At 48.4% G+C, this 122,999-nt stretch overlaps 1 protein-coding gene across 1 annotated transcript; it reads right to left on the minus strand.

The window, feature by feature from the left end:
- Nucleotides 1-17,105: 17,105 nt before the first annotated feature.
- PHF2 (PHD finger protein 2) lies at nucleotides 17,106-105,572 on the minus strand. Its single transcript, XM_086619290.1, is given in 35 exon segments — nucleotides 17,106-17,261; nucleotides 17,263-17,296; nucleotides 19,797-19,857; nucleotides 19,860-19,958; nucleotides 19,961-20,053; nucleotides 20,056-20,074; nucleotides 21,269-21,378; nucleotides 22,262-22,357; nucleotides 24,042-24,146; nucleotides 24,149-24,313; nucleotides 31,701-31,753; nucleotides 33,381-33,462; nucleotides 33,465-33,537; nucleotides 36,282-36,355; nucleotides 36,589-36,767; nucleotides 37,424-37,514; nucleotides 37,517-37,541; nucleotides 38,666-38,785; nucleotides 39,710-39,963; nucleotides 39,966-40,080; nucleotides 41,388-41,404; nucleotides 41,407-41,476; nucleotides 42,772-42,815; nucleotides 42,818-42,862; nucleotides 44,199-44,259; nucleotides 44,261-44,306; nucleotides 44,908-44,995; nucleotides 45,997-46,159; nucleotides 47,212-47,292; nucleotides 47,294-47,399; nucleotides 50,112-50,253; nucleotides 52,509-52,669; nucleotides 55,404-55,518; nucleotides 60,643-60,728; nucleotides 105,424-105,572. Coding segments are annotated over 35 exon segments (3,327 nt in total). The 5' UTR covers nucleotides 105,522-105,572.
- Nucleotides 105,573-122,999: the final 17,427 nt, after the last annotated feature.

Here is a 122,999-nt window from a genome sequence, read left to right on the forward strand (position 1 = left end):
CAGATCCATTATTTTGCCTTTCCTCTCTTCCTTCTTTCCTTCTCCCCAGCAGGTCCCCAAGTTGTGGTCTCTGTCTCCAGCTCAGTGTAAGTTACCCACTGTGTGTTTGATTCTCCTTTTTCTAGCCATCGCTAGACTCGCTTTCATTCACTCAATCTAGAGGTGCAACATATAGGAGACATACTGGGATGGGGTTGACAAGCATGACCTCATCCATCCTACCCCAACCTGTTGGCCAACCAGCATTTGAATGCCGAGCGCCTGCTTTTCTTTGAACCTGAGATGAATAGAAACGCGTGTATGTTCAAAAGAGCTGCGCATCTCATAGGGAGAAACATTTCTCTGATTAGTTTCAGGTTTATGACTTTCAAATTCAATCAGAGAAAGCATTTCTGCTTCTTAAACCCAGACTTTTCTGATCATCCTCTTCCTCCAGTCATGGTCATTTCCAAGCTGCCAGGAGCATGTTGGCAAGCGCTCCTGCTGTGAAAGAAGTGACTTTAGAAAGTACTTGGCAGTGTGGTCTCTAGAGGAACCTCATGCCAAAAGCTCCCAATTTAAATCTTTGTTACCCAAAAGGGTCCCTTCCCTGGCAGTCCTTGGAGATACATCAGCTTGCTCAGGGACAGATGCTGCCCCGTGCTGGTGGGGCGGCAGTGGTGGAGGGAGTGGCTGCATGGTGAAAACGCACTAAAAATGGTCTCTCCTCCCCACAGCCCAGCTCAGCTGTGGTCTGGTGTCCAGGTGGTCAGCTGGGGTCCCCTCGGTTTTGGCTCAAGGACCATGCTGGGCACACCCTGGTCACTCCTGCTATACCTCATGGAGACAAGGACTGAAGTGTGGTTTCTTGTACAGTAGACTCAAGGAGTACTCTTTCCTGATGGGGTTTTCATGCTCTGGTTGCCGCTGAGACACTCTTCTCAGACCCTGGATAGCTGCAAAGTGCTCTTCTGAGCAGGCACGAGCTGCTGGGGAGAGACAACAATTCCTCAGGGGTTGGTACTGGGGCTGGCGCTGATTAGCACCTTTGTCGACGACATGGACAGTGGGATTGAGTGCACCCTCCGCAAGTTTGCTGATGACAGCAACTGTGTGGTGTGGTGGACACACTGGAGGGAAGGGATGCCATCCAGAGGGACCTTGACAGGCTGGAGAGGTGGGCCTGTGAGAACGTCATGAAGTTCAACAAGGCCAAGTGCAAGGTCCTGCACGTGGGTCGGGGCAATCCCAAGCACAAGTACAGGCTGGGCAGAGAATGGATTGAGAGCAGCCCTGAGGAGAAGGATTTGGGGATGTTGGTGGATGAGAAGCTCACCATGAGCCGGCACCGTGCACTGGCAGCCCAGAAAGCCAACCGTGTCCTGGGCTGCATCCAAAGCAGCATGGGCAGCAGGTCGAGGGAGCAGATTCTGCCCCTCTGCTCTGCTCTCGTGAGAGTCCCCCTGCAGTGCTGCGTTCAGCTTTGGGAACCCAACACAAGAAGGACATTGACCTGTTGGAGCAGGTCCAGAGGAGGCCACCAAGATGATCCAAGGGCTGGAGCACCTCTGCTATGGAGACGGGCTGAGAGAGTTGGGGCTGTTCAGCCTGGAGAGGAGAAGGCTCCGGGGTGATCTTCTAGTAGCCTTACAATACCTGAAGGGGCTACAGGAAAGCTGGAGAGGGACTTTGGACAAGGGCATGTAGTGACAGGACAAGGGGCAATGGATTTAAACTGAAAGAGGGAGATTTAGATTAGATATACGGAAGAAATTTTTCACTCAGAGGGTGGCGAAGCTCTGGCACAGGTTGCCCAAAGAAGCTGTGGCTGCCCCATCCCTGGAAGTGTCCAAGGCCAGGCTGGATGAGGCTTTGGGCAACCTGGTGTAGTGGAGGGTGTCCCTGCCCATGGCAGGGGGGTTGGAACTGGATGATCTTTGAGGTCCCTTCCAACCCTAACCATTCCATGATTCTGTGAACACTAGTGCTGGGAAATAAGACTGCCCACATCAGCACTTGTAGCCCGTGGCTCTGCCTCACCGATCTGTCTTTCCCAACCTCCAGTCCCCAGAAAAGGCACAGGTGTGATGTGTTCCTATTACATCCTCCCAGCTCTCCAAAACGGCGTGCCACATGCCAGGCTCCAGTTAATACTCTGGTTTTCCACGCTGTTAGAGCTGCAGGAACATCATTGTGACGGTCAAATCAAGCTGCTCAGCCCATGCCATGTTTGTCTGCAAGGAAATGGGATGTTTATGTTTATTCAAATTGATACTGATGGATTACACTTTTGTTCCATTTAGCAGCTGTTTGGACCATTTTGTACCGCAAAAGGAGATTAAGATCCAAAGTGCTGCAGGGTTGTGTTACGAATAACAGCCGTTTAATAGCAATAACAACGAATAACAATTTGAAGTATGGCTTTTAGCTGTTGATTTTCATACATATAAATACATACATACATATATTTTTTTAAAAATATATAAATAAAAGGAATATACCTAAGAGCAAAGCGATGTCTTTCTGGATAAACCCTCCCACTCTTCTAGATTTCTCATCCTGGTCACTCATTATGGTCACTCGTTAAGAAATACTTCTTAAATACTCTGACCTGCCTGTTTCTGCCTTTAGTATGCAGAATTAGGTGCTTCTTGATGGGATGCTGGTGATGACAACGCTCTAGGAAATAGCAAACCTTTAACTAGCAGCCCTGGAACCTCTGTCTCTGCTCGTCTCTTAGGGCTGCACCACGCCAGACGCCCTGCACAGCCTGTGGGAGATGCTGCCTTGGGAAAGGGACCCAGGCCAAGGTTCTTCTCACCCAGCACAACGTGGAAATAGGGAAAGATGCATGGATTTGAAGACTGGAGGCACAGAATGGTCAATTTGTTTATGCCTATGCAGATGTGTACTGACCGACATGACTTCCCAGGACAGATGTGTGCGTATGAAGTGCCTCGCCTGGCCGAGCAGTTACTGACCATTGAGGGCCAGAGTGGGGCCAGTTTTCAGAAAGAAATCTCCCTTGACTTCTGCATAAAAATAAATTGCTGCTGACAAGAAATAACTATAATAGAGTCTGGTTCCTTGTCATTGTTGGCTAGCACAATGAAGAAGATAATAGCTGAAAATACAGCTTTAAATGTGAGGCACTCTTTTATTTTGTACAGATACTCTAAAATTAGGCTATATAGAGAACACTAAAACAGATGACTATGACATTTTAAACGACTGGTTAAATCCAAAGAAAAAAATCCTGGGTTCTTATCCTGTCTGACAGGTGGCTTACTTCTGATCCCACCTCTTAATCTTCGAAGTCATGTTTTCTTTCAAACTCAGTTATTCTGTTTTAAGAGGAGATTGGGTTGTGTAGGACAACATATTATGAAGCATAGAGAGCACTGCTGGCAAATAAAGTATTTTTAAAAAAAGACATTCAGGATCAATTTGTTGACCTGGTGACACTGCAAAACATAGCTGTTTCAGAGGTGTGTGAGGTTGTGGTTGGATGGTTTCTCTGTGTTTGCAGTATTTCCTAGAATGATAGAATGGTTTGGGTTGGAAGGGACTTTAGAGATCATCTAGTTCCAACCTCCCTGCCACAGGCAGGGGCACCTTCCACTAGATCAGGTTGCCACTCGTCACTGGTCTCCACTTGGACATCAAGCTGTTGACCACAACCCTTTCCACTTAACGTGCACGGAATTGTACACAAGTAATGAGTTACAAGAGGAGCTGTTGATAACATCCTGTACGGACCGTCACACATCCCAAATATACCTCTGCCGCTTTCTCTGCCGTGGCGTTCCCAGCAGCGCGTGGCACATTGCGGGGACATCGCACTCCGAGTGGATGTGATTGCACATGCTGCTGGAGTGGGCTGGCCTGGGGCACATTAGTGAATGAAGATGATTGTTGAAGGGGAATTTCCTGGAAAGCATCGTGCCAATGATACGGAGTGAGGTTCTGGGGTTCAGGCTGATGTTCTCTGCTCCTTGCACAGTCCCTTTCCTCCCCATTTGGTATTGTCTTTATGGTGTTCCTCCTTGCACGCACAGGGCAACTCAACCATCTGGAAGGGCTCTAGCCTGAGGTTTAAAGGCCTTTCCCTTGTGCTGGCGAGCGCCCATCACTTCATGGCAAAGTAGGAATATGTGGCCTCCAGTTTACAGGGTTAATTAGCAACCAACAATAAATTATTTCGATGAAATAGCTTCTGTGAGTTTCCTCCTCCTTGATGCACAGTTGTGCTGAGCCCTTCCCAGCCCCTTCTCCCCTCTCTTGCTGGGAAATGCTGCTGCAAAGGAGGACGTGCTATAGAGGTACAACCACCGCATGCACCCTTTTGGGGGAGGCTGACTGTAGGAGAGTGATGGTGGTGGTGGTGGTGGTGTGGCTGGCAGTCCACCTCCAGCAGCAGCTCTGATGGCAGCGATTGCAGTGTCATGTTCTGCCCTTACCAGGACAAAAAGTCCTGCCAAGAACAACTGGAAAAGATGCTCTTAGGCTCACAGTCAGTCCTCCAAAACCCAAGGATATCTGTTCGCAGATGCAGAAAGAGCCATGCTACAGTTCACCAGCCTTTTTGTCTAGTGCAAGGTAAGCATGAATCAAAAAAAACCCCACTTTCTGTACGAGTTTTACAGATTTATTTCTCCCCCTGCTCCTCATTTAGCAAACCAAGACTGTTAAAACTCAGGAAAACATTTCACAAGGCTCTCATTGGGTAATGATTGAGTTAATTGAATAAAACGATTGAGTTGCTCTTGAATAAAAATGATAGACAGGGGAGGTCAGAAATGGCCTAGGAAGGGTGCAGCTGTTTTACCATCTCATTTTGTGAGTTACGGGTTGTCCAGCCTTGCCAAAGCAGAGGGGACAGGAGAGAGTAACCGTGGTCTTTGTCAACAGTTGTCCGGTTATGGATGTTCCTTCACGTATTGCTGAGAGCCTGGTGGAAGGTTTTGCAGCAAGCGCTGTACAGAACTGCAATATCAATAGCACTACGCAAACAGGGAGGTTCTTTTGATGGTAAAAGCAAAAAAAAAGAAGAGTCTGCTCTTATTAACTCGGCACCAAAATAATGAGGACTTTTGGTTTACTTGCGTATTCGCTTTTATTACGGGTGACGTGATATTCTGCATAACAAGGAACGTGCTCAGAGGAACCAGCCATATTTTCAGATATGGAAGAATTATTTGGATAAATGTCATCCTTCTTCCCGTCTCTCCAGTCTCCTCTGGGCTCATAGCTCAATAGCTCTGGCCTGCCAGAAGAACTGACGAAGGTGCCCAGCTCTTTGTCAGACCTTGCGGTGTGCCAACACCCACCATGCCCAGTAATTTCACTGTATGTAACAGGATCATTTCTCTTTGGTGACCTGACAACCTATCTCCTTCCCCACATACCCGGTCTTACCCCATAACCAATACAGCCTCTCACCCTGTGGTCCCATTGACAACTCTGTGAACATCCTTTTGTTTGCTTCTCCCAGACAATCTTTGATTTTTTTTTCTCTTTTTTCTTTTTTTTTTCTTTCTTTCTTACAAGCTCCCTTCTGTACATGGAGTAACGTTCTTGTGACAGTCACAGGGGTGGTTATGTCCCTCTCTCTGAAAGGTCTGTTTTGATGTTCTCAAAATATTGGACTCTTCATAATAGAAAGGGTTGGAAGGACTTTTGAGGACTTTTTGTAAACGATGTATTAAAAAAACAGGCAGCACACCACCTATGACATGTGAGATCTCAAAATGTGAAATTTTTGGGTGCTCACTTTATATCTCTTCCCTCTCCTTATGCATGGTAGAAGGTTAGCCACCTGGGGTGATGGCGCCGGACCCCTACAATGCATGTGGGTGGTCTCCAGAGAGGTCTTGGTGTTGTGGGAAGACCTGTAACTAATAAGAACTTTCTGTCACAAGGATGAATTAGGTCAGTGTGAGCCGCTATAGGTGGCATTAGCAGTGTGGTGCCAGCTGGATACCTCCTGAGATTCTGCCCCTTCTGTGGAGAGATGCACGGTGAACTGAGAGGAGCTCTGGAGAGCAAGAAGCCAATGATCAGCAGCGTCCTTGACACAAAGACCATTGAGGTTGATGGAGATCCTCAGCACTGTGACTCTGGCAATGTGGTGTCAACAGTTCACAACGATGAGAGTTTGGAGAGTACTTTGGGGAGTACCTGCTTGGCTTAAATGGGAAGGGTGACTCGGACAGAGGAGCTCCTCCTCTCATTTCAGTGGATCTAGACAGTTGGTGAGAAGGCAGCCCACACCACCAAGGACATACAAGCAGTCATCAGAAATGTTCACCACAACAGCATCTCCAGGAGACATATTTCATTACTTGTGTTCACATCACGTCCTACAAAAAGTCAGTTTGGGGCTCCGACAACCTGCAGGTACAGTAATTGTACTTCCTCCCCTTTTCATCTAAAGAGAGCTGACAAGGGTCACTTTTGTCAAGAGGAGAGCACTAAATGCAGAGCCAAGACAGCTCTGGAACGTGAAGGTTGCTTGGGCTGCACCAAGAGGACACTTTTATGGCTTTTTCTCTCTGGAAGTACACTTGGAAAGAGCTCGGAAACTGGTCAGAGGGAAAACTCATCACCCTGGGTGCACTACTACTAGGACGAAGGGGAAGTGTCCATCCAGCACGGCACAGTCAGGACATCTGCTCTGGCCAGTAACGACACATGCAGCAGAGGATCCTCCTGCCTGCAGCTCTGTGCTACCCGAACAGCCAAGATCCGTGGGAACCCAGCTAACCACATCGTTACTCCTACCTGAAGAGTACTCAGCAGGGCTCTGGAAGGAATAAAATCAGAGTGATAACTGGGACCTCGATGGAAATACCACTGCAACGGGGGGAGTAAGCCACGGCGTTTTGAGACGCGTTGGACATGAGGGCTGAGTCATTTTCGTGAGATAAACTGCTCTACAAACAGGCTCCATCTCATGTTGTTTCCTCTTTCTATGCTACTGCAGCCGGCTAAAACTCACAGAAAACAAATAGCAGAGTTTCCTAACTGAAGTTAATTGCTTTGCCTGGATGTATTTAATTTCTTGCTCAATTTTAGGCATTGGACAAACAAACTCTAGCGTTAATCTTTTCCTGTTTTTTTTTTATAGCAAATGTTCCTTCCTGGTCCTCAAATCGTATTTGTGACATTGTGCAGAAATGGAGAATCACAACGTTCTTGGTAATTTTCAGTTTGGTTTTTTTTTCCCATTGCACATAGCTCAGAGACTTATAAAAAGGTGTGACTTTGGGCCACACTTTACAAAGCAGAGTTACTTTCTCTTTGGACATCTGTGGCTAGTGCAGGTTTTTGCCAGAGCTGGAAGCTGGTGGCCTAAGCAGCAACCAGAACCTTCCTGAAACAGCCCTGGACCAAGCAGAAGATTGTAGATGGAGATTTAGAAAAGCATTAACGAGCGTCATGGATTAAACCTGCCTGGATGTCAGAGAGGCAAAAAGTCAATTTACAGGGGTTTTCAAGTGGCTCTGTGATGGACACGCTGCGATGAAAGCGTCTGGCAATGAAACAGTGTCTTGGAGAAACTGTGCAGGGAGCGAAAAAGAGAAGTTTCCTTTGTCTGGAGAGCAGAAAAGTCACCTAATGCGATGAAGGTTTAATCCCTGCAGATGGTCTGCAGCCACAGCATCTTCATTCTCTTCTCACCAGCATCTGTCGAGAAGTTGTCATCGCTGCTTATGCCAAACGCCGGCCAGGGAACAATTTGTGTAAAACCTGCTCAAGATAACAAGCTGGTTAATAGCTTATATTCTGGGTAAGCCCGAGGTACACTTAGCTATGACAGTTTTCTTTCAGTGGGTCGGGGAGCTGTTATCAGCTGTGACAGGGCAGAACGGGTGGAATGTGGGGAACAAAAGCCCCACACAAAGGGAGCACTTTAGGGCTGGAGCGCGTCTGGCTTCCTCCGGCTTCCTGGAGGCCACACAGTGACGAGGCACAGGGTGAGATTCTTTGCTCTAATTAATATTTCATTCTCAGAGCGAGTTTCGAGTTATCCCTGGAGAGAAGTTAAAGGTTTGCGTATTTGGAGGCAAAGTAACGAGGCTGGCGAGCTCGAATTAAGAAAGTATGTCGAAAGGAGCTGTTACAGTCTTTGACCTTGGGCAAGGGACATGTAAACCATACGGTATTAGTGCACTTTTTATTGTATAACTTGCTCTATGTCCGATTTTACGGGCTGCTCCAATAAATTTATACATAAATGCTGCTAGGAAACACTCACCCCTTCTTCCCTTTCTACCTCCTCCGGACTGGGGCATCTGATATCCCATATTCTGCCGAGGTGTTTGTTTTCCAAACCAACCCACCAAATATATTTTATGACAGCAATAAAGTAAAGTGGCTATGTGGCTGGAACTGCTGAGTTCAGCGAAGAAAGCGAAGAAAAAAAAATGGCCAGTGGAGGAGAGTTTCTGCTGCCAGCAAGTCCAAGGAGTCTAGATAAAAGCAGGCTGATGGTCAGCCAGCCTTCCTGGCGAAGAGCTGTGCGACACATGGCTGTACAGACGTGGCAACTCGGGCACTGCGATGACAGAGTCACATCAGTCGTTACCAGCAAGGTTATAACCACTTATATAACCAGCTAAAGGATGAAAACCGTGGCACCCATCTGGGACCTCAGATTTAGGGCTCTCTAGCCAAGGGAACGGGAAAAGTTGAGAATTGTAGAACACTGGAGCAGGTTGCCCAGAGAGGTGGTGGATGCTCCATCCCTGGAGACGTTCAAGGCCAGGTTGGACGAGGCCCTGAGCAACCTGATCTAGTTGGAGATATCCCTGTTTGTTGCAGGGGGGTTGGACTAGATGACCTTTGAAGGTCCCTTCCAGCCCTAACCATTCTATGATTCTATGATTCTATGAAAAAGAAAAGCTACTTACTGGCAAAACAGGCAGAAGAGATTCCTCCCACCTTCCACAGCAAGGCACTGGCCAGCCTGGGAATATCATCCAGCTTTCACGAGCCCGCGCTGAGCAGCAGCACCCTGCCACCCTTCGGCTCGCACCCTTCGGAGCCTGCCCGCAGCTGGCCAAGGGGCCGTGCACCGACCGTGCAAGGAAGCGGCTCCGTGGAGCTGAGTAAGGCTGGGTGGCCCTGATGACTGTGTCAAAGCTGAGCTGCTCCATCCAGCGTGTTCTCACTCTCTTCACCACGGGTTGCTGTTAGGCAGCAGGCTCTTAACCCAGCTGGAATTCCTCAGGATACAGCTCGCTCGAGAGAGAAAAGTCCTTACTGAGCTCAGACCTGTAAACTGGAGGTACAGTGAGAAAAATGATGCCACTATGTGTCGAGCGGTTTACCTACGAGCTTATCAGGTGCAATTTGAAGCAAGCCCTCCCTGGCTGTGCACAGAGGGAGAGAGGCACTTAATCCATCTAATGGCTCCCGTGACATTGATATACCACCTCTTTCATTGTTGTCTTAAGGACCTCTCGAGCATTCTGCTCATGCATCCCTGGATGACATTATCCTGGCATGTTGCAGCCACTGGCACACCTAGGTCAAAAAGGATGCTGTGGTGTCCCAGGGGCAACCAGAGTCATTATTATTGTCCATTCACCAAGGCAAAGCCTGGAACCTGCAGAGACTCCTTGTGTGAGTAGCCGTGCTGGTGGTATTTGCCCAGTCTGCTGCACTGGTGCACCTCACTCACGTGAAGCCTCTCACCTTCACGTGCTGTGTAGCACTGCACCTTCTGCTTTGAGGAAGACGTTCCTACACAGCAGCATCTTGTTTGTTCAGCCTGCCAGCAAACAGGAGAGTGGGCTGCCTGGGGCTGGAGGTACATCGTGGTGCACGAAAGAAAGAGAAAGGGGAGGGAGGGAGGGAGGGAGGGAGGGAGGGAGGGAGGGAGGGAGGGAGGAAGGCAGGAAGGAAGGAAGGAAGGAAGGAAGGAAGGAAGGAAGGAAGGAAGGAAGGAAGGAAGGAAGGAAGGAAGGAAGGAAGGACAGGAAGGAAGGAAGGAAGGAAGGAAGGAAGGAAGGAAGGAAGGAAAGGAAGGAAGGAAGGAACGAGGGAAGGAGGGAGGCCAAGGAACTTTTGGGGTCAGGAACTTCTCAGTAGGTCTCTGAGTAGCATCACTCCAGCTCTGGGAAAGGGCCAGTTGTTCCACACCACAAATGCAGGGAAAATAAATCATCTCTGAGACAGATGGTCCCCGTAGTGTAAAAAGTGGACCAAGAATGAAGATGTATGGGAAGGACTACACAGCCTTGTGCTAAAAATCCTCGTGTTATGTCAAAGAAACCAACGCACAGATTTTGTTCTCCTTCCTGATTGAACCATCACCATTAACAGGACCTGCACACCCACGTGGTCCTCACAGAGGTCTGCAGCACAAGTCTTCATGAAATCATGGCAGGTTTTGCGTGACCATGAAGCAAAGTCTGCAAAAGTCCTGTGGTCACAACAGGGGTCTGGCCTGTGGTGCCCACCGCCCTCTCCCAGCTAAGGGCGAGAAACGTGTGATGGACACCGTTACGGTGTTATGGCACAAGGCTCACACGCCGGCTGGCGTGGGGAGCTGAACCAAGGATGCCCTGGTGACCTCAGGAAGAAAGAGAGCATCGTGTTTTCCTTGGGCTGCCAAAGAAAGCTTTTGAAACATAAATGAAGGAGTAATGTAAACACAAAGCCTTTTAAGATGCATCTCCTTGTCACTTGAGTGACCGCTAATTATTAATTAGATGGAGTTGAAGGTGAGAGGAAGACTCATGGTCGACACACAAACGCCTACCAGTCTGCGAAGGGGCGAGCCAAGGGGCGAGCCGAGCCCTGGCTGGCAGCTACGGGCCGTTCTGTGCCTTCCTTGGAGAAGAGCACCATGGAGCTGAATGTTTAGTAAATAGAGTGAGCCGGGGGAAAGGAGTATGTAAAGTTTGACAGAAGAGCGACCTAAAAATGGGCCTCAAAGTGCATCTTCCCAGCAGACTGGGAACAGAAGGCAATCTAATTAATTACAATTATTACACTTCGAAGAGGAGAAGAGAAGCAGACTTTCTCTCACGATATACAGAGAACGACTTCAAAACTGTTTACGCAAATGCTGTGAATTCTGCGGGGCGGGTACTACAAATCCACGGCAGATGTTAATGGAAAGAACGGCGTTTGCAGTGCGAGATGGCACCGCGCCACTGGTTTAAGTAACAAACATGCTCTCCGCAGCGCCGAGTCTGCCCCGACCAGAGATGAAAGATGAACGTGGGGTCTGCGAGACTAACGTGGGCCTGTGCCAAATGTCCCTTTTTGAATGATTGTCAGTTTAAAGACAGAAACAGTAGAAACCCAAATGTTGTTAGGGATCGTTTACCAGGAGCAGCCAACAGCCTCTGCATACACCAGTACAGAGATCACCTCCCTGGCAATGGCGTCCTTCGTATATCAAGCAGTGGATTTGTGAGTATAGAATCATAGAATGGTTTGGGTTGGAAGGGACCTCAAAGATCATCCATTCCAACCCCCTTGCCGTGGGCAGGGACACCCTCCACTACACCAGGTTGCCCAAAGCCTCATCCAACCTGGCCTTGAACACTGCCAGGGATGGGGCAGCCACAGCTTCTCTGGGCAACCTGTTCCAGTGCCTCACCACCCTTAGAGCAAAAAATTTCTTCCTTAGATCCAATCGAAATCTGCCCTCTTTCAGTTTAAAGCCATTGTCCCTTGTCCTATCACTATATACCCTTGTAAAAAGTCCCTCTCCAGCTTTCCTGTGGGCCCAATATCCAGTTGCCAGACACAGTAAAAGTAAAATGTAAGGAGCACTCATTGTCCCTCCTGCCACACTGGCAAAAAAAAAAAAAAATAAAGAAAAAAGAAAACAGAATTAAGAAGTATTTCACCTGAATCTGCAGAAGGGCCCAACACAGCACCCATTAAGCACAGCGAGACCATCTGAGGGTGTTAGATGTTCTCAGCCAACTTTGCATGAGTAAACGTGGGACACTCTGCGGCCACTTCGGACGCCCGCGGGGAGGGTGAAGCGTGCCCCCCTGCGCGCGGAGCGGGACCTGCGCACAGCTCACCTCGGGGCCGAGCTTCGGAGCGGGATCCGCCAAAGGCAGAGCGTGGTAGGACAATGCAGGGGCTGCTGGAGGTACCACATGTGACTGCAATTGTACAGGTTGTGTTTTCAGTGTGACATATTGTAAGGGAAAAAACCAAAAGTGACTTTTCTATCTCCCCACTACCCAAACAGCTTTTGCTTGGAGACCTGCTGGAGAGGTCTGCTGAGGAGTTGGAGAGAAATGGGACTTGTGCCAGGAGACCTTTGTTTCTGTTGTCAGTGCAAGGCTGCAGTGTTGGTGGGAGCACCAAGCCACCGCTTTCCTGTCCATGCTCTAGTTTTTATATTACATTTGCGTAGGATAAGAACTTGTCAAATCCAGACGCCTCCGGAGTTTGTCCAAGCAAGGGTGGAGGAGTTGCCTGGAACTGGCGTTGAGTGCATGGGGTCAGCAGCCCATCTGCAGGGACAAAGACACTACTTCACTTCTACCAGCCACACGTAGTGAATGCCAGGATTGAGCTACACATCCCGTCAGTCGGAGCATGAGCATACGGCTGAAAGACACGGAGTATCCTGGGGCACAGAGGAAGGCCAGTAGGAAAGCAATAACGATTCAGGGAATTGGCAAGAGATTTGAAATGACAGGACAGAATCACGGACTGAGGAATGACTTGTAACAAGCCCCTGTGTGTTCTTCCCAGGGAGAAGACTGAAGAAGCCAACATAACCAGGAGGAAACGGCAAAGAGCCCCCAGCAACCCAAGAGGCCAGCAAGGCCATCCCTTGTGAAATGTCATCACGGAAATTCCCGAGAAGCAGCATGGGAAGGCTGTTCGCAGCACTGTCCTCCAATCTTACCACTGGCCATGGATAAGGAAGGGGAAGAAATGCTTTGGAAAGTGTAAAGACACTGCTCAAACTTCTGATGGCCACGCTGCATGTATCGAAACCACATTGCCCAACAATTCAAGTTGTCCGTCTTGCTGCTCTTTGGAGGTGTGTCCAGCACCCAGGCCAGGAGGCAGGACAGCCTGAGCAGCATCCCTCAGCAGAACGCACAGGGGCTGCGTTGCCTACGGACAGCCCTGAGCCCACGCTGCTGGAAAAGCCTGTCTGCTTGCAAGTAAGACCAGCTTGAGTGGTTGGTTAAGATGAAGCATTTGGGCTCTCCTGTCCATGCTCTCTAAAGGCGTCCAAGAGGACTTTGGAAAGGTAGGATCATCCCGGCTGAACCCAGGGATGTGGGCAGTCTGGTCCTGCACCATGTCATCCCACGCTGGCCCTGGGCTACTGCAAAGGGGAGCTGGAGCAGCAACCGCTGCCCCTTGCAGCTGGCTGAGAGCTGCAGCTCCGTGCTGGCGTGCCCGTGCACGGTCTCCTTGGGACTGCAGTCGCTTCGCCCTGTCACCCCTCATTTCTGAGGGTGCTTTCTGCACGGACCCACCCAAAGCCTTGCAGTGGCCTCCTGGGGCTGCTGGGAGCTGTATGCTAGAGCGAACCACAGGGCATCCTCGGCTGCAATAAACCTGCTGAACAAAGGCTGGACGTGTCTCCGAGCCTCAGGAGGTGCCAGCGTTTTATTCCAACAGGTCCTTTTTTGTAGGCTGTGGCTGTTTCTGAACTGTGAACTCCCCCAGCTGGGGAACGGCTGCTATTGCCATCAGCCACCTCCAACCAAAACATCTCCATGAGGACATACTGCAAGGCCAACCCCAAAAAGTCACCAGCGTTCGGGGGTGCCCGGTCAGTCGGGAGCCGGAGGGGGACGTGAGCGACGCGGTGCAGCAGCACGGCTGTCCCGCCTGGCGTTTGCGAAGGGGAACAAGGTCAGCATGTGTTCACAGGTGCTGAATTCTTGGTGGGGTTTGTCTGCCTCGTGAGGGATGAGCACTGGGCGATGCTGGACGGGAACGTGGGAAGAGCCAAAGCCCCAGCAGCTGCGGGAACAGCAGCTTCTGTATCGGTGCTCCGGCAATATCCATGAGGGAACGTCACAGGTCTGAGTGTGACTTTGAGAGAACACAGCCACAAAACCTGGCCCACGTCACACGTTCAGGTCACCTGCACATTCTTTTGGGCTTTGCATGTAAGAGTTTCTATCCATAACAGACCACTGACCATCCCTGACAGAGCTTAAAGCCTTACCTCCAACACGTGAAAGCATCAGGAACACTGCTGCACGCCATGAACGGGAAGGCAGCACACACCGAAGGGGCTGCTGGTCCCTGGCTTAGCAGCACCACACCCTCACACAGGCTCAAAGCAGCTGGTCATGCTGCTGCAGTTCTGCAAGGGGTCAAGCCATGGTAGATGTCTGCAGCCAGCAAAGGTCGTACTCTTGATCCATGCCGCGTTCATGTGGGGACCCACCTGCTCTAGCACTCGTTGGAGGTGCAGGTTGCCAGGAGCCAAAACACCTTTCCAATAGGAAAAGGAAAAATCTTCTGGTTTTGGAGCTGGAATGAGTTTCTGACAAGGTGAGCGAGTCAAGGCAAGATGCTTGGTGGGAACACACAGGCAGGAGTGGGAAGGTGGGTGTGGGGATGCAGGCAGGACACATCCATGCTGGCAGTGGTTTCCTCACTCTTGTAGGGAACTTGTGAGTAAAGTTGGGAACTAGATGGGATTGGGAGCTCGCTTGGTGGGAAGCTCTGCCTATCCAAGCACTACAGTTTTGGCCTGTGACTTTGTAAGGAGCTAATGGTCAGCAATTGACTAAGTAAGTTCTCTGCTAGAAGGCAGAGAGGATCAGACTGCTGTCTCTTTTGACATCTGCACCCATGGCCTGGTGCCCTGTTCCCACAGGAACATTTCCTGGGCCCTGTATGTACTTACCATGCTGTCCCTCAGCCAAAAGCTTACCCTTGGCTGAAAGTAACTTCTTAACTTTCCTTCAGATCTCTCAATCCAAACAGGTTCTCAGAGCCTTCCTCTGGGAAACGCTGTCTTCATCCACTGACGACGTGTCCCCACCGGCTGCCTGCTTTGAAAGCTGACATCATCTAACTGAGATGAGTTTGCAATGCCTTGTACTGCACATAACATCAGGCAACCACCACTCCTGCACACACAGGGCCGTTGTGTTTGCCTGCTGCGCATCGCTGAGACCCGGGACAGACACGGTGTAGGTATCTCAGAGGCAAAGCCTCCCAAAAAGGAAGCAATCCCTCGACTGCACACTTGGACTTCTGTCTTTCTTAAGGAATTATTTACAATGAAGCTTTGTCTAAAGGCAACCAGTCTGGAGAGATGTGGCCAGTGAAAAGATCCATGTCATCCCATCATGTCGTCATCATCTAGTAGCCCAATACAACATGGTTGAGGTTTGAGGCCACATCATTACCTCTAGGTAGAGGACTCTGCAATGCTAACCTCGAGCCTGCTGGGGCTGTCAGAAGAGGTAACGGGTAGCTCTGTGCAGGCTGTGGTCATCGCAACGCCATGGCCAGCATCACGTGGCCAACTGCTAGGTGGCAGCCAAGGCGTGGGAGATGGGAGCGGCCTTGTGTTAGCCAAGAGAACTGCAGGAGCAGCAGTGGTTGCGCATGTCTGTGGATATCATGTGTGGTCTCTCTTGGGATAACCAAGAAGTATTTGGAAATGGTCCCAGGGACAGAAGGGCCAATCTGGTGAAATGACTCAGAGTAAGTGGTGAGATATCTGATGTTCAGCGAGTGAAAAGCAGGAGAAAGCTGTAGCACCTGGCTCCCTCCCAGGCGGAGGAGCTTGTCCCAGGAAGATGGATGATGAGCGCAGTGCTGGGCGATGGGCAGGACACGTCTGGGTGAACCATCGCACCAGGAGACTCAAGACCATACCAACCTAGCCAGGGCTTTCTTGTGGTGCTACAGCAGGCAGAGGTCTTGCTGAGGGTTTTGGGTAGGAGATGGGGCACTGGTTTAGCACCCTGTTGGTGTGCCTGTAAAGGGGTAATGGAGCCCCCCACCTGCCTGCCCCTGCTGAAGGAGCGGGCTGAACAGAGCAGAGCCCCATGCCAGGCTGTCTGCCCTCCTTCACCTGCGACGGGTCCCTGCCCGCTCTCCCCACCCATCCCGAGGAACCCCCAGGTTCACCCCCACGGCTGCCTCTTGCTCCCCCACCGAGCCCACGCACCGCCCTCGCTGACCCCACAAAAAGGCCAGGCCCAGGCGGTTGTGTACAAAACCTGAAATAGTTTACTTTGCTTTCTTTTTTTTTTTTTTTTTTTCTTTTCGTTGTGTTCTTTTTTTAAACTTTGCTCTAGGTTTACTTAAGATTTCGTGAACTCGATACAAGAGCATTTGATATGAACCGGTAAATAAACACCGTCATAGATAGATAGCCACGATAAACTTTGTTAGAAATGTACATGTCGCGAAAAAAATAATAATACTAATAATAATAATCATAATAATAAAAAAAGCCGGCGCGACGCCCAGGCCGGCGCGGCCCTCGGCCCTCGCCCACGGCCGCGGGTGGCTCTGGTTCCCCGCGGCGCCGCGCCCCCGGTAAATGTGTGTATATAAACAAAGCCCATAAGAAATGTACAAATATAAAAGCTACAAACATTAATAAATTACATCGTCACAAAACACGAAACACTCCACAAGGTGCTAGTAAAATAACTGTCTCCCTCCTCGTACAAGAAGTTCCGCAAAGAGCTGGTAGTGGCGGGCGGCGCCCCGGGGGGGACTCTCCCCTTATAAAAAACCGGTGGTGGTTATTCCAAAAGCTATGTACAAGCTACATTCTAGGGAAAGGGGGCCTCGGGGAACGCGGCTACGCAGGGCGACACGGGGGGGATGCCTGAGAAACGCGCCCAACCCCCATCCGCAGCCCGCCGGCCCGCCCCCGCCCCGACGGCGCCCGCCGCGCCCCGACGGCCCCGGCCCACAGCTCCGCACCCCCCGGGGCCGCCGCCGCCGGCCCCTGCGCGCTGCCCGGGCGGTGAGAAGCGCGGCGGGCGGCGGCTCCGCCCGGGGACCGGGACCGGGACCGGGGCCGGGGCTGGGGTTGCGGGGGGGGGCCGGCGCGCTCCGCCGCGGCCGGATGGGGATTAACTTTCCGCGGCCCATCGCTCTCAGCACGCTGAGAAAGGGACTCTCTATTAAAAAATATTTATAGCAGGATTCTGTACACTCCGACCGACCGAAAGTTCAAGGGAGCGGTGGCCGGAGCCGAGCGGCACCGCGCCGCGCTGCCCGCCGCCCCCGCCGCTATAGCGCAGCAGCTTCCCGTTCCGGTGGATCTTCAGGATCTTGCCGGGAGAGCCGCTGCTTGGCCGTGGCCATTCCCCTTCTTCGTGCGCTTCCCTGCAAGGAGAGCGGGGCAGCGGCGTGAGGGTCCGCGCCCGCCTCGCACCACGAGCCCCGCACCGGCCGCCTCCCCTCCGCACCGCACCCCCATCGCCCGCCCCCGGCTGCCCCGCAGCGCCCCAAGGGCCGCGACCACCCCTCGAGCGCGGGGATTGCCCCCCGCAGTGGGGGCACGCACCCCGGACACATCGCTCCGAGCAGACCCCGCTCAGGGTGCAGCCTCAGCTCACCCCTCTCTGCTGGGGCTCCTCCTGCCTGCGCAGTGCCAGCCCTGCTGCCCCGTGCCCTCACCCAGCCCCGCCAGCACCGTCCCACTCGGTTGCCTCGGGGGGAGGCTGCACCCGGGCACCCCACAGCTCTCCCACCCAGCTGGGCTCCAGTGCCTGCCTTCAACCACGCACCCACCGCTCCCACGGGATCAGGAAACCTGCGGCACAGGATGCTGAGCTCACATGCACCGCGAGTCCTGGGCCAAGCACTGCCTCGAGGACGCCTGGTCCCTTGCCCACCACGCTGAGGACCAACCCACGTACCACCACAGCTCCGCAGCTCTTCTTGCTCCCTGTTCCCCTCGAGAGGACCACCTGCTCCCAGGCCCCGCCAAGAAGGACACCGAAAAGATGCACACACAGACACACGGACACACAGACACACAGACACATCCAGGCTAGCACCAAGGCACTGCAACGCAGCCAAAATGGACAACGTTCCCTGTCCCCATGCTGTGAGAGGACACCACCACCACGACCTCAGGCCCTTGCTCACGAGCTGTGCGGTTTCCGCGAGGTCTGTGCTCCCCGTTGTACTGGTCCTCAGGGACTGGTGCAGCTACCGCAGCTGCTCACTGCCCTGCTCACCACATACCTACCACTTACGGCCAGGAACACCCCTGGTCACCACGGCACCTGGGACTGCCAGGCCCAACTCACAGCCATGTGGCCTCTTCTGTTCTGATCCCTCATGCCACCATTGGTGCACTCTTGTGCGACACCTGCAGAGACCTCAGCTCCTTCCGCTTTTCCCATCTCCATTAAGTGTTCCAGCCTTAAAGACCTGAGCAGTGTGAGTGACACTTTCCATGGGACGTTTCCTCATTTCTCATCCTTTCGCCTCACTCTTTAAGACAGATCTTCCTGAGAAGTCTTAGAGCTCCCTTCATCCACCATCTCATTTCTACAGTCCCTTCATTCCCAGTGATGCCCAGTCTGCTAGTTCCCAGGCTCTGGACTCTCCTGCGCTCCATGCAGAGAGCTGCTTTGAAGCCCCCTTGCTGTCCCCCAGCTGTCCCAGCCCTGCACAGGAGGCCCTAAAAGTGCTCTGCTTCCCCTGCAAGGTCAGCCACTCGCTTTCTTGGCTCACGGCTCCTTCCCTCCTTTGAGGACTGGAGCTACACCACGGGCAAGGTGTGATCCATGTGCCTGGTCAGGCTCCCTCCACGATGCCCTGACTGGGTCGCCCAGCTCACTGGCCAGATGGGGTTCGGCTCCATTCAGCACTCCTCTTCCCATCTCATCTTCCCTGTTTCACTACTGCCACCATCTTACCACAAAGACACAATTCCAGCAAATACGTTCATTCCACTCCGGTTCCGCAGACAGCCACAGGTACTCCCAGCTCCTGGCAGGACCCCAGCACCAACCACAGGCTATGCACCGTCCTCCTGTCGGCCCACTCAAGCTGCTCAGATGTTCTACTGTTTGGGAGGACATCGTGCACTACCTCTAACCTGCTCCACTCAAACACGGGCGGACGCAGGGAACATCTGCCGTGTTGCCTCACTTTTACATCAGGGCTCTCCCGGTGCGATCGCCGCTCAGTCTTCACCCTACACGGTGCCCGTCCCACACGCCTGCCTCTGCCACGCTTTCTGAGCAAAGTTCAAGCAGAGAACAGGAGGTCCCAGCCCAGACTCCAGGACAGCCTCAGCTTGCAACGCTTTCCCTACGGCAGACAAGCAGCGACCTCTTCCTCTCTCTGGCTTTGGTTGTGTAGCTGTTACTCCCAAGGTTTGCCATTACCTCGGCTCCCTTTGTGGCAACTCTCAGGACAGGTTTGCAGATCTGCACTGCTCTACACCCGCTGGGTGGACGTCCTCACCTACACCCCAGCACAGGTACTGGTGTACGGACACCACCCGACCACGGCAGCGCCTGACCTAGCCCTGGGCAGAACGGCCTTCCTGGATGCGTCTTCCCCCGGACATGGCTTCACCAGCCAGGCTGGACTGCGATGTGGCCACTGCAGGTGTTCCTCAGGAGCCTCAGGGAGTGCTTCCTACCAGGGGATGCCTCCCAGCCCGCGGCAACCAGCCCAGCAGCAGAACGCCTCTTTGGGCTCACCAGTGCCGGGACAGCCCTATCTTCCGACCACATCTGACCTGCCGACGCGCTTCTGCGTACCGTGAGACACGCGACGCGCCGAGGGCCCTGCAAAAAGCACGGGTTACGTGACCAGTTCACCCTTCCCCATTCCTACACCAATACCCCAGGCGTTTCCTGGTACCTTTGGCGGAGGCATTGTTCTGCGAGGATGATGAGGGTCTCTCTGTGTGAGGAAAACACCGGGTGCCATCGGCTGCGATCCCCTGTTAGGCTGGGCGACCCCAAAGGTGCTGGCCCCCGCGGTGTACTCGTGATCTGTGAGGCGCTGGCATGTGACTCCAGCTTCGGCTCTGGCGAGCTGCCATCCTGAGCCGCTTTGTTCGCGTTGTTGGTTGACAGCTTCTTTTTGGTATTTTTTTCTTCTTGCCTTTTTGTTCCTCCTTTAAATGACAAACATGAAGCTCAGATTAATCCCCCAGAAGACCTTTAGCTACGGCAAGGGCCGCGGCGTTGCTTAGGGTCCTGATACACGACAACTCATGGAGGCTGCCACGTGCAAACCGCTCGGGTCTGTTGCGACACCATCTCGCTCACGGCTCGCTCTGGCGGCACGCACGCGCCTCGCCCTTCTTGCCTCTACTACGGCTTCGTGCAGAACCTCCTCGTCTGTTAACTGCTACACTGCGGCGAGTGGGAGCAGCCAGGACCGAAACCACCCTGCCTTGGCAGACCAGCGTGGTTTTGCACGAACAAACCTTTCGATGTTCCCACAAAAACCTGGCACCTCCCTATCTTCGGGTGTCTTCATACACTTTCACAACAGCATGAGGGATATTAAACATCCCGCTGGTTCACAGACTCTGCTTCCTGCCAGGACACACACTTCATCTCTCGACCTGTGACTGCACCTATCCACACATACCATGAGAACTGCCACCATCCTCTTTCCCTTGCCTACCGCCTTCAGTCCGTTCTTGAGGAAACCCCTCTACCATTATGGGAGCTCTTTCTGCTCAACCGTACGCATCACAGAAGCCAAACGCACCAAACCTGCATCTCCAGAACTCGCCAAGGTGTCTCGCCAACCTTGCTCCAGCAGACCTTGCCACCTTCGCGCCTCACGGTGCACGTGTGCGGAGGCCCTATGTGTGTTAGGTGCTTAGCATCTATCTGACCTCTTCAGAGACCGGACACTTACCAACACCCAAAGTGCCTCAATATCTTTGCTGAACTGACCCCATGGCTACCCACGGTTCACCAAACCTTTGGAATAAATCCGTATGCTCCCCAGCAGCCGATTCCCACGGACAAGGCAATCTCACCTCGGACTCTCACGGACACACGACACGTGGTGCACGCATGCTCCCTTCGGGCTGCCTCCTCACCCTGGCCTGGCAGCTACGCTCGCTCGCCCGGACTTCTCTACGCTTCCGACACGTCGCCCACGCTGTTGTCAGACAAGCTGTGACCCTCTTGGACTTTCACCCCATTTATTTCCCCCGGGACTGCTGAGCCTTGTGTCGCTGGCATGGATAAGCACCGAGGGTTGGCACCGCGCCGCTGCCTGGGCATGACTGCTGCTGGGGGAGAGGGCTTTCGTGTCCTGACAGCTACTACTTCTCAAGTGACCTCACCTGCTGTGACAACTTGGCGGCAGCAGCGGCGAGTCCGGTTTCGATGGAGGCGACTCTCGTGCCCTCTCGCACCGGTCTGTCTTGTCGAGGCACCGAGGGGCCCACTCGTGCTGCAAGGAAAGCAGACGGGGGTGAGGTGTGCAGAATGCGCCCGTGTGAGCAGCATCACCACGTCCTGGGCAGGGAGGCTCTGCCCTCCTGAGCGGGAGGGCCAGGGATGCTGCAGCCTCTGCCCTGCCTTCCCTGGGATGCGTTGGAAGGCAGGAGGTGCCGACGGAGAAGCTGCCAATAAAGGTATGACACAGCTGGCATCTTGACTGGCAGCTGGAGTAACCTGAAGCCAAAGCCACGGGAGGTTTCTGCCTACGCTACAGGTGTGAGCGACTCCAGCATCGTTCCCAAATGGACAGTGTTCACCGTCCCACCAGCTGGGAGCGGACATGCAGTGCCACAAGCTGATCAGACATGGGCTGCTTGTCACACACACAGCAAGTTGTGGAGACTCTCTGGTTAGTGGGCCATGTCAGAGGGGTCTAAGGACCTCCTGGCCTGTCACTGTCTCTGGTGAGTGGCAACAAAAACACCCTCCCAGACCACCAGCTTTGGCTGAGTCTGGAGGATGCCATTCCCACACTTTCTCTCATTTCTCTTTACACAGTCCCCTAAAAGCCATGGCTACTCAGCTATCTGGGGTTTCTGCTAAGGTGGCCACCAATTGTTCCATCACCAAGAGCGTGAAGAAAAATAAACCAACAACCCATCCAGGAATGACTTTTTCCTGCCAACCAATTAACGGAGGAAGGCTAACGCTGCTCGGCATCAGTCCCAGAGTGTGCTATCACCTCCCACTGCGCTGGGAAGGGTTAATCCTTCACATGACAAAGAAATTGCTAGCTGTGATCTTACAATTTCCACACTCCCTGAAAATGGCAGTATTTCAGGGACCTGCATGACTTAGCCTGAGTCTGGGCAGCACAGACCATATGGACTTACCCGTTGGACTGTAAGGGGCATCATCCGAACTTTTCCTTTTCTTTGACCGGGATTTGAACACTGGATTATCTTCATCCGATTCCAGAGAAGGGTAAACTGCAGTAGGAAACAAAGGCAGTAGTTTCAGTGTAGGAAACAGCTCTGCCCTGCAGAGAGGCCCACTTGCTCCGTACAGAGGTCCCACTGACTGGTGGGACAGCGGCAACACTCAGGGGACTTTCTCCTGCTCTCATCCACACGCTACACTTCGCAGCTGCTGTCATTACACTGTGACCTGCAATTCTTAGGATACAGAGTGAAACTTCTCAGACAGGAAAAATCAGTCTCCCTCTGCCTGCGGAGTGACAGCACAGCTAAGGAGACGCAACAGGTTTCCTTATCTCAAGCCAGACTGGTACTGAAGATGCATCAGCCAACCACACCTCCCTGGCCCGTACGACTCCAGCCCAGTTAGGCAGAGAGAAATGACACAGTGCTGTTTGCACGGACCACGAGAACGGCTTTCCTTGACTTAGGAGTATCCAAAAGATGAACGCGAACCATTCTACCACAGGATCCTTCGCAGACCTCTGGGATAAACACCACCTATCCATCTAAATTTTGTCCCAGCCTTTACTATGAAGTTTTGTGTATTTTTTCGTCTTCCCATGCGTTTGATTTTCTTGCCAGTTGCCATGTGTTACATCACAGGTGATGGTGGCATTGCCATTGACACTAGAAGTCTGCTCATCAGATCTGGCACAAACAGAGCCTCTGGAAACCAAGTCTGCTCACAACAAAGACTCTCCATTCACTGCCAGCACAGACACACCAATGAGCAAATCCAGCCCTCGGCAGAGCGGAGGGCATCTCTCTGTACACCACATCCCTGCCCAACAGCTTCACGGAGCTGCCCTTTGTCTCAAAGCACCTTCCAGCACCACCGCCGCATCCCAGCGCGTGCAGCGCACTCCAGAAGGCCGTGCAGCCGCCTGCTGCAACATGCCACAGCATCCCCATTTTGCCTTGGCATCTCTGCTAGCAAGATGAAAACACACGCTCCATTTTTCCAGTCGTAACAGATGATCTCTGATGGCCGTGGTTGCCGGGAAGACTTAAACACACACGTAGGCTCTCCTGTTAAACCTCTACCAATTTCTTGCCCTCTCTGGGACTTCAGCCTTTCCAGTCCCTATCAGTCTTTACATGATTACTTTCTTCATTTCCTCACTTCTCATATTCAAAAATGCTCCTGCAGGTTATTGTGGCAGAACTGGCAGAACTGGCTTTGTGCCCATTTCCGCCCGATGCTTGCGTTCTCTGCCAACACTCAAAATACCACTGGATCCCTTTTCCAAGCACAAATTCAACTTCTCACTCATCTTTGCTAGATATTTTATTGCTACTGTGCAGACGAGGACATTTCTGTCGGAAGTACCAGCACCTGACACACATTTTGGGGACAGTTTCTTGTTTGGTGGCTGCCTGCTGCAGTTTCAGCGGGCTTCCGTGCCTTTTAACATCTTCAGATTGTGGCATGCCTCAAATCCAGTCTCGCTGGATGCCCCTACCACCACCAGCTCTGTAGTCAAGTTACCTATCACCCAGAGCTTGCTTAATTTTGCTGTGCAGACCTCTCGTTATTCGCACTCCTCCTTACCAAAACACCCAGTTGATGCCAATGTGACGGAAAGGGAGCAAGAGCACCACGAGAAACATGGGGGGGTACGTGCCAACATGCACAAACATCTACGTGCACCCCCAGGCACGCACTTGCTCAGACTGCTTCGTTTGTACTTACCGTAATCTGAGTCTTTAAAACAGGCATCTAAGTGGTCCTGGTCTTCATCGTAATCCTCGATGTCGACGCTGTTCTTTGTGCTCTTCTTTAGTAACCGCTTGCCGCGTTTTTGTTGCTGCCACCACCCGTTTTTTTCGAGTTTTGAGTGGAGATGGTTGTTCTTCGCCTGGTTGGTACCCACGACGTCTGGAGGCAGGACTCTGACGCCTGGAGGTTTGCCATCGACAGCATGCCCTGGATTGCTTCTGTGTGCTGGGGGAGGCGGTGGCTGACTGCAGGGAAACGTTGGGAAATACAGGAGCCGTTAGCGATGCCGGAAAAACACGACCCCCTCACAAACGCTGGACTCCTTTCACCGCACAGTGTTGCTAGAAAAGATTTCTTGATGGCTGCCCTTTGAGCAGCTGGGCATGCCGTGAGTGACACCAGCTGTTTTCATATCTAGTATCACAGACAGCACGTTAGACTCGGGGTTGCTGCCGAAGGAAGCGGTGCGCCGCGGGGCTGGGCGTGCGATGGGCATGGTGGGCGAGGACACGGGTCAGGTCAGTAGTTTCAAAGCCAGTAACAGCATTCCCAACAACGCTGGTGTCTCTATGACCAACTCTGAGAGCTTATGGGTCAGCACTGGAGGGGGATGTGGTGGTGGGCTTCTGCTACGTCCTGCCAAGCAGTAGAGAAGCATTTGGACAAGCAGAAGGAAGCCCGTGACCACAGACCACAGTTCTCACGGGGGACTGTCACCACTCCAGAATCTGCTGGAAGAGCAACGTGGTAGGGCACAAGCAATTCATGAGATTTCTGCAGTGCATTGGGAGGGTTTTGTGATGTGGATGTGGGATGGGTTGATTATGGGAGACGCTGGAGGGATACGGACTGGATGCGTGGACTGCGGTGTGGGTTGAAAGCCTGATTTCATTGAACTTGCTTTTTGGCATTTCATTGCCAGTTTTCAACAGGCACTGAGCATCTGTTACACAAAGAAATACATTGCTACAGAATAAGCTCAGGTCAAATGATGTATAAATCTCCCCACCAACAGAAGAACATAGAAGAATGACAATCTCGACAGAGAACACCAGGCAGAGCACATCATCAAATATTTCCCATACTTTAGAGTTTAGGCAAATATCAAAATGCAAAAAACCTTGCTGTGGTAATGATTTTTTTTTTTTTTTACAGTTATGCAATAGATGCCACTAACACTCAGCATTTCCCCAGTAAATTAGCAGTGCCACATCGCTTTCTCTTATTGATCTTAATTTAATCCACTTTAAACCATTACAGGACTCCGGATAGAGCAACACACAAGACATAATGAGAGTTTCTGGGCACTAATTGCATTTATAAATAATCCTGAAAATGAATTAAGGCTGGTGTCAGCAGCTAGCAACTCCACAAATAGAAGAACATCGAAAAACTTATTCAGGCAAGAGACATTTTAATCCCTCATTACCATGCCAGATGCCTCTCTGTCAAAGACATATTTGCACTGTCTATAAGAAATTAACATATTTTCTCTCAAATTTTTCCCCCAGCCGTTTTTGCAAACACTGGACTCTCAAAACACTGCAAACAGACCATCAAACACTGACCACGAAATGGGCAAACCAGAGAGGAACTGCCTTAAGCAACGTGAGCTTCAACAAATAAATTGTGGAATACGATCAAACCCAGCGATTCTGAGAGGCAAACCACAACCTGAACGTGTGGGTGAAATGTCTCAAAGAGTCAGAGCTGCACATGGGGCAAAGTGTTTCTCATTAGGGCATGTGCTTGCGTGTACCTCCATGAGAGGGATTTCAGCTTTCGAAGCCAACAAAGATTCCAGAAGAATAAGGAAGTAATTTTTAAGCTCTGGAAGGCTTTGAGGATGAGCAGAGAAGAGGACAGACTGGTCACAGTTTGTGCCTTTTGCATCGGGCTGGAGCACCTTCCTATGAGGACAGGCTGAAAGAGTTGGGGCTGTTCAGCCTGGAGAAGAGGAGGCTCCGGGGTGACCTTATAGCGGTCTTCCAGTACCTCAAGGGGGCCTACAAGAAAGATGGGGAGAGGCTGTTCAGGAGGGCCAGTTGTGATAGGACAAGGGGTAATGGTTTTAAAATAGAGGGAGGTAGATTCAGGTTGGATATTAGGAAAAAATTTTTACCATGAGAGTTGTAGAACACTGGCACAGGTTGCCCAGAGAGGTGGTGGATGCTCATCCCTGGAGACGTTCAAGGCCAGGTTGGACGAGGCCCTGAGCAACCTGATCTAGTTGGAGATATCCCTGTTCCTTGCAGGGGGGTTGGACTAGATGACCTTTGAAGGTCCCTTCCAGCCCTAACCATTCTATGATTCTATGATTCAGCATTTTGCACGGCCTCCCTTTGGGGATTTTATTGGTTCCTTTTGCTCTAGCACAGACAAGGACACAAGATGGACAGATGAGTCCCCTGCACTAACCGTGTGCTGCCTAGCAAGCACCTGGTGATTTCAGCTGCATATAGTGCAGGAACTGAAAGAGGACTGCTCTGGAAACCGCCAGCTTCCCCTTGCAACAGCCAGCAGCGTGCCGTAAACCTCAGCGCAGCTGCCATGCGGTCCGCGGGCGAAAGGACCACTCGGATGGCCAAAAAGGCATGGCCAAGGCAGCACGGTGGCTCCTGAACGACCCACGGGGCTGGGCTGGGGAGGACAAGTCTTAGGTCTGCCAAGCCCAGCTCCCACCCAGAGCCCACGCTGAGCTGGTACAGAGCTCGACGGGCCAAGCTTGCACCCACACCGAGCAGCCCAAGCTCAGGAGTCTTCATCATCATCATCACCAGCAATTGCCTTTCTGGTGCTGCATCCGAGAGCTGAAACTGGCAGCATGTTCTGACATTACTAACAGAGAGAAGCACCACAACAGAAGGGAAAATTTGCTGTTAAAACTCATCCCAACTAAAACCTCGCCCAGGGCTGCCCAGCCTGCAGCACCGCTCGGGACAGCGTGATGAGGAACAGGGAAGGGCAAATCATCTCAGTGGGAACCTGAGGAAGAAGACATTGGTCTGTATGGCACAGATGGCTTTGAGCCCTACACGCAGTGCTCTCTGCAATGATTTGTTGTGTTGGGTTTAAGCCTTGGGGCCTCGGTGTCCCAGAACAGCTTGCCAGTTGCCAGCAGGACCTTCATCAAGGAGGAGCAGAAGCTCCTTCAGGCTATGCGGGGCTCTCACATCGCCCGCCTCACCGCCTAGACTCAACAAGAGCATCCTTTGCGTGACAGCATGTTCCAGAGCAGTGGCAATAGGCAAACAGCCAGGACCATGACAAGAATGCACACGATTCAGCACGGGCAGACTAAGGTTTTACCTCCCTAGTTGAGGCTGGCCCTTTATCTGGGCACAGGAACGATCCCAGCACCCTGAAGCTAGGAGAAGATATCACACAGGGAGCTGGTGCTTCACTTTCCACAACCAGTTCTACTAGTGGCATCTCTCTCCGAGGGTTCAACATCTCTAAGCAGATATTCTCCTTCCTTTCACAAGCAATTACTGAGCCTTTCACCTATATCCTTATATCCAGAAATTGAATTTATTAATTCCAGTAGAATATTACTCATTGAGGGGTGGCTTCTTCCCCATTCTCCATGCTGCCTACACAGATGGCTGGAGGCACCGAAGGGCAAGGCAGAGATGAGAGACAGCAAGCTCACTGATGTCTCACCTCGCCGCTGAAAAACTATCACCCAGTCTCATCTTAAGATTAGGGGAAAAATAGGTAAGGGCAAAGGAAAGTCACAGGAACCACGAACATCTTCTCAACGGAAATAAGAGTTAACTTGAAACAAGAACTGTCTCATGGGGTTACAGAGAAGACAGAGGCAGACTTATCTCAGAGGTGCACGGCAATAGGATGAAAGGTCATGGTTACGAGCTGCAGCATGGGAAATCCCAACCCAACACAAGAAGAAAAGGTCCATCCAGAGGGTGGCTGAGCAGCTTCAGAGAGGCTGCTGAATCCCCAGCCCTGAATGTATTTAGAACCCACCAGGGCAATGCCCTGCACAACCAGGTCAAACTTTGCAGCTGGCTGGGCTGTGAGCAGGTGGCTGTGCCAGGTGACTTCCCGAGGTCCCTTCCACCTGCCGTTGGTATGAAATACCGCAAATAAGAACCATTGAAAAGGTCCTTATTTGGGGAATATAAGGGGAAGGCAGTAAATCACCATCCTCTCTCTGATAGTATTTCCCTGTAATTTCTGCATTTCCCCTCACCCTACCTGTGGCCAAATGCAAATGAACCACAAAGAAGAAGTGCAGCCAAGACAGCAATGACTTCTCAATATTTTGGAGAAGTGACAGCTGTAGGAAACTATGGAACTCAAATAACTTCCAAGTACAAATTCAGTATTTCCTTCCATTTTTGAACCAGACCTGGAAACAACAAATAATTTTGCTCAGTTCTAGATCACATGACCACCAGTCCCCTCCAAGCTTTTTTCCATATTCCATTTCAATTCTTTCAGACTCTTTCCACTTTTACAGCAGCCTTTCCAGAGGACCTCTGCCATTCTCTCTCCCCATCTCACCACCGTTGAGGCAGCTCTCTGGCCCAATCTAGACAACACCATCAGGGCACTTGGTTTGGTCAGCCACAAACGAAGAGTCCACTATTTTACAGAATCAAGTTTCACACAATCCAGACAAGGTCATCAGCACAAAAAGCCCTGACCTGCTTCCTAAGTTACTGCTGGGGTTCAGCAGCTCCCGTGCTGGTCGGACAAGGCTCCGTGCTTCCCAGCCGAGAGCTGGCTCTCATCTGCACTGACCACTGCGTGAGCGACGCAGATTCCACAGACCTACCTGCACCACTGCTACGTGGAGTATCCAGAACATACGTACAAATATTATGTGTGTACATATAAATGCATACACGTGCCTACCCTTTATCTGCTTTAAAAGCAGAGAAAGATGGAAATTGCTCCTGAGAGTCAGACATGACCACATTGGCATTATGTTGCGACACGGTATGTTTGTGTATCATGTTTCTTCCACTTTTTTTTTAAAAAAAAAACACGTTACGGCCATTTATAAAGCCTAGCGTGATTATGGAATGCAACCCAGTCATTTCATTTATCAGGAGCTTTTTTCAATCAAGCTGCAACACGCAGAGCCAAAGCCTAATTGTTTATACAAGAGCCAAAATTGATACGACACGTTCCCACTAAACTGCCCCAAACAGCGCAGTAGCTCACGCAGAGTTTGGTTATGTGACTTTGACTTCAGAAACCACAAAGTCTACAAATACTCCGGGTACAGAGCCCTGAAGGGAGGCAAAATGAAAGGCAAGAGTCCTGCTCCATCACTGAAAGGCAGTTTTAACCCATTGCAGACAGCAGAAGACACGTTCCAAGCAAGGAAGAGACTCTTTGAGGACCATTCCTGCAGACGGCAGAAGACACGTCCCAAGCAAGGAAGAGAATCTTTGAGGACCATTCCTGCAGACAGCAGAAGACACGTCCCAAGCAAGGAAGAGAATCTTTGAGGATCATTCCTGCAGACAGCAGAAGACACGTCCCAAGCAAGGAAGAGACTCTTTGAGGACCATCCCTCTAACCTTTCTCCTGCTTCCCCCTGCACTTCTGCACATTGTAAGCGGGTGGCAAACCCTGTGATACACGGAATGGTCAGCAGTGCAAACATGGCCAAGGCAGATCTAATTTTTACAATGGCTGACGAATTTTCGTATTTTATACCAAACTTCAAGAACGGGAGTCTATTACACTGGCAACGTTATCCCCAGAGTAGATACACCTAACCACCTGCCGACATGTCTGACTACCTGCCAAAACCTAAGTGTAAATTCAACATAAGCACGAGTTCCATTATGCACCATAACACAGAATGGAAAAGGGATTCACAGGAACAGCCTAATAGACAAGTGCCAGTGCGAGTCCAGAGGAGGCCACAAAGATGCTCCGAGGGCTGGAGCACCTCTGCTATGGAGACAGGCTGAGAGAGTTGGGGCTGTTCAGCCTGGAGAAGAGAAGGCTCCAAGGAGACCTTCCAGCAGCCTTCCAGTACCTAAAGGGGGCCTACAGGAAAGCTGGAGAGGGACTTTTTACAAGGGGTATGTAGTGATAAGACAAGGGCAATGGCTTTAAACTGAAAGAGGGCAGATTTAGATTAGATATAAGGAAGAAATTTTTTACAATGAGAGTGGTGAGGCACTGGAACGGGTTGCCCAGAGAAGTTTGGCTGCCCATCCCTGGCAGTGTTCAAGGCCAGGTTGGATGAGGTTTTGAGCAACCTGGTGTAGTGAAGGGTGTCCCTGCCCATGGCAGGGGGGTTGGAACTAGGTGATCTTTGAGGTCCCTTCCAACCCTAACCGTTCTGTGATTCTATGATTCTACGATTATTTCTTTGAAGAGCAGACACAGAGATGGGGCCAAACCTCAAGAGATCAGGAAAATCTAAAACCACTGACCCACTTGAGCTCAGGCTACAAAAAAAATAGTTATTTCCTGGGAGCTGCAGACACATGGGTACTTCTTCCCATACCCTCTGCAATCATCCGAGGTCGTTGGCTGTTGTCATGAACCACTTCTTGCTAGGGCAAAGGCAGTAATGGAGGAAAACAAGGACTGGACTGAGATTAGGTTCCTCCCCAGAAATAGCAGCCTTGTCAAGATAAGCCTTCCACGGATGTAGTGACTATGTTACCTGATTTTAAAATCATGGCTTTATTCGCTCCCATTAGGAACGAACGGAGAACTTTACAGGAGTCCCTGCACACACACCTCTGTCCAACACAGAGATGAGGATCCCTGTCACTGTGCTGCCACAAGTTGTAACTCCAAACATTGATGCACAAAGGGAAACCTGTGTGTCACAGAGTTGCCTGGTACTTCATGACTGAAAGAGGGGAGATTTCGATTAGATCTAAGGAAGAAATTTTTCACTGTGAGGGTGGTGAGGCACACAGGTTGCCCAGAGAAGCTGTGGCTGCCCCATCCCTGGCAGTGTTCAAGGCCAGCTGGATGAGGCTTTGAGCAACCTGGTGTAGTGGAGGGTGCCTGCCCATGGCAGGGGGGTTGGAACTGGATGATCTTGAAGGTCCCTTCCAACCCAAACCATTCTGTGATCCTGTGATTCTCTGATTCTATGACTGATGTACACGAAGCCAGCCTATAATATGTTTTAATCTCTTGCAACCATCTAACCTGTGAAAGAGACAACTGCCTAATTGAGAAAGGTTGAATCAGAACATGTTTCTGGTCAGCAACACTGTCTCCTTTACATTTGTCTGTAGCTCTGTCACTGCACTGCAACCTTGAAGAATCCATTTTCACTCTCAACATCAAAAAAACTCTTCTTTTTTTAAACTCACTGATAAAATTTGCTTCTATGGTTTCCCCTGGTAACTTATTCCATATGTTCCCCTTTGACTACGAGGCATATATTTTGGAATTCTCGGTTATGGCTTTTAACTTCCAACCTTTCCCAGGTTTAGATAATATCTTCCTCCCTGAGGAGACCTTCTCATTCCACTTTACCAGGTCCTTTCCAGTTTGCAAGCTGCACTTTTCCTGGGTCATGTGCACCCAACACCCAGCAAGGGCACAGCGTGGGCGAGAAGGACAGCACCAGCCTCTCTTTGTCCAGTCTGTTCTCAACTCTTACACCCCTCCTACAGCTACTTCTACTTCCTCCACAGGTTCTGGGGCTCTGTATAACCAAGGCAGACCTAGAGAACGCAGGGAGGAAAAAGATGCTGTTAGGGTACCCAGCAACCACTGAATGTGGTGTCCCACTTCACTACTCAGAGCAGACTGGTTTTGCTGCTTTGCACATATAAAACGGTGCAACACACCTCTTGCTTCCATGCAACATCTGTTACATCAATCTTCAGTAGGATAAAAGCTGCTTCAAGCAGCCAGCCTGGAGAACCCACGTGTCCTGCCTGCCTGGTGAAGGTGGTTTTCAGATGAAGGCAGACTGGAGATGGACCTGGTTTATTAAAATGCCAAACAAGAATAGCCTGATGACACGTTTCACATCATTTCCCGTATCACCACCTAGCCTCCCATTTCACCCTTCAGAGGACCACTCCTTTGTTTGCACAACAGGCATATTTAGAGGCTGGAAACCTGTGCCAGCAACATACAAACAGCCCACAGCTTCCCAAAGTACCAAGGCTGTGGTCCCTGTGGAGCAGTGGAGCGTGCTTAGGTGAATACCTCTGGTTTTCTACAGACAGGGGACAAACCATTCAGTTAAGACTGCAGCAGCAAAGATCTACTTCCTCAGCAGATACTAAGAAGCACAGGGCATAAGACGTAGCAGTTCATGTCTGCACTGTCATTATGTGCATGGAAGCCATAAACCCAGCTGATGTTCCCAAAACCCTTCCCAGGGATTTGCTCCTAAGGTTCGAATTAAGCAAGACATTTCTGTATGTGAAGAGTCCCACTAGCTTCTTTCGAAAAGACACACATACTCCTAGTACCTAACTGCTCTATCAGTAGTTTAAGATCAGACTTGGCCTGTAAAGAGTGGAGGTAGTGAACCCATACATTTGTTCTGAGATGGGCCCAAACAAAACTCTTGTTCCAGACAGTCCTGAACTGCATTTGAGGCTGGGAACCATGTTTTCCAAGTTTGCATTTCTTTTCACAGCTCATTGTTTGGATTGCCAAAAGATCTAGTGCTGTACCTTATTAACCATATTCCAAAACATCCAGTGACCCTGTGTCACCTTCAGTGTCCACCTACAGTGGTCCCATATGAAACACAACCAAGCCCAGCCAAGCATTTCCATTTGAGGTACAGAAGTACCCACGACCGTGCTTGTTTTTCCCCAAGCCATGTGTTTTGGTGGGGAGAAGAATGATGACCAGGGGTGTGTGATGGCAGTGTAGACAGTTTCCTATTTTCTTCTTTCAAACATTGAATATTCAGGGAACTGCACAGCACTTTACAATGCCTTATGGAAGAAATGCTGGTCATTCAGATTACTTTATTGCATTATTACTACATTAAAAACCATTATTCATGCCCTCAAGCTGCATTCACTGAGCTCTCCCTTCCTTTTGAATGATTCATCTATGACAGTATTATTGCTAAAATGGATGTTCAGCATTTACAGATGTGAAGTGCCTCTATTTGTTGAAATTATACCACTGAGATCTTTCCCATGCACTTTCCCACCTCTCCCTCCAGATTGCTGGATAAAGAAAGAATCTGCTTACTGGAGAAAAAGCAGTTATTGAGCTGCAAGGTTCATTCTCTCTGTCACTCTCAGACACACACACAACTGCAAAAGAGCGATTTTTGTTTACGGGTAAGAGGAGAAAACACCCCTAGGTGCGTACCTGTTGGTGTTATACTCTAAACCCCCAACTTCCTTGCTTGCCTGCAAAAGATCAAGAATTCCTGCTGAACTCCCACTCTCTTCTTTACTTTGGAATTGCGCCCTGGCTTTGCCTCTGTGTCGATGTGAAGCAAATCTTCATCCGAAGAGTCATCACTCTGCAAAAACAAAGAAATGTCTCAAAAACTCCAGAAACTAAGTTAGTCAACAAGAACAACACAGTAATTTTTGCAGCCTCCTGCTCCTCCAAAGATTCAGGGCTAGCATTCGTCATTTGCTTTCATTAAAGAAAAAAAAAACACACCCCAAGGCAGGTACACAGTAAAAATCTGTTTCCTTGCCACCTGTAGGCATGGTAGGTTTTTCTTTCCTCTCCCAACCCTGGAGAACCAGTGTTGAGACCTGACCCTGTGCATGGGATCACACCACTGTAACAGTAGTGTTTCCAGGTGCTGTGTCACCTTCTCAGCCCCTGCTCCCGTTCTCAAGACCACGACTTGTGTAGCAAAAGAATTGTCTGGCCATATCGTGTGAGCCCAGAGATGCACCAAGGCACAGGTCTGCACCTTGCCAAGACTTGCCAAGAGGCTGGGGTGACCTTATAGCGGTCTTCCAGTACCTCAAGGGGGCCCACAAGAAAGATGGGGAGAGGCTGTTCAGGAGGGCCTGTTGTGATAGGACAAGGGGTAATGGTTTCAAAATAGAGGGAGGTAGATTCAGGTTGGATATTAGGAAAAAATTTTTTACCATGAGAGTTGTAGAACACTGGCACAGGTTGCCCAGAGAGGTGATGGATGCTCCATCCCTGGAGACGTTCAAGGCCAGGTTGGACGAGGCCCTGAGCAACCTGATCTAGTTGGAGATATCCCTGTTCCTTGCAGGGGCGTTGGACTAGATGACCTTTGAAGGTCCCTTCCAGCCCTAACCATTCTATGATTCTATGATTCTATTCAAGTGGCCAACTCAGACATAGGGACAGAGCCACTTCTGCCATCCCTGCTGCAAGAGAACAGGACCATCTGACCAGAGGAACGGGACAGAAACACATAAACAGCACCCGAGGCCACCGAAGGATGCTGCCTGCACGTAACTGTCTGTCCAGGGCTGGAATCGCTACGCACCGTATCTCGAGTACAACAGCACAAGTTTTTCCCTTCCTTCCTCGCTTTCAGGCCTCTCAAGTCCCAGCCCCTACTGCTCAGGCTGCTGATTACTGCTCCCTCCAGGAACTCGCCTCCCTCCTTCGGCCTCTGCACAGTGAGACACCAGCATGTTTTCCCCTGTTCTCAGTGCACCAGTCTCCAGACGTCAGCTACTGACTGAGGCAAAGAGGAGTGTCCTTGCTGCTGAACATCCCTGTGCCAACCCAGGATGAAAAACACTCCTTGGTTCTTCGGGCCAACACTTCAGTAATCTACAGTTCTGTGTTAACGAGCTATTTTGCTTTTTCTGACTGATTCAGATATTATAATATGAATTTGTATTAATCACAGTTGGGCAAAACATTTAATTTTATGTCATTTAATTCCCAGCAAACTTATGCCTGTGCTGTTCAGCTTCCTGAAGGTAAGTTATCGACAGGCACATGGACACTGCCTTGCTAGGGACATGCTGAAGTATCATGTTGAGTCAAGGGCATTCTAGATGTAAGCCCATAATGGGCAGAGGGAGACTCTGCTAAGTGATAAGGAGTGCTGGTTGATGAGAAGCTCACCATGAGCTGGCACCGTGCACTGGCAGCCCAGAAAGCCAACCATGTCCTGGGCTGCATCCAGAGCAGCGTGGGCAGCAGGTCGAGGGAGGGGATTCTGCCCCTCTGCTCTGCTCTGGTGAGACCCCCTGCAGTGCCACATTCAGCTCTGGAGTCCACAACACAAAAGGACATGGAGCTACTGGAGCGGGTCCAGAGGAGGCCACAAAGATGATCCGAGGGCTGGAGCACCTCTGCTATGGGACAGGCTGAGAGAGTTGGGCTGTTCAGCCTGGAGAAGAGAAGGCTCCAGGGAGACCTTCTAGTAGCCTTCCAGTGCCTGAAGGGGCTACAAGAAAGCTGGAGAGGGACTTTGGACAAGGGGTATATAGTGACAGGACACGGGGCAATGGCTTTAAACTGAAAGAGGGGAGATTTAGATTGGATATAAGGAAGAAATTTTTTACAATGAGGTTGGTGAAACACTGGCACAGGTTGCCCAGAGAAGCTGTGGCTGCCCCATCCCTGGAAGTGTTCAAGGCCAGGTTGGATGAGGCTTTGGGCAACCTGGTGTAGTGGAGGGTGTCCCTGCCCATGGCAGGGGGGTTGGAACTGGGTGATCTTGAAGGTCCCTTCCAACCCAGACCATTCTATGATTCTATAGCAAACAAAACCTTTAATTGCTACATAATAGGTATAAAGGGTTCTAGTAATGTGAAACACCATGAGTTACACTGTATTAGCATTACTCCGAGTTTCATCTGTCAAACATGAACTTGGAAATTTAACGATCAGTGTCCAAAGCAATGGAAATGGGGGCACAAGTTGGGAGCACAGCCTGGGACAGACCCCTGTGCCTGTCAGCAATGCAACATCACGCCAGGTACGACAGAAAACTCCTTCTGATCCTTCCCATTCCTTCTTATGGCTTGTTCCTGCTCTGGCGGTATGGTACAACTGTCCTGTCTCCGTACCCGCTTCCCGTCAGGCCTGACCATGTGCAAGGAGCTGAAGCCACAGTACCAAATTATGCTTATCCCTTGCAATGCCTGAATGCTGCCTGTTCTGGGCAGACTGTGAGTGCAGAAGGAAGGAGAGGACGAGGCAAGAGCCTGTGCGAGGGCTCTGCTGCTGTCGTTACAGCACTGCCCCACGTACTGTTGGAGACACACAACGGGCACGTGCTTGTGATGGGGACAGTAACAACCATACCTTGTACGACACCGACTCCACTTTTGGCTTCTTAACAGGAGTGTGCTGCAGAGTGTCTTTTTTATCTGATAGAACTGAATTAAAAAAGAAAAAAAAGAAGAAAAACGAAGTCATGGTTCATTTCTCCTCAGAAGAGAGCACTCCTAAGCCACAACTTCTAAAGCAATTCAAATCCACTTCTGTTTGACTGACCGTTAAGACACGGCTTGCTTTCTTATAAATCACACAGATCTTAAAGACTAACTTTGGACAAACAACACATAAGACTTTGTGGTGCAGATACAGACAAAATAGGAAATGTTCTTACAGGGCAGTTCTCTCTTTGTAGTGTTTTTCTTCCTTCTGATTGGAAACTCATCAATTTTGAGCTCGCCATCATCTGACACATATTCATATTCATCTCGTACAGGTTTTGCTTTATCTTCTTTAAAATTCTGCAGTGACCCAAACACGCTGGTATTCAGCTGGGTTTTGACTCCCTTTGATCTGACAAAAACCAGTAATTCTAAATTAGCGACAATGTTCTTGAAAACATTTTGCAAACTGACAGAGAGGAAGACAATGAGTATCTTTACGTAGAAATCTCAGACAACTTGAATACTTCCAGAGGTGCCACAGCAATTCAAATAATTTTACAAGCACGTTTCTGTACCTGCAATTTCTATCTCAGAATACGACGCCGACTCGAGCAGCCTTGGCTGGCTTCAAATAAGCACTACACTGTTTGAAGCTGTCTCAAGGTCTATCACCATACCCATAATGCACGCACAGGATGGAATTCCGGCCTGTGGAATTCATTTAACAGTTTTTTAAAAATGTACTCTGAGTGGGATCTGCACAAAACCCATTTAATATAACTCCACTAGTAAGAACCTGAAGTGCCAAACATGAGACACCGCCCGAATACTGAAGATACTGTTCTCAAGCAAACTACCAGCCTCAAAGATGAGTCGTGCTGTTATGGATTCAGCTGGATTCCAGGAAAAATCAAGTTCCAGAGGGAAGAACTTTTTGCATAAGTATATTTTCTACATTGACCAGAAAGGTAGATTTTCACCATCTTGCATAAAAAAACATAAATAACGACAAGTCTTTTTAATCTGCTTTTATAATTGACGTGTGTTGCTGTGTTTTTTACTTACCCAAGCAACTTCTTATTAGAGAAAGAGAAAGTAAATTTGTTGTCCTTATTTCCTGATAAAGGTGTCTTTTCTGATTTGTGTTCCTCTTCCTTTTGAGAAGTGAATCAGGTTTACTGTTCTGAAAGGCAGAAGACCCAACCCCACCCAATAAAATTAGCTGAATGAGTTGCCGATACTTCAGATTCCCAGGAAACCTCAGAGAACGCATTGATCTATATGCAGAGAAACACACGTTTCCCCAAATGGGGTAAGTAATTGAGGATTATATCCTTCCTTGGGCTACACGGGACTTGTCCCACTTCAGCACCAGTTTAAGCAATGCCCGCCACAAACACGATGCCAAATTTAAACATCGCTCTCTTAAATTGGTACAGACTGATGAAAATGCACGTTTTGTGAATCAGAGCTCATTTTATTCCCAAGGTCCACGTGCTTCTTTCACACCTTCAGAAGAGCCTGAATTTTAAATTTAATAATTCCATATTCAGTGCAAAGGAAGCTTTTGATTACTTTTTCAGCATCGCCTTAACACTCTCCTAAGCTGCACTGGCTGTGGAATTAATTGGTACATATTGATCTAATCACATTAACCGTGACTTTTTTTAACATGTCTCTCATGTCCACGATTCATGATTCTTAGCAGTTCTCCCACGTGAAAAAGCATGTACTTTTGTTTTGGTTTGGGGAATTTGTTTGCACCTTTGTCACCAGAAGTTCACAAAGCAGGCAAAATTCTGACAGCTATTTCGGTGAGAAAGTCTAGTGTCACCTTGTTTTAAATGGTACCTGGAGAAAAAATGGATTATTCTATGAATGAATTTTACTCACCCTACATTAGCCCTCCAGGAAATCAAGCTTTTAATTCATGGGCATAATTCAGATTTCATTAACTCTGCTTTTATGCCATCATTAGTTACTGATTCTCTGGAACTACTCCAGACTTAAAGTAGTACGACGATGTTAAAGTAAGAATCACAAAAGAGATCAGCACTGAAAAATCCCACCATTAGCAGTGTTCCCATTGCCTTCAGCAAGGAAAGATGGACAACTCAGTGTATGCATTTGAAGAACCTGCCCCCCCTCCTTTATCAGTGATTATTATTTTCTGCTCCAAATTTTTTCTTTGGGAACTGAAAATTGGTGCCTTGTGCGGTCTGCTTAGGTAGACCTGTGAACATTTCTCCTCCTCTGACTTATCACTATGTGGCAGAATCAGCAGCAGAATTTAACAGGAGACATTACCTTATATTTCCATTTGGCTTCTGTTTTGCTTTTATTTTGCTCTCGAACTTCAAATTTCTCCACCTCATTCTGCTTACTAGCAGTTTCCTTATTGGGAACACTTAAAACATTCTTTGCAGCCTGGGGAAAAAGTCAGCAGGTACTCTTAATGAGGATGGAGTGCTGGCATGTTACAGAAACACATTTTTTTTATCTGGACTAGAACATGTTTTTGAAAAACAAAAATTTTTCTGATTCATTCCTTCTGAACCCAAATATGAGATTCAATCAAATACTGCTGCTTCAGAGAATGCAGAAGACGAGTTGCATTTCTCCTTGATGTACCAACACGAGACTACTGCAAAAACCTACTAATCTCCCTGCTTATTGCTCCGTGAGCAGGTTTTGCAAACTGCACACGAACTACGAGGAAATCCAGAAGCATTTTAGAAAAAAATTTACGGATATTCTTAACAAAGAGTGTACAACACGTTACTCTGTCAGTGCCTCAATGAACTCCTGGCCCCTACTGAAGTCGGCAGCAAAATCCACGTCAAATTAAAGGACATCAAAATGAAACTTGTCCTACATGGGCAAAAACGGAAGCAAACTCTTGTTTTATCTTCATTCACTCATTCTAGAGCAAAATCTCATGCAAAGAAGATGCTTTAGAAATGAGTTCCTTCATCTTTGATACCAATTATGGAAATGCACACGCGTGCTAGTAACACTTGAAATAAGAATATAATAGTTCAAGGGGCAAAAGAAGTCATTAAAAATGTCTTTTAATTTTTGTCTTGCCTTAGTTTGGACAGGGACTGACAGTAGTTTCCAACTCGGCTTGAATCAATACAGGTTTCTTGGAGGCTCCACATCAAATGAAAAACCAACGAACAGTCAAATCAAACTGAAAAGTCAGGTAAAAAAGGATTTACCAAACTTTCATTTACTTCAGTGGAGACGGGGTTTACACCGTGTTGCTTGTATTATTTTTCTCATGAGACCTAGGAGTGATCTTATCCCTACGACGGCGAGGGAACGAGGAGAGGTTAAAACACGACCCACCTTCCCCTTCTTTGGCGTCTCGATCTTTGTCAAAGCCTCCTTCGTGTGTGCCTCCAGCAAGTCGAGGTTCGGGATGGCTGGCGGTGGACTCTCTTTTGCCTTCTTTCCTTTCTTTTTTCCTTCTCCCTTAACTTTCGGTGTTTTGGGAGGCTTAGGGGGTTTGGGTGGCTTGGGAGGTTTGGGGGGTTTGGATGGCTTGAGTTGTTTGGGGGTTTTCACAGTTTTGGGAGTCTTTTTTTTAGGGAGCTTTTCTACAGGGGGGGGGGAGGCGTCACTTGGACGGGTGATGGTGCCTCCTCCTTCTCCACAGGACAGATCTCCTCGGCATTCGTGTTGGCACTCGTGTCTGCTTTGCTGGCTTTCGAAGCGTTCTGTAGGTTAGCACAGAACGGGAAGGCATTCAGACCCACCTGTCTCACCTTAGACATTCCCCTGCACCTCCCTCGCTGGGGGCAACAAACTCCAAAGACCCCTCCTTCAATAAAGGGGTAACTGCATTCCCAGGGCGGGCTGCCCAGGGAACGGAGACCACATCACATGCCACAGTAACGCTCTGCTCACCACCAGTTCCCACCCCCGCGTTGCCCAAGCACAAGTTGGCCTGGAGAAACTCCAGTGGCTTTGTAAGGAACGTAACTCTCAGCAGGTTATATCATCGGGTAGGACTGGTAAATGGACTGCCCGTGCAAACAAATGTATAAAATGAATGGTCTTTGTTTAAAATGCTAATCAGCTTCAGCACAAACCATTTCCGCTTAATTCATCTGCGATAAGTGTAGGAGAATCACGTTTCATGCCTTCAGGAAAAAGAAGCAGTAAAATAGCCGCCCAATTAAAATTAACACTGCTTGACTAATTAAAAAGAAATTATTTTCTGCTTAACTTGCCATTCTGGCAATCAGAAAACTCATACACTGCATCAAAGAAGATAAAAGGACAAGATTTCAATTTTGAGGACTTTGGATATAGTTAGAAAAGGGATGGAGTGTAACACAATGTCTTCTGACAACATCTAAACTGGCTATTGTCACCTTGCACTGCCACACATCTCCACTAAGTGGATTATGATACCAGACTTAATGGGTGATACCTCCATGCAACCTCCTTTTTTTGTTGTTTTTTTTTTTTTTTTAGGGGAATATAATTATTGCATTTGCTGTAGTAACTCTGCCTGGAAGCCAGCCAGGAGGAAGGCTTCCTATTAGGAAAATGTACAGAACAATAGTCCCAAGCTCAGACAATGTCATAGACAAGACCAATGAACATGAAGAAAAGGAGATACTAAATAGGGAGCATGGGCATGGGCATGGCAACAGTGTTCTTTGAGTTCTATCATATTTTTGGGTAGGGAGTAGCTAAAGCGAAAGAGAAAATAAGGATGGAGAGGGGAGAGAACAGCTAGGAGAACAGCCAGAACAGCTAGGAGAAGGTGGAGGAGGAGGATGTAGGACAGGCAGATGCAGCATAATGCTGAAGAGAAAGCAAAGAGGAGCTCAGAATATGTGGTGAGTCAGCCAGACAAGAGTCCTGAGCAGTCCCCCCTACTGCAAAACCTCACGTGAAACCTTTTAATGAAGAGAGTGGGGAATAAAGATTCATTTATTCCAAGTCATCCATTTTATAGGCCAGATTGTGAAAAGACCCACAATATAGTTAATATTACGAAAAGAGCACAAACCTCACTTAATCTTATTTTTTGGCAAGGTCCTTGATAAGTTGTGCTGGTTTGAAGTTTTCTGGTAGTTCATCTTCATGCTCTGCTAAAGCCTAAACCAGAACAAACCAGACTGCTGTTTCTGTGCATGATTTTTTGCAAAAATATAAAACCAAACTCATTTAGTGACACATCAATATTTTTCCCATGTATTAAAATCAATACTGACTGCATCCATAGTCCAAATACGGAAAAAATAGTTTTTTTTCTCCTTCTGGATGTTATTGTAAATAGTTGTCCTGAGAGAACAACAAAGTCAACAGTCTTTTTCAGCTATTATTGCGTTTTCACAACCGTAACATCACTTTGCTCACCCCCTTGGATGAGATTCTCTGAGAAACTCCTTTCCTACATCCTGAGGAGATCGACAAGGAGAGCTCGACCCAGGCTGGTGTCTTCAAGGACTATAATGACTTGTCCTTGTTGGAGCTCCCCAATAGGAGTTGTTGGAGCTCCCCAACAGGACTAACAACATTGGCCTTCACACGTGTGTCACAATATTCCAAATCCAACTTTACCTAAATGCCAACCAACACAGTCCCACTTCCTTTGACTCACTATTTCCGCACGGCAAGTGGAAAAATAAACAGGGCGACGCGGAGGAGAGAGCTTCCACACCAGGCAGTCCTTCTACAGCAAACCAGGGAGCGATTCCGAATTCAGGCTCAAGCACTGGCTTTTGGCAGCAGGGAGCAGCCAAGTCCCCGACTACATTAAAAACTGGGACAGCCACCTCACTGACCTAACTGGGATCAGCTGCTCATCCCTTCTCATAATGTCTGCAAATCCAAAAGCTGCGAGTTCCCCCGCTGGCCTTTTACGACTGAAGGGCTGGCTCCTGCAGCTAATTCCCCAAAACTTTAGGAGCAACACACCCAAGAATAACACTTCGAAAACGACTGCAGCAGGAAATTCAGGCTGCAAATCCCTTTAAGCCTTCTCTCTCCAACCAATACGTATTTCCTGGCTCAATTAACGTGTTGATTCGCAGGAACGGGGCACCTTGTGCACACAGAATTGCAGGCACGCAACCTCCGGCGTCGTTGATCTGGCACAAGGAAATGCTCAGAGTCCGGGAGAACATTAATTCAGCATCCTTTTGGCCGTGTGTAGAATGGACTTTTTTTTTTTAAACTCTGGTGGCACCTTTTTTCCTGCTGGCTTCCTCATGTGGCACTACGAAACCCCAGCTATCGCCCTCCTTCCCCGTTCTCCCAGCCCCTTCTCTCTGGGATTTTAGAATTTGCTGGTTTGCTACGGAGATAATATTTGTACTAGCATTTGCTCTCGTTCCAGTGACCTGACAACCTGAGGGACACACAATATTAAAACAGGCTGCTTCTCCTACCTGTTTTTTAGTCCATGACCTGAAAGCACCGTTGAGAATTTTGCTCCTTGGAGTAAGTGAGCAGGAGGTTGCTGCCCAGCTTTATGCAAACCTAAGCAGAGGGAAAAGAAATGCCATTCAAACACTGCTAGCTAAAGCTGTTTTACAGTAAGTCTTTAATTTGAGAAAGTTTAAGTGTGAGAGTTAACTCTTTGAAAGTTGGTCACCACAAATGAATCCCTATTATAACTTGATGGTAATAAGGAGTATATTTACTCAGCCTTCCTACACTGTGCTCCTGTCAGTTATGTCTACACTGGCAATCCTTCCAGTTCCTTTCTTGGTCCCATACTCAAGCTAGCTTCCATGTTCATACATCCTAGGCTGTGGGAATAAAAAGGTACCGTCAGCGGTTCTTTTATTCTGACTGAAAAAGCAAGTACCACTACGTGGAAACAAAGGTCCCATCAGGCAAAGCGTTTCACTTCTGCACGAGTACAAGCTGCCTAAACCCTCTCCCTGCATTCCAGCTTTGCTCCAGAGTCGGTCACAAGAGGGCCCCCTTCCAGGAGACACTCAGAGGGACCCCTCACCTTCCTTATCAATTAGACACATTTTTCTCGTTATACAAAGATCTGGTGGGTGGTCTCTAGGACATGTTCTGTAATAAGAGGCAAAGAGTAAAGTGAGACCAAATCTGTAAAGAACATACACGCACAGATGTTTGGATCAACGCTGAAGGAATCTGATTGGGAAGGTTTTGAATTTCACAGAAAACTTTGCTTTAATTCTTGGTGCTCCTGCTGGTCACATCTCTGATCACAGAATCACAGAACGGTTTGGGTTGGAAGGGACCTCAAAGATCATCCAGTTCCAACCCCCCTGCCATGGGCAGGGACACCCTCCACTACACCAGGTTGCTCAAAGCCCCATCCAACCTGGCCTTGAACACTGCCAGGGATGGGGCAGCCACAGTGTTGATGTTCCTGTGGCCCCTGTGTATATGCAACCTGCCCACGTACTTCAACTGGGATGAGCAAAATGATGGGAGAAGGAAGGGTTACTCTATGCCTTGGGCTGACAGAGCATGTAGCTCATTAGGTTAAAACAGGGAATGAATCCAGACTGACAGGCAACTAAAAAAAAAAGTTACAACACTATTGCCTCTGAGGCAATGTAATACATTTTATAAAGAGATGAAACCTTCCCTTAGGCGTAGTAAGAGGGACAGTTAAGGTCCTTCCTAGAGCGAGATAGCAGGATATTAAGGGGAGAGCTGGACCAGACCAGCACGTTCTGCTGGTGTGTTAAAGTAGTTTTCAAATACTAACAAGACTGATTTTGGCCACCTGTTCATCTTCTACGTGACACATCAGCAGAAATCAAAAGTAACTATTTCCAGGCCCCAAAGCTAAGCAATTCAGGCAGGCGAAGAAACGTGGGTTTACCTTTGAACGTCTCTAGTAGATGCTTTCCCATATACCAACACGCAGTTTCAAAGTTTGGAAAACTGGGTCAGACTGACAATTTTCAATCGTCTTTCTACTTCATACGCCCTGCAATACAAAGCCACGTGAACTGAAAGCACAGCAGATCACGAGTACGTTGCAGAGCGACAAGCACTGCTCAGAAACGCCCCAAGTTCATTTTGCAGTGCTTCATCTCTTTGTGCTTCTATCACGTATGCTGGTGCCAGACCAAAAGCAAAACATGAAAATAACACTAGGAAGAAACTGTGTGATACAGATGTAAAACAGTTTTATTGCATTGTTTGTCCAGCACCAGTAAAGAACTACTTGTATTGTCTCACACTGGGCAAAAAGCCCAGTTGAGCAGGTGGGGGCTTATCCAGGAGGCGAATGGCACGTTCTAGGGTGAAACTCCTGACAGTTTTTAACAGTTCTTTCTCCAGGACTTGGCCACATCAATCCAAGCACCTCATATATCCTTCCATGCACTATGCAACAGGTGTAAAGCTTGGAATATTCAGCAGGGGAGAACACGGTCAAAGGGGCCCAACGTGGGCACGTGTTCCAAAAGTGCCCGATAGAGCCACATCAACGTTGCTGCAAATGTAGGCTAATTAACAGGAGAGAGGATGGCCAATTTATTAAAAACTGAGCCTCTACCTAACGTTAGTTTTTAAAGACAGATTACCTCCTCTGCATTTCAACACTTAGACTGTGTAGAAAATGTCCTGCAAAGGCCAGGCAGTCTACAGGTGTTAGAGTTGCATAAATCCAACCTGAAAGAGAAAGAGAAGAGTCCCGAGGATAAAACTAGAACAGCAGTAACCAAAGACTTTATCCACAACATGATGCTTACACTTCACTTAGCAACTTACTCCCTAGGTACCAACAGAGCTCTCCAGTCCAAGTCAGCACCAGAACCACGTGAGCTTTGAACGAAGTTGCATCTGGCCCCTTGTTGTTTTGCACGATAAGGCCCAGCCCAGGAAGGTGCTACACACCTTTGACTCCCAGTCCCAGGACTACCTTCTACGGTGGCAGGCAGTGTGGCTGCTCACACTGACATCACTTTCCTGTTACTGTGAAAAGCAGCAGCAGCAGCAGCTACATAGTGGTAGCTGCTCTCACATCACTGTAGAAGTCTGTGACAGCTCCTGACACTGACTTTATTGTAGTGCCAGGAACAGGTGTTTTCCAAACACTTATTTTTGTACAAAAATCTACTTAAATTAGTGAATCTCTACAATGCTCGGTGTTTATTCCACCATCTGGTCTCCACATATGGTCAGGAGAGAAGTACCTACTTTCCACTTTTTCCAGTCAAGTAAAATTGAAGTGTGTAAACATTCTGTGCAAGATATACTCACACACAGCAAAATGGCACTAGTGAATGGTGCCTCCAAAACATAAGTACCGGTGCTGTTACTGACTCATGCTGCCTGGAAAAGACTATGGATTGAGTGGGCAGACAGCAAAAAGCACCTATGTCATGGCTGGATATAGAGAGAGAACTCACGAGTTACTGCAACCCAGCTAGACCAAGAGTGGAACACTCTACCTACTAGTTGTATTTTTAAAAGGTACTAAATATTGACAAAAGCAGTAAAAGTTCTGATTTTTTTTTTTTTTTTTTTTTTGGTAAGCATATGAAATTATACTTCTACCAAGAATTAGACTTCACACTTTGTCAGAGAAAGTGGTCAAATCCCATCCTTCTAGCATTCTGAACATGCTGTTCCAGGGGCTCTCAAAGGAGCAGGAAACCTCCCCTGCTCACCTGATGGAATGAAGAGCGTCTGCCCTTGTTTAACCGTGCATTTGTAACATTTATCTACTTGGTCTGCAAAAAACATCTCACTGTGGTTTGCTGCCGATTGCCAGCGTTCGTAAAGAGAAATGTTTGCAGAGGCTGGTTTGATGAGATAAAATATCTTTTCTCCCTGAAATTAGAAAACAGAAAATTATCCATAAGCAGCCAAACCGAGCACTCCTGCACTGGCACAGATTCACGCACACAAATATTTATCTAAAGAAATACAGAGCATCACGTATTTTAACACTATTGAAACCAAAATTACTCTTCAGCTTTGCACAGAACGGCTGACGTAATTAAATCACTCGCTGACCACATTTGTTCAGATTTGTGGGACTGATCCTGCAAAAAGTGCACAGTGCCAGATTCCGTTATCCTACAAAAGCAGGATGTAACATCTTTCAGGTCTCAGGTGATGTATGTGCAGAAGGCACTAAAAATATATTAAAATCCAAACACGGTGAAAACACACAGATAACTTCCACACTCCAAGTGCCTTCCTCGCGCAGCAGACCCTGGCACTGCTGAGAGTGTACCCACCTACAGCAGGCTCTGCGTATTGCTTACGGATACAACAGGACCATGGGGGAGAAAACGCTGAGACGTGAATTTTTGAGAGAATTTTAGGATGGTCTTTGCATGTAAAATTTTGCGTCCAGTTCTGGAGCCCCCAACATAAGAAGGACATGGACCAGTTGGAGAGGGTCCAGAGGAGGGCCACGAAGATGATAAGAGGGCTGGAGCACCTTTCCTATGAGGACAGGCTGAAAGAGTTGGGGCTGTTCAGCCTGGAGAAGAGGAGGCTCCGGGGTGACCTTATAGCGGTCTTCCAGTACCTCAAGGGGGCCTACAGGAAAGATGGGAGAGGCTGTTCAGGAGGGCCTGTTGTGATAGGACAAGGGGTAATGGTTTTAAAATAGAGGGAGGTCGATTCAGGTTGGATATTAGGAAAAAATTTTTTACCATGAGAGTTGTAGAAACACTGGCACAGGTTGCCCAGAGAGGTGGTGGATGCTCCATCCCTGGAGACATTCAAGGCCAGGTTGGACGAGGCCCTGAGCAACCTGATCTAGTTGGAGATGTCCCTGTTCCTTGCAGGGGGGTTGGACTAGATGACCTTGAAGGTCCCTTCCAGCCCTAACCATTCTATGATTCTATGATTCTATGAAAACCCCTCACCTTCAGCACATGGTACCACGCAGAAGCTCCTCCGGAATCTATGTGGAAATCTGTGTAGCTGTCCTTCACACAGATCAGGCAAGTACTTGGTAACTTTTGGTTTAGCCAGAAGAGCATCATCAGGCCAATAGTTTTCCACCCAGGACAACTTCTTAACTATATCCGGAGGCTCTACAAAACTGGACATCCTTTACGGAGAGAATCGAAAACAAACATGTATCTTTTTCAAAAAGGGCACAAGGACCTCGATACAACAAAAAAAACGGAGTGTGGGGTCACTCTTCATACAGAAAAACTGTGGAAACTGTTTACAGACAGAGATTTAAGGCTTTTTAAACACGATGACTTAGCAACGACCCTTCGACTTCTTTCAGCAGCGGTTATTTATGGCCAAGTCTACGCCGTTTGTGTTTTCCCAGCCCCTGCCTCTTGCTGTGCAGGCTCCGTTACCAACAGCACTGTTATCACAGCTCCTTTCTAAAGAGAAAGTGAAACGTGTGCTCTCCTACATGAATGGCCCAGCAAACCTTAAAAATTTGCAGTTAAGTTTAGGATTAGAAATCCTAATCACGGTGACATTAACACTTAAGGACTGTAAGCCTTGATCCGATGCTGCAATCAGAGTGATCTTTTATTTAGACTGACTAGATTACATTAAAAGCTTAGAAGAAGGAAAAGCTCTAATTTGGGCTGATAACGTGAATATATTTAAAATAAAACGTATATAATATTTATTTAATTATACAAATCGATAAATTTATTCACATTGGGCATATATTCATATTGTATATATTTATTATGTTTACACTAAAATATACACACACACTATAAGTCACAGCTAAGACGATGTAGTGGCATGATAAACAGGATTAAAAGTGTTTCATCCCAGAATGTGCTAAATTAATTTATTTAAACAGTCCGAAAATTGGACTAATATTTGCAGGGGGTGGAGGCTCGCTGTTGGACGCTCTGAAATATCACGTTACTCAGAGTATCTGCACTTCAAACTAAAATTAAATGCTCCCATGTGTCATTTATGCTCACTGTCAAACACCGATAACAATAGCTCCATATAAAATGGCAGGGAAAGATGGAGCAGTGCATTCAATTAAAGTGTCACTGTCTATGTTAAGAAATAAAATATTTGCTCGTTAATGTCTAAATTAGCAGCATATGAGTGACAGCTCCAGCAGTCCTTCAGCACAAAAGACCTCCCGTTATTCTGGGATAATGGCAGAAAGCTAAAAAAAATCTCAGCTGAAGATACTGGTAATCTTTGAAGCCTGTAATTACTAGAGATGCCTTCTGCAGAAATGGGTGTGCACTACTAAAACACTAACTACAGGGCTAAGGTAATGGCTTTTAAAAAATGAGCTTGCAATTATTCATCAGCCTTCTTTTTTTAAGGCTGCTTTAAGTCTTCTTGCTAAAATGGAATGCTCCCCAAAACAACCAATCTTTATTTTCATGCTGATGCCCATCATCTTCTGCGGAGTGTTTGTATAGAAAGGAATGTTTTCCTTCTCTGACGCTTCCCTCCTAGAAGCACGGGCCACCCAGAACGACTACAAGAACTGGAAAAATGATCTGCACAGTTGCATGGAGTTCAATATGTTACAGATGCATCTGCCTACTTCTGGGATAAAAGCACAGCACAGGTGATGAAAACAGCTATAGAAAGCACAAGGCAGTAACTTGAACTCCTGGGTGTTTACATCAGCTAATTGTCCTACCTATAAACCACAGAATACAAACCAGGAGGAGAAGAGGAGGTTTTCTGTCACAGCCAGCACCATCACCTCTGCTCACTGCGTCACTGTAGCATCTCAGCCCCAAATTCAGAGCTAATCTGCACTGTCACCCCCCGACTTCCCACCCAGAAGCATCAGCATCACTCTAGTTCTGAACTGCTGTCAGACAGGTTACAGGTTAACTCGCAAAAGCACTGGATCTAAAACTGTAACTCATGGTATAGGATGACAAAATTATAATAATTTCAAATTTACTGCCATTCAAGGACATCCAGTCACATGTTAGGCTATACCTAGAGCCATACCTCATCTACTTCCTCCCTCTCCGCTACTTTAAAAGGAAGATTTCAGTAAGCAATATATGATGCGCTCAAACCAGTGCTATACAAGTAGGATGCTCACTACTGTACAACTCACTTAAAAAAAGAATTCTCCGAGGAGATCACCATGTTTCAAGATCACCTTAAGCTGGAAGAAGGGCTGCCGTTGCCTTATCTCCATCAGGATTCCCAGCTCACCAGAAAAATAACACATAATATTACAAATTAAGACCCCTTATGTCCATGTTTTCCATGAACTCACAAACACCTTTATCATACCTCTGTAGTGTTCTGTGTCCTCCTTTCTTTGGTCTTTCCAGTATTTGTCAAGCTGTATCTAAGTACCTAAGATCATACTAGGAACACACTACTCATCGTCCACCACCAGGACAGGGCAGAGAATTGCTCCTGGAGCATCAAGTTCTGCCCTAGTTATAAATCACGAATATCTAGTCGCAATGAATTAACTATACCTATACTATAAGAATTAAAATAAAACCAAAAGGTGCCAAAATGTTCTGTTCTGACATGTGAATGCTGATGATACATGGGTGTGAATTAAATTACCGTGATGAACACTGGCCTGGCCCACTATGCACCATCCTCCTCTTACAGCAAACTGCACTTCCATTCCCGTGCCTTGCTTCAACTGGCTGTGGAAGGAGGAGGCAGTGGAGAGTCAGAGCAACGAGAAGCTGCTCTCCCATGGTTGGAGCAGTATCTCCTCCAGGGGGATCCAGCGGAGAAGACAGCAGCTGTTCCAACTCCCCAGCCCCGAAGCCTCCCACGTATCGCGGACGCCATGCCGTGCAGCAGGCTGGACTCTTACCTCGTGTCCGAGAACTCCAAGTTGGTCACGTTGAGGACCCTTTTCCTGTTTGTACTGTAGTAGTAATCCACGAATTCCTTGAGCTTCATCTTGCAGTCTTTCTGTTTGGTGACGTCAGTGACATCAACGCTCCTCTCGGGTCCTAAAAATTAATTCGATGAAAAAGAGAGATTGAAGGGCGGCCTGACTTGCCTCATTTTGCATGCCTGGGGGTGAGTTAACATTGTGAGAAACGTCTCAATCTTTTGATTTTCTGATCTCCTTAGCCTTGTATCATCCTTGTTGTTTATACATGTATACACATACACATGCATAATACAAGCCATGTATATACATAAAATGTACATGCATAAAATGGTGCTTTGGTATTCATGCCCTTGACACAATTATTTCTGTGGTTTTTATCTTTAAAGGATGAATGTTATTTTGGATCTATTCATTTCATTACGGATTTTATTTGCGTGGTGAAAATTCTATGCAAATACCTGTATATCCACAGAGCACGCCCCAAGCACCACGCTGTAAAAGTCTCATGATTGTAGACAGAGGGTAATACTGCACAGGGTATCCTGTCAGATTGATTTTCCAAAATTGTGAGTCCTCTATTTTAAATTTTTTGCTTACGAAATCTATAATTGAGGAGCAATTTTGCAGGAAAATTCCCATTTTTTTACATGCTGTTTCCAAGTCTTCCGCTTTTTGTTATTTCACCTAAAATTACACCTATCAAAAATCCATCCCCTCTGCATTGGAGCACGGAGAATAAGCTGCTAATACTTAGACACTTCCTCTGACAGACCTTGGTGGATACAAATCTCCAGTGTAATACTAACAGTATTAGTCAATTAGTGGAATTTAACACTGGGCACACCAGAGAGCACATGGAGAAAGTCAAAGCTTTGTAACGAGTGCCCATTTCTAAGCACACTCTCTTATCCTTTCTGCAAGAAAAGCATCTCTCCAGTCTTTCTTCCCTTCAGTTTTAATTGGCCTTATTTTTCCTCTCCAGCGTTTCATTCATAGCTTTTTTCACACTAGGAGGAAAAAAAAAAAAATCAATTTGTTTTTTGATGAAATGCCAGAACAGTAATGATGTATTTGGCAGTCTCGGTTGTGGTGTTTTGTCCTCTGCTACTTACTTCAGATTGCTTCTAAAAGACATTCTAGGTCCAACGTAATAAAGTACAAACCAGCGAGATAAATCCCTGCCTGGGAAATCCCAGTGGAGTGAACGAACCCCGGGGAGGTTAGACCGGTGTGGATTTGTTCCGTTCGTTTTCAAATCTGGTGCCAGCTCCAGATTAAACAACCCGTGTTCTTCCCTCCAGCTTTTCACTAGCTGCTTTGTTGGTAGGGTGGATTATTTCAGCTAGAGGCTGAGGGAGAGCCAGCAGATGCATAAGGAGCACCTAGGTCACATGAGAAAATCTGCTAAGTGTAGCAGATGGGCAAGGAAAATATGTTTCCTGTAGAAGCAACGGGTTAGAGAGAACAATAAAATCAGGGGTCTGGAATTCTCCGTTATTCACAGTTATCTCGCTGTGCACAATCACTGCAAAAGCAACAGATACAGTCAAGAACACCAGTGGCTGGTGACAGCACCCTCCAGTTTGGGGAACAGTCGCTGGCCTGGTAGGAGAGCGCAGGAGGACAGGGGGGTTGGCAGGCTCTGTAAGGCACCATGGAACGCCGGCAGACACACTGGAGCTGGAGTCAAGGCTCCAAAAGGACGATGGCTTGCCAGAAGAGTGGATTGGAGAGAAAGTGACACAGAGGAGGGACAGAGCGAGAGAGGACAAGAGGCAAGATCATCCATGCTAAAGGAAGAAGGATGATCTTGGAGGTCTCTTCCAACCAGATGATTCTATGATTCTATGATTCTATGAGACAAGACAAGCGACTTCGGAGCACTTCCATGGCTCCTGGCCAAGGTACGTCTTCCAAGGCGGGATGACGTGAGGACTTGTGCGAAGATGCAGTACAATACCCTGCTCAGGTTAGAGACAGGAGGATGCCAAAACGAATCCAAATGACCAGCAGCAATGAAAACAGCTCTCACTGACAGCAGTGTTAAAATATGTCCTGCCTTTAAGATACACCAGTTGGTAGAAGAAACAAGAGTGAATGAATTGCTGATCACAAGCTCCCACTACACAACAAAGATGTGTTTAAGAATAGGGTGGATGATCTACTTAGGGATATGGTTTAATGGGGATTAGGGACAGTTGGACTCGATGATCTCCAAGGTCTTTTCCAACCTAGAAATCTATGAAATCTATGAAATACTGAAGTCAGCACAGCTCAAGACATAGACAATATTTTACAATATGGTGGGTTTTTTTTCAAAAGCAGCTGAGCTCTGAACAGTACAATGCCACCTGCTTGCCCAATACCCACCGACGTAGTTTTCGACATCGCTGACGTAGAAGGTGGGCGCAGGTACGGACAGGCCCAGGCCCTCCTTCTTCGGGACGAGGATGGGCTCTGCGAAGCCGTTTTCCTCCAAGTACTCTGCTGTTAGTTGGCTGCCTGGCACTTTCACGACTATATCTTCAGCACTGAAAAAGTAAACACAGATTCAACGATGAGGTGCTCCCACACAGAGTTTGGCATCTTCTGCACTTCATCACTGAAAGGGAAAGTTACGAATGAGCAATTGTATGCAAATGAGGTGCATAAGACAAAAGCCATTTATTGCCAAAGCACATAGGGCTTTGCTTGAGCCTCATGCACCAACTACTGGAAAACCCTAAAACAACAACTTACGGAGAAGGACCATTTTCCTCAGCTATAGGGATCTGTCGAGTTACCAGTGATCACTGTTAAAGAAATTAGTGTTAAACGTTCCACTCTAAAGAAGGCGAGATTTTAAATGTCACATAATCTCAAATAAATTGCCCAGGAAATACTTTCTGAATCGTTTTTAAGGAGTCAAATAAATTGCTGGGAAACATTCTGCAAATCACCTTCATCGAGTCGCCGGGAGGGTGTCGACGGGGCTGTGGGAAGAGCAGCTTCACCAGACCACCGGCCATCTGCACCGGCAACTCTCACGGGAGAGTCGAGTCCCATTTCTAGATCTTTCCAAGAGTAAAACCCTTTGAATTTGGAGCGAAAAGTGACTGTAAACGAACGAGTATCAGCCTTAAAAGTGCCATATGCGGTTTGTCAGCTGGGCTCCAAAAACTGTCTGGCAGGGGAACAGCAAAACTTGGAGTGTTCGCCCCAGAAAGCACCATCTAGGTTCTAGATGTTCTAGACGTTCTAGGTCGCCCAAGTCACAGTGCATCAGCAATGGCTGATCAGGAGGCAAATTTGATTAATAACTAATTAAAAGAAGCATTCCTCATTGATGTGAGCACCGGTACCATACGCCAGCAACGCGCAAAGAACCAGGAGGGAGAAGCAAACTGTGATTTACCACTAAACCTCTTACTTTACAGTGCCCGTGTACGTCTTGCGTACGTGTTCAAGGCTGATTTGCTTCTATAGGTGCCACAGAAACTTACACGTGGTCATAAAGAGAGATCAGCACCAGAGCATCTAGTAATGATGGTGCCAAAACGGAGAGTTTGACACCTACACTGAAGCACCTGAACCACCAATTTCATTATTACTACTACTACTATTACTACTCTGATGCTACTTTGGTATCAACATTCAGGAGGGGAATGCCATGAATTCTATTTTTTTGCCGTTTTGCTCTCTTCGCTGTTCCTTTTGACCTGAGCCTCACCGAGGGACTAACCGTGGGTTATAATCTACAGTCGTGTGCTGTGAATCATCAACGATGCTTCTGCCTCTGGACTGAGACCCCCTTTTTCTGTTCATCACATTCCGACTGTGATGCCCCATCCCTGGCAGTGTTCAAGGCCAGGTTGGATGAGGCTTTGGGCAACCTGGTGTAGTGGAGGGTGTCCCTGCCCATGGCAGGGGGGTTGGAACTGGATGATCTTTGAGGTCCCTTCCAACCAAACCATTCTGTGATTCTATGATTCTATGACTGGCGAGCGCTGGGGTTTGTTCTGTGAACATCTGCAGGTTTCATTCATTTTCTTCAGAAGAGAAAATTTCTCAACAAGACATCGTTTGACTCACGGCGCGAGCGTAGATGTCAGATGAATCTTGCAGGCACTGCTTGTGGCTACCGACCCTTTTTTCTCAGAAACTTTTAATTTGGAAGCAGGATTTTCTTACGTGCACGTTTATCATAGAATCATAGAATGGTTTGGGTTGGAAGGGACCTTAAAGATCATCTAGTTCCAAAACCCCTGCCATGAGCAGGGAAACCCTCCACTATGAAAAAAATGGGAGTCTACTTTGTTTTTACAATCTGGGAGAGACTCAGAGATATGACACATGTGAGTGCAATCTCAGAGGCCATCCGAGGCTATGGAAATCATTCTGCCCAGGCTTTTAAACGTTTTTTTTTTTCAGAAATTAGCTTTGCAACTTGTCAAATTGCTCTGTATAAAAAAAAAACCAAACCAAACGCCATAAAACCCCACAAAGCTAAGACAAAAATCTAACAGGCCCAAATAAAAATAGCCAAGCAAGTAGGACTACTGGGTCCTGAGTTCAGTGAAACACATCCGTAAGTGTTTGCAGAGGTATTTTCAGCCTTTTCTTTAACCAGCCCATGACCAGTGTCTGAAATTAAATGTGAAATTAAATTCTCTGTAAAAAGGAAGAAGTTTTCTGTTTACCAAGTACACTTTACCAGTCTCCACGGATTCATCTGAAATAATTAGTCATAAATAATTAAGGATTTATTTGGCTAAGGCCTACATTAAAGAACCAGAAGAAAATCATCACTCTTACAAATGGCTGTGAAGCAGCCTAATAAAGTGTGGAACATGTCACCTAACAATTGGCACTATTCATTATCCCAAATAAGAGAGCCTTTGTCACGGGAGCAACTGAGGATGTCATTGTTCTTCGTCTTTTCAAGATGGAGACAGACTTCAGCAAAACCATTTCTGAGAACTGGATAATCCCATGCAATAAACTGGTTAGTTTCTTATGCAAGAGAATGCTGTAGAGGCCAAACACGTTCTTGTCTTCACAAGCTTCCACGGAAATCCGCAGGAAACCGGGCTCAATCAAGAGCAGATTTTAATAGGGCTGCACAAATATAAAAAAGGGAAGAGCCTGGGACATCTGCAATAAAACAGCACTCATTTAAACTCCAACACTCTGTTTTCAGCAGGGATCATCACCAGCTTCATAGGGAACTGGTTATCTGTGCTTTACCTCAACAGCCCTGGCCACATGTGCAGCTGGACAACCTACCTCGGAAAAGTCCGACTTCGAAGTTCCTTTATAAAGACTTGGCTCCCGTTCTGTACAGGTTTGACCTCTGTCGTCTGTCCAGTATCGTGTTTGTGCCAATTTCTTTTCTTTTTCACTGAAAAAGAAGAAATTGGGCAGTACCGTATGTTAAGTGGAAGGCAATCATTCAGACGTTGGAAGGAAGGACAAACCTTCGTTTCATTTCTTCCGCGCTCAGAGAAGAGGAACCCCCACTATGCTGCACTGCAAATTTTAATATAGCTCTCAATTCACGATTAGACAATTATCCTGCAGCCTGAAGATCTATTACATACTGAACAGGGTTCGTTTGGTAACATAAGGGCAACCAGACGGATAATTACCGAGCTGCACAGCTACCGCAGGCTTTATGCAAACACAGGCTCTGGACGTTTTGTACTTGCCAGACTACACACTTAATCCTTATCATAAAATCAGAAAGTCACTTTTCTGCCTTCTCTTTATGAACGTATTTGTCATGAGTTGCCTTGGTGTAAAGGTCTGTCCAGCAGCAGCAGATTTGACATCAATGTTGATGGGCTTTGAGTTACGCCCTGCACACTGCATACACAGAAAAAAAATAAAAGAAAAGAAACGAAAAAGAAAAAGATGCAAGGGCACCACAAATGCAATTTTTAGAACTCCTCTTACTCCTGGGTTTCGAAAGGTGAGCCAGGCTTAGGCCTGAGGTTGATGACAGCAGCCTGAAGGCCCCTCGACTGTGTTCCCAGTGAGTGAGACATACAGGCAAGTTCATCATGGAAAAAAGGTCAGCTGGAACAAGCACAAATAAGTCAGTTAAATGTCAACGTAGTCCAGCCTTGCCTCTTTGACAGCCCGATAACGCAGAGCAAGAAAAACTGGTCCAGCTTTTTCTCTTATTCAGCACTTTCTCTCTCAGCTGTTCCTACTTCCACAGTCTGTCCAGACATGCTCATTTTGGTAGTAATTTGCTTTTGTCCCAAGTGCGTATTCATACCGTTTCGAGCCTCCGTTAGCAGCATTTTCATATGTCACAACTTTCTTTTATTTCTCACCCTTGTTTCAAATCACGAAACTCGGCATTTTATCCCAAAATCGAGATCTCAGGCTTTTCCTACCGTTCAAAACAGCTACGGCAGGAACCAGACTCCCCAGTAACCACGCACGGCCGGCACTCTTTCCTTGCTCTTCGCACATGCACACACACACACAGATCCACACACTTCTTCATTCTGAAAGGAATCTGGAGGCCACAGCTATAAGACGTGAGGTCTGGAAAAAGCTAACTTTGTTTGCCCCGACCACAACCCTGGAATAACTCAAGCAAAGACATCTCCCAACGAATCCATCCCAGGTTTTGCACAAAGCATGTTGGTTTTATTAGTTCCATGCAGCTCTCCAGCCTAGCTGGATATATTCATTAAAGCTGCTAGTTCTTTATCTTAATGACTCTCAGGCTTAGTGTATTAATTCAATGCTCCTGGTAACAAAGGAAACAAGCCCTACATGAATGCCAAACCTTCCTCCGCTCCTTCCCTTTCCAACGACTGCCTCCTCCCCCTCTCAGCAGATCCGAACCAACACCGGGACTCTTCGCACAAGTCCCAGTGGAACAGGTGTCGCTTGCCACGGTGAAAATTAAAGACCTTATCACATCAGCGTGTTCTTTTTTTACGCTTCAGGCAGCGCGGAGCGTCGAGAAACAAAAGCGGCAAATCGGCGCTGAATTAAGAAATTCACCCCAACTCTTCAAAAAAGCACCAGGGAGCTATTTCCCTCGGTACTGGGTGTCAGCAGGCGTCCACCTCTCCTCACATCCACCTCTCCCACCTCTCCCATCCACCTCTCCTGCAGAGGCAACCAAGATGCCTCCGCCGCCAGCAAGCTCCCCGGGAGCTGCTATCCCTTGGATGGCATCACGCCGGCTGCTGTAGTGCGTTATTCTACATCAAACAATGGACATCTGGCCCATTTTCAGCCCTTCTCTTCATGCTTCATCTTCACCCCGAGCACCACAGTACGGATTAAAGGCCCATTAACATGTGCAACAAATACAAGCTTTGGCCAGAAAGGCCACTCTTTCCTAAATGATTACAGATTTCTATTTCTGCACAACTTTCTGATCCAAATTTGACCTTTGGGGAGTATAACCCGCTGCTTCTACAGAAAACCCTCCGGAGGAAAAAGGGAATATATTTTTATGAAAACCGTATCTCAAAATTCTAGACTTCAAAGGTAACCTGACATTATTCCAAAGGTATTTATGAAGAACGGATACTTCGAATCGCCCTGATTTCTATTAAAGGTTGTAACTACTTAAAAACAGTCTCAGCCTGACTTTGGTTCGCTTGCATCTACGTAACTCCACGGATTCCAGAGGATTTCTCCTGCTTTTCACTGTTGCAAATGAGACAGCAATCAAACCGCACGTTTCAGATCGTGTTATGAAAATGAGTCAAGTCTGCCTAAACAAAGCACTTACATTTTATTTAAATGATGTCAGAAAACTCTGTATGAATGTGGATAATTCTTCCCAAAGAGGAGTCCCTACAAATTTCATTAAACCGAAATGGCTTAAAATGTCATCTGACAGGAAGCAATCTTCTGAAATAGTAGCCGCTAAGCCACATTGGCAAAGTGGAAAAATGTAAGAAGAGGAAAATGATTTTTAAATTTGACATCTGGAAAACATATATTGCGGAATGCGCGCGCCAGAAATACACACGTATATTTTTAAATCCAGACAAGTTGCATAACAGACAATCGGTGTCTGTGTTTCCCTGCGCTAATCTTGCAATAATTAAATCCTGCCAGCGAACTACTGGCTCTGGAACAACATTTGCTCATTTATTTCAAAACTGATACTGCTAGATAACGAGTTTAAACGTATATTGTAGCAGTTTATAACCAACTGACAGCGATCGTCTCCCAGAAGTCCCGGCAGAGCCCACGAGCCGTGCAGCAGGACGCCCTGCGTGCAAACGCCTGGCAGAAGGACAGCATCAAGCCAAGCTGTTCCTGCCTTCCTTTCATCCCTCTTTTCACTTTCCTGGCCTACGGCACTCCACGAGGAGGTGCTCCAGTATAACCGCCTCGTTTTCCAACGGGATCTACGACTCCATGAGTTCATGGTGAAAAAGGCTATGCGGCTTGAGATCTTGGTGAAGATCTTGAGATCTTGGTGATCATGACGTAGCCATGGTGAAAAAGGCTACGTCGTCTTGCACTCCACCAGACCTCAAGGTAAGGCCATCAGTAACTACTATTTAAACATTCCCGAAATTTTTACGCTCCGCTACTTTGACAACTGGTCTCGTAGGTCATCAAACTTTCCGTAACGCATTCCAAGGGAGAAAACCAAGTCCTAGTGCTATACTGCAGAACGACCTAACGTTCTGTATTCCGACCACACCGACAACCTCACACACCAGTAAAACTGGAACTAGCGACCGCGCTCCAGCAGCACTTTCCGCCGTGCCGCACGACGCAGGCTGAGGGACGTACTTCCAAGTACTCCCTTTGTTTGGATAAAAAGGATTGGATAGGTAAAAAGCTTCTTAAAGCAGCAGAAGATTGTTGTCGATTCAACTCTCCTCAACTGGTATATTAAACTTGTAATCTTTTAATCAAAACTGCCATTTCTGGAATTCTAAGATTATGCACCGCTGTTCTTATAGAATTGATATTTAATTCCTGATTATAGACTTTGGCTGCTGCTGTCTGATATTTTCCCTCTCACACTGAAAAGTAGGTGCCTTTCATCATTCATAATTCATCGCAAAGTGGAAGAAATCAACGCATCAGACACATCTCCATGTTACACAAAAACTGGCAGAGGCTGGAAATCCTGCGCTGCTGCTTCTGCACTGGGTCAAGAACAGCCTCGGAGTATCTGCAGCCATACCCCCTTCTGCACACAATCCATCCTAATATCAAATTGTTCACTTGAAGATGGTTTGTGGTTATTTTTTTGACCGATTTCCAGCGCATTTGTCAGAAATCTTCCAACAAACGTTAGAAAGGCTGACTCTTCTAAATCAAAACACTTTGTGGGGGCATATTGATTTCGTTAAGCCTTTCAAAACAAGCCTCCCAAAGGGCTTTCTGCCAGCTTGCCCAATTTGGGGGTGCCCTGCTTGGGGCAGACCATCTGGGAGACAGGAACAGCTGCAGGTCATTCAAGTTTCCAGTTCGCACTTGATTTTGAAAAAGTCCAAGTGGAAAAATCATTCCGATTTTTGCCCCTAAAATGAACATTTCACACTGCTCCTCCTTCCTCCTAGAAAGGTTTTAAACTTTAACTTTTAAGGCAATGCAGAAATAATTGTTTGCTTTTAAAATTACTAAATTTTAACAGAAGTCAGCTTCCAGCCATCCCTTACTTTGCACTAAAAAAAAAAAGGAACATTATGATTCATTTGGCTCCTCGGAGACGAGCATAGTGCTCTTTCTCTGTGTTGCTGTAAGGTTGCAAAGGAGTGAGAACCTCTGCATCATTGTTGCTTATTTACAATAAATGGCTTTCAAGTAAAGCACTTTATCTCTTACAGGGATTGGTTTCATTTTCTATTTTTTTTTTTCCCCATTGTATAACAGAAAGAATTTGTGAATTAACCTGACCGAAGCAAACACATCTTACAGTTCTTTCCCAGACAAAACTCCCACTGAGATCAACTGTCACTTTTACTCAGGAGAACTTTTTCCTGTGAAAGAACTGCAGGAATTGGCACCCTCAGCGCGTCCTACAATTTTGACTGCCACCGAAATCCCTACAGTTTCATACCCAGGCCAAGCACAACATACTGTTTCTCACTCTTCTCATCCAAAGGCAAAAAAACCCAGGCAGTTTCCAAAACTCACTGTATTAGAGCTAGTTGCCTCTGTAGGATTTTTCTAGCCCACAGGACCAAGTGCCTTCACAATTCTTAATTCCGTGCGAGGAAGGAAGCATGGTCTTCCTCGCCGGGACTGGGGACCGAAGCTGCCCAGGTAAGGCACCTTGCATCAGCTCCGACACACCGCCGAAGCCAGGCAGGGAGCTGCCTCCAAAGCTCCACAACTCAATCCATGGGTTTTCTGCCCCTAACATCTTTTTTTCACCTCATGGTTTGAATTCTAATTTTTATGACACAAGATATTTAGGTGTTTCTTTGTCTAATTCAAAAAAAAAAAAGCTTCTTTTGTTTAAGCATACAGAACCTGCTACGTATCTGAAGGCCAGCTGTGCATGGATACTTACAAGTAGACTTTCCATGGGTTTTCTCACAATTTGGACAATGATAGATGTCGATATCTGGTGCCTCTTCTTCTTCAACACCCACACAGCTGGAATACATGAAGGCAAGTATTACATTAGCTTGAACCCATCTCGAAACATGCAAGCACGTAATTAATAACGAAAAAACCCAAACCCCAGTAAGCTGTGCAGCTACTACGCAGCTACGCTGACTGCTAATGGTCATAGCAAAGCAAAGCTGGGGTGCTTTTCACACCAGCACAGTCAGACCAGGTTTCTTGCAGCCTACGTTCCTGATGTGTTACTAGAAAAGGTGTCATTCAGAAGTCCGCTACCAGCTCACTGTGGACCTCCGTTAAAATGTGGCAGAGAGTCCCAAAGAATTTTTTTTTTTTCCAAGGAGACCATTTTGTATCTACATACAGTTCTCCAAGCACCATCCCTAATCAACGAAACACATCTTCTTTACCAAGCATGTATGGGCAGCTGCTAGGTACCAGGGTAATCTTGGCAAGGTATACCATACGCAAGACTTCTATAGGTTCCATCTCTACTACAATATATGAAGATGAGGAGGAAAAGAAGGTACACAGCTCACAGCACTTCTGGCTGTCAAGAAGATGGGTTGTATCACGGCAGCTGCTTAGAACACCCACCAAGATTATTCTGGATGGCACAACACCTGCAACAATACAGCGCAGCTCGCGGGCACGCGGCGTGAATGCCATCCAACGGCGGAACCCAGCGCTAGGGAAAAACAAAACTAAACTGCAAAGGAATGAAGCACCCAAGATAAGAAGCTGTTGCGCGGTCGAAGCACCGAGCAACCAGTCAAATAATCAAACTCCAGAATGGCACTGTTCCTTCTGACGGAGGAAAAGCAAACAGGATTCTGCTCCTGCTTGCTCAGTTTGCAGTGGCCCAGGCTGCAGGGCGCGTTTGTGGCACAGAAAAAAAAAAAAGGAGTTTCAGCTGAATGCTGGAACAGCCCTTCGTGTCAAGGCTCCAGGAGAGCTCAACTGGGCAAGAGGATCCACAAGAGGTGTCAAAGGTAGCTTCACCTTAACCACCTGCACAAACAAGGCTAGATCACACCGCGGTAAGAGCACTCTCAGGGTTTCTCTACTTCACAGCCTGAAATGCCTTCTCAGTGCTCTTCAGCTAGCAGAAGTCACTGACAGCCCTCTCCTGCTGGAGAAAGGGTCGGGGCACGCGTCACGGCGATGCCGTCTCCATGCATGCGGCAGCGTTCAGCCTCCTCGCATCCCACCGGCAGCACGACGCGGCGATTGGTGCAGGAAGACCAGTTCAGAGTTCTTAGCTGCTGGTTCTGACCCACAGGAGGCAGAGGAGAGGACGTTTGCTCCTCTCTCACAGGCAAGGCAGTACGGTGGGTCTGTTCCATCAAGCGACTTACAGAATCTCTCAAACCAGTCCCACTGTGTTGAAGCTCTTTAGGACAATACCGCTGCGTCCAAAATTACAAACAAGTTAAATAATTAGAGAAATTCATGTAGGTTGGATCACCAGTAATTACTAAACGTGATAGTCTAGATGCAGCTCCTGGTTGCTGGCAGACGGGAACGTGCACGGATAAAGGAAGGACAACGTATGGTCATGCATGCCCGTCTCTTCTGTGTTTTTTTAAGCCTTGCAAGTCACCGCTGTTGGGAACCAGTGACCTGGCTCCATGGAGCTCAGAGCTCTTTCCATGACTTTGGTGATGGGTGCGTGAGCGCACACGCAAATACATGCACACTTGGGGCAGAAGGAGTAGCTGCTGAAACACGCTGTGACCCTCTCTGTTTACAAAGGTGGGTTTGAAATGATTTTTAAATCCAAGGCACGCAGCGATCACGATTACAAACCACAGGTCTACTTGCTTTTCCAAAAAAGCACCAACAAAACCCATACTGAGTTTGCAACCAAGCTGGAAAATGCCAAACTAGCTGAGATACGGAAAGAAATCTTTTTCATAACCATTGTAAATGTTCTGTCAAAATAAGATTCTGCCAGAAACCTTAGTGGATATTTTCATCCTGTTGCAGCCGCCAGCGTGTGTACGGCACCCAGCTCCCTCCAAACCAAAGAGCACAGGGTGAGAGAAGCTTTGCAACCAAAGCCAAAAAACTCTCATTTTTGTGAGTTCAGCCTGTGAACAGGCTGGTAAACAAGATGTTAGTTGGCTACCGTGTAAAAGCAACTGCAGATGGGGCTGACGGTTTTTTTATTAAACAGTTACTTGAAAAACATACAAAATTATTGGGTCTCCCTGGGCAGACAGCACGGAAAACTGGAGATTAAGTTTGCAGACAGGAAAAATCAGCACAACAATCCAGTCCTCAGAGTCAAGTACGTACAGGCAGTAAAAGACCAGACTGAACAGTAGAAAATTTAAACAAACCCTGGCAGATTAGAGCGTGCATAAGAGATGCAGAGGACTCCTCTACCCATAAAGCTGCGTCAGCTGCTTATGCTGCTGGATTCAGCTTGTTAAGCTCAGTTAAGGTATGGATTAGGCTCCGTACAAGGGCTTGAAAAGTCTATATTTAGCTAAACTAAGGAGATGAGACCCTTGGGCGCTGCAAGGATTGCTATGGGAGGAGGTAAGAAAAGCCACCGCGCCGGGCGAAGGCTTCAGTGTGGTGGGAGCTATTGTTCTGAGAGCAAGTGAAAATATTTAACTAGAACAAAATGGAAAAGTAAAAATAACTGACCTCAAACGCAAAACGGTCCTCTGAACGACGCAGTTTTTCCAGCTACAACACAGCTTTCAAATAAGGTTTGGCCATTTACAGCGACTCGTAGGCAGACGCTGCTGTCCTCACCGTATGTGAAACTACGAGCACAAACTTTCCAAGTGATCACCCTCCTGAGATATCTGGAGGGGATCTTCAACCAGAATATAAACCAGTTCCAGTCTGTGTCCCTTTTCTCAATGAAAAGAGCCAGGTATTTCCAGCAGCAGTACAGTTTGTGGGTTTCCAAGTCAATATACGCATAAAAAAATTGAATTTCCAGAGTTAAAGACAGACTGACAGAGACAACCCCTCAAGAACGTTCCTGCCAGAAGAATGAGGATTTCTTGCTGGGTGTATTGGTTTTATGTGGCAAAGTTTTGGTAGCAGGGGGGATCCATCAGTGACCTACCCTTCAGTTGGTCTCCAGAGCATTTGCACCTGTGAACGAGACCCAGGAGCAGGTTGCCAGCCTTGGCAGAAGTCGGCGCAGAGTCCTGAAGCCGTGTCCTGCCTAATTTACAACTGCCTTTTTTTTTTTCTCAGAGTGGTTAATTAACAATAGAACAGAATCAAAGCATTTCTCCAGCTGAAGAAAACCAAGCCATCTATAGCAGCTGAACAGTGCCGTCCTTCCCTTCAACCCCTCAAATCCAAGCACAAACGGTGCTTTGTGTTTTCCATCTATTTTTTTTTTTTCTCCAGGAGAACGCTCCACTTCGGTCCCTCTGGTTTCTTTTTTCCAGCCCCACTGGCTGAAGAGAAACACAAACATAAAAAAGACTCGTGCCGGGCAGTGGGATCGCAGGCGGTGGCGGTTCAGCTGCCCATACCCGCCCTGGAGGTGGTACCACGGGCACAGGAGAACTGGGAAGAGCCCTCGGTAACAATTCAGATCCACCGATGAGATAAAAACGGACATCTTATGTTCATGGTTCAGCAAACCATGAAAAAGATCGCTGAACTCATCCTGCTGCTCGCCCAGCACGGGCACCCCACGGGCACTGGGATTTGGTACTGGGAGGTGTGCGCAGGGACAAAGTGGGTGTCCTCCAAGTATTTAGTCTGTCTGTGAATCACCTCCAGCTGCTGCTTTTTTTTTTTTTTAATTAAGGCACTTGGCAGGAGCAAACACATTCTTCTCGGGGAACGCACCGAGTTCTCAAAGCAAATTACAAGGAGAAAAGTTTGACTTGGTGAAGGATAAGGAAGCGAGGAAGGAAAACTCTGCCCAGACACCCTGCAAAGCCTTGCACCCGCTGTCACATCGGCGTTACCGCCTGAGAGGCTGCAACCGTAACGTGCCAGCTGGGAACTGGGGATGGAGCCGGTGCAGAGGGTAGGGATGCAGGACGCAGGGCAGCGTCGTGCTCGACCTATAGAAAACTTGTTCCACCTTTTCACCCAAATGCAGTAAAGATCAATTACTGTGCATCCAAGAATAGCCTGTTGAAACGACTGAAAACAACCTAACGGTTGATTTTTAAACGGTATTTAAGTCATTTAACTCACTTTAAGGCAGTGCAGTAAAGCTGATTTGATAATGAGATAGAAGTGAAACATTATTACTGATACATCTGAATTTGACCCAAACTGTTACAGGAAAAAAATAGTACTAACAAAAAGTAAGGCCTTTGATATTGCAGCTGTTTAAGCTGACATGTCACACGCTTTACAGTGACTTAAATGAGAATTAGCACAAACAGAAGCCTTTGCAGTCAGATACAAACTACAATTTTTATTAGAAACTCTGCACTTTGCCACTTTAAAATGAAATTGCTTCTGTGTTCACAATGAAGAGATGTTCAGATTTCAGTGTTCTGTCAAAGTTGACAATTGTTTTTTATGTGGGCAACAATAACAAAAGGTGCGTAAATCAGAAGTGGTTTTATAGCACGAATGTTTATGAGGACCTTAATTTGTCATCGTCAGTGAGATGACATTTTAAGTAGTTTTAGGAGAAAAATTAACCCACATAGTATCCCTTCTATCAAAACCATGTAATCTCCATTCTCAACCAGAAGACAAGTAGAGAAAAATATAAAAAAAAATAAAGCAATCAAACAAAAGGCTATTATTTGATGGGAAAGAAAATAAAATCCAGTATAACATAAACAGAGCAGAAGGAAAAATAAAAATCTTAACTTCTGGAAAAGAAGAAAGCCTGGAATTTTATGCATTCCCAGGAAGCCCTCTTCAAACATAGCACATCTTCAGACAGAACTGGGTTCAGAAGAAAGGTCACAGCCCGGCACGGATGGGAATGCCGGCGGCTCCCCAGGATGCTCCGCACCTGCGAGCTCCGGGGGCGTGAGGCTGCGTCCTCTGCTCTTTGCCCAACAGCCCTGGACCACACGGACTGGGGCACCCCCATCCCTACAGGTCCCAGTTTCTGGAGTGGGCAAAAGCCCACCTCTCCCCATGCTGTACGCTCCATCGAGCGAGAAGGTCGGTACAGTTGTACATTTTTGCGGACGAGGAATTGGTCACGGGTGGGACTGGGGGGGCGTCGCTCAGGGTACCAGCACGCCAACGCATGGCCCAACACTTGGCACGGGTCTTCGGGGCTCAGTGCCCAGCACAGCGGTGCTTGCCACATCCACGGTCAAATCTATCGCTCGGAATTTGTAACCATCACTGGGCTAGTCGTTATATTCTGTGCATCTAACTTAAAATCTGTTTTCCACCTTCACCACCTCCCCAGAAGCATGCTGAATCATAGAATGGTCAGGGCTGGAAGGGACCTTCAAAGGTCATCTAGTCCAACCCCCCTGCAAGGAACAGGGATGTCTCCAACTAGATCAGGTTGCTATTCAGTTGCCTTCAGTTGCTAAACTGAAGGCTTGGGGAATTTTAACACTGCGAAAAAAACGACACTTCAGCTCTCATTTCACACGACCACGTATCTGCTTCTCCTCCTCTCCCTGGATCAGTCCAAATCCGAGTAACTTTTATTCCCAGCCGCCAACCTGGGATACCAGCATCACGCCAAGCATTGGAAAGCAGTGATTGATTTCACACTCCTTTCTCTTCTCGCAGAGCCGGAGGTATGGCCATGGTCTGTAGGCCAGGAGAGCAGAGGGTCATGCTGATGGGCCCATCTCCAGTGCGCCAGGGTCTTCCAGGGGCACAGGCAGCAGTGGTGCTCAGGACCAACAAGCACCTGCTCCAGCCCAGCACGTGAGGATAAAGCATCAAAGCCCCAGGTGGGGAAGCTTTTTAGGTAATAAAGGTCATAATTAGTAATTAACCTGAGCTCATCCCTTAACAACTGGTATAATTTCTTGATGTGTCATTTCTCATGCGTTGACACAATAATGCTCTTCTTTAACAACAAGGTGTCATTTGTAAGGAAGATTCCCATCCGGTTCCGGAAGCCTCCACCATCTGAAAAAATCCATAGGTGCTGTGGGAAAATCAGGACTTGCCAGCAGCAGAGACTGCCCCATCACATTTTGATGCCAGGCCAATGCCAAGTGACAGCAGTTCCTTGTGTCCACATCACAGCGTCCAGAAATGCAACAGCCAACACCGTGGATGCAAGAGATGTTGAGAAAAGACAAGAAAAGGGAAAGAAAGAGGCTGTCCCAGTGACAGGAGCTGCTCCTTGGATTTGAGTCCCATGTGCTGTTTTTCTGGTGGCTGTTACGGGGTGACCTCTGACCAAGGCTCTTCTATGTATGCCCTCCAGTGTCTAAGGAGCAAACAGACAAGCCTCTTCCTAAGCAGAAGGAAATCATCTAATCAGTCAAGTGTTTTCCCAAAATGTACAGGAATTTTTGAGACCTCAAGACTGCTGTCAGCTGCAGTTAAAGCTAAACAACAAGTTCAAAAGTCTTTTGGGAGAAGGAAAAGATGCACACTCCCGTGCCACTTTGGGAGCAGACCCAAGAGCAAGCAATGGTAGGAGAAACCCCACATGTCCTGCCTTGGGCTCACGTGCAAGTGTCCAATATATGAGACTTGTTGAATTAGGGCCTAAATGAGAGATAATCCCAACTATACTGAGTGGCTAGTATAGAATAATAGAATCAGGGAATGGTTTGGGTTGGAAGGGACCTCAAAGATCATCCAGTTCCAACCCCCCTGCCATGGGCAGGGACACCCTCCACTACACCAGGTTGCTCAAAGCTTCATCCAACCTGGCCTGGAACACTGCCAGGGATGGGAATATACGTCCCCTTACACATGCTCACCCTTGGTGCACTAGAAACATAAATTTAGAGGGAAAGACCTCCTTTCCAAGGACAACCGTATCTTTGTGGTTCCCTTTAGGGGCCCAGCAGCTTCAGCAACAGGCAAACATACAGGCAGGGAAAATCTGCGCTGTTCATCGGGCTGTTATGAGCGTCCTTAATTACGAAACTTCTTTGACTCAGTTTCTCCACCTGTAACGCGGCGATATGAATACCTGCCCGGTGGCCTCGGAGCCTGCTGTAGCATAATTAACAAACATTTGCTCAGTGCTTTGAAGATGACGATCCCTGTGCAAGTGCTGGGTTGTGCTACCTACAGAGGTGACAGAGCTTCTGCTTTAGAGGTTTGTCTCCACTGCCTGTGAATTCTCCTGTGGGAATTTACAAATTCATGTTTTCCTTGTGGCATTATCCTTTCCTGGGCTTCAAATCTCCATGTATTTTCACGGTTACTTTTTTAAACTAAAATTTACATTCAGGTTTCTGCGATTCTGAGCCCAACGCTAAGGCTTGTTTCAAGCAAACAGGCTGCGTACTTGAAACAGGAACAATGAGCTTCCTCCAGCTTATAAAAATCTTAAAGGGGCTTCTTTTCCGTTCTACACAATTTTGACCACATTCCTTCAATCTGAAGAGGTTGGAGGAAAAACCAGAAGGTGCCGGCAGAATCAACCCTTGGTGGTGACTTCACGCCGTCTAAGTGATGTGAACTACGGACACACAACCTTAGACTGAGCCTTAGTGGGGAAATGTCCACGCACCTACTGCCACCAGGCTACAAACGAGGACACGGAGCGTTTACCAGGAATAGGGTGCTAACACGGGACACGTATTGCTGGTAACTCAAGCACCAACAGCTGCCATACCATAAAAGCCACAAAACCATCGCGCTGGAGGCACGACAGGAAAAAAGTTGTATTCCAGCACACAGGTCTTTCCTGAGATGCACGTCCAAGCTCCGACGAGGAAAAGGGCAGGAATGGAAGGGCTGCAAGTGACGCTCGCCTTACTCTTGAGATACGCTTCTCCTTTGACGTGAAAAACCTCGTCCCACCACCCCTTCCAGCACCCAGAGAGAGGGAGGTGCTGTCTCAGGGGCACAGGGTGGGTTCTATCTCCATTTCTACCTTATTTATTATTTGAGAATTCAGGGGGGCACGGGGGTGTTGCCCGTCCTTTTTGATGTTTGCAATTGTGCTGGAAGTGAATCGCTCGCCGTTTCCTTTTAAAAAGAGGACCAGAGTAAATCTGTTTGTTACAGGTGGGTTGGGAAACGCCAACAGGATTGAATTACAGCCAGGAGCTGCTCTCTCCGCTGCTCTGTCCCTGCACTTTGGCCAGTTGTACGAGTTTTGCTGTCTTGGATGAACTTTGCCCTTTGGTTGACTGAACCACACTTTGCGATCTTCTTTTTTTCAAACTTGTTTGCAGTTGTGGTATGCGGCAGAGAATTAGCCCTTTGGGAAAAAGCATGAATTACTTGACCTCTATAAAACTATTTGTAAAAGTGAGTGAAATCAGGACCTCCCTGAAAACAAACGTTCCCGCCAACTAAGCCAGCTGTAGAATATTTTTTTTAATTGCAAAAGGGCTGAGGGACTTCACGATGTTACCGGCCAGTGCAGGTGCTTGGCACCTCCTTGATTAAGAGATAAAAATCTGCCCTATTTCTGTGTGAAGATCCTATCTCTGCAGTACACAGGCCCCCAAGTGTACGTTCCACACACGTTTATCACAGCCGTATCTGCAAAGGTCTCGATGTAAATCTCTCCCACCCCCGTGATGTGAAAGATCAGCAGCTTGGGACAGGGGCTTGCTGCTCCTGCCGAAAGCGGGAACCCGCGCCGAGCTCTCCGGAGAGCAAAAATCACAGGCGGAGCTCTAAAAACACGGATTGAACATTTTTCAGAAGGTGCACCCCAAATTGCAAGGAAAAAGCGAAAACAGAAGTAAGCATAGGAACAAAATGCAGGCATCGAGACCTTAAAACTGCATTCGGAGAATTTCAGATGATCAACACTATCCAGCTGGTTCAAGCCTGAGTCATAAAACAAGTTTAAAAACACCAGAAACAAATCAAATTTAGCAAGTGAGGCTATTATTATAAGACACGTTCCCTAAGGTATAATAGTTTTGTCTCTATTACACTCAACACTATTAATGATAATCCGTCCTCAGTTGCTATTTTTGTGGGCAGGTCAGTTGTTGTGGAAAAAGACATCCTGTTTTTTGAACGTGTTAGACCTGACCCACTCGCCAAAGTCCCCAGTGCCTTCTGCCATCTCAAGACGTTACAAAGGAAACAAAAGTCTAGATCACTCTGCAGAGAGTTACTGTTTTTACGTGGTTGCGCTGCTGCTATTCAAAGGCATAAAATGCTAAACGACTCCAGTGGCTTCGATGCAGTAAAAAAAAAAAAAGGTAGGAAACCAAAAAAAAAAAAAAAAAAAAAAGGGAAAAGGGCTTTTTGTCTTGCAGCGAGCAGCTCAGTGAAGCTGAAGAAAGGGGTGTGACTTTTAAAAGCATCCCTGAAGCCACTTAGAAGCCCAGGTCTGATTTTCATTAGTGGTGTTCACGTTCAGAAGCCTCTGAGCTATACGTTAGGTGCTACATAGTCTTCTTAGGGAATGAACTGCTTGAAGCATTTGACACTTACTAAACTGGGCCCGTCCCAGTTACGCGGAGAGACAGCGAGCTCCACCATCCAGCCACCCGACCATCCCGCTCCATCCCTCCGTCTCACTCCTGACCCTTTCAGGCTCTGCAGAGCCAAGTTCCTCGTAAAGCAGCACAGGTTTGGAGGGATTTTTCTTTCCTTCAATTGTCCAGCTGTATTTCAACTACGAGCCAGATTCTGGATGCCGTTCTAGTCTTTCTAGGCTGCTCTTGGGGCACGAACGACTAAAAAATTGCTCAGCTGGGAATTACTCCAGCACGGGGGAACCAACGCCTGGGTGCCACAGAACCAGTCTGCACTACTTAATTTCATATCAGGTAACAAAAGTTGTCAATAACGTATCAAACACAAGATTAATTTAATTTTCCTTCCTTAAAAAACATACATTTCCCTAAGTTGGAGTAATGCCGTGAACCACAATCTTCACTGATGAAGAAAGAGGACTGGAGCCCCAGTGAGCTGTTACAAAAACATCTCTTTATCTCTTTTAATATCATGTTTAGCTAATGTAATTACTTGAAAGTGGTTTCCCAACCTTTGCTGGTCTGTGGAGTCCTATATATTTTCCTGACATCTTCCGTAGAGCAAACTTAAGCCAACTGACATGAGGCTTATTTTTCTTACATCAAAAATCTGTTAAAAACAGACAATGATTCCAAGGGGTCCCTGGAACATGCTGAATTAGAAGGCTCTTTTTTCTGACACTTGGAGAAACTCAAAAAGATAAGAAACAGCCTAAGTTTTGGCCAGCCAATCGTATCAAAAAGCAGAAGCAACTCAAAAGCTGCTTTAATTTAGAAGAGCCATCGGTGATTATAACCACACCGGCACATTCGTGGAGGCACAAACACAACTTCACAGAGATGTCGGTGCCTGAACCCAACAGCGTCAAAACGCCCTCAACTGCTCAACCTGGATATTCACAGTGGTGCTAACTGACCCCGATGTAGAAAAAAATTTACCTGCCCAAATGAGGACTTAGTCATTATCAACAACCTGTCCCGTTTACTCGACAACAACTTGATGGTTGTCAACATTGTCAATAACTTGATGGCTTCACAATTTGGCGGTATCACAACTTGACATGGTAACACCATTTTCTCCCGTAACAAACTATCTGGATTTGAAGTTAATAATTCTGCTGTATTAGTTTTATTGCAAAGTGTTTTTCCTGGTGCACCCAAGACTTTCTTTATTGCAGCAGCTGTCTGGGATTTGAACACAAGTCAACAGGCAGTCCACACCTTCCTTCTCGCCTTGCTGTTTCTCCTTTGCATGCCAAATTCCTCCTTGTTGCAAGAGCCAGCCAACATCACTGTTCTCACCCAGTTATCAAGAAAGCCTCCAGGAAAAGCTGAGTTTTACAAACATCAACTTGCACAGGAATTCAATTCTCCTGGTTCTGTATTTAACCCCCCACTGTGCTTCGGAACCACGAATCTTTACATGAGGTGTTTAGTGTCAGGGAAACTCACGGAGAAGGCAGATTCTAGATCTATGTTTGAGTCTATCCCCAGAAAAGGTATTTTTAACTTGCAAACTAGAGGGTTTGCACAACTTCAATCTAAGACATTTGCCTACACCCACGAGTTACACGTGTGCAATCACGATATTCAGACACAGAGAGAGTCCACGACCTGCAGAGTGTCTTTGTGCTGTAGTTACCAGGTGGAGTCACCTGGAGGTCTTCCTGACCTCCTCTGTGGACTCTGGGTTTCAAGACAAGAGCTTCAGCCATTGCTTCTCTGCAGAGGCTGCAATCAAACGGCTCTCCTGGGTCTGTCTACAGGGCACCACGCAGCTTGTTCAAGCGCTGGAACAATGAAGCTCCATCAGCAACCGCTCTGCCCAGGCTCATACAACCTCCTCCACCAGACCCGTCACACTGGGGAGCGCTGCAAAGCCATCACACCAGGGGCAAAATCTGCCCTACCGTTCACACTTTTGGGGAGGTGGAGCAGCCAGATCGCTGTCACTGCGCCGTGAAGCAAGGGTGGAAGAGGGGGGGAAACCACAGCCTGCTTATCTCTTCAGTAAAACTGCACCTGGCACTTGTGCAGCTGCACCACTTGCAGTACCCAAACCAGCACAAGAGCCTGGCACCGCGCTCAGCCCCGGCGCTTTGGCAGCACTGTCCTGCGAGCCGTAATTAGCTCAGCTAGCCTCGTGCACGCTCAGACCTGCAATTCTGTTCCCTCCAGGAGCAATGACAAACTGTCAGCAGTTGGCCAAATAACCTTCTGAAAGCAAGTACTATTTATTTAAAATAAACTCCAAACTAACTGTACGCCGATCCTTCTCCTAACTGTTCCCACCCTAGAGTAGTCTCCAAGAAGCTTTCTCCCTGTGTAACTTGAAAGCCACCGCCGTTCCACTCTTAAGAAGGTGTTTCAACGAGTTCTTTTGATCTCTTAAGTCCTCAGTTGGCAAAACATGGCCTGAGAGAAGAGAACGATCCTTTGAGCAAACAACTTGCCTCATATTTTTCAAGGGAGCATTGGGGTGTGCCAGGGTGTCCTGGGTTACTCTTCCCAGCCTTCTCCGAAGCTGAATTAGTACAGCTGTTGAAAAATTCTGATAATTCAATAACTTCTCACTTATTCATAAAATTATTAAATGTAATTATTAATAAATCACTGCAGATCTACCTCTCATCTGTCACAGCGTGGTCAAACCAACCAGGCTACGTTTAACTTCGAACATTGAACATATTTGGCATAAATGTTCCAAATCCATCAGTCTTATGGCATTCTGGAAAGTAAGGAGCTCAGAAAACCACTAAGAATTCACCGAAAAGGTTAAGCTCAGCTTTTGTGGCCCCACCAGTAACGGAGGATACGACTCCACCGCAGGTGGGTACTAAACCAACCCAGGACCCCGCGCATCTACAGCGGGCTCCGGGCTGTGCTGAAGCCTGTGCTACTCACACCAGTACTCCAACTGACCAGCCTAGAACTACAACTGGTGATCTTACATACGCTTCAGCCTGGTTGTAGTGCAGATGGACTGAAGCCACTCTTGAGAGTCTGTGCTCAGAAAAGCTTGTACTCCTGGAGACGCAGGTAAGTTTCTGGATTTCCAAAGGCTAAACCCATTTCCTTCCCCATAGTAACCAAGAACCCAGTATTTCATCAGGAAAATAACAGGTCTTTAAAGACGGATGTCCGCTAAATCGCAGGCAGCAATATAAACACTGTGGATGCCCTTCCAGAGAAGAATCAATCTTCATCATGAGCAGCATGCAAAGCCATCTGTTGAATATAAAGCTCAATGTCCTGCCACAGGTGTCTCTGTGCTCATTGCAACGTGCTACAGACCACTAATTACTGCTTTAATTTTCAAAAGCGCACCCCGTGCCCACCCTCAAGCCCCAACTCAGTTTGGATTCAGGAAACGTCTCCAACGCAACTGGCTTTGGTATTAGGAACGCGTGGCAAGGAACCGAGTCACAACCTTGGCTGCCATCCCCTGCCACTGAACGCCGGAGCGGCTCCATGAGAACAGAATTCTATTCTCCCAGAATTCTGATTCTATGATCCTACCAGAAGCTGAGGCGGGCACAATTCTGCTTTTCTGAAGCAACAATAAATAGGTCATGCGAGAAGCAGAGATGTAATCTCGCGCTCACTCTTGCTTTAAGCAAAACATGCAAATTTACGAAATGAAAACAGTACCAAAGAGACAGGAAGCCCATGCAGAAGACAAAATATTAACATAAATAAACTGCGAAACATCTTTACTGCACATTTCCTGATCCAGTAACGTAAACAGCGGTTCACGTGAGGAACCTGAGACGTGCATTTCCCATTGTGCCCTGTTTTCTGGCCGACACCGGTGGCACGGTACCATAGAAACAATACATTTCCCATTACCAAAAAGGTGTGAAGTTAAAATGCCTTGCAAAATGCAAATTCACACGAAAATTTGAATCGTCTGAGCCAATTTCTGCTCTTAGAGGCCATCTTCTTCTACGCATGTGGGAGCTGAATTTGGATCTGCTTATGTCTTATTAACAGAAAGAAACCTAAACATGAATAATGAAATAAAAAAAGGGAAAAACACCTGTATTGAGACAAATTAAAAGCATGCCAGTAATCCTAAGGCTGTTTTTCAAATATACACAGATCTACATGAGGTCTTCTCATAACTGGATGTTTTATTCTGTCAAATACTTTTTCCCTGGGTTTCACAGGAAGTTTGATCTTAGAGTCCCTTTTGACATATTAATATTCAAACCAACTTTTCCCTCCAGTTTAGCTTCTGATTAAGTTGTATTTTGTTTTTAAATTCACTACAAGGCACTTTAGTTTCCAGAATAAAATTCTATAAACTTGGATCCTCTGACATCAATAGTGGAACTCGTCGAATTGATCACCTATCCCCTCAGAATTAAAAAAAACCCAACAAATCAACAACAAAAATCCCACTTCTACACCCATGCACCACTGGAGACACAGACACATCCATACACGTATAAACCTACATAGACAGACACAAAGAACATCTTCGTGTAACCACAGTCTTGACCCTAAATAGACTCCATGAAGTCCACCAGAGAATTACTATTGATTTTGTCTGGGGGATGCTCAGAGGCTATCGTACTTGAAAGGAACCTAAGAATCTAAGATTATACATGTAGATGACAGACATTAACCTGTTTGGTGTGACCCATCCAGGGACAGGACTATTCACATTCACCCCAACGTGTACTGAGCTGCACCACCGACAAGACTTGGAGAAGGAAGATACAAGATCAATATATTAACCTCTCATTTTCGGTCAGTAAGATCAGAAATGTTAGCAATACACAGTGCTCATAGCTTAACATTAATGCTAGCTGCAGTCTGGGGGTAGAGACTGGCACAGCAGAAGTGGCAGATGAAGGAGATCTAAGAATAAAGCGTCAGGTACATCACTTATTGGTAAACTCAGTCCCCTGTCCTTCAGCACGAACTCATCGCTGACCTCAAACAGAAGTTGGAACACAGTTCTGTAAGAAAATTTTGCACAATCACAGCATTTTTCTACCGAGTAGCACTTGCACGAGCCATAACCCTTCAAGCAGCAACGCCTTTGTTTAAAGCTCAGCTGTGCTCCCCCATCCCTTAAATTATAGTAGGATTTGGATAAAGACGATGGAAGTTCTCCTCACTGTGCTCAGTAAGCAGGGGCTAAATATCGCAGATCACCATCATATTTAGGGAGAAAAATGAGTCTGCAGTACAGTAATTTGGCCAAGCTGGACTAGATGGAAAGCTTAGCCACTGTGGTGTCAACCACACTCCATCAGAGCCCATACGATGAGCTGGCTGTGATAACTACCACGCCCTTGTAAGAGGATGGTTTGTGAGGGTCGTAGGGTATGGCAACCAGTCATTATTAGCCCAGCTGGATTGGGTTGAAGATAATGAACTACTAATTACTCTAATCAACTCAAGGTACCTATCCTGCCCACAAGAGGCAGGCCATTTCCTCCTGGCTGCGGAAGATGCAACAGCGTCCCTGGTGCCGCAGCCCAGGCTGGTGAGCAACAGTAGGGGGCCGTACAGGTCTATGCTACCCCTTCCTTAACTTAATGTACCCTTAGGTCTCTTGGGCTCATAAATAACTGTCATCACCATCGCTTGAATTCCTATAACTTCACGGGAAAGTTCAGGGTGACAAAGGCTTCTAAGGAGTGAGCGGACCATCCACCTTTGTGTGTTGAAATCAATGCCTACAGAGAAAATCTGGCAGCTAGTGCTTCTTAAAATCAAGCAGTTCTGATATCAGCATGCAATTAAATGATAAAAGCAGAGATGAGCACCATCAATGCTTCTCCAAATCCACTAAGAAAACAATGATGTCTTCCTCCAGCCCTTATTCTTGGGCCTTGATGAACCACTGTGGTCATTTCTGGAGCTGATTAGTGGAGGCCTGGTCTTGATTCAGACAACTGAGACCAAAACAAAACCAAGGGTCCACCTGCAAGACTGGAACCTTAGACTGAAAGTTGCTCAAAGCAAGCTGTGCCTCAGCAAGGGTGATGCTCACGGGCAGGTCCCTCCGGGCTGGCAACGGCCGCTTGCAGCACGACACCGGTCCTTTCCCAACAGCGCGTGCTAAGGGCCCCTGAGCCAATTACAAAAATGTACAGCTGGTGATTTTGTGCTTTGCCTTGTTATAAATAATAAGATTACGTTTTCTTCACAGATCTTTTGATTTTTTTCCTTTGGGAGACTCACGGGTTTTAATGGCATTAATTCCTATTTGCCAACCTTGTCCGTATAAATGAGGATGTTCATTAAATTAATGTTAAGCGATGAGCACTATAATTAGGACACATTTAAAATGCAGCACGTCTAAATCAAAGACTATCCAAAATGTTCTCTTTTTTATTAAGATATAATTCGATGGAGGCTTACCATTTAGTTTAAAATGAATGATATTTTCCAACAACTTCTTCTCACTAAGGCAACCTACAGACCAAGGAAATACACCACAGACTGGCTCTTTCCAGTTGACATTTTTCATATGCTCTGGGGTATGACGTCTTTCATTAGCTATCATATTAATACTGAGTTTACTGCGCAATTTTTTGCCACTGATAGCAGTAAAGAAAGGAAGGAAAGCAAAGAAACACGAAACGTTGGGCCGCATCAAACTAATACAGTTGTGATTTTGGGAAGCAAAATGTAACGTTACGATTTTGACGAGAAGTCGCCCAGGTTACGGCGCTTGTAGCTGGTTTGATGTCATCAAGAAGAGAGGCTCATTGAGGACCCTTCAGTCAGACTCACCACCGCCGAGGAGGTATCAGCTGACGTAGACGTAGGCACTCCAGAGATGCTACAACGTCAAGCCAAGGGCCAGTTCATTCTTAGAGCACCTTTTATGCTGTCCCATGGAGGTGCCTCAGCAGGCACCACGCCGTCTGCGTTTGCCATTTCAGGCCAGACCATCCGCAGTTGCGGACTGGTCGAGTTCCCATCTTTGAATACCAAAGTCGCTCAGTGGGGCTCATGCAGAAAATCCGTGGCAGGCCTAAGGAGCAAGTCCAGCTCTCCCAATTCCTACTGCTGAGAGACAACACTCTCATAAGAACAGACCAACCACAAACAAATTTAGGCTGAAAAGAAGGTTTCTGAACAGGGGGTGCGTGAAAAGTGCCAGACAAGACTCTTTTCCCTCTTTTTGTTTTATATCAAATCGAAATTCTATTTCATCTCACTGACATATAACTTAAAATAATTAAAGGCCTAGAGATTGACCCCGATGTTTAGTCACACAATTCCAGCTGACTGCAATGTCTGTCATCTGGGTGACATCAGAGGCAACACCTTGAAGAGGTCACCTTTGGCAGAGACAACACAGGGAGAACGACTTACGCAATTTTTTGCACAGCAATATATTCCCATCTATATCCAAAATTCATCATCTTCCCGTGACAACTGGATAATCAGAGCCTGACTCTGTTCTCAGCCACACCAGGCTGCCGTGTGGGACCACGCAAATGGAAATCAAGGGACTCATCCAAATCCAGCTGGGATTAGAATTTAGATCTTACTATTCCAGTTTCTTTCCCAAATCCGTGCCCTAGTTACAAAGTTTGTCCTTGAGTTCCTTTGCTTGACTGTTGCCCTCTTGCCTTGTCTACTGGCAGCGCCAGCTTGGGTGGAACCCTCCACCCTCTGCCACGTGCGACCACTCGCACTCGGCGCAGGACATCTGCGGAGATAGATTGTTCCCGTGCCAAGGATTCACTGCTGAAAACGGGGCTCTGCCAAACCCAGCCTGTTTGGCGGAGAAGCTGCTCGGCCCTGTGTGATTACAGCTGTTCCGATTCTTGTTCTGCCCCTTCTCCTTCCCGGATTTCCCAAAAGCAGATGGGAAACGAGCCAAGAGGGAAAGAACCAGAGAAAGAGGCGGCGGTAAAAAGCAGGAACGAAACGAAACCCAAGGAAAAAATTGCAAAGCTAGAGCGAATTAAAACCAAAAGGTCAAGAAGTACGTGAAACAAGTAACACAAAAATAACCTTCCTCTCAAAATCACCCTCTTAGTTTTCAATGTATTCCTCGGGTAACTCAACCGGAAGAAGCGGCACCGATCCACAAAAGAATCTGGCCACACGCAGTAATAAAACTTGCATTTTTTTCCAGGCTACGTGGACATAAGGGAATTGCAGGAAGCCCAGAAGTGCTCATCACAGCCTGGTAGATGGGGAAGGTGACAAAGCCCAACGTGCAGCTGGCAGACATGCCGTTACACGGAGTTCCAAAGCCCCGCGTTGTATCCGAGCTCTGCAACGAAGGACGTTGAGGAGGCCAACGAAGCTCCCTGCTGTAAGGTGGAAGCTGAGAGCCTGCAGGTGTGACAAAAGAATTGGTTTGCACACGTGTTTTTTCGCTGTTGCTTGCTGTCTCTCTCTCCTGCTCCTTTCACCAGCTACCTTCTGTTCTTTGCTTATGGTTTTCCATTTCATCTTCAACTGATGTGCCAGGTGTCAGCTAATGACCGCAAAGCAGATGCCAGCCAAGACACTCGTCTGACTCAGCGTGGCAGCATCTACGTTCCTCTGTCACAAAATATGAAGGAGATAGATACACCTGAACAGACCATTTTTGGTGCTCTGGAGAAGAATTCAAGAGCAAATGGACACAAGTTGGGCTGCACACCTCCTACCTCCCTTCGCACGTATGCCCCGGTGACACCCAGGTGCAGCGCAGGGTCTCTTCTCCAAAACTCATCTCTCCATCCTGGTGGCACTCAGCTCTGTGACCAACACTGCATTGCCTCCACGGAGGGATCCATGTAGGTCTCTTGACCCAGTAGTTAGAAGACAGATGCAATAACCTCAGTAACAGCAACGTGACAGGAATCAGTGAGGAAAATCTGAACTGCCTTTTAAATAAGCAAAAGTGGCCTGATCCCAACTCCATTAGATCAGTAGGAATTTTCCACCAAGCTAAACAGGTCAGCATTACCTGAAGTTTTAGATAACGGGCCCACAGATCCGCAGCAGAATGAACACCTAATGTGATTGCTCCCCATAAATGTTCTCAGATGCAACTTTTCACATCTTTTTAAATTTATGCTAAGCAATACAGAGGAACAGAGCACGAACCCCCCCCCATACTGGTACTCTAATAGTGAAAAAAGGCTGAAATCTCTGCAAATGTATTTGTTCTCTCAATGAGCTTCTCTGACTGTTAAAGACAGAAGTGATATCGAAACATAATCTTTATTAATCAAACTTGCATTCCCAATCACTAAATCAGCTTCCAAAACCATAGCATAAAGATGGATCTTCTTCACTTAAACTTGTCCCTCCTGGTCCTGATCAAGATCTTAGACAAGAGGCCACCAAGCACTGCGAGACCTGGGATTAAAGCAGCAAGAAACTCGATTCCCATGTCTGTCTCTGCAGCGTATTTCAGTTTGTTGAGGTAAAAGAGCTTAATGCTTGCCCAGGAGCATCCCATGGGATGGAAATGTTCTCCTGGTCTGGAATCTCTGAGAGGACCAAAGTGTTTCTGCTTATTTCTGTAGGCACCAGTGGTGTCTCCTGTGTCAACACAAACTTTTTTCTCAATAGACCTAGCCTGCTTGTTTACACACGTGATGGCACACACTGTTGGAATCAAGGTTTTGTCAGCTCTACATATATAAAAGCAAAACATTTTTGCCTTCATCTCCTACACACGGCTCAAGTGATTCATGTTGGCAGCAGTGATGCATATACTCTTCCAGGAAAGACAGAGGAAAAAGAACACTATGGAAGAGAAAAACAGTCTCATCCACAACAAAATGGCCAAGTACTCTGGAGATCTGCATTAAAGTGTGCAAGTCATTTTCACAAAATGACATTAAAATCTTCTACTTTGGTTCTGTGCTACAGAGTAGAAGCACTGTTGAGAAGAGACTTTCTTCTAGTCTCAGAAAACGCTTAGCACAACAGACCTCAACCTCAGGTGAAGGCTAGATGCAAGGCTGCAAAACGTAAATCCTATGCATACTTGTAGGGTCTCATAAAGCTCTTCTCACATTTCAGTACAGATTCCTCATTTGTGACCTACAACCAGCAGAAACCACGGACCTTTGCAATGCAAAACTTTAAACTACGTCCTGCTATGCACGTTGAGTTCGAGCAGAAACAACTCAGCTCCCAGGAATGACAGAGCAGAAAGGAGCACAGGAAATCTCTTGAGAAAATCTTTTTGAGAGAGTGACTATGCTTGAAGTAGAGCATTTTGCCCTGGAATCTGAAGAGTGTTTCTGTTCTGTACGAAGAAGGAGAGACTGGGCCTCTTTCAAGGACGGGTCATTTCATGCAATCGCAGCCATTTCAAATGATGGTCATAGAATCACAGAACGGTTTGGGTTTGAAGGACCTTAAAGATCATCCAGTTTCAACCCCCCTGCCATGGGCAGGGACACCTTCCACTACATCAGGCTGCTCAAAGCCCCATCCAACCTGGCCTTGAACACTGCCAGGGATGGGGCAGCCACAACTTCTCTGGGCAACCTGTGCCAGTGCCTCACCACCCTCAGAGGGAAAATTTCTTCCTTCTATCTAATCTAAATCTGCCCTCTTTCAGTTTAAAGCCATTGCCCCGTGTCCTGTCACTACACACCCTTGTAAAAAGCCCCTCTCCAGCTTTCCTGTAGCCCCTTTAGGTACTGGAAAGCTGCTATAAGATCTCCCGGAGCCTTCTCTTCTCCAGGCTGAAAAACCTCAACTCTCCCAGCCTGTCTTCACAGCAGAGGTGCTCCAGCCCTCGGATCAACCCCTTCTGCTTTGTCCTAAGGAAAGCAGCACCTTCACACTCTTCAACAAAGCATGTAGCTTTGGTGGTTGTTACCAGTTTACTGCACGGACTAGCCTGACGTTCTCCTTACAGGCACGATGCCTTCAAACCTGTCATCCTCACAGGATACTCCTAATAAAAGCCTCTTGGCAGCAGAATAACTCCTCACACTAAGTTTCTTGATGGCTGAGATCTAAAAAAGAAATGGAGTAAATACTGAAGTTTTCCCACTGGAGTCACTGAGAGCTTTACATGGGTAAAGAGCACTTGCAAGCTGAGTGTGGGCCCTGGAGCTCGGTCTGGATTTAAACTCTTTGTTGTTTTAGTGGATTCACGCATAAAATTGCCCTTTACCCTTCCTCCCTCCGTCTCCCAGTTTGCAACCAGGCTCCATGGGCAGCACTCCAGAGAGCTACAAATGCCCTGTCTATCTCCACCATTCTTCTACACGGAATCGAGTGCTGGGCTGATCAAAACAAGTCATTATTTATCAGCTGCAAATAATCAAGTGATGAAGTGCATTGTCCAATAGATCGTGAGAGTCAAGTGCAACTGTAAACAAAAATAATAGCAATGTACTCATTTTCACGGACACGTTGGAAACCATCCAGAAGAGGGTAGGAAAGGGAATTGTCTTGGGGAAAAAGAAAAATGCATCCTTGCTTTATTGCATGATCAACAAAATCCCATGATATTAGTGTCTCGGCACTTCTTCCTCCTCACTCAACATTTTCAACTCTGCTATTTGCCGCTGCTCCATAAAAAGCTCCAGGCTGCAGCCCATGAGAAAGTTACTGTCAAAATAGTCTTGTAGTACAGCCACGTAACAGAACCAGCATAAACGGTTCTCCATAAAGAAGCACTTGGCCTTCATTTTTTTTCATTAACAGGACACCTTCTGTGTGAGTACAGGTCAAAACTGCTTTAGAGAAGTGTCTATTATTAGTAAGTGCCTTTGGTTCCTCAGCAAAAACAAACCAGTATTGTTGTATGAATGGAATATTACACATCTTGGAAAGAAGGAAGTCAATCAAACAGGAACAAATAAAGTTTCTAGATCACAGCCATCTAAAGTCACTGCACAATCAAAATCTCTGCCAGCATCATACTGCTAAGTGGCCTACCTAGAACCGGTGCACGCCAGCAAGAAATATGTTTTCCAAAGCTGAAAGTCAGAAACCCAAAAAAATCAGCAATACCACACTGTTGGCTTTCTTGAGACCCCACAGAACAAGGTCACAGTCTCAAGGTTTGATGTAACGCATCCACGATGGACGAAGAGGACAGACACTTCCAGCTATCTGGCCACGATGTACGTAAGACCCCACAGGCTACCACAGCCAACCCCACTGGAAGACCGCTCTGAGGGAGATCTGGAAGACACCAGCCCACCATGGCAGCAGACAGCACTGGGAACAACGCTTGATTCCACCCTCGGGCTTTCTTTGTGTCCCCAGGACTCGAAGATGAAAAGCATTTCTACCAGGGACACCCCTGTCCCAAGTTGCCCAGTAGGCAGGCCACCTTCCTGGGAGAGCCCCGAGGTCACCCTCAAGGACACAAGGCAGAAGGGACACCAAAAGCTGGGCTAAACCCAAGAACCCAGGAGTGGGAGCTGGGCTCAGCTGAGCCAGCTGAACTAATTCCTTTCCCTTGTAACGCAGCACTGCAACATAAAACAATGTCAGTACCACCTTGTAAAACATATTCCTTATTTCCTTCAGCTCTGGGGTCTCCAACATAAGAAGGACATGGAGCTACTGGAAAGAGTCCGGAGGAGGCCACAAAGATGATCCAAGGGCTGGAGCACCTCTGCTATGGAGACAGGCTGAGAGAGTTGGGGCTGTTCAGCCTGGAGAAGAGAAGGCTCCGGGGTGATCTTATAGCAGCTTTCCAGTACCTAAAGGGGCTACAGGAAAGCTGGAGAGGGGCTTTGGACAAGGGTGTGTAGTGACAGGACAAGGGGCGATGGATTTAAACTGAAAGGGGAGATTTAGATTAGATCTAAGGAAGAAATTTTTTACATTAAGGGTGGTGAGGCACTGGCACAGGTTGCCCAGAGAAGTTGTGGCTGCCCCATCCCTGGCAGTGTTCAGGGCCAGGTTGGATGAGGCTTTGGGCAACCTGGTGTAGTGGAGGGTGTCCCTGCCCATGGCAGGGGGTTGGAACGAGATGATCTTTAAGGTCCCTTCCAATCCTAACCATTCTATGATTCTATGATTTCTTGCCCTCTACAATTCTAGGAATTAACTTTTAAAAATAAGTACATACATATCAGGAAATAAACCGTTACGTAAAAATCTTACCAATCGACCACAGTCTTGCTGTGACGCCGCCATTTCATTTCTCCATCACTGCAAACGCCACTGCAGCTGTGCCCTATACCCACAGTAAAACCAGCCAAGCAATATCCACAACTTCCTAAAGTATCTGTAACACTGGCCTGTTACAAACTCACATCTGCAGTCTGGTAGATCCCTCAGTAATTTTTCATTTTGAAACTCGTCCTCGAAAAGCCGCAGTGCTCGGAGCAACTCCTGCCTTCGGCCGACGTGCTGCCAGCACCTCAGGATGGGCAGGCGTCGGACCGTAGAGGCACGTGGGCCACCGGGGTGGCCAGAAGGTCCGTTAGTAGAATCATAGAATCATAGAATGGTTAGGGCTGGAAGGGACCTTCAAAGGTCATCTAGTCCAACCCCCCTGCAAGGAACAGGGATATCTCCAACTAGATCAGGTTGCTCAGGGCCTTGTCCAACCTGGCCTTGAACGTCTCCAGGCATGGAGCATCCACCACCTCTCTGGGCAACCTGTGCCAGTGTTCTACAACTCTCATGGTAAAAAATTTTTTCCTAATATCCAACCTGAATCTACCTCCTGGGTATGTCTCAAAGTAACGTGCTAGCTAAGGTAAACAGCAAAATCTCCAGTTGATCAGCTCTACCTAGTGATTAAGAGACCAACGTGAACGTAAAGGCAAATTGCAGAGAGCTGAAAACAAAATGAGAAAAACATAAAGACGAAACGCTGAACCCTCATGCAGTGCTGTTTATTTATAAAAACAAGGTACCTTGTGCAAACCCAGTGCGTTAGAGTTATTAACAAGATCAATGTCATGTGCAAAAGCTATTTCCCATTCCTGTCTTTCCAGCAGTAAGCAAGAGACCTGCTCTTAGATTGCTCAGCCCCCTCCCTTGTGCACATCTGCACTGTCAGCCCTCTGATATGACTGGTTGGGAGCAAGTCGTTTTGCAGCCTGAAGACCAAGAGAACTTAAGAGATCCAACAGCTCTCAGTGAAAAACTTGTGCTCTTTCTCCCACTGCCAAAAAAGAGGTCAGATAATATTCCTGTGCACACATAACAAAATGGGTGTGGATTTCAACCTGGAGAGACACATCTGCACCTCCATTTGTATTGGGAAAGGTGGGTTTGCAAATAACCAAGCTCTGGAGAGGGGAAATATGTTTGAATCAGACATTTTTCAGCTTACTGAAATTAAATGATGTCTTTGTTTTCCTGTACACCAGTCCGAGGGCTCATTTACACAGAGCAATGTCCGAGTAATTCTAACGCTGAGGTTACACTGGTATATGATCTCCTGGATTAAACATCTACATGGGAGGTCCACCAAGTCTTAGTACTTCAGTGACTGAGGCTACATAAATACTTCAAAATAAAGCACCCGATGACTGTCATAGCTGCTCTGCCCTCTGCAGAAACCACTCCAAAGGCTCAGAAAACACTTCTTCCTCGCCAAGGCCAGAGGGCCGTTTTCACAAACTCCAACCCCAGCAAAGGGACCACTCTACTTCACCGCCACGGCGCCAAGCTGGCCGCTCTTTAACCGAGGGGATGACAGCTCACGTCTCCAGCAGCCACCACGCGCTGTGACACGTGGAGAAAACCACTATTTTAGGAAGGCAGAGTTTGCCATGTTCCTTCTAACCACCCACCCACCCACCACATGAAGGATCTGGTCATCCTGCAGATCACATAATGACGTCGCACGTCCTGCAAGAGCACACTGGAGATGTGCGATACGCGTGTACAACTAAACTACAGATAAGATGCAAATCAACACGTTACAAATAACCCAAACAGCAACAAAGCCCCAGGCAACACCATTAACTTTGCACAACAACAACAACCACTTGTACCAAAATAGACATAAATACAATTTGGAGTGCTGCGTGTGTTTGATTTGCTTTAATTGCGACGTCCGTTTATGCAACGTATTTTTAAATCCGAGGTAACTGGGAACTGTACTCTGCACAGGCATTGTTATGCTAAGATCTCACTAAAAATACACATCAACACGTGGTTGGTTCTCAATTTTCATTCACAGCACCACTTTTACGTATTCTTTTATACATATACATTTATAAACACCCAGCAGCCCCGACAGCACATTGACATCACCTGTTCATGCTCTGTTTTGCACGGCAAACAATCGGAGCCAGCTGCAATGCTCACCGGGGACGCGCCAACAATGAACCGAGGAGGGAAAAAGGAAAGGGAATGATTTGCACCGTCATATTTATGAAGAACTTTCTATACTAAAACCAACAACAATACATTTTTAGAAGTACAAGTACAGGCTGGGAGGAGAGTGGATGGAGAGCAGCCCTGAGAAGAAGGACTTGGGAGTGCTGGTGGATGAGAAGCTCACCATGAGCCGGCACCGTGCGCTGGCAGCCCAGAAAGCCAACTGTGTCCTGGGCTGCATCCAGAGCAGCGTGGGCAGCAGGGCGAGGGAGGGGATTCTGCCCCTCTGCTCTGCTCTCCTGAGACCCCCCTGCAGTGCTGCCTTCAGCTCTGGGGTCCCCAGCACAAGAAGGACATGGAGCTGCTGGAGCAGGTCCAGAGGAGGCCACGGAGATGATCCGAGGGCTGGAGCACCTCTGCTCTGGAGACAGGCTGAGAGAGTTGGGGCTGTTCAGCCTGGAGAAGAGAAGGCTCCGGGGTGATCTTATTGCAGCCTTCCAGTACCTAAAGGGGCTACAGGAAAGCTGGAGAGGGGCTTTTTACAAGGGCGTGGAGTGATAGGACAAGGGGCAATGGCTTTAAACTGAAAGAGGGAGATTTAGATTAGATAGAAGGAAGAAATTCTTCACTCAGAGGGTGCTGAGGCACTGGCACAGGTTGCCCAGAGAAGCTGTGGCTGCCCCATCCCTGGAGGTGTTCAAGGCCAGGTTGCATGAGGCTTTGGGCAACCTGGTGTAGTGGAGGGTTTCCCTGCCCATGGCAGGGGGGTTGGAACTCGATGATCTTTGAGGTCCCTTCCAACCCAAACCGTTCTATGATTCTATGATAAATTATTAACAGAGCCCTGCAAACCGTTCTTGACTATTTCTGTTGAGTTGTGTAACCCACTCTTGTATCTTTACTTCATTAGCTTTCGGCGCTTCAAATACATTTTCCAAGAGATTAACAGCAAATTTCAAATGATCCAGTTACAGCTTGGTCATGTTTTATTCCTATTTCAAGACGGTAAATCGGCGTTACATGCGTGCTGAGCTCTGAACGCCTTTTCCGTGCAGCTCTCTGCAACTCTGGCCAACTCACCTCGACAATAATTAACCCGGGGGACAAGACGGGATCCTTCCGCCCACACAACGCTCCGCATTGTCTCATGGCTGAAGACAGCCGTGATGGAGATGGTACATCCCCTCTGACACAGCAGACAGGATATATGTCTCAGAATGTCGGACAACAGACGTGACAGAGGGACAAAAAGCAAACCTGCACATTTACAAAGAAAAACATGGTAATAATATTCGTGCTGTCCAGAGGCATAAACCAAGTATGTTTCCCAGGCTCAGGCATTCAGACTCATCATTGGGCGGGCATAAAACGAAGTAGCGTCCCTTATGACCATGGACTGATAATGATAATTACTCCACCTGGTAATTCAGCCCTGAATGTACACGCTTCACTGGCTAACTGGTACTACTGGTCTCCCTCCTGGTCTGCAAAGGGATTGATTTCACTTTTACAAGCTGTATGACATAACAGGTTGACGATAACGGATCAGTCAACGAGGTTTGATCCTTGCTGAAACCCATTAGGCACCATACCAGTGCAAGCTCTCAGGGATCTGATAAGTGATTCCTAGGAAAAAAATTCACTATGAATTAAGAGCACATTTTACAAAACTGTTCTTTTAAGCCCTATTTTGGGATGAAGTCTTTGAGCCTGACTCAGCGAACACACAGCGTTGCTCTCATGACACGGAGGTGAACCGGAGCTTACTCATGCGAGAAACATGGCTTGACTGCAGATGTGACTGCAGTGATTGGGATTTCCATTTCCCACGGAGAGCAGAGAGGTTCCCGCTCGTTTTACCCTAGGAAGGCACGTGGCGGGATTTACAAGACCGTTTGGCCTGCAAGGTCTAACCCAAAGCCGGACGGAATTGCCGGTCTCGTCGCCGCTCGTACGGAAGCAGGGTGATGCCGAACGCTCGTGAAAGTCACGCATGCCGTGTGAAGCTGATGCTCAAACCAAGCTGCAGAGTAACACACAAATCCTCTGTACGGTAAGCTTGCCTAAACCCAACCGTAAGCTCAACCAAAGAACCAGCAGGGAGCAGGCAGGGGTTTTCAAGGTTCTGGGCAAGACACCCGACAATCCCAAACCTCCTCTGAATACAGGGAAGAAAGAATTCACAAACTCAGTAAGTAGCAGAATTTGATTTAACCAGGCATTTTAAATGGAACCACGTTCCCAGCTCCCTTTCTGGGAAACACGTGGCATGCTGCCCGGGATGGCAAGCACAGCCCGGAGCAGCGGCAGACTGCCCAGCAGCCACCACCACCGCTCCCAGTGCTTCCCCAGTTACACCCTTAACATTTCCCCGTTAAAAAAAAAAAAAAAAAAGACAAACAAAACCCAAACACACCAACTTTATTCCAGCTGAAAAGGACAAACAAAATAGTACCTCGATGAAGCATTTAGCAACTCTTAAAATAGAAACTTCCTACTTCCCATTCCCCTGTGTGCCAATTTACTGCTATGTCTTTTTTTTTTTTTTTTTTTTTTTTTTTATATTGTAATCTCTTTGTTCGCTACCTTTTTGACGTTGCTGCAAAAGCTTCTCTTGGCCAGCCGGAACAGATACAATCTTGTAAAACTTTTGAGTGGAAAGCAAAAGACAAGCTTCCCAAGTGGCTATCGTGTTGCATTCATGGGCCACAACGGCCTTATTCTGGCGGTCAAACTGGATGCGTTTAAGATGATGCTTTTCTTCTTCGTCTTCATCAAATCTTTCAGGTGGGTTTATGTCATTTAAAAGCACAAAAGGTTTAAAAGTTTAAAAAGTAAATTTGGAATGAAATATAAGCAGTAACATTCAAAGCAACCTGTCTAAAACTGATTTCCTTGAGTTTCATACGATTCCATCCTTAATGAATAACAATGGAGACATCCATTCATTTCCAACAGGGAACACACGTCGCAGCCTCCTGTAATTTTTCATCTATTTTCAAATTATTCCAAACGTGTCAGGAACTACTAACTTCACATCTTTGCAACTAATTTGGTCCAAACTGACACGGGAACCCCTAAATATTTCTTACCACCACATTATTTTGAACTGCAGAGGAGCAGCAACAGAACCTAAAACACACAGCAACACCCAGCGCCACCAACACCCGAACGTGCTCTCGAGATGGCACATTGTCATGGGTGTAGGGTTCTGCTGCTGTAAATTGCTATTTTCTTCAGCTGGTTCAGATGTCTGCAATTCGACAAACACTTGCTGCACATAATTTCTGAAGCAGATTTCCATTTACCAAAGAAGTGTAAAAAAATGTAATCATGTTACATTTTGAAATGTGGATTAAATGCCTCCATAAACATAGTGAATGGCTTCGACTGTTCATACACCTGCAGCCTCTGAGTCTTTGGGTCTACAATACTGACTACAATACAATACCACCTACTTCTGCTAAGTCACAGATGAAGTATTGTCTTCATTCTGATACACGTTCCCAAGCACAATTAACATTATATTTATGGTTAACATTATGCTTTAAAAGTAAAATTTTAAAACTATAATTTTTAAAATTAAAATGAAATTAAATTTTAAAATTAAAATGTTGAAATTATAATTTTAAAATTATAATATTAAGATCATGTTGCACATATCAAGATGGTACATTTACTGGAACTTGTGTATAAAAAGAGTAGGAAAATGCAAACTGTTACCAATGGCACTTACACCCAAAGTGACTTAAGTTACTATATGGGAATATAGAATCATAGAATCATAGAATGGTTAGGGCTGGAAGGGACCTTCAAAGGTCATCTAGTCCAACCCCCCTGCAAGGAACAGGGACATCTCCAACTAGATCAGGTTGCTCAGGGCCTCGTCCAACCTGGCCTTGAACGTCTCCAGGGATGGAGCATCCACCACCTCTCTGGGCAACCTGTTCCAGTGTTCTACAACTCTCATGGTAAAAAATTTTCTCCTAATATCCAACCTGAATCTACCTCCCTCTATTTTAAAACCATTACCCCTTGTCCTATCACAACTGGCCCTCTGTTGTGCAGAGGTTGGCACTTATATCCAAAGCGACTTCAGTTACTATATGGGAATATAATATATTATTTTATATTATATGGAGTCTTTTTCTCCAGATAGTTTTTATGCCTTTTTACAAACACTTTTATTAACATCAAGTGTTAATATCATTTCCCTGCTTGTGGCTTATCAACACAAAATGAGAGTTCAGCCACGCTCTCCTGGAAGGGAAAACCTGACCCACAGAGTGAACACTTCCAGCCCACGTAGGCTGCCTTTCCCCTGAGATACTCCACCGTTCATCAAATGATTGTAGATTTTCTGGGACATTTCTGTCCCCTTGAAGACCTGTGGCACGAGCAAGACCTGGGATGAAGCCTGCCGCCCTCGCAGGCATTTTGCCACGGACTTTGGTGGGAAGGCAGCAGGCCAGGGCAGCTGGACCTCCCCTGCAGCCAGCCCTGCCAGCCGTGGTTTGCATTTAAAGCAAACAGTTCTGCTTTGAGCAGAATTTCCGTGCTCCGAGAACGCGAAGAAACACAAAATTCGGGAAGAACAAAGGAAAAAGCAGCAGCAGCCAGTTCGTTTAGACTGTGACCGTCAGCTCTGGAAACGGAGTATGTTCCTGCTCGCTGCTAAATTCAGCCTAAGCGCTGCTCAGAAACACCTCCTTGAAGCCCACTTTTCTTCCTGACACCATTCGCCAGCTCTCTCGCCACGGAAACGCAGACAAAAACGTTCTCACTAGCATTTGCAGCAAGTACCCGGTGTCGGTGGAAAACTCCTTTTGCCAAAGCATAAAACGACGACTCTGCTTCTTCTGCCTCCTAAAAAAAAACCCAAAACCCAAGCGAACAAACAAACAAACAAACAAAAAAACAAAGAAAAAAAATGGTCAGCCCCTCCCTGAGGAAAGCCCCCCAGGAAAAAGCACAGGCTTGACAAATTCAAAATTTCAAGGCTTGGCCTGTCGTTTCTTTAACAACGCTGCATTGCCCATCTCCTACTGTCCTTTATTTTGGAAGCACAAAGGACCAAGTCCAACTCCTGGAGCTTATTCCGGCCCTTTGAGTATTTTTCAAACAGTACTGGAATAATTTATTTTCAGCAATGATTTAATTTCAGCATTTTTAAAATGGAAAAATCTAGCAGTTTTATCCAAAGTCATACAAACTGTACATGAGACTTGAGTAGTTGGCGGCGAGTCGGTGAGCAGCCCGGTAGTTATTGTGCAGAGGAGTCACACACACGGTGCAAGAGCTTTGTTATCTCTCCAGGCTGCTTGTCCTGCTCCGCTCCCCCTCCCACCCGCTGCCCATCGCTCGCCCCAGCTCAGCGCAGCGCCAGTGCTGGACCCCAGACCAGTGCTCGCCCCCCAGGACCACTCCAGGGCACCTCCAGTGAAGCACGGGCAGCTACCATGTCCCAGTGCTCGGGCCATCCTTGGCTGCTGCGGGCAGTCGATGCGAGTTCGGAGCAGCCCGACGTGGGACCAGAGCTGCTGGTAACTAACTCAGCACAGGACTGAGCTTTACACCATTTCCACCAAGCTGTGCTGCACATTTAGAGATAAGGATGAAATTTTTTACATTGAGGGTGGTGAGGCACTGAAACAGGTTGCCCAGAGAAGTTGTGGCTGCCCCATCCCTGGAAGTGTTCAAGGCCAGGTTGGATGAGGCTTTGAGCAACCTGGTGTAGTGGAGGGTGTCCCTGCCCATGGCAGGGGGATTAGGGCATCTAGTTCTAGGGGAACTACACGATCTTTGAGGTCCTTTCCAACCCAAACCATCCTATGATTTTTACTGCTGGCTTCTCTGAATGTCCACCATGGTCACCCTGTGGACAACAATTTTCTTATGTGCTCCCCACACGAGACAGCTCGCAAACATCAAAAGTGACTCTGAAACACAAATATCTACTTTAGATTAATACCCACAGTGTCCAACAAAGACAATTGACTGCCTTCAGCTTGAAAATCAAAAGAATAAAATCACACCACCTGAGAACCAGCTCACGTATTTCTTCTCAGTGAGCGTGCAGGAGGAAAACACAGTGGATCGAACCCAAACCTTTGAGTTGTGTCAGCAGTAAAACCAGGTAACTTTTGCTGAGAAAAAATGAAACCCAAAAAGAAACCCAAAACACCTCCAGCAAAGTGAGTAAATGACACCACCTGCATTTCTGATAACAGCATTCCAGAAACCCCAACCTGTGCACAGATTTGTTGATTCGAACAGCGCGTGTAACGAGAGCTACGCATTCCGACACACGCTCGGAAAAATCACAGTCAGTGCATTGTCACTCATCTGCTGTGCCATATCACTGCCAAGCTGGAAAGGAGCACAGTATGTTCAAGATACACATTCTGCCTTCAAGAAATAATCTTCTTAAGGTACCAAAGAACAGAGGAAGCCTCCATCAAGTTTGCTGGGTTTGTACCAAACAGGAATATTGTAAAGGTCACGGAGGCATCCTTGGCACACAGCTAAGTCAGCGCCAGGCAGAAGGGCAGCTGAAGGGATGCCTGTAAGAGCGAATTCAGACTGGGACAAAACTCAAGCGGTCAGCCAGCTGTCAGGATGGAGAATCCAGTGGGACAAACAGACCACGACACTGCTGCCAGACCTTCCCAGCCCTCCTCTGACTCTGTCTTCCAGGACAACCTTCACTCCCCTTCCTCCTCCAGAGATAAACTATTCATTTTCTTCATTACGTTACGTATTACATTTAAAATATTAATGGATTAATTAAGGTGCGTGCATGAGAGAGAGTTAAACCAAACCCAACCACAGAGGGGTTACCTGATTTGACAAAATCCTCGGGAGGAGAGAAGCAAAGCCAGCAATGAAACCTTGCAGTCCCTCTCTGGCCGCTGCGTGAATCTCTGTTTAACCAGTAGGTCTGGAAATACAACTGTCAAGGATTTAACACAAGAGTTCTGACTACAACGATTCACACAGCAACTCTGAACCCAGAGTATCTTTACGCTCCGCGGTTCTACAAAACACAGCTGCGGCAAATCGGCGCAGGGCTGCACCGTACCCGGCGTTTCCAGCACGCCGCAACGACAGATGCAAACGCTGAACAACTAAGGAAAGCAGAAATAAATAAATCCCATTTTTAGGGATTTTATTGTGTTGAAGAGAGATAAGAGGGCCGGAGCACCTTTCCTATGAGGACAGGCTGAAAGAGTTGGGGCTGTTCAGCCTGGAGAAGAGGAGGCTCCGGGGTGACCTTATAGCGGTCTTCCAGTACCTCAAGGGGGCCTACAAGAAAGATGGGGAGAGGCTGTTCAGGAGGGCCAGTTGTGATAGGACAAGGGGTAATGGTTTTAAAATAGAGGGAGGTAGATTCAGGTTGGATATTAGGAAAAAATTTTTTACCATGAGAGTTGTAGAACACTGGAACAGGTTGCCCAGAGAGGTGGTGGATGCTCCATCCCTGGAGACGTTCAAGGCCAGGTTGGATGAGGCCCTGAGCAACCTGATCTAGTTGGAGATATCCCTGTTCCTTGCAGGGGGGTTGGACTAGATGACCTTTGAAGGTCCCTTCCAGCCCTAACCATTCTATGATTCTATGATTCTATGATTCTAAGTTAGTACTAAGAAAATCCAGCCCGAGCAGACCACCGCAGAGCACTGCAGCGATGGCTGCGGCCGCCCCACCGGCCTCCTGCTCAACGGCACGGCTCCTCTTGGCCCGGCGCCGGGGAGGTGGTTCCATACCCGCTCCAAAGGCAGCGTGTTATTCACTGAATCCTCAGCAGTGGTTTTTCCAACACTGGGGAAAAACTGCTTGGCCGTCACGACTTCGTCCCCAAGATCTCCAAAGATGACAGATAGAGGTGCTGAGGAGGGAACGGGCACGTTGCGATGAACACGGCGATGCCGTCAGTAATCTAGGAGTGCTCGAAGACGTGGGAGGCAAACTGCAGGCGACTATGAATAATACCCGGGTGGAACACAGCTGTGGATGAAAAAACGTTGCTATTTCTGATACTGCTTATAAAGTGTGAACTGGAAGACAAAGTCAGCGCAGAAGGCACGGTATGTCAGGACACACACTCTTTGCTGAATGAATAACGAAGGCTCTAAAGAAGTTAAATACGTTATTTCTCTTAATTCTTTGGAAACCTAGAGAATCACTCACACAGGACCCTTACAAAGCAACCAACATTTCACCTCCACCTTTTGCAGGGCTCAGGAAGGATCATTCTCCTGTAGCACTGTTTAATGCCCTGCTGCATTTGGAAGTTTTATCATAAAGTTTCACCCAGACCAGACTGACTAGAGGATGTCAACCCTTGTAGCAGTAACAGTATAATAATTTTCCCCAACTACCACAAACATTTTACACCTGGAAAACACAGACAGTTGAGTATGGCTTTAGAGTGGCGATACCTACTCAGACTGACCCAGGAATATGAAGCATTCCTGCAAAACTGATGACAAACTGCTCCGACAGCCGACAACCGCTGAGAGCCGTTGGGTTGTGGCTCTGCTCCAATGACATCACAGTTGTGACTAAATCCAACGTGAGCCCACGCTGCCAAGTGATTTCACTTTTCTTAAATACTCAGACTTATCAGCGTTAGTTCACCATATTGGAGAGGGTTTTTCTTTCCCTGAACTCAGAACATAGCCTTCTGCTACCATTCAGGAGCTAATTCAAAAGGTAGAAAATCAATTTCAAAACCGAGCTGCTTAAAAAATGACTAGTAAACCTGTATTTGGCTTCTTTAGAAGTTTAATGCAGATAACAAATGTTTGCTGGTTATGCCTATGAAATATAGGAATATTCAATAAGTCTATGAAATATAGACAAATCAAAAGGGAAACGTTACTGTTGAGCGGAAGATACATGAAAAAGCATTCACTGAAATATGCTCGAAACCAAAAAAGTCTCTGTACAGAAATAGAAAATTAAGCATGTTTCTTGGACTGCAGAAGAAACATTCAACTACTTCATCTGGAGAACTCAAATGAACAATTATCTCACAATTAAAGAAGATGACTCTTTTAGCAGAAGGGCATCAAAATGTTGACGGAAGAATCTGCCCGAGAAAGAGGGCTCTTCAACTCAACTAACAAAATAATAAGATGTAACACCTGGAAACTGAAAATAAGCAAACTTAGATTCAAAATACACGTAATTTTTCCAATAACAAAATAATAAACCATTGGGACAACTCACTAGTGGATTGTTGACCTTTCCTTAAGAGTAGGTGTGCTTTCATTCGGTTGATATCTTTGTTCTGATGCAAAAAAAGTTGGTTGATGACCTGACCAACATAAGAGTTGAGAATACTGTCTGAGAGACCTTGTCTCCAGACCAGGAATTCGTTAAGTCTTCAGAATGATTAATCCCTGGTCAGCAACTAAATGTAGAGTACCATGTTGAGGTACCATGTTGAGGTACCATGTAGAGTAAATGTTGAGGCCCTGAGCAACCTGATCTAGTTGGAGATATCCCTGTTCCTTGCAGGGGGGTTGGACTAGATGACCTTTGAAGGTCCCTTCCAGCCCTAACTATTCTATGATTCTATGATTCTACCAGCTTTAGTGTTCCACACGCAATGGGCAGCGATGAGCGAGCCAAGACTACCGAGAGGTTGCCCATGGACTTCTTTTCTAGCTAGGTTACACCCAGTGGGAAAGCAGCCTTAGGTTATCTGGTCATCCTGTGGGTCTTGCTGCTTTTGACGGTACCTCTGAGACTGATTTCTGAAGTGATCATGGAAAAAATACTCAATAGCCCTACAAGCTTACCATTCCTTGTTTAATTAGTATTCATTCGGGTATCCAGCAGGATTCCTCACCACAACAGCATTCTTTAATTCCACAAGAAGTATTTCTTGGATAGGAGTTCATATGGTATACATATAGTAGATGATACGGAGCTAGATGTTCAAGTGGTCCTGCTCCCAATTAATTCCAGCCAATAAACTACAAGTTTTAGCTAAAAAATTTGAAAGTACACTAGATACGCTCTAATTTTACATTCCTTAGCAACTGCTGCAACCTATTTAATCACAGAATCATAGAATCATAGAATCATAGAATGGTTAGGGCTGGAAGGGACCTTCAAAGATCATCTAGTCCAACCCCCCTGCAAGGAACAGGGATATCTCCAACTAGATCAGGTTGCTCAGGGCCTCATCCAACCTGGCCTTGAACGCCTCCAGGGATGGAGCATCTAGTCATCACGAATGAAGAGAAAGAAAATCACAGACGGATGGCAGGGTGATCCAGGAGACACTCTCCTTGTTCAGGCACAGGCCAAACAGCAACAGAAGCCTCAGCCCTTTCGCTTCTCCCTCCTGCCCCAGCCCAGAGGCTTTGGTGAGAAGTTCAACAGAAGGGATTCAATATTGCTTGTATTCTGGCTGCGGGGACTCTATTCCTGAATAATGACCACTGGCTGTTCCACGTGCTCCCACGTTATTCTGCGTTCATCCAAAACCATAACGGAAACCGTTTGCGGTCTTTGTTGTACCTGGCATCAGAAGGCAGAAGGCTGCGTGGTGCCCAGCGCTGGGCACGCACAGTGAGATACTGCTCTGCACCGTGGCAGCAACGACACGGATCCGAGCTGGAAGGGTCAATCACAACCACGCGGCTCACGTTCAACGAGCGTATCTTCATACACGCGGACAACCACGGATGCACATTATAATCATTCGTACTCCAGCTGCAAATCCCAAGGAAACCAAAGATACCATCCGGTCAACGCGATCTCTCTGCCGTCCGCACACAGTGCAGACATGGGGGCACTGTGCCAAAGCAGCACAGGAAGATTATTTTTTTAAATAATGGGTATGTAATAACTAGGGGGGGTTTAAATCATTACAATTTGGCAATATCGAATCCAGCTTTTCCAGACCAATGAAAGGCACAGATGACATAGGAACAGTGTTCCTGCCAATTTTCACGTTTCTATCACCTTCCATTGAGATGTTAACAGCAAAAAAGGAGGTTTAACATAAAATCGCAACTAATGACTCCTCACAGAAATATATCGCTTTTTTTTTTTTCACTTGTTACATCCTTTCAGTCTGCCAGACGAAAACTTTAAGGAAAAATATTCTCCCTAAGAGTAAATGGTCTGTAGTTTTTGCTAAAAGAGGAAAAAGCAATGAAATCCGTAAGGAATTCAGTAAAAACATAAAGGGAACCGTAACTCCAACTGCTCTCACATAGTTCTACATTATCATATTAAGAATTGCAAATAAAAAAATTAAAAACTTTTTTGTTTTTACAATGCTGGGTTTTTTTTTCCTGTCAAAATACACTATTGCTTGCCTTTCTGCTTGTCTCAGCTACCTGCTAAAAGTAATGGGTAAAACACTAAAAATTGCTGACTATCCCGTTGGAGGTCTACACCAGTTAGCTGTGCCACCTGAAGCACACAAACACCGCAGTGAAGCTCAGTGTCCTCACGTCTGCTCAGGTCAGGAAGTACACGTCTAAGCCATGGCCTCATCTGCAGAATCACAGAATCACAGAATGTCAGAGACTGGAAGGGACCTCAAAGGATCATCTAGTCCAATCCTCCTGCTGGAGCAGGACCACCTAGATCAGATCACACAAGAATGCATCCAGGTGGGTTTTGAACATCTCCAGAGAAGGAGACTCCACAACCTCTCTGGGCAGCCTGTTCCAGTGTTCTGGTACCCTTACTGGGAAGAAGTTCTTCCTCATGTTTAAGTGGAACCTCCTATGTTCCAGCTTAGATCCATTTCCCCTTGTCCTATCATTGGGTGCCACTGGGAAGAGCCTGGCTCCATCCTCATGACAGTCACCCTTCCCATATTTATAAACATTAATGAGGTCCCCCCTCAGTCTCCTCTTCTCCAAGCTAAAGAGACCCAGCTCCCTCAGCCTTTCCTCATAAGGGAGATGCTCCACTCCCTCCATCATCTTTGTGGCCCTGTGCTGGACTCTCTCCAGCAGTTTCTTGTCGTTCTTGAACTGAGGGGCCCAGAACTGGACACAAAGGCAGAAGGCAGCACCCATCATTTTTCAGGGATGTCCCTGACAAGAAGAAAGAGGGGAACTTCTCCGTGGATTCTCCAGCTGGGTATCCTTCGCACATTGTCAGCCTCTCCCATCAGCTCTACCCAAGGGCCAGGAGAGCTCAACAAGAAGGAGTTTGCATTCTCCAAGACCAGGAGAAAACCATCCCTTCTCAGCACCCTGGCTGCACCTGGGCTGGGGTCCCAGCTCTGGGGAGCATCAAGTATGGGAGCAAAGCAGGAGATGCTGCAGTCAGATCACACCATGCTTCCAGGGAGCCCGGAATCAACAGGTAGTGTGTATGTTGTGGCTGCCCCATCCCTGGAAGTGTTCCAGGCCAGGTTGGATGAGGCTTTGAGCAACCTGGCATAGTGGAGGGTGTCCCTGCCCATGGCAGGGGGGTTGGAACTATATGACTTTTGAGGTCCCTTCCAACCCAACCCATTCTGTGATTCTATATTGCCCTAAAATAGATCGCTCACAGTCTCATTGTTTTCAAATGAAAACCTAGAAAGGAATTACTATTCATATAACTCAGCGAGTGCAAGAGCTTCTTATATACATCCACACCACAGTGTTCCCAGCCACAGATAAGACATATGAAATGGTTACTATGAAAAATCCAGCTGATTTCAAGGAGTTACCTCACCTATATCACAGAAAAAGCCTCCAGCACTGCTACAGTGCACCTTTATGTGATACTATTAATGTCACAAACCATGTTTTAATAAAATGTTTTGAGGAACCGGAAAATATTTCAGATGTACAGATTTCTGATGAACAGGAAAATAAGACATTCCAACTAGAAAGTTACTGCCATTTGCCTGATGGAGTTTTGTTCATTGGAATAATTCTGTCGCAAGACTGTAAGACTAGTAGTGAGATTTTATATTTGCTGTGATCCAGCATTCAAATATATTCCTGAAGCACAATAAAATCTTGCTAATAAAGCTGTAAGCAAAAAGATCATCTGCTTTTGACAGTGAGAGGAGGTTCTGTTCACGCTGGGACCTCGGCAGACCCGACTCGGCGCAGCCTCTGCACGTGCCCACGCTCCAAGCCAAAAGCGTAACCCAAATCCACGACGGCAGAGCAAAGCTGACTTTGACCTCGTGGTGGTTCCACAGCTCCAACCACCGAACGTTTACCGAGAGTCCTTGTGCACTTGTGCAAAGTGTCCCTTGGCTGAAGCCCACGCTGGCATTACTAGCGGGGCCGGAGGAGGCCACGGAGATGATCCGAGGGGCTGGAGCACCTCTGCTATGGAGACAGGCTGAGAGAGTTGGGGCTGTTCAGCCTGGAGGAGAGAAGGCTCCAGGGCGATCCTTCCTTCCAGTACCTAAAGGGGCCTACAGGAAAGCTGGAGAGGGACTTTTTACAAGGGTGCGTAGTGACAGGACATGGGGCAATGGACTTAAACTGAAAGAGGGGAGATTTAGATTAGATCAGAGGAAGAAATTTTTCACTCAGAGGGTGGTGAGGCACTGGCACAGGTTGCCCAGAGAAGCTGTGGCTGCCCCATCACTGGAAGTGTTCCAGGCCAGGTTGGATGAGGCTTTGGGCAACCTGGTGTAGTGGAGGGTGTCCCTGCCCATGGCAGGGGGGCTGGAACTAGATGGTCTTTGAGGTCCCTTCCAACCCAAACCATTCTGTGATTCTATGATACTACTGGCCGCCATGCAGGAGACGGCAACGCTGGCTAGAAAAATACCCTCAGTTTTCAATGTCGATATACTACACCGCTACCATAAATTGTACATCCATCAGAAAGAAGAATAAGATAACATTAAAGATGATGGGGTTTAGAAAGCCTTACAATGATTCTAGAACACTTTTTCTCTTCACCAGTTTCTCCCCACATGTAGTTATGCTGCTTTGCTCATTTTTTCCAAGACATTTTCATCCATTTCCTTCATTATAGAGCTGTTCAGCAGTAAGGAACAAGCAGTAGGCAACCAAGTCCCACTTCGGTTGCAGAACTGATTATTTTGTTCTGATGTTGCTTTAACTTTTCTGATTAAAAGCCAGCACCTGGTAAGGGTGCAGTCCCACTACTGAACCTACCAGGCACCTGGGTGTTGGCAGGACTGCTCACAAAACGCAGCCCAGTTAAAGATTTGGGCTGCCGAAGAGCACTCGTGAATCCACACTCTTTTTCAAATTTTTCTTTTTTAATTACACATGAATTGTGCTGAATATTCATAATATTTTGTCCTTTCAGAGGTAAAATCTGGGTAAAATCCTCTGAATTTAAGAGTCTTTATATACAACGCTCTTCTGTGATCTATACGTACTGTACCAGGGTACCAGACAACGCACCTGTAGGACAGCTCTTCCCATGCTACTGTCCACACTTAGTAATACTTAGACTTGGATTTTCTAAAGCAGACTTTAATTTGGAGAATAATTCCATGAATTTCTGAGCTGACACATCAAAACCTCGATGTTGAGGCCAGCTAAGTGCCCATGATACCTGAATTCCTATTTGCATAGAGTGGAGCAATCAGTTCTTTTCACGACTAGACTCGATGTCTCAGTTAAACCCTTTTTCCCATGGAAACCTCAGGGTTTTCTGCCCACCAAGTTTACCCGTGTGACGCCCAGGCACTGCAAACCTAGAGGTGTCTCACAGTGATGCTCAGTCCCACAGCAAAGAGCTGATCGAAAGAGAAGCGTCTGTTCCGCTTCGAAGCCAGCGCTGCAGACCTACGTGCTGCATGGACACCCATGGAAAACCCGTTCACTACTTAGGCCCTGGTCCAGAAGAGGACAGAAGACTCAGAAACGGGGAAGCCGATGCACTTTTTGCACGAGTATCTAAACATGGAGCCTATCCTGATGGTCAGCAATGGAGATGACTGGGGACATCAGCCTTAAAATACCACCGTGGAAAAGTTAAGGGTGAACCTCCATGTCCATGCAAGCTTCTTCTGATGATGAAGAATTCAACTCTTCTAATTTACACCAAATACAAGTTTTCAACCCTCTGGCGTATTTTCTCTGCAAGGCAAAACTGCAGAAAAAAGGTCAGATTTGGGAATCTGCTGCACAAATTGAGCCTATACTTTCAACAAAGAGTTGCAAAGTATTCTTGCAGCTGTGATTGATACTGCAACGGCCCAAGAGACTCTCTGAGGTCAACTGCAAGTTTTAATGGCATACTAAAACTCTGACATATTTTCCATTCTGAATCTCGGGCTCTTTCTCAGAGCACAAACGGATGCGAAACGGTAAGACGAGAAGTTTCTTTAGCTATGCCCAAGGACCAAGAACACAACACTGACGAACAACATGCAAAACAGGCTCGCTTTACCATCTGGCCAGCCTCCCGATGCTCTGGAAGTTGGTGTTAATCACCACTGTGGGACCACACAGTAGTACCAGGCGACAAACCCGGCATCAGCACTGGGACAAGCGTTCCACATGCTTCCACCTTTATGCAGCCCCAGGTATTTAAAAAAAAAAAAAAATTTGAAAAAATACAAAATGGATTTGAAATGAAAAAAGCATCTTAAGTTCTCTGAACTCCTTTCAATTTAAGAACAAGTAAGGCTCTGTTACTGAACGGAAGACTAAAACGACAGCAGTTTCAACCAAAGACAAGAAGGATTTTAAGAGTGTTCAGAACTTCTTCACATTCCATACTAACAACTCCTATTTTTTTTAAAAAGTAGGTGTTTTGGTTGGTTTGGGTTGTTTTCCTTCTAAGGCAAACAATACCCACTGAAGTGTCCATGCGGACACTTTATCCAGAATAATTAGCGTGCTTTATGGCTTTATAAAATCATTTCTAAACAAATTGTTGTTGTTTGTTTTTTTTTTCTGGAATAGAGCACCCATAAGGGAAAGCATTAGCATGGCTTATTAATGCTAGCTGCTCTGGTCAATCTCCCAGTATAACTGAGGCTGTGATGTTGACTAACTCTTCAGGAAAACTTGAAATAATCTTAAATATTTAGTTATTGGGAAACCTTCCATACCTCGTTCCTATGTGAACTCCCCTCACACTAAAGGAGATCTTTCCGTGCACGGTACAATTAACCTTAATAACTCCTTCTGCTGTGATACCAAGTCAAACAGCACTGTATTTTTAGGATCATCCTCATCTTCAAATTTCACCCAAATTTCCAAATTTGGCCACCGCTAGCGCTACGTCTATGTAAAAGAGAGGAACCAGATGCTGCCATGCGAAACTAGACCTATTTTTAAAAGGGCCCATGCCGAACGCTCCAGCAGGAGCATAAAATCTCCCCGTACACAGGATTTTTAGTTTTGTGATGTAACAGACAAGTGCATTTCTTCACCCATCCGCAGTTCATTCTGCGCATCGAGGCGCCTTGATTAACACCCATCATCATTTTATGCTGCTATGGTAACTGCAGGAACTACTTTTAGACAACTAAACCTTTTGTCATTTTACCAAGTTATTTACTTCAGCTACACCTTGGGGCAATAAGTTTCCAAGTTTAAATATACAGGGGGTAGAAAAATTAAATACAAAATCACTTGTTGTTTTATTTAGTAAGTGATTGTATGATCCCATCCTACACCACCAGGTGCGCGTTATAAGAACTGGTAATAAAATATCCACTGCAGAGAAAATAAATAATTTACTTTCCTTCACCTACAGCTGTAATAAATAACCCAGTACAGATTTCTAGTTGAGCAAACCTGTACCAAAGGACTTGTCTTGCCCTGAATATTAGGTTCTGTAACACCCCCATAGTAGACAAAAGGAAGCATGGAAACACCTGATAGAACCATAGGATCCTAGAATGGTCTGGGTTGGAAGGGACCTCAAAGATCATCCAGTTCCAACCCACCTGCTGTGGGCAGGGACACCCTCCACTACACCAGGTTGCTGCTTCTACAAAACAAAACAGAAATGACGCTTTTTATTTTCTGGAAGGCACATTGTATGTCGGGTTAAAGAGATACCTAAGAATGATTAAATGATTAAAAAATTGGGCAAGCCCCCTTAACGACATGCAGCTTTGCACACTTGCTCATTTTTGGTTGCAGTACAGTTAACACGACGAGCGCTCTGAGTGCCCAGGAGAGAGACAGGACCGTTTTACACAACTGAAACCTGTTTTTATTGTTCTTTGTTGAACATTCATTTGTTCATAGAAAAGCAAAAAGGAAGATACACAAGCTGTTTTCTACCAAACCACTCAACGTAGTTCTCCAGCACAATTATCTTAGGTTTTGATGTGGCGAGAAGTCTCCTCCTTCTCAGTTTCCCTCACTTTAAAATCCACCCCTGGACGCTACCGTGAACTGAGCAAGAAGGGTACAACAGCCCTGTGACAGAGCTGGGATTCAACTCTGCCTCTTTATACCACAAAACGAAAAACTTTCTTTGTGAGGCACAAGGTGTTGGCCCCAAGCTGCCGGCCCCAAGCTGCCCACGAAATGATCACTTCCTTGATCAGATACAACTAATCACTTTTCATCGGTTTTAATCAAAATTCACCACTGGCTGCAGGCAGCTTAACTTATAGAATCATAGAATCATAGAATCGTTAGGGCTGGAAGGGACCTTCAAAGGCCATCTAGTCCACTTCTTTCGCTGTTTAGCTTTTCATGAATCCGTTCTATCGCCGCTTTGCAAGCAAATCTTAATTTTTTTCCACCTTCTTAAGTTTTCCAAGTGGCAAGAGCACAACTCCTGAAGCTTCTCTCCAGCCTCTAAATCAGCCTCACCTTGTCATCTGTGCCTCAGGCTTAATGAACATCCTTTAAGCCTCAAGTCCAGAACCACACGTATAAGCGCGCCGCACCGCCAACATCCGCACTAGTATTTATTTCAGAATTTTGCTTCGTGTTTCTGCACAGCTCTTTGAATAAATGGCGAAACATCATCCCTAACGTCGGGGCGAAGTTTCTTTAATAGTTTCTGCGTGTATGGTAGATTTGGGGAAGATGTGCAGTTGACCCAGGGCCTACTCGGGCATCTGTGAACCGCGCCGGCAGCAGGCAGTGCCTCTTCACCTCCTCCACCAACTATTTGGAGGCAATTACCAGAGCTGGTTAAAACGAAAGGGTTACAGTTGAACCTTCCTGAACACCTGTCATAGAAAGTGCTCATCCAGGTGATTTACCATACTTTAATTTCTCTTTTTATACTTTTAACACTCATGAAGAATTGCTGCAAAGCCGGTAACGCTCCATCATCATCATCATCATCATCATCATCATCATCCCCCTCCGCAACACCCAACGCCAAGGAAAACCTGCCCTTCTCTTCCCTCTTCCTTCCCCTCCGCCTCCGTGACCCTCCGGTACCACCACCCGGGAGCGTCCCGCAGGTGGGATACAGGTCCGGGCGTTCGCTCTGCGACCCCCCGCCGGCTGCCCGCCCCTCGCGGCCCGCCGCTCCGTCCGCATCGCCCCGCACGGCGGCAGGCGGCCGCCGCGGGCCGCCCGGGACGCGGCACCTTCCCCCGGGCCCCGCCGGACGGTGCCGAAGCGGCTCCCCGGGCACTTCTGTGCGTTCTGGTGGTCTCGGCTCCGCAGCCCCCGCCCTCCCCCGTTCCCACGGAACCCGAGCACAACCAGAACAGACGCTCCCGAAGTTGCGCCCGGCCGCCTCAACTCGCGGGCGGCCGCCCTCCCATTGTCTGCCGCACCGCCGCTCCGCGAGGACGTTTTGGGGAGAAACGAGCCGAAAAGCAGAGTCCTCCGCCCCGGCCCGCCCTGCTCGGGCTTCCCCTCCTCCTCCGCCGCCGCTTTCCCCGCGCTCGGCGGCTGCCGCCGCGACGCCAGGCCCCGGCCCCGGGCGCTTCGGCGGCGGCGGCAGGGCCGGCGCGGGGGTGGTGGGTGGTGGTCGGGGGCAGCCGCCCCCCCGCCCGCCGTGAGGCACAGCCGGGCGGCGGGGGTGCCCTGCCCGGGCTCCGGGGCGGGCTCTGGGCGAGCGAGGTCTCCCCCGCCCGGCCCCCCGCCGCCGGCGGGCAGGCGCTCTCCCGCCCCGCCCGGCCCCGGCGCGGAGGGGCTTCCCCGCGCCCGCCGCCCCTCCGCCAGGGCGGGCGCGGAGCTGGGCCCCGCCGCGCTGCCCGCAGCCCGCCCCGCCAAGGGTTAAGCCGCAGGGCTGGCGCGGCGATGGCAGCCCTGTCAGCCGGGAAACACCCCGGGGCCCCCCGCCCCGCTCCTCCCTGCGCCCGCCGCCCCGGGGAGCCGCGGACGACGGGGGAAGGGGGGTGCCCGGAATCCCCCCCCCCCTCCCCGGCCGGGAGGCCGGCCTGGCCCGCCGCGCCCGGCGCCGGAGCCCGGTGACAGCGCGGCGGAGCCCCGTCTTCCGCCGCCGCGGCGCCCCGCTCCCCCTGCCCGCCCCGGCTGCCGGGCGTGCCGCGGCCGGGCCCCCCCCGCGCCGCCCCGGGCCGCGGCTCCGTGCGGGAAGCGGTGCGGAGCGGAGGGGAGGGCGGCGCGGGACACACACGGCATCCCGGCCGTGGGCGCCCGCCGCCGCCGCGCTGCCATCGCCCAGCGCCGGCGGGAACCATCCCCTCCCCGAGGAAAGCACAATGGCCCCCCCACCCCGGTGACACCGGAGCCCCGGGGATGGCGGGGGGGGGGGCGGGAGGGAAGCTTTGTGCGGGGAATCCGGCAAAATTTACAAAACAAAACACACACACACACACAAAAAAAATACAACGGGGAGAGAGCGAGCGAGAGACGGGGGCAGAGTGGCTCCTCCTCCTCCTCCTCTCCAAAAAGGCCTGTTGGAAAACTGCACACGGCGGCGGCTCCGGCAGCGCCGCTCCCCGCGCTGCCCGCCGGAGAAAAGGCGGCGAAAGGCGGCGGGACCGCGGCGAAAGGGGGGGAAAGGCCCGATCTCTTTGTGTTACCTGCCGTGAAACCAGTCCTTGCAGGCATCGCACTCGATCATGAAGCGGGTTACGTCGTAGGGCAGCCTACAGATGCAATAGACGGGCACCGTCGCCATGTTAGCTCCGTTCAAAACACGGCTGGACGCCCGGAGGAGCGGAGCGAGCGGGGCTGGCGGCGGCTCCTGCCGCGGGGTCGCTCCGGCTGCTGCTCCCGCCGAACCGCCAACGGATTTGCAATGTCGAGGAGACGGGGTGGGGGAGAAGGGAGAAAAGAAGGGCGGGGGGGGGGGGGGGGGGGGGGGGGGGAAGAGAGAGAAAGGGGGGGGGAAAAAAAAAGAAAAAAAAAACCCAAACAGATAATGCAATTACGGCTCCTCAAGGGCGGGCGAGCAATGTCAGAAAAATAATAAAGGGCTTCCCAAAGTTTGGCTGCATGGTTCCTCCGGCTCTGCGAGCGCCGACCGGACTGGGGCTTTTTTTTGTTGTTGTTGTTGTTAAATGATTATTATTCAAAATGTTTGGCGAAATGCATTCTATTGCGTGCCCCCTGGTGACAGTACAGTACCGAGCCTTTTCATAAACACTCCGAAATGTAGCCCTTTCCTTGCGATGTCCTTACGTCAGCTTGCAACATCGCAATATTTCCTCTGCCGGGGCCGGGGCCGGGGCCGGGGCGGGCGGCGGAGCGGCCGGCGCGGAGGGTGAGCGCTGCCGGCGGCGGGCGCGGGGGGGATTTTGGGGTGGGGGGTGCGGGGTTTTTTTGGGCCTCCTGGCTGCCGGGAAGGAGTTTTTTTTTTGAAAGAAAGAAAGCGGCACGGCTGTGTGTGTTTCTGGGTGGCCCCGGGGGGGGGGGGGGGGTCCGGGAGCGGGGCGGGCGGCGGGAGCGATGCGGGGGGGACCCCGCCGGCGGGGCGCGGGGGGAGCGCAGCCCCCGCTCAGCGCTCCGCGCAAATAGAGCGCGGGGTGATGCTAAGGATGTGTCGGCAAGAGCGAAGCACAAAAGCCCCCTTCTAAGGACAAGCCAGCACGGCACGGGCTTAATTCATAGAATCATGGAACAGTTTGGGTTGGAAGGGACCTCAAAGATCGTCCAGTTCCAACCCCCTTGTCCTGGGCAGGGACACCCTCCACTACACCAGGTTGCCCAAAGCCTCATCCAACCTGGCCTTGAACACTTCCAGGGATGGGGCAGCCACAACTTCTCTGGGCAACCTGTTCCAGTGCCTCACCACCCTCACTGTAAAAAACTTCTGCCTTATATCTAATCAAAATCTCCCCTCTTTCATTTTAAAGCCATTGCCCCTTGTCCTGTCACTACACTCCCTCGTAAAAAGCCCCTCTCCAGCTTTCCTGTAGCCCCTTTAAATACTGGAAAGCTGCAATAAGATCACCCCGGAGCCTCCTTTTCTCCAGGCTCAACAGCCCCAACTCTCTCAGCTACTTAAAAGCAGCTGTGAGTATGGTGCTGCCCTACCAGCAGAAAAAACGCCCTGATGGTCTCGTGTCGGGGTGGCAACAGCAGGGAAAGGCCTATAAAGATGCATGGGTGTTGATTTACATGAAGAAAGGGAAAAAAAATTACCTTATTTTTAGTTGGTAGAATTATATTACTGCTTTTGAAGTTACCCACCGCTGCCCGTGGCGCTGTGGCAAGTAGGGCTGTTACACCGAAGAGGTGAAAATAAAAACCTGGTGCCTATGGAGCACCAAATCAAAGCAGGAGGGTGCTGGATAGGTGCTGGGAAGGGATGCTCAGACACATACCGTGCGTGTAGCCCAGGACCTGCACGTACCCACAGACACCGGCTTCCTCTCGGGCGGAGATGGGTCGGCAGCGAGGGCGAAAGAGGAAGCGTTGAGTTTGAACCGAGATTGAGGATGTAGAACCTCTCTGCCCCTCGACTCTGAAGAGCCGTTAGGGTGGTTAAGACGATTGCACTGTGGGGCGTTTTGGTGGGATCTGCGTCCCACGAGGGCTCGATGGCCACCGGCACGGTCCCCTGAGAAGGGCGAGAGCTTCGTCCCAAGTAGCCACAAAGGGACTCCCAACTGAGGTGGGATTTTCATTCCAGTTACGATGGATTCAGTGTCTTGAATCCATCTCGTGTGCGTGTGTGAAAACTTCTATTTATCTTAGCGCAAAAAGAGAAAACGGACATTTCTCTGCCTTTTTTCATCAATCTGCAAAAATCCTCAGAAATCACCTGTGGAGGACAAGGGAAATTTCAGGGGCCAAATAACTTCAATTCTAGGTTTTTCTACAGAGATGCACATTGTTGGCAGAGGCAGGACCTGCTTAGGACAACTGCAGAGGGACTAGCAAAATTATTTGCCTTCCCCACTGGATTTACAAGCCACAGAAATGACTCTGAGCCGCCGTTCGCGCAGAGCGACCTTGGAAGTAGCGTCAGAATTGGCACGCTCTGGTCCACCATCAATGTTTAGGAGAAGGAAATTAAATTTCTGGCATAGCTCAAGGTGTGGTAACGCGGGGGGAAGATTACAGGCCTGCATTTTAAGTCGTGACTCAGTTGTTTTGAATGACATGTTTTGAACGTCTCCAGGCGCACTAAGGGGCCTATTTTCTTCATCGCGCTGAGCGGCGTAAGTGTCTGCCCTCTAAAAATCAGACCTCTCCTAAGTTTAAATTCATCTATCAGGATTTTAATTGCTCGGAGCTTCAACCAGAAAGTAGAAGAGCAAGTCTAGGGAGTAAAGCAGGATGAGGAGGAAAGGCTTGGGAACCGTCATGAGAGTTACACACACCTTGACGGAGCCTGTTGGCTGCTCGTCAACGCCAAGTGCATCTACCAGCACCTCTCTGCTCTTCAGGATGGGCTTGAACAGAATATTCAGTGGTTTTGATGCCCTTTGGTATGGGACAATCAGGCAGAAATTGGGCTTCTTGCCTCTGCACACCCAAAATACATGCTGGAGCACCTTCTTCCTTTTGTAAACCCAGTGTTTTAATTTTTACGGAGCACGGAAGCACTTGCAAGCGTAGCAGCGCATCAGTGCTCGTCTTGCTCTCCCAGTTGTTTTATGGGATTTGCTCACACCAAGACTGTAGGATCTGTGAAAAATTATATCCCCGTTGCCTTCCCTCAAGTCCCACCAGCGTCTCCGTGATAAACGGCCCTATTTCCAAAGCCCAAAATTCTAGTGTCAGCATGTCTCCACTGCAGCCGCCGGCGAGCTAAACCCTCTGACTACCGCGGGGATTGTGGTGACCACAACAAAGGGTGGCTGGGACGTACGAGGGTGTAGCCAGACGCTCCTCTGCAGAAGGGGCTGGAGCAGTTTCAGGCTCCTCAGCTGTCCCGTCCTGCTCCTCGGCTGGTGGTTGTGTCCAGCAGCAGGGCTCTGCTCGCAGTGTCAGTGTTTTCACTCCGCTCCTTTCCTCGGCGACGTCACTTGGATGATCTTAAGTTGCGCTGGAGGCTGCCAAGAGCCGACATGGCCGATGTTACGTGGAAACAAATGATGAGAGACTCGGCAGCTCTGTTCTGGTGACTCGAACATCTTACTAATCGTTTTGCCAGGGATTAGCAGATAAAGAAACTAATTGGTGAGGTTGGCTCACTGTCCTGACTTTTCCATGAGTATTTCGATCCAGAAGCCGCGTGAGGAGGGTGCTTGGCTGCTCCCGGGCAGGGAGGAGGGAGTGGTGGAGCTATGCTGAGATGCCTCTGCAAAACACAACTTGATCATCGAGGTAATTTTTTTGATGTTTTGAAGTGAGTTTTTAACACATGCTTTAAAACCAATTGGACAAAAGTCAACAGCACAGGCCCAGACAGATACCCAGAAGACATCTGCGTGGTGGTCGCAGACCCTGCGGGCAGTAAGCAGTTGGACGTCCGCATGGCTGACACGGCGCTGGGACTCCAGGGACTGCATCACATAAAGAGATGTGCTGCTGGCTTGGAGCTCACAGGAGAGGATGGGATTTTTCAGGAGTATTTAAATGACCCGGCAGGAGAAGTCTCTCCGATGGTGGGCACTTTGGAAGAGCATCCATCTGCTCCTTGAGTAGGAACAATGATGGCTCACAGTACTGAGCTCTCCGGTCCCACCTCTGATGTGGTCCTCAGAAAGAGGTCAGGCTTGGTCACCAGGATTGCTGTTATTTTTTGAGCTTCCCAGTCTTTCTTCCCATTTTGTAGTGTTCTTCCTATAGATTTCCTCTGCAGTGGTACATACAAGGTCCTTCTATTTTATGCCGCCCTGTAGCTTTAGACACGTCGTCTCCGTAGTTATTTCCATGCTACTGCAGAGAAGTAAACCAAGTCATCTTCTTGCCCCTTGACCTTACCTAGTTGCAAAGAAGCTACCTATGAAACCAACACCAACAGGGATCGCTGAGCCACAGCAGAGGGGGGTCAGCAGACAGCAGCTGACATCCCCCCCCAGTTTTCACCCGACGCCAGATTTCCCTATGGCAGTGGTTGGTTCAGTCTCACTCCACACCCAACTGTCCTGTTCTGGTCCTATTTCGAGTGGCACAAACAGTCAAGCAGCACCCATCAGCCCGTGGCTGTCGTGTGGGAACTCTACAGTAAATACAGAAAAGGGGTAGTTCAAGTGCTGTAACAAAATACCCAAATAAACCCAAACCGGGAGGAATAGGAGATGTGCAGTTCGGAGCAAGGCATTCGAGGATGGAAACAGCATTTTTAATTCAAAATGGTTAAAAGTCATAAAAGGAGATCGGTTTAAAAGGGCCTTTCAAGTAGCAAATCAGTTTAAAGACCTAGTTAAAGAATTTATTTTGTATTTATAACTCTTGACACACTTTGCACTGATCAGTCCATACATGCACCTTCTCAGTTAAACGCTTCTCCCCTGCCTTATATTTTGTCACGCACTCTGACGTCACGCACCGTCTTGACATGGAGAAGTTACTGCCCGGGGCGACAGCGTCATACCAAAATTAAAATCTTGTATTTATTGTGCAGCACCAGGATCTGTACAGAGCACACAGACAAAATCTGAACTTTGACCATCCAGTCAGGTGTCCGTAAAAACGTATCAGTTTCTATGATTTTAAATTTTCAGATATTATATTTTATTTTATTTTGGTTTGGTTTGTTTTGGTTTATTTTGTTTTGGTTTATTTTATTTTATTTTATTTTATTTTATTTTATTTTATTTTATTTTATTTTATTTTATTTTATTTATTTTTAATTTAATTTAATTTTATTTAATTTAATTTTATTTTTATTTTATTATTTTATTTTATTTATTTTATTTTATTTTATTTTATTTTATTTTATTTTATTTTATTTTATTTTATTTTATTTTATATTTTATTTTATATTTTATTTTATTTTATTTTATTTTATTTCATCTCATTACATTTCCTTTCCTTTCATTTCATTTCATTTCATTTCATTTCATTTCATTTCATTTCATTATTTTAGGGAAATAATTTTTTTTTTCAATTTTTTAGGGAAACTAGTTGTAATAATTCAGAAGATTCACAGTGGCCTCCCCCCCCGCCACTGCCATGCCATAGAATCACAGAATGGTTTGGGTTGGAAGGGACCTCAAAGATCATCCAGTTCCAACCCCCCTGCCATGGGCAGGGACACCCTCCACTACACCAGGTTGCCCAAAGCCCCATCCAACCTGGCCTGGAACACTGTCAGGGATGGAGCAGCCACAATTTCTCTGGGCCTCAGGGGCACACATGGAGCAGAGGCGTGGGAAGAGGCAGGAGCACCAGCAGGACCCTGCCTTGGGAAGCAGCTGGCAGCGTGGCAGAAGGCGGCATTGGTAACTCCACTGGTGCACCAGTTCTACTTGGTGATACCAGCCAGGACGACTGTCGGAGCTATGCAAGCAGGCTAGAGGTTCTCCTTCCTGCTGGTGGACTCCTAGTTTCTTTATGGTACGTCCTTGTTTCTATATTTATTTGGGGGAAAAGAGGACCAAGACCAACACTTCCGCACTCCTTCGTGTTAAGGCAGCGGAGAAAACCACTTCCTCGCCGTGCGTGGATGAGCCGAGACGCGCCTGACTCCGAGTTCACTGCGCCTGGGCACGCGAGAGAGGGAGGGTCCAGATGGGTCCACGTCTCCAACATCGATGTTGCACTTAATATTGAAAGCAGTTAACGCGTTACTGGTTCCACAGCCGTGCCGTAAAGCCTTCGGGGGCCCCGCAGCAGCTCCCGGAGGTGCCCGCAGCCTTTCGCGGCGCCAGCGGTGCCGGTAGGTGCTCTCTGCAGGAGCCCTGGCTGAGCAACGCCAGGCTGCTCTGCTGGGGCCGGGCATGATCGAGGGACAGGTCGAGGGAGGTGATTCTCCCCCTCTACTCTGCCCTCGTGAGACCTCACTTGGAGTATTGCGTCCAGTTCTGGAGTCCCCAACATAAGAAGGACATGGACCAGTTGGAGAGGGTCCAGAGGAGGGCCACGAAGATGATAAGAGGGCTGGAGCACCTTTCCTATGAGGACAGGCTGAAAGAGTTGGGGCTGTTCAGCCTGGAGAAGAGGAGGCTCCGGGGTGACCTTATAGTGGTCTTCCAGTACCTCAAGGGGGCCTACAAGAAAGATGGGGAGAGGCTGTTCAGGAGGGCCTGTTGTGATAGGACAAGGGGTAATGGTTTTAAAATAGAGGGAGGTAGATGCAGGTTGGATATTAGGAGAAAATTTTTTACCATGAGAGTTGTAGAACACTGGCACAGGTTGCCCAGAGAGGTGGTGGATGCTCCATCCCCGGAGACGTTCAAGGCCAGGTTGGACGAGGCCCTGAGCAATCTGATCTAGTTGGAGATATCCCTGTTCCTTGCAGGGGGGTTGGACTAGATGACCTTTGAAGGTGCCTTCCAGCCCTAACCATTCTATGATTCTATGACAGAAGTAACAGTTATTTACAGAAGACGGCGACCAACCCCGGGTGCTCACAGGGCTGGAAATACAAGGTGCCCCACACTGCCTCTATCTCGGCTCCCGGTAGCTGAGAATAAATTACTCCATGATGCGGGAGTTTCCTCTGCGTCATGGATCGTACTGGCAGGACACGAGGAGTTATAAATTTATACCTCGGATGATGGCGGGAGCGTTTTGCCTGGGCACGCCCTGGCTGCCTGCTGTCTCTGGCCGAGTGTTTGTCTCTTCCTCTAGAGCCTGACACAGGTTGTTAAGAAAGGTCCTCAGCCTTTTTTGATCTCCTGTTGTGTCTCCACCAGCGGTGGTAGCGGCTCTGGGTGTAGATGCGGTTCGGAGCAGCGCTGTGTTGTGCAAATTGTGGCAATCGGTCATCTCCTTCCCAAGCCGAAGCAGCCGGAGTGGGGTGGTTGTGCTGGGGGGGGGCCGTGGCCCTTCCTGCCCTGATGCCATGTTATTTGCCCCATGTTGGCTGTTCTGGAAGTACTGTCCAGCCTCTCGTTCTGGTGAAGGTCCGAGGCAGGAATTGCCCCCTTTCCCAGCAGTAGGGACGATGTGTTTCACTTTCCTGTCGGAACGTGCCCACTGGCATGGAATAGGTGATACCAACAAAAATAAATGCCCGTGGGAGATGTCACCGTCGTGCCATGTGCTGCAAGTGCCATGACTTCGCTCCATTCCTCGGTGTACCTGCCTGCAGAGGTTGCCGTGGGCAGCCCAAGTGCAACAAGCTCTGGGCACGAGTGTGACTAAAACCAGGATGTGAAAGTGCAGCGAATTAACGAGTTCGTTGGCCCACGTGTCAGGTGCTGCGTTGACTTTTTCCAGAAATTATGGTGGAAAAGTTTGGTTTGCATGACATACGTGTGCTTGTCCTGGAGCACGTATTTTCTTGGTGGCCCAGTTAAACCCCTGCCCTTGCCCCGGAGAGGCTGAATCCAGCTCCATGAGCAGATGTGCTGGGGCGGGAGGAGGACGAGCCTCCAGGTGTTGGTAGATGCTGGTGGGAGGAGCGGTGGGGACATCTCCCAGTACCAGAGCTCCCTGGTTCCCTGACTGGGAGCATCAGTGTCAAACCCAGAACCAACACCAGGTTTATTTTTTGCCCTCTGCGATGGGTACATGCGATTTAACAGCAGAATTGGGGTGGTGCCATGGTGCGTGCTCTGGGGCTGGGCAGGGACTGTAGGCTGGGGGGAACCGAATGACATTCTGTGAGTTTGCACCCCTCGGGGGCAAGCACGGGGCTGCCCGTCTCCCCTCTTGGCTTGAGTAGCTTCCTGCAGGAAATAAGATGCATTTTGGATTCATTTAGTCCTCTTCCAAAGAGTTAAGCTGACTCTGGAAATGGTGATCCTAGGGAACGACCAAGGCTTGCTCCTGAAGAACGTCTTTCACACGTGACACCTTGACAAGTGGTTTAGGTTGTCGTGCACTGTTACATGGATGTTCTTAACGTGCCAATTCAAATACTTAACGGGTTTTAATAATCCAGGTGTAGACCTCACTTGGAGTATTGCGTCCAGTTCTGGAGTCCCCAACATAAGAAGGACATGGACCAGTTGGAGAGGGTCCAGAGGAGGGCCACGAAGATGATAAGAGGGCTGGAGCACCTGTCCTATGAGGACAGGCTGGAAGAGTTGGGGCTGTTCAGCCTGGAGAAGAAGAGGCTCTGGGGTGACCTTATAGCGGTCTTCCAGTACCTCAAGGGGGCCTACAGGAAAGATGGGGAGAGGCTGTTCAGGAGGGCCAGTTGTGATAGGACAAGGGGCAATGGTTTTAAAATAGAGGGAGGTAGATTCAGGTTGGATATTAGGAAAAAATTTTTTACCATGAGAGTTGTAGAACACTGGAACAGGTTGCCCAGAGAGGTGGTGGATGCTCCATCCCTGGAGACGTTCAAGGCCAGGTTGGACGAGGCCCTGAGCAACCTGATCTAGTTGGAGATATCCCTGTTCCTTGCAGGGGGGTTGGACTAGATGACCTTTGAAGGTCCCTTCCAGCCCGAACCATTCTATGATTCTATGATATCGCCAAGACCCGGCAACCAAAGCCTCCCAAAATTTAGTGAACACTGAGTACAGAACTATTTTTGAAGCATTTTTTGCCTGTGTTTTAGAGCAGAGTGAAACGACCATCGCGTTTTACCACGCACGGCAACAGAAGCAAACGCTTATTGCAGCAGCAGCAGAAATGTTTCTATTGAACGTGGTCCTGGAGCTCAAAGCCCACGTGGCAGGAGGTGTCATGCCGGCTACGTCTTTTCACTCACCGTTCATGTCGTGTGTGCAGTTCTTCATTTAATGTAACCTTCAGGAGAATAACTTAAATAAATAATAAATTACACAAAAAAAAAAAAAAGACCCAAGGAGCCCCCTGTGCCTCCTGGCTACAGCCAAGGGAGTTAAAAGGGCAGCAGAGCCTCCTTTGGAGGAGCGAAAATAAGGCAGGAGTAGGATGGCTGGAGGTCTGCACGACGGTGAAGCAAGCAGCAGGGAGCAAAGCTGCTCGCCCCGGGATGCCCCACAGCTCAGCTGGGATCGGTCCCAGTTTACATCGTGGCCCGTGGTTAGGGAGCGCTGAGCAGTTCAGTGGGACCGCTGTCAGTGTTGGGGTCATCCCTGCGGGACCGTCACCAGGCTGGTGTGGAAGGAGCTCCGCGGGGACCCCCGGGCCCGCTGGCAGGGTCCACCCCCCACTCCTTAACCCCCATCAGCCCCGATCACCTGCATTGGGTGGCACCGAGCGGGCACCATCGCACCCTGAGACTCACCTGCGGTCGCAGAACCAGCACTGGCGCGGTACCCGCGGCTGCGGCGCTCGGAGCCGTTCGGTGCCAGGACGTTGTCGGATCAGCTCCGCTGCGCTCGAGGTGCTCCTGGGCTGGAGTTTGCCAACGTGCTCCAAGCGTTACCCCGCTTCCCAGCACGGATATCGTACCATCCTCGCCATTTGCTCAGTTTCATACACACTAGAAGATCCCTGGTGCTTAGGAGGTATCTTGATAGAGGTGGTGGGAAAAAAAACAAATTAAAAAAAGGAAGATGAGTAGGTGTCCCGCTCTCCCGACTGGGTCCCCAGGAGTGCTGCCCATCGCCACCAGCCCGTCCCCACCGCGCGGTCGGCTGAGGCTCGGCAGCCCTCTTCAGGCTCTGCGAGCAAATGTAACCTCTCAAGCACCCGGACTCACTGCCATCTGCGTGGAAAAAATAAAACCCTCAAGACACCTTATGCCAGCACGTCCCTCTCTTGCCACCCCGAGTCGTGGCGTCTTTCCGAAGTCCCAGTTCAACTCCCAGTTTCCTGCAGCACGGGCCGATTCAGGCAGACGCAGCAGCTCTACCTCCAGCTCAGCAGATACAACGACCCCCCGGCAAACCAGAACAACCTCCGCCACCAGCGCGACCGAGCGCGTGGGCAGCGAGTGGGGCCGCGGCGGCACCCGGGCAGAGCGGAGGTGCCACCTGCATCGAGGTGGTGGTGGCACCAACGGGGACACCTCCCTCGAAACTCATCTGCTGGGGGGGGAGCAGCAGCGGCCGCTCCGCTCCCTCTCTGCAAAGGCCTCACTTTGTCTGCTGCACGATACGTGCAGCACGATACTGCCCCCCAACCCACATCTGAGCCCCCCTAGACCACCTCTGAGCCCCCCAAACCACATCTGAGTCCCCCAAACGGCTTCTGAGCCCCCCAAGCCACGTCTGAGTTCCCCAAACCACACCTGACCCCCCTAAACCACACATGAGCCTCCCAACCCATGTCTGAGCCCCCCTAGACCACCTTTGAGCCCCTCAACCCACGTCTGAGCCCCCCAACCCACACCTGAGCCCCCCAAACCACACCTGAACCCCTCAAATGACATCTGAACCCCCAAATCAGTCCCAAGCCCCCCAGGAACAACGGCCTGAACACACCGGCGCCGACGCAAAGTTAAAACCAGGGCAACGTCCCCAGAAAGTGCTGCAGATAAAAAAACAAGTAAAAAAAAATCACAAAGGCAGAAAGAAGGAAAAAATATGTTAATATTTATTAAAATGGGTTTTAATAATCCTTCCTCTTAGGGCTGGTTGCTGGAGCGAGGCCAGCCAGGCTGCTCATCGCTGCCATCGGAAGACCAGGAGTCACGGACAGGGTAGGAGGGCTGAGATGCCCCAAGTAGGAAAACTCTTAGGAGAGATTCAGTTCTGGAAATCACTACTTGGCTGCCACATTTTGGGGGAAAAAGTCGTGTTCTGGGGTGGGGGAAATCAGGCTTCTCCGAGGCTCGCTCCGCAGCTCTGGGCACCGGAGTGTCGCCGCTGGCTCAGCTGGCGCGGGCTGCCAAGCGGGCAACAGCTTTCCAAAATGCTGTTTCAAAAAGGGTTTTGGCCACGGTTACCCAAGTAATGTGGCCACCGTGGAGCCTCATGCGAAACGTGTCTTATAAACATTTCAAGCGTTTGTAAACAAGGGGTCAGAACTTGGCGGTTGGACCCGGGTTTTGTTATTTTTCAGCCCGAGCACGCTGCCGCCCTGGGAGCTGCCTCCCGTCCCCATCCCTGGCACGGCGCGGGCCGAGCGGGACCGTGAGCGTTTTCCTGGCTGAAACTTCGGAAAGGAGGAAGGTGCCCACGAGCCCATCGCTGTCGTCAGTCGAATTCACATTTATTCCCCTCGTCCTGCTGTGTGTTATGAGGGATCAGGAAGCTCATCTTTTACAAAGCCAAAGCAGCCAGAAGTTTGCCATGTAAAAGAATTTCCAAGTGTTTGTAAGTTTTCTCTTTCAGTTTGCTGAGAGCCTGTTGTAAAATGGGAGCCAGACCATAAATAAAGCAGAATTCAACGTCAGACGAACGCGACTCTGACAAGGAGATGTCATAGAATCACAGACTGGTTTGGGTTGGAAGGGACCTCAAAGATCATCCAGTTCCAACCCCCCTGCCATGGGCAGGGACACCCTCCACTGCACCAGGTTGCCCAAAGCCTCATCCAACCTGGCCTTGAACACTGCCAGGGATGGGGCAGCCACAGCTTCTCTGGGCAACCTGTGCCAGTGCCTCTCCACCCTCAGAGGGAAGAATTTCTTCCTTAGATCTAATGGAAATCTCCCCTCTTTCAGTTCAAAGCCATTGCCCCTTGTCCTGTCGCTACATGTCACTCTGACTCAAAGCAAAAGGCCGTTTGCATCAACAAGGTTTGCTAGAAATGACACGTGGGGACGCGCTGCTGGCCGCTGTGCAGGGAAGGTGCCGCAGAACCCAACAGCAGAACCCGCTGCTGACCGCAGACCCCCTGGGACGTCACCCCGAGACACCACCTCAATGTGGCACCTCAAAAGGCAGATGGAAACCAAGCACAACCTGCCTGCGAGCGAGCTCCTCTCTGGGCACCCACGGGTGCTGCACCTCCAGGCCAGCACCTCGGGGAGCCACCTGGCTCCAGTGCCACCGTCCAGCAGCCACTCTGCGTCCCCATGGGGTGCGAGAAAGGTCCCTGCCAGCCCCCACTCCCATCCTACCCCACCCCAGCCCCCACTCCCATCCCATCCCACCCCATCACATCCCATCCCATCTCAACCCACCCTACCCTATCCCATACCATCCCACCCCACCTCACCCCACCCATCCCATCCCATTACACCCTACCCCATCCCATCCCATCCCACCCTACCCCATCCCATCCCATCACACCCTACCCCATCCCATCCCATCCCATCCCACCCCATCCCATCCCAACACACCCTACCCCATCCCATCCCATCCCATCACACCCTACCCCATCCCATCCCATCCCATCCCACCCCATCCCATCCCAACACACCCTACCCCATCCCATCCCATCACACCCTACCCCATCCCATCCCATCCCATCCCATCCCATCCCATCCCATCCCATCCCATCCCATCCCATCCCAACACACCCTACCCCATCCCATCCCATCACACCCTACCCCATCCCATCCCATCCCATCCCACCCTACCCTATCCCATCCCACCCCATCCCATCCCATCCCATCCCAACACACCCCACCCCATCCCATCCCATCACACCCTACCCCATCCCATCCCATCCCATCCCATCCCACTCTACTCCATCCCATCCCATCACACCCTACCCCATCACACCCTACCCCATCCCATCCCATCCCATCCCATCCCATCCCATCCCATCCCATCCCATCCCATCCCACTCTACTCCATCCCATCCCATCCCATCCCATCCCATCCCATCCCATCCCATCCCACCCTACCCTATCCCATCCCATCCCATCCCATCCCACCCTACCCCATCCCATCCCACCCTACCCCATCCCATCCCATCCCACCCTACCCTATCCCGTCCCATCCCATCCCACCCTACCCCATCCCATCCCACCCTACTCCATCCCACCCCACCCTACCCCACCCCATCCCACCCACCCACGCAGTGGCCGTTGCACAGGTCTCCATTCCTCTTCTCCTCCCTTTCCCTCGGTTTAGCTCTTCGCCCGCGTCCTTCCCCCTTTGCACCCAGCAGGTATTTAATACGTCAGATAGCACATCCCTAAATATTAAATTTTATTACAAACACTGTAGCAGAACCCCTACGGATTACGCTGAGTGTTGCTCAGTCCTTTATGACGTTCCTGCTTTTCTGTAGCACCTTGCCCAACTTTCACTCAATATTTTTGTTTTCACCCTTCACTCCGTTTTTTTTCAGTTGCTGCATCAGCCCACGTAGTCCCGTGTGAACAGCTGCTACTTCAGCCAGAAACCAGGGCACACCCCGAGCCATTTACCGCCCCAAATACACCCCGAGCCATTTACCACCCCAAATACACCCGTGAGCCTCCAGTCCTCGACGCCAAACCAAGGACAGATTACAGTCCCATGGTACTGTCAGAAATAACACCTGTTCCTGCCAAAATCCCTGAATTCCTCATGGCATGGGCATCCTCTGCTTGAGTATTATCATAGAATGACAGAATGGTTTGGGTTGGAAGGGACCTTAGATCTCATCGAAATCTGCCCTCTTTCAGTTTAAAGCCATCACCCCGTGTCCTGTCACTACACACCCTTGTCAAAAGCCCCTCTCCAGCTTTCCTGTAGCCCCTTTAGGTACTGGAAGGATGCTAGAAGGTCAGCTACTGTTGGCTTTCTGGGCTGCCAGCACACGGTGCCGGCTCATGTTGAGCTTCTCATCACCCAGCACCCCCAAGATCCTTCTCCTCAGGGTTGCTCTCCATCCATTCTCTGCCCAGCCTGTACTGGTGCTCACAATTGCACCAACCCACGTGCAGGACCTTGTGCTTGGCCTTGTTGAACTTCATGAGGTTCTCACAGGCCCATCTCTTCAGCCTGTCAAGGTCCCTCTGGATGGCATCCCTTCCCTCCAACGTGTCTGTAACACCACACAACTTGGTGTCATCTGCAAACTTGCTGAGGGTGCACTCGATCCCACTGTCCATGTCGCCATCAAAGATATTAAACAGCACTGGCCCCAGTACTGACCCCTGAGGAACATCACTTGTCACTGGCCTCCACTTGGATCAAGCCATTGACTGCAAGTCTGAGTGCAACCATCCAGCCCATTCCTTATCCACCAAGTGCTCCATCCATCAAATCCATGTTTCTGCAATTTAGACAGCATCAAATGCTTTGGACAAGTCCAGGCAGACGATGTCAGTTGCTCTTCCCTTACCCACCAACGCTGTAGCCCCATCATAGATGGCCACCAAATTTGTCGGGCAGGATTTGCCCTTAGTGAAGCCATGATGGCTGTCACCAATCACCTTTTTTGCCATGTGCCTTCATGTAGTTTCCAGGAGGATCTGCTCCATGATCTTGCCGGGCACGGAGGTGAGACTGCCAAACCAAATTAAACCAAAATTAAATTAAAAGAAAATATTAATTCAAAAGAAACAGGATTTAGCTCTTACCTGCTGCTTTGCCGTGGGAAGCAGAGCACTGGCTCCCTCCCAGCCCCCGGGGAAGGGCTCAGGAGCTTCTCGCGCCCCTCTGCCCGGTCCAAGGAGAGGTGTCTGAGGGCAAAACTCAGGCCGGGGCTCTGTGCCAGGCAGGGGCCATGGGTTTGCCCTTGGCGGTGCTGCGCGGGCACGGGCGGCATCCCTGCATCCCGCTGCCACGTCCCGCTGCCGCGTCCTCTCCCGCTGCGGTGCGGCAGGTTGAGCGGAGCACGAGCCCGTGGTCCCAGTCAGGTCCAGGACGGGGCAGGAGCGAGGACCAGGCAGCAGATGGGTGTCGGGGGAGAGACCCGCGGCCCCTCCGGGTTTGGAGGAGGCGACTGCCGGAGCCGCCGCAGACATGGAGGGTGCAGCCCCCCCCCACTCATCAGATAAGGAGGAAAAAGGGGTCACAAGGAAACCCCCCGGGCTCGGGGCAGAGCAAAACCTGCTGCGACCGCGGGCAGGAATTACGCACTCGCTCGGCACGGGTACTGCCACGGGCCCCACTGGCCTTACCAAGCAGATTGAAGCGACGTTGTTTTGTTTTGAACAACAGTCTTGTAGGGAGTGATGAACACAAAACTACCTCTTCCTTTCCATGGATGTGCAACAGTCCCAGTTAGAGATGGGGGCTACTAAACCCTGCAGAACCCGCCCCGAGGGTCCAGGTGGCCATGGGGGTGCATCCCTGTGGCTGGCCCCGGCCCCCCCGTGCCACTGCTGGTGAGGCATGCACCCACGGGTGGGTTGGAGATCTTGGGGACGGGGGACACCAGTGGGGCACCGACATCGGGAACTGTCCCGCTCCAACCCACTGCGTGACCCTGCCAGCTCCCAGGGGACAGCGGTACCCGGTGGGGACCGGGCTGCGTGACACTGGAGACGCCGGAGGTCCCACCTTACCCCGGGGCTGCGTCGCCAGCGCCCACCTCCCCGCAACGCTCACCCCTTCTAGACTTTTGACCAAAGCCACAGATCGTAGTGCGGCGGCCGCTGCACCTTACGCCCCCCTCGCCCATGTCGCGGCCATCCGGCGCCGCAACCGCCGCCTCCAACGGCACAACCACCAGTGCAGGGAAACGAACTGGTCATGGCACCTCCCGGCCCCGCCGCTCGCCGTGCCCAGCGTGGGGGGGCTGTGCCACCACTCGCCATCCAGCAGATCGTTTCAGTCCCGTTTTCCTCTGGCCGTAACCCAGCGCTGCACTTCCACGTGCGAGGGCTGAGAATGGGAAACGCTCCGGGATGCCCGGGCTGGGCAACCCCTGCACTGGCACTCCCAGCCCCTCCGTCTCCTCCGCTGTCAGTAACTACCCATCTGCCTCCGTTTAAGGACTCACTGGAGATGGGACGTAACAAATCACTAACCGTGATCGAGCGGGGCACCGACAGGCGTGAACCAGGCAGACGACGAGCGAGGCCGGCCCACGGATGCTTCAGGCACTTCCGAGCGAGCAGGGGGCTCTGCCCTCCGCTCACCACCGAGCCCGCGGGCACGGGAGAGACACACTCCTGCCCGAACGGCCGATTGTCCCAGTTTAACTCATCTTGGAGACGGATAATGACACGTCGGTCACATCTAAGCGGAGAGGTCTGAGAGGCATCATCTTAATTCGTATGTTTTCACTTCAGAAAAAAAAAAAAACACCTCACTTCTCGTAGAGCCCTTTGGCCTTTACGCCTCGAAGCCCCTGTGCCCGTGGGCACCTGTTCCAGACACTGCGCCCGCCCAGCTCTGCTTCCGTGCAAAGACCTTCTGCAAGGCACGGAGCCGCCTTCAGCCTCCACGTCCACTGCCCAAGACCTTTTCCTGGGTCACCGATTCCAGGGAACACGGGAAGAGCCGACCGCCCCGCTGCCCCCGCCAGCAGGGCCCTGCGCCCCACAGGGACGGGCAGCAGAGTGACCGCGGTGGGAGGGACCACCAGCAGCACCCACGGCAGCAGCACCCACTCTCAGGTGGTGCTCGGGGCTGGGCTGCCGTCCAACGGGAGTCCGCAGTATCGCTGGAGGAGATGCAGGCAGCCTGTCTACACCTGGATTGTTAAAACCCGTTAAGTATTTGAATTGGCACGTTAAGAACATCCGTGTAACAGTGCACGACAACCTAAACCACTTGTCAAGGTGTCACGCGTGAAAGATGTTCTTCAGGAGCAAGCCTTGGTCGTTCCCTAGGATCACCATTTCCAGAGTCAGCTTAACTCTTTGGAAGAGGACTAAATGAATCCAAAATGCATCTTATTTCCTGCAGGAAGCTACTCAAGCCAAGAGGGGAGACGGGCAGCCCCGTGCTTGCCCCCGAGGGGTGCAAACTCACAGAATGTCATTCGGTTCCCCCCAGCCTACAGTCCCTGCCCAGCCCCAGAGCACGCACCATGGCACCACCCCAATTCTGCTGTTAAATCGCACGTACCCATCGCAGAGGGCAAAAAATAAACCTGGTGTTGGTTCTGGGTTTGACATCGATGCTCCCAGTCAGGGAACCAGGGAGCTCTGGTACTGGGAGATGTCCCCACCGCTCCTCCCACCAGCATCTACCAACACCTGGAGGCTCGTCCTCCTCCCGCCCCAGCACATCTGCTCATGGAGCTGGGTTCAGCCTCTCTGGGGCAAGGGCAGGGGTTTAACTGGGCCACCAAGAAAATACGTGCTCCAGGACAAGCACACGTACGTCATGCAAACCAAACTTTTCCACCATAATTTCTGGAAAAAGTCAACGCAGCACCTGACACGTGGGCCAACGAACTCGTTAATTCGCTGCACTTTCACATCCTGGTT

Source organism: Tauraco erythrolophus, chromosome 12 (genome assembly GCF_009769465.1).
Source record: "Tauraco erythrolophus isolate bTauEry1 chromosome 12, bTauEry1.pri, whole genome shotgun sequence".
Taxonomy (NCBI): Eukaryota; Metazoa; Chordata; class Aves; order Musophagiformes; family Musophagidae; genus Tauraco; species Tauraco erythrolophus.